The sequence below is a fragment of the Poecilia reticulata genome, chromosome 14, assembly GCF_904066995.2.
Source record: "Poecilia reticulata chromosome 14, P_reticulata-male-v2, whole genome shotgun sequence".
Lineage (NCBI taxonomy): Eukaryota > Metazoa > Chordata > Actinopteri > Cyprinodontiformes > Poeciliidae > Poecilia > Poecilia reticulata.
Window position 1 is genome coordinate 14,667,447 of NC_088843.1, and position 132,720 is coordinate 14,800,166.

Sequence of the window (132,720 nt, forward strand, 5' to 3'; positions counted from 1 at the left end):
TAAAATCAGCCACAACCAGGACACGATTGAACTTTCCTGCATCTGTCTTGCTAATATTTAATCTTAAAGCATTTATCAGTCATAATCTACAACGAGTTTCTAATCTAAAGAAAATACGTAAACGTTGGAGCCGATATAAGCCACATCTCGAAGATATTACTATGTTGTCTTTTTGCTGTTGGGAAGTCGAACATAAAAATAAAAATTATTCCAAAGATACATTCATACTTCTATTGGAGCACCAGTCCATCTACATAACCTCTCTGAGGACACATCGGTGCTTAAAAACTCTTGCAGCAGTTTGCAGAAATCCCCCCCCTCCTGTAGCCGCACAGCCATTTTAATGCCAGCTGAAATCTGGCTGAGAGGTCATGTGGATCAGTTGTTGCTTCTCTTGACAGTTGTGACATATCTGTGTTCATAGCGTAGAACAAAATCAGGTCAGGGTCTGCTGCTCGCACAAACACACCTGGGAGTTGGAACAGAGCAAACACAGCTTCTTGCCATTTGCTGCTGTGTGAGCAGCGGGTTAGAGGTGCTGTTACCTCCTCCCTCGTGAGGGCACCTTGGGCACAGGGAAACAAAAGTGAGGTTTCTGTCATATTTCCCCCTCTACTCCCTGTCCCCACTTTTTTTTTTTTTTTTTTTTTTGTGCCAGGATCTCTGATGAGACAACAGCACCCCAAGGTCACGAAGTGGGGGATAATCAGCTCCCATTTCCTGCTGCTGCACCGACTCAGATGAGATTACTTTATCACTGTCAGCAGCAGCTCTAAGGCTGGGCATCTCTGTCAGTCCAGGGTGAACCTTTGGGCACCTGCGTCAGAGCTCAGACCGCCAAAGCCCACGGAGTAAAGTGGGCCCACTCACCGCCGTTTCACGTCTGAGAGGCTGCTGCTGCTGCTGCTGCTGCGCACAGGCGCACAACAAGGAGGAGGGAGGGCGGATGAGGGGAGGGTTGGGGGGGGTTAAGGGTCCTCTAGTTGTCGGGAGCATCAGTGACAAGCTGCTCGGTTAAACCCTCTCGCAGACGGTCCACTACCGTGTCCATGTGGGTTCTGATCGCCTTGACAAATCAGCGCCTCTAAACCAGCCCCCGGGTCCAGGGTTTGCCCCTCCTGTCCAGCACCAATCTGAGCAGGGGAAGGAGGAGGGGGGCGGGAAGGTTAGTTTGAAGAGGGCAGAGCTTTGCGAAAGCACGCCAAATTATTCCCTATTTCACCGCTGGAAAGAGAAAAAAAAAAAAAAAAGAAAAAAAAAAAAGATCCATACCCAGTGGATGATAACAGTTGAGGGTGAAATCAGACGGACTAAGCGTCAGAACCTCATTAACTCCAAGGAGGGAGAAGAAACGGCAGGAACGCAACCCTCAGTGCTGCGGGTGAGATTCAGATTTTTTTAAATTAATTAATTATTATTGTTATTATTATTATTATTATATATTTTTTTTATATGTCCGTCTTTACCTGTGCCGCTGAATGTCTCGTGTTGTTGTTTTTGTTGGGGTTTTTTTTAAAGAGTTTCGGTAACGTTCAGGTCCGAATGACAGCGGGAGACGCTTTCTGACGTCCTCGGCAGCGATGTTTCATTCAACATGCAACAACTGCTGTTTGTGGAGCTACCGCAGTATAATTGATGGCTTAACAGGTCTCTGTGGCTAAAGTGGAGATGATGCTGGACCGAGGGATGCGGCGCTGCATGCGTACCCTGCCTGCTCCGTTTCGTTTGCGCTCGGGAAATAAGTAGTGTTGTTAGAAAACGTGTCTTTTCTTTCCCCCCTGTGTTAAATAATTGTTTTATCTGTTTGTTAGTTGTTGTTGTTTTTTTTTTTTTTGCTCGTCTTCGACTGGAAGCGGAATGCGACACTGTGGCTCGTGCGGGTAATTGTTACTTTCTGTTAATAGGCAATTAACGTAGCGCGCGACGTTATTTTTCCTCTCTCATTGGCTTTAATGTTGACAGAAAAATAATAAAACATGAGCGCGTTCGTCCTAACTCCGGTCTCGTGCTTTGACCCCCCCGCGTGCCATGCAGCCCGTCAGAGAGGAGATGCCGCAACATGAGAGAAGACTGTTGAGCGGAGGCTAAGTTAACCTTGGAATAAACCCCCCCCACCCCCCACCTCCACCCCTCGTTAAAGCTGTCTGCGCCCCCTCTCACCCCTACCTTGCAACGCCACCTCTCTTTAGCTCAATAGCATACTTCTGACGTTCCTTTGCTCACAAGTTTGCTTTTTAATAACCTTAAAGAGAATTTGAAGCGCTTCTGACAAGAGACATGTCTGCTCCCTTCTTTACCTCTCTGGGTGCTTTTCCTTCGTTGCATGTTTGTATGTTGTCACTGGACACAGAGGCAGCACGGCGCCCTGCTGCTTGAATAATGTATTTGTAACATCAAGATCTGCCTTTAGCATCCACTTGATTGCAGAAGTCACCCTCCCTCTCATGAAAAGTATGTAGAAAATGGGTCAGCAGAGACAATGCAAACAAAGAACATGCACTCATAACATATAGACTGCCTTCCTGCTGTTGAGTGGGAGATTACGAGGAAGCAGTGTTGACTTGCCAACTGACTCCAACGCTGAATCACACACGTGCCTAAATGTCCATCTTAATGTTTCAAGCCGTTTGTGATAAAAGAGTTTAACGTTTCCCGTAAAGGAAGTCCTTAAACAGATTAGCAGCTCATAATCAAAGACTAAGAAAATGCTAGCCATTAATTAACTGCGCTTTTCCAGTGGGGGGAAACATTAAAGAATTAATATTATCAACACAGTCACTTGTGTTCCCTCAAACAGATCCGCTAAAATAAATGGAACTGCATCATGTTTTATTCATATTTGCATATTTAAGGTTGATTAGGATTTTCAGAATCTTCCTGTTGGTGATTCATTACTTTCTTTTTCCCCCTGGGGTACAAACATGATATTACAAAGAGGCCCACTTTTCTAGCCACTGGTCACATTCTGGTAGTGGAGCCATATATTTCTATCACACAGAGTTTGGTTAGGGAGGCAAAACGAATCTATAGCTCACTGTTATAGCCCTCCAGCAGAGAGAGGTCACAAAGTCTCCATACCAATCATTAGACACTCTGTTCTATGAGAGTGATGTAAGAAAATCCTTTTTTTTTCTGTTCAGAGTGTGCTTTGGTCAGATTGGAGTGACTGAGCGTTTTGGTTATAAACTCTGCAAGTGGGTCTGACGTCAAGCAATGGACGAGTCTGTGGGAAAGCACCTCGTGTCTACTGTTGAGTACGGTGGTGAGCCTGTGATGCTGTGGGCAAACTTTTTGAGTTAGCCAGAGATTTTTTATAATAATTATAATTAAAAACAATCTGGTGGACTCTACTAGTATGATAAATTATTGATCCATAGCGAGACAGAAATTATTCAGAGGACATAAACTAAATTCCAGCAGAAAGCCAGCATGGTGAACTACAGAGGGAGAAAACCCAGGACATAGAAAGTGACTGTGCAGAAAGAAACAGTCAGTGATTTGTCTCTGGTTTTGTCCTGATTTTTGGAAAAGTTGCAGAAGACGACTAAAAACGTCCTGTTGGCTAAAAGGGCTGTGAAAATATTAATATAGTTTCCCAATGATTGTCCCACCGGCTTTGTTACAGCAGTTTCTTCAGGTTTTCTTTCCAGGCCAAGTAAATATATTCAAATAGGCTTACTTTTTTTAGACCGTATACTACTGCAATTATTTTTTTTATTGCATGTTTCAACAAGGCATCATGTACGCCTAAATTGTACTAAAACTCAAAATGTCATATTATTATTGGCAGGAGCACTTTAAACCCTTTCCTCATAAGTGTCATTGCTGCTCTCTAAATGAGTTCTCAGGTATTCAGATATTTCTGCCCCCTGAACATCTTCTGTCTGAAAAATATCCAAGAATGCTACATGCAGGGTTTTCAAAATAGGTCGTTAAGTCCTCAAGGCTGTGGCTGACGTCACGGTGGCTTTTAATCATCACCTAATTTCAGTCTGAAGTGTGCAGAGGTTAAAACGTAGCCCGTACTTCAGAGGAAGCTACGCTATTGCTCAAATTTTAGCTTAATCTTTTCCCTGCTTTTCAACCAGCCAGAGTCAGAGGCCACGTTCTCGATATAATTACTGGACACCGTCCAGTTTGAGGTCATGGGAGAATTCCACCCGCTTTTCCCACTTGCAAATGTTTTAGGCAGTTTTTCCCCTTCTGCAACTCTCCATTGTTGTCGCCACACCTTTCGGTGTGACAGAACACACAGCCGTATGGTGTTCCGCACGGCCCGCTCTCAGTCTGCACCAAACGTGATGATCCTGGACTCATGAGTGTGACCACAACTAAATGGCTTAGCCAGTTTGGACATAACGGGCTCCCCCCTCCCACCCCATGTTTTCCTTCGCACTAAATTGTTGTGTGGGGAACAAACTGCTGTTCAGATTTCTTGCCCGCTGTAAGCAAGCTAGCAGACGGAGCAGATCTTTCTGAAGCTCTAACGTCACACTGTTCAAAAGATGGAAGGTTTTCAGGATGATTTTTTTTGTTTTAAAAATTTTCTACACCTCTTGAAGTTTTAGCATGCATCAAAAACATCAATGTGTCTTACAGTGATTTTATGTGATAGACTGGCACAATGTGGTGCATAACGGTGAAGTGGAAGCCGGATTTCTGACTATCTGTGCAACTTTGTCAGATTGTCCTACCGTAGCACGGATAGATAGCCAAGTCTATATGTCAGTTTTGCTATGCTTGCAAAACTGCTACCGTCATGTTTACAAACCGAAAACTATGGCAGGCTGTGTTAAAAACATTATTTGAGTGACGGGACTGAAATGGAAGCTTAATAGTTATGCTTAGCGTAGCTCTGGAGCAATTTACATACGCGACAAAAACATAAAAATATCACTTCCTTCATCTGAATATCCTACCCATTTAAAATGAAAAGCTATCGCAGATGTTTGCACTAATCCTTTTATTAGAGTATCTTACCTTTTTAAAAAAACATTTTAAATACATATATTTTTGTAAGAATAAAACGGCGTCACACCGGGGAAACAGATTCTTATTGAAATTAAATTAAACAGACATCTGCAAATACAGATCACTGCAACTCTTTTTTGCACATTAATATGTTGTATGACTTTATCAAATTCAGCGCAGCAACAATGTGTCCACTGGATTGCACAGGTCACTGTGCACTGACATGTCAGGGTATGATTAATATACACTAATATCACAGCTTCAATCTCACAGAATATCGCTACCAACATGCTCTATTTAGCACGGTTTAGAAAAAAAAAAGTGTTATTAAACTGAAATATTTAAAGTATAGGAGCAGGGTTATAAAGCCAGGTATAAATAAAATAAAGCTTACCTTAATCTTCGACAAAATAAAATGGACGAAACAAAACTTCCACAGTATTGATAAGAAATCTGCTGAGTAAGCAGACTGTGACGTAGCATCGATGTGCGCATGGACATTACCACGAGCTGAGATGGATTCATGCGTAGCACAGATTGTTAGAACACCGGTTTTCAATCTTTTTTTTTTTTTTTTTTAATAAAACGGAGACCCATGGCGACTCTGGAGGAGCAGCAGAGCTCAGTAGCTCTGGAGGGAAACTGCATCCACAGGAAATCTGCTAATCTTGATTTGCATCATAATCTTATCTTATTTTTATGCGACCTAGAGAGAACTAACGACCACCAAGCAAGTGTTTTCTTTAGATCCTCAGTATGTGACAAGTATTTTACATTTTATTTGTATTAATTAAAAGAGATGTTTTATTTAATGTTCAGTCTATGTAAAGCATCTTTTAGTAACATGAAGTGATGGAACAGTAGTTGGAAGAAAGACATTCTTGAAAAAAATGTTTATAACAAGCAATGTCGGGGAACACAGCAAACATGCGTTAGGAGGTGTTCTAATAAGAGACTATTCCCCCAACACCCCCCAAAAAAACTCAGTTGTAAAACATAGTAGTGGCAGCATTGTGCTGTGGGAATGCCCGTCTTCAGCAGGAACATGGATGTTGACTAGGATTCATGGGATGATGGATGGAGCTAAATCCATTGTATCCATGGAAGAAAACTTATTAGACGCTGCAAAAGACTCGAGACGGGGTTAGAGGTTTACCTTCCAGTGGGAAAATGGTGGAAAACAAAACATACAGCCAGAGCTGCAATGGAAAGATTTAGGTAAACGTCTGGGTCACATGTTAGAACAGCATTATGTTATTCTACAATGAAGAATAATCGGGAATGTTTTGAGATGGACGAACCCGGGAGCCTAAAGGCAAAGGGAGGCTCTGTTATGTGTCGACTCAGGGGAAAGAGCACATCTTTCAGATTGTTTTTAATTTTCATAATAACCTGAAAAGCCATTAACAATTCACTTTATACTTTGTCTTGGACTATTACATAAAACCCAATTAAAATACAATGCAGTTTGTGTTTCCTACAGGACAAAATGCATTCATGTTTTAAGGGGAATGAATACTTTTTTTTTTTTCCCCAGCCACTGTCATCTCTGTTCTTTGAAGTCGGTGCACACGTGCAGTCAAACGAAATGTGGCAAAGACGGAGGCAGATTGTTGCCGGGGTTCGCATTTGCATTATTGTTCCTTCAGGCACATGGAGGCATGATGCAGTAAAAACCAAAGCATCTCAAGTGATTACGAAATAAATGAGAGTAATATCTTCCTCTGTGTTTGAGGGGAAAAAAACCAAAACAAAAACAGTTATTGGTGCTTCTTTGTGCATCGGGTGTGCGCTTTTGGCTTCGTGAGCAAGACGATATTATTACCATTCACTCCGCAAACGTCTCATGTTTATGCTGAAAAAATAAAAAGGCAAGAAGAGGGAGAAGCTAGCTTGGAAAGTCTCTATATGCCTCTCCGTCGATCTGGCGAAGCAGGCGCTGGGCTAAATTAGCAGCAGCAGCAGCCATTAAATGATTATGATAACAGTATGTAATTATGAGAGGCCCCGCATATACTGAACCACAATCACGTCAGTCATTGAACACTGAGCTCTGAGGGGAGATAACAGATGATGAGAGGTGGAACAAACCAAGATAAAAAAGAAATCTATGCAGGGTTTGTGCAGACAAAGAAGTGGAGACACAGAGGAGTTAGAAAGTATGAGCCCCCTTCCTGATTTCCTAATGTTTGCATGTTTGTCACACTTAAGTGTTTGACTGATGGCCAATTTAGACATCAGTCACAGACAAGAAAAGTAAGAATAAAACTGCAGCTTTTACATGAAGGTGTCTACTATTAAGAGAGAGAAATCTAAACCTACGTGGCCCTGCGTAAAAAAAAGTGTCTGCCCCTCCATGTTAAAATGTAACTGTAGGTTTATCACACCTACATTCGCTGTCTGTTGCCACAACCAGCCCTGATTAATGCCACACTTGCTCTTAATTGAGACATCACTTAAATAGGACCTGCCCGACAAAATGTTACTGGCAAAAACGCTGAAGACGACGACGGGAAGTAGTAGTAGTAGTAGGATGACGGTTTGTTTATGTCTGTTTGAACAGTCTGCAGCTGGCTCCAGCGTGGCACGGTTCATAAAAAGTTGTGCGTCATTCAAAAGTGTTTAGCCCATGTGCCGCTCCCAAAGGGTTTGCCTCTCCAAACCCCAAGTAAGATCGCAGAGAGAACTCATCGAAAAGGTTACAAAAGGCCCAACAAGAACATCTGAAGAACTGCCAGCCTCACTGGCCACGGTTAAGGTCGGAGGTCATGCCTCCACCATAAGAAAGAGACTGGGTTTTTGGAACTCTGCATGACATTTCCAAAACCACTGCTGAGCAAAAAGAACATTGTTTTAATTTTTCGTGAACACGTGTTGATAATCCCCAAGACTTTTGGGAAAACGTTCACTGGACAGATGAGACAAAGACCTTAGGAAGGCATGTGGTGCCTTACATCTGGTGTGAAAGTTAAACCACATTTCAGGAAAAAACAAAAACATCATACCAACAGTAAAACATAGTGGTGGGACTGGGACTGGAAGAAAATGGAGCCACGATGACGACCAAAACATCACGAAGAAGAGCGTCCGACCATCTGTTCATGACGACAAGATGAAACTTGACGAGGGTTCTGCAGCAGGACAATGATCTAAAACACACCAGCAAGTCCACCTCTCAATGGCTGACGCAAAACAAAATGACTTTGGAGTGGCCTAGTCAAAGTCCTGACCTGACTCCTTTTGAGACGCTGCAGCACGTCATTAAAAAGGCAGTTGGTTTTGGGAAACTCCCTCAATGAGGCTAAATTACAACCATTCTGTGAAGATGGAGTGGGCAAAACTTCCTCCACAGCTGCAAATGACTCACCGCCAAGTTATTGCAACATTCAATTGCAGTTGTTGCCAAGGGCGACCCGACCATTAGGTTTGGATTTTTTCCCCTTAATTGCAAAGACCTTCATTTAAAAACTGAACTTTGTGTTTACTTGTGTTGTCTTGGATTATTATTGGAATTTCAATAACTTTTCCTCCCTTCGTTTATTCTCCTGTCTCTTTGCTTTCAGCATTTATGTTAAACAAATCATTCAATCTCTTCTCATATAGGAACAATTAGCTTTGTATACCAGCTGGTTAGTGTTGTCTTGACACAGTAGTTGCTGTATTCCTGGACAAATATTCTTCCAGAAGTATAATTTCTGTAGTTTATACAGAAACAGAAGAGTCTTGATCCACAGGATTATTTTTGAAGATGCACATCTCAATAAATTAGAGGAGGGATAAAAACAAACACGAGCAGAAAATATCATCGTCATGTTTCCCAGCGGCACGGTTTAACATATTCTTGTCTTTTTTTTTGTTGTCTTTTTTTCCCCCCATTCTGTACTGAGATTTGGACCTTTTTTCACGGTGGTGGGATTGCATTCTTCAGGACATGATGAAAGGAATGTAAATTTGAGGAACATTTTTCGGGATTTAGCGCCCTAGCTTTTAAATGAATTCATGAGCCCTCCCTCTCTAATATTAAGCGTTCTTAGAAGCCATTGTCACCGCATCCAGAGCCTCACGCTGTGCGGTTCTTTAGAAGGAAGGCAGTGAGAAATCACAATCGCATAATGACTCTCTAAAAATAATAAATCCGCAGCTAAATCCTTTACGCCGGTATTTTTTAGAGTAACTTTTGAAACCTGCACTTCCGCGCTGTAGTTACAGTAGGGATTGATCTCATTATGTATTGATTGGTGTGGGCAGCCATTTTTCTCCAAGTTAAATACATATTACACTGCAGGCTGAGGGAATGTAATATTGCATTTTTCTTGCCCTGCATTAATTCTACTTGAATTTTTTTTTACCACTTTGTCAAACTACGACTGATGATGTTTAATGGTCCAAACTGTTTGACAAATAAAATCTGAAAATTGTACTTTTGAAGGCAACTGGTTACCATTAGATTTATTTAGCAATAACAGAGTAAATATGCTTGAAACCCCTTTTTCTTCCACGTCACAGTCTTGCGCTTCTTGTTGTTAGTCTTTCACATAAAATCTCATGAAAATCATTGAATTCGAGGGTTGTGGCGTGACAAATTTAGCAAAAACAAACAAAAAAACCTCAAGGGTTATGCGTTCTTTCACAAGACACTGTGTCTCTTTTGTGCCGTCTGAGCTTAAGGCGAACGGAAAAGCTTCCAAATGTCAGCCTTCCCAAGGAGACTACATCTTAATTTTAGGTCCGGCCGCACACCAGAGACAGAATGTCTGCAGGTCACGAGACACTTTGCAAATGTCAGACATCCGAGACCCGAAACGGTGTCGGTGATGAATGCCGTATTTAAAACCGTAAAACATATCCAAAAGGTTGTTTGTCCAGTGAGGAATCGTCGCTGCCTTTCCCCTAACTTGATTTTTTTATTTTTTTTATTTCCTTTTTTTTGGCTGTGAGAACAAAATACAAATATTTGATATATGACTTACGATTAAAGCTGGCAGACCACTGGAAGCAATTTTAGCTCCTCAAGGAAAAGGCGGCGCTTGGCTGTATTTTTCGCCGCAGATCCAGATAAGCTGGAAAAGATGGACTCGAAGGGTATCCCGCTGGACGGCGGATGCACTTTTTCGTGACACGGCACGCTTGGTTCATTTGCGAGTCGTGTGGACGAAAGGGTGTGGAGCACTAATGGGTTTTTTGGTGCAAGCACATATCGGTAATTAAAGTTTTCCACAGCCACTCCACATCTTGAAGATGTCATTTTGTTTACCGTTCTGACCATGGAAAAGGTAGCGGGTGCAAATGAAGGCGATCATTCACCGCTCCTCCTCGGCGACTCTCATGAGTGCGATGATACTCGTCCTTTCGTAAGACACTGTGGGCAAAACATCATTCACCAAGCAGTTGCCTTGGTAACCTGGTGAGTTTTTTTTTTTTTGTTTGTTTGTTTGTTTTTTTTTTTTTTCCTTCTTTCTTCTTCTCCTTCTCCTTCTTTGGGCCAAAGATAGTGGAGGTTATTTGGAAGTCCTGAAGGGTTTCTGTAAGAGAAGAGAAACTTTAGCTGTCTTTATTTAATTTTGTGTCGCAGCTGAGTAAATTGTGTGTGTCACTGGCTCCTGAGGGTGTCACAATCTGCAGCGTGAGCAATGCAATTATTTTCACTTCTTCTTGAGCGGGGAAACTGTGTGTCTGTCAAAGCGACTAATGCGTTTTTTTGTTATTCTGTGACCCCGAGTTCCTGAGCAAGTTTAAAAAAGAAAAAAAAAAGCCAGAAAATGTCACTGGGCTTTTTGTGATCGTGCTTTAGCAGCGTGAGTAGAAATCCTGTAGACGTTGGCTTCTATGTCCTTAGAGGACATATCTTTTCATCAGAGTAAAACAATAGCGCAGCCCCCCCCCCCCCTCCACCCCCCGCACTCTCTCAGAGTTTCCTTTTTAAAGTAATTTGGAAAGGAAACGCAGATGCCAGTATCCTGCAGGCATGTTTAAATTACTTCTTATCGCTTGGTCGTAACTGTTCCAGTTATGTAAAAAAGCAGAAATTTGCACGTCAATATTTGTTTTAGCATCTCAATTATTTCTTTTGCCTGTGTTGTGTGGTGGTGAATAAAACATTTTGCGTGCTGGGCTGATGGCTCAACAAGAGCAGCCATCTGAAGAAGGCTCTAAATGAATCCCTGTCCGCCATTGGCCAATTTATATTGGCACTGGCTGACAGATGTGACATTTAAAAGACTTGAGATGTCTTTTTTTTTTTTGTACAATTAAAAGTGATCCATCTTTTCTAAGCTCAGATTGTAACGTGATATTACAGCGGAGGTTTCCAAGTCAACTGGCTTCAAAGGCTCAATCCTCTGGGCCGTATAGAGAAAAGACGCAGCTTCAAAGGACAGCAGTAGAGATTGCTAAAGATTTATATCAAAATAAAAACCAGAGAGACAACACGGTGGCAAATGTAGCAAAGGTAAAGAGCAACGGTCTTTTAACGCCAACAAAGAAGAAGCGTATTTCTTTAATGTGATCTGCAGACATGCCTTTCAAAATGTCCTGTAAAAGTTGCAAAATAAAGGATAATATCCACAGAGTATTTAACGTAAATCAGGAGAAGTCTGTTTTCTGCTCTCTTTTTATCGGCCTTCAGTCACTTCCTCATCCAGAGGAAGTCTCTCCACCTGCATTCAGCATAATTTGGTCTGAAGAAGTTAGACCTGAAGAAACCCCTGATCTGCTTTCAAGCAACTGCAGCAGCATTTAAGGCATCATGTTGAATATGAACGCCGTTCAATGCCGTCAGTCACAACTCAAGAGTTGGCGTCTGATTCGTAGCTTCATGTTCACCAAAAATCCCAAGCGGAATTCATTTACACTAATTTAAGGTCATTTAAAAGACAGTAATAATGATAAGAAGAATAATTTGCAGCTTCTATTTCATGAAATTGAAAACAAGTCTCAGGAGCAACCACACAACAGACACTGAACAGAAAGGGTTTGAATTAAAGCTTTTGACCTTTACTTTGTTAAAACATGTTAGCTTTACAGCTAATTTTGTCGCTGGGACCACCTTGCACGGGTCTAACACGTGACATTAAGGGTAGTGGTATGAATTTTGCCCGTTGATATGGAATATTGTGTATGACATGGAATACCAGAGTTTGGTTTCATCCTAACAGTCAAGGTAATTTCACCCTTTAAGCTGTTGTTCATAGTGGCAGGCCGACCCTATTGGTCACTGAAGCGGTAAGCTTTTTGTAATCAGCTTAGCTAATGCCAATTGCTTAATCGTTCAAAAAAGTTTTGCTCGTCTCCATGCAGTTAATTGAAACCGTCTGGTCACGTAATTGCCCTACTGTTAAAATCTTTAGCAGGAGCAAATTAGTATTAAGAAGCAAATAAAAATTTCTGAAGATGTGCAAACTGATTTAGACAGTTTCCCAGATAATAAAGGGATGGTAAAACTACGCATGTTTAGGTATGTTGTTATTTCATGGTACTTCTCTCGATACAACCCAGTTGGTGTTAATCAGTCAGTCGTTCCTTCCCTTGAGTTCATTTCACCTGGTTTTCATGTCATTTAATCGCCTCCCACACAGAGAAAAGCCAGATAGTTTTTATTACTTTCCTGTCAGATTCATCTGATTTCCATATCCTTTTCACCATTGTTTTGTTGTTCCCTTCAGACTCTCTGATTTCTTTTTTTCCCCTGTAATCAAATTTATCCGGAGAAGCATAATTTACACAACAACAAATTTTAAGGAAAATGTATTGATTCCCAAAAGGGAAATTCAATAAATAATACCAACTATGTGGTTTTTGTCCTACTCTAAATGACAGAAAAACTGAAAGCATTTGTTTAATTTTACACTCAAATTTGGCAAAAAGTTAGTAAATAAATAAGTTAAAAGTACTGAATATATTGAAAACCAAATATGTTAAAGCAAAACTGGCAAGATTTCAACTTGTTAGCACTTCATACACGAAGATGTAGTTGGAGAACAGCAACTGTATAGTTTTTAAATCTGTAGAGCAGGTTAGCAGATTTTCTCTTTAACAATTCATGAAAAGTTATTTCAATATTCTTTGTGATTTGTTTATATATATATATATATAAATAAGCTGCAAAATGAGTTCCAGTAGTTGTTGTGGACAGTGGTGTGCAGTGAAAGGTTAACAGGGCTAATTCAGTTTACATGACAGTCATTCTGTATACCCAGCAGAGTGGACTGCAATCTTTTTAAATTAACTGCAAATTTCTGCACAGAACCAGCAGCTCCTTCCTTCATAAGTAAATTCCCCCTCCCCTCGGAGACGGCGGTATTTATAGTTATTTTATCAGACAGTCCCAGAGGATTGCAGGTATTTTAATGTGCGCAGCTTCTGGACACCTTCCTGCTGTCTCAGCCTACACCTTATTACTCGAGGTATAGCACAGAGACATTTATTTCACAGAGATTATTTTCCATCCACTATGCTGCGCTGACATGACCGAACGTAGTGTAGGTGTCATCAGAGTCGCTCAAATAAACCTTTTATATGCACAAGGAGATTTTACGGCTCGAATTAGACTAAATTTATTTCATTTTAACGAGCACGAGGGGATTGTTTAGCGTTTTGATTCAGGAAATTTGTTGTTCATGGTTTGAAAAGCATTAAAATGTGTGATGTCACATGTGGTAGACGGTGGTTTGTGTACTTCCCAGCTCTAATGAAGAGACAGGGGGTCGTTTTTAGCTTTGAAGACCTAAAAGAAGTGCCTTTAGGTTCATGAGTAAATATTCTACAAAGGTTTTTGGTTAGTTCAAGGTTTTGTAAGGCTGGGAGAAGATTGTAGAAAGAAAGAAAAGTGATCTCATTGCTTTAAAAAAAAAAAAGCATCACAGCAGCTTTGATAAAGCAGGAACTGTTGTATTAAAGTAAGTATAATAAAAGACTAAGAGACTACAGAGGCCACCAGCAATTTTATCATGACAGGTCTACTTTATTGCATTTGGTGTTTTGTATTTTGGTATTTGTAAGCACAGCGTGTCTCCAGGAGAGCTTTTACCGTGGATGATTCTTTGTCCCGGATGAAAAACCATGAACTTTCCTCTTTGATAAAAACTGAATAAGACATGAATAAATTCTTGCCACAGCCAAAGGACATATGAATGCTGTTATATAAAAGAAACACCACAATACAGGAAATAACCGTTGTTCATTCGCAAAAGTATTTAAGTTGAGGCTTAAAACAGCAAATAACTATTGAAAAGTGTGAAAGTTTGCCTTCAACAACAGTGGGTCAATACTTTGCACAACTACCCTTCACTATAGATACAGGTGAAAATTGTTAGGGTTACTTCTCTACCAGGATTTCAAATGTAGAGACGGAAATTTCTGCTCATTCTTTTTAGACAAAATTGTTAAAAATCTGACGGCCAGCTGCCAATTTGACAGATTGCATTTCCCACATCGAACCACTTGATGCAGACAATTTCAACTTCGCAAGAACGTCATGGTAGAAACCAAATGAATCGAGGAATGAATTCCCTGCAGAGCATCGTCTCGTTTGCTCGTTTTCAAAGCTACGGCTGACGTGATGCTTGTAATTCCAGCAGAACGTGGATTCATCCTCCAAACTGACATCAAAACCTTGAAACATTTGATTACGCACAAGCTGGGGTGCAGTTGAGGCCCATGAGTTAAGTTGTGAGACCGCAGGTTCAGGTCAGGGCAGACGAATCGTTCAAAAGTCATTTAAATCCATCGTTTATACGTTTATGAATTTTACTGGGGCAACAGTAAGTGGTTTTTCTTACTGTGGAGAAAAGGTTGAGGATTCTCTATTCAGCTGGTTCAGGCTGATTATTTAAACCAGATAAAAATTTTATGGAATTAAACATGTCATTTTTAAAAAATGAAGAGTAAATAGCTGTTTGTTTTTTGACACAGTCATGGAGTAGTTTCATTGAAGTAGTCTCATTTGAAAAGTCTCCCCATACGTTTGGTCGTCATGGTATACGGTCGCGGCTGGACGTTTATTAAGGAACTTCGGAGTAAAGGAAACTGAACACAGATGCACAAAATTAATCCACTTTGTGAAATCTATATGAAATACACTGAAGCTGGCTGTTTTAAGCACTTTCCCATCAAACAAAGTGTGATGCTATGTTCTCATGCTCACTCAGAAATGTTGATTTTCAGCTCTTTGCGTCACTTTGTCTCCATCGCCAGCTTTAGCGACATTCCTGCTCCACTCAGGTGCTCAGTCAGACCTTGGCATTGCACTGATGCATATCCATGAGCTGCAGGAAAAGACAAAGTGACAACTGTGTTGGACTCTATCATCCACTTTGAGTGATCTTGAGCTCGTGCCAAGAATGGGGAAAGTAGTCCTTTTTGGAGGACAGGATGAGCTGGAGCCCTGATTCTGTCCTCTTGGTAGAAACTGTCACAGGTTATCCTCAGAGAATACGAACGTCTCACTTCTGCTACATGCACTCATTTCATACCCTGCAGGCTGGAGGAGGGACAATAATTCTTGTCAGAGCAATTATTTGTGCAGAAAGGCCAGTCACATTGGAAGTAAATTATTAAATTTAGTTTATATGCCAGTGATTGTGACACTGTAACGATTAAACAGCACATCTCTCCGAGATCCTGCGGCTCGTTGCTGTGCAGTCCAAAGTGCTGTAAAGGAAGTTTGTGTACACCTTTGGAGTCAGAATTAGCTTTTTGTTTCAAAACGAAATTTGTTTCAATACAACTCATCCAAATACGACAATAAAAAGATGAAAGAAAAGCAAGGAAGATAGGCGACTGCAGAGGTGCTGCCCTTTATTTTAATTAGATGAAAAGACATCAGGAAGGGAAGGTGAGGGGGAGGGGGGGAGACATATCCTACACTGCATCCAAACGGCGCAAAACAAACCTCTGCACCTACGAGCAACATTTAGAGACAACATGCCAGCGAAGACGGCGAGTTGGAGAGGCTCCACAGAGACGACGCAGAGCAGAGAGCAAAGCAGGGCAAACGGCGCGTATGGAGGGAGCAGAGAAAAAGAGCGTCCGCCTTCACCGACAGCTAGAGAGGAAGGTGATAAAGGTGATATATAGGATCTGACAGCAACGACTTAAACATTACGTCTCCTCAGGCCTGTTAACTGAAAGTTTGAGGTGTTGGGGGGGAGAATTGACTGAGCACAACACCCAACTTCAAGTTCCCCAAAACTAAGTTTGCCTCTACCCAGATCGCTGGTGTTTATTCACCTCAGTTTAATGATAAACACAGTTAGAATGTCTAGATGACATGAGGGAAGCAAAGCACTGCTAAATCATAGTGGAAGAAGGACGTGGGGAGTCTCTGCATTGACTCTGCTTGTCCTCACACCTGTGTGGGTTTTCTCTGGGTTCCTAACACTGGCTGAAAACACGACTGTTGGGTTGATTGGTCTGCATAAATTGTGTTTAGATGTAGGCGTGTGCGTGTGTGTCTCTGTAGCTGCATTTCCTTTAACCGTATAATTGTGCAATTTGACATTGAAAAATAAATTTGCTAGATGGAAACATGCCAACTTAAAAAAAAAAAAAATCAAACGCTTGTTTTTTTTTATTAAAAAAAAAGTGTTAAAATGAGTTTTTTTTTTTGTTTTTTTTTGACCGCATCAAAATTGGTTTTAATTTGGCTAAGGGAAAAAAAATTTTCACATCACTTGAAACACAACATCAACAACCGAATGTTGCCGCTGCCGCAAACCACAAAGAAGACAAAGGAAGTAGTTGGAGCATCGAGGCACGGCCTGTTTTTGACAACTTATCGTGTGAACAAACTTATTCACCTGTGATTTTAATTGTGTTCCTTCCTTAATATAAACACCACAATTGCAAAATTGTTATTAAAACTAATTGCATTAGTGGCGTATTGACAAAGCTTTGTGCACGTTTGTAATGGAAGCCCAGTTAGTGTTTACCCTTTGATGGTCTGGTGACCTGCATAAAACCAGAAAATATGATCCATAATACTTTTTTTTTTGGCGAGCTTTTCCAAGGTTGTTGCTGACTTACCCACCCTCCCCCAAACCTCCCAGGAGCATCTGCAGGTTTCAGGCTGTGGTTCCACTTGCTGGCACATGTACGGGTTTGCAGATTGTGTCTGGTTTGCAGTTGTGAAGGTTCTGTGGGAGAGCTGACGAAGCTTTTCTTTTCCATATTTGTTTGTCAGCACCTTGCTCGTTGACAATGCTGCCAAGGCAAGAACTACTATTAAACTTTACCTTTCATCATGATGGCAGACGCAATGGCTGCTTTAGCCTTTTGGAAGGTAGTATTTTTGAATGGATGAGGCCAGGCTAGCCGTTTTGCAGTGAAGCTGGTGTAGTAAAGACGGGGAGTGTCATTATAAGCAAAGCTGATGATATTTAGAGTTCATCTTATGAGTTGCAGATGTTTTCTTACATCACTCAGCAGCCATTTTGTCTTTATTTTGAAATGGCTTATGGTTAATTAGTCGTCATATTTGCGCAAAAGGACACCAGACTAACATAACCATCAGTAAAATTCAAAATATTTACTGTAATAATGTTTGGTTTGACAAAGCCCTCGCTGATCGTCACCGTCTTTGCATCTGGTTGGAAAGGGATCACAGGGAGCTGAAAAAAGCAGGGGTAAAATCCATTTAGCTGAAAGCATTTTCTAGTGATGGAGTGGTTTATACCAGCAGCTGATGGCCTAAATGAGGAGGTGTGAGCAGAGAGAGGTGGCTCATGCCAGAGCCCAACTCACAAACAACTGCTGATGAGGATGAGTTAAAAGACAAAGGGAGATTCAGGAAATAAACCAACTGTCGGCCGTGCCTCCCGTACGAATACGTTACGGCCAACACGATGTGCGCTTCGGCATATTGTTAGTGATGAAACTGAAAAAAGGAGGGGAAAAATATCTTATATCTTCAGTTTAAAGTAAATGACAAGGACAAATGTCGCCTACAGGAGCGGATGCGTGAAAAATATGGAGAAACGCGCTCGTCGATCCAGATGGAGACAAACATATGGCAGAGAGGATCTCCACGGTTGTCTTGATGTGAGCCTTTAGCCCCCCTCTGTTGTCATGCTGTACCTTTCCATTCCTTAACAGCTACTTGTATTTATTTGGCAGCTCAATAACATAAATAAGAAGCAAAGAAATCTTTTGCAACCAGCTGTCTTATGAATACTGTGTTTCTCTCAGAAGTTTGGTTTCCAGGTAGTAAAAGCTGATCCTCATTCATAGCATCTTGTGCAAATGCAGCCCTTTAGGGCTGTGCAACTAATTGATTTTTCTTTTCCCGTTTAATTTAGTTTCTTCTCCAAAAGATCACAAACAATTTGTTGAGCACAATCTGCTCCGTCTTAGACTTCTTTATATCGGTGGAGGAATCTCCTGTAAAACCAAATATCGTAGCATTCACAACAACAAAAACCACTTCCTGTGTGCCGTCTTCAACTAGCTGAGAATCAGATCTGTCGGGTGGGGCAGCACAGGGCACAGCATGAAAACAATATTCCTTAAAAACACATAAAAAAAAAGCACATCATCTATGAAGCGTGGATCTAGTGCAGTGCATTCTTTCCCCCACAGACGTGTTTCGGTCTGAGTTGTCAGTCATTAAACCAGAGGAAGCTAGCTAGAGTTAGCCTGCCACATCAGTACACTCCTTCTGATCCAAAGATCCTCAGTAGCAGAGAGATGCAAGTTTCTTGACGTTTTTGCAGCCGTCTGCACCGAGTCAGATAGTCCTTTAAATAAATGATAAAGCTTAAAGTGGTTTGGGTGAAGTGCTGTCAGAACGTTGTGACAGCTTTCTGAAACCCACCTCATACCCCATGTTGGCGCAGAGACGGCAACACTGAGGAAACTCATGGCTACAAAATACCAAATATTGTTTATATATGTATATATACTGGAGTGAACAGAAGATTAATGTTTGAACATGTCTGGTCAGTCAGTGAAGCTACAGCAGGGTGATATTCTTTTGGCAGTAATCCCTGTAAAGTTTTTAAAACATTTTTTTAGCATATTTAGATTTAAAATTATCTTTATTTCTGATGGGAAAAGAAACGGGCATTTCTCAAAAGACGAAAAGTTATAAAGAGGAATATTTATGTTGCTAAAGGCCCATCTGGGGATACTTGCATTGCAAATTAGCTAAGGCTCTAAATGTTATAGTATTTGAGTATACAATATCCATCCATTCATCTTCTAGTACACTTATATAAAGCAATTGAAGTTGTAAGGCCTCCTTGCCATCCTCTGAATATTTAACTCCCGTCACAGACTCTATCAAACTTAATAATAATTCCAGTCAAAATAAATGCTATAAAAGTAAAAGATGATATTAAATTTAACTCTACCAGGGGTTTAAGTGGTAATCTGGGCTTAACGTTATCATTTCACTTAGGATGCAATAAACCTAAGATAACTCCTCATATCCCAATCATTTTCTTGAATTAATAAACGTCCCTATTGCTGCCAGCAGGAGTAATTCTTTCACTTTTTTTATTATTCTCCTCCATTTAATTATTACTGCGGCCCCTCTTCAGCTTTTTGAAATATCATCGTTTAAATATCTTTAGCACAAATGTCTCTTGAAATACTGTAATTTCGATGCCATGTCTGCTGCCTACAAACACAATCACAGGAAAACGCATGCGATCTGCTTTACTTTATAACTTTATTTACTTTTAAAGGATCGATCCGACTATCCGACAGGAAATGGACAGAGAGTGAAGGAAAGGGAAAAGGATGCAGGAATGGAATCCCGGACCGCTAAAAGTCCGGGGTAACGCTTTACTGTTACCCTGGAAACACTGAATATTTAACCAGAATTGTTTTTTTGTTTTTTTTCCCCTTAATCAACTCCATTTTCCCCTTTGCCGTTGCCAGATATGTCGCTGCTTTCCTTCATCTGTAAATCGTTCAGTAATTATTTAGTCCAATCAATAACTGGTATCAGTCACTGGACATGGTTTACACACCCTCACATTCACACACACTTCAGAATAAACTAGTTTGGTGTTTTACAATTTCCGTGTCGGGCTTTATCAGAAACATCCGATTAAACTGGTATTTTGCTTGCTCATGTTGTTCGATCTTTTTATCTGCACATTATTTTAGTTATTATAAAATATTCTTATAAAAATCAGATCAACCATGATGCCAATGCGCTACTGCTGTGGGGGGGGGAGAAAACAACCCACCCAGCTCATATTGTAAAGTCTGTTTGGTTCTTTGCATGCCTGCATGTTTCTGGCTATGAGGCACTTACACGCTGAACTAAAATGACCCAGCGGTCTGTGTTTGGTGTTGTGTCGACTTATAAGGCTGAGTTTTTCCCGAAGTAGATTTGCCAGCTTTCAATTATAGATGAGAAAAGAAAGAGATAAAAAAGCCGGGCAGCTTTATTGAACTGAGCGCCGTGGAAGCTATTGTTGGGGGGTTTTTACTGGCCCTGAACTCTTATCAAAGAAAAGGAATGAAAGCAAACTGTGCTCCACAGGAATTCAGCTAGAAACTGGTGTTTGCTGGTCTGAGGAAGGAAAAATAGCAGGTTTAATTAAAGGTGTTAATGAATCTTAAGCTACAGATGAGGGTGGGAAACGTCTGGGAGCATACTAGTTGATCTGTAAGGAAGCTTCGGGTTTTCCGGTTAATAAAAAGAGGGTTTCTTCTGGCAAGAGTGCAACCATTTCTCTTTCTAATAATGTTACTGCAGGTCCCAAAAGAAGACCGTAAGCAGACAGAGAGAAGCAACATTGCCTGAGTGGGATGGAGGGTTTAAGGGGGGCGTCTTGAGGGCTGCAATCCAAAAGCTGGAGAACAACTTAAAAAAATAAAGATAAAAGTATAATGGTTAGACATGAATAGACTCCCGTAAGTTCTTTTTTTTTAATGCACAAAAAAATTTAATATAAAAGGCTCAACTGTTATGTTGTATGGAAAAACAATATTCTCCCTCAGACTCTTTAATCGTAGCCTCTTTGTTCTTATGAATCACATGCTTATGCAGCTTATATAAATGGGCATAAGCAAGCAGAAAATCATCATTATTTTTGGTAAGTATTCAAATCATGATTTTTTTTGTCTTGAATTAAAGTAACAGGCAAAAGATTAAACATTTTAATTAAAAAATTAATAATTTCCGGTTTTATGCGTTTCAACAGTCTTTAAAAAAAAATACATCGAACATAAAAATAACATTAATTCATATAAAACAACATTTAAAAAAAAAACAATGCCACAAATAATAACTGAGTCAAGTTACTTCAGCCAAACAAGTTTACACATTTTCACACAAACTGCTAAAAGATGCTTTCATACATTTAAGTCCATATTCAGCACATTTGTCGCTTTCTTTATTAAACTCTTGTGTTCAAATATCAGGTGGTCATACATATTTGTGTTGCCTGGCGATGCAGACGTCACGAGGAGCACAGCTTGCATATCACATGTTTTTGATTCGCCTCTTGTGATCCCACACAAATGAACCGACTGCTTTTTTGTTCTCTAATTGCTTCTGCAGCTGCATGTGCTCATTTCTCCCCATTGTCCCTTTTGCACCTTTTATAGTTTTGTTCGTTTCAATGCCAACTTAGTCCAGGAATCAAATTTTGCCATCACATGTTTATTGATTAATTTGATTAGTAATAGTGTTAGTAATTATGTTTACATAAGTTGCTGTGATGTCTCTGAAATAGCTGATGATGTATTCATATTTTGCGTGTGTGTGTGTTTGGATGAAGAGTGTAAGATGCAAGGTCTGCTTTCTGTAATGAGACAAACAAGTTATTGACCATTTAGGAAGCACTGAATGTGTTTCTTTGAGTGGTCAAATAATTATTAGCTAATTTTGTCAAAACATAGGTCATACTGCCCTACTGTTGAAGCCACTCCAATTATTCAGAACCATGCAAAGATAAATGAATCTATATCAGGGCTCAAAGAGTGGCCGTTTTAGCATACCATGAGAAGAGGTATGGGTTAATTTTGTATTAAATCTGTGGGACATGTATAAATTAAATTAAATAGGAATAAATTAAGAGACCACTGCACTGAATCCCATTGAAAACCTCCTAGTTATGCCACCAAATATTGATTTCTGAACTCCTCCTGAGTTAAAACATTAGTATTGTTGTTTGTAGATGAATATAAACTTGTTTTCTTTGCATTATTTGAGGTTTTTTGCTATTTTGACCATTTTCTGCAAATAAATACTAAATATTTGCTTAGAATTCCGCAGACATGTTTTCAGTAGTTCATTGAATAAAATAATGAGAAAACGGACATTTTAACTGGTCTTATAACTTTTTCCCAACATATGTACATCTATTTTTGATTTTCTTTATTTTTCAGTAAAACTGAATATTTTCACACATGTTAAACGTCCATGTATATATGCGGTAACCGTGGTCTTTTCCCTCAGGCTTGTCTGACATTACAATCCGAACCGTCTCTCTTCACACTGCACACTCTTACATTGTGAAGAATATGTAATCACGTGACCATTTAATGGTGTTATAGGAATAAAAGTGTCTTGCGTTAGCCAAGCCGAGTTATATTTCCAGCTAACTGCATCATCAAAACAAAAACAGATGCTTTGGAATGCTGAACGCTGGCTATGTTCGGAAGTGAACTCCCGCTCGACAGACTCTGTCTGGGATTCTGGAGTGCTCATTGGCCTCGCACTCCAGTCGTGCTCGTAACAAGTGGCGTGAACAATGCAGTGCTGAGTGTTGCTCACCACAGCTGCAGTCAGTCACACTTGTTGTTGTGTTCATCACAACCCCTTCCTGCCCAACCAGCAGTTTCCACCAGAGTGATAACTTGCTGCACCAGCAGTCAAAGCTGCCTTCAACAGCGGCATCGCTCTTCCCCGCTCCGTCACTCCACACAGCCGTAGCGGGCCCGCGCAGAGCACTCCAGAAGCGTGCCGTCACAGACAGTCAGCCATGCTTTCAGTAGTCGGGTTAAAGCAAGGACGATCCGACCGGGGCCAGACGAACTTGGAGCTGGCGTTTTCCGCAATCGGAACCAGAACTGTACTCGGCTTTCGGCATCGTTCTCCTCAGAAACGTGCTTACCTCGGCCACAGTCCATGCATGCTCACTGGAGTGACGCACAACCCAAGTACCTGAAGTCACTATTGCCAGAGGCGGCCTCACAGCTGCCATCACTCACACTGAACGGGATAGTGACCACACAACATATTTACCCCGAGAGACTCCGGACAGAACCTAAAGCCGATTCTGGCAGCTTGTCCCACTTAAGGAAGATTGGCCTCTTCCTCAGAGGAACGGTGTCCTGCAATGGTGAACATACCTGGGAAAGATTTTAGTAGCAATATTTATGAAGGAAATTCTGATTTGTCCTATAGGTGTTGAAACCTGAGGGTATCCATGTTCTGTCTGGATGCAGCACATCTGGGTGCGCTGCAGGGTGGAACACCATCACTAGTATCACTCTCTCAAAATATCGCCACCTGTTCCCAAAGCAGAGCCAGAGCTCGCAGTTCTGGCTGAATGACAAAACGCTGAAGTGCAATTTATTTATAAGTCAGTGAAATTATTTAAAAACACACTAGAAAGTTGTTGATTTTTATTTTAAACTTGATTTTTTTTGCATTATTTTCAGAGTCGAAACAGTATTAAAAGTTGATGTAATCTATACAGTAAACCCATTAATATCTGGATTACTGCAGACATTTAAAATAGTGTTGCTGTTTTTTTTCTGGATGTTTCTTCATACATTTTTCAGCAGAATCAAGAATTTTAAAAGGAAGATGTTATGTAAAATCAACTTTTTTGAGCTTTGTGCCATGCTCTGATATTATGGCCTCATCAGTTACATACTTGGAGTGTTGCTTTGATTGCTTCCTACTTGAAGAAATCCTTTAATCTCCCATGGCAACCATTCAGGGGTGCCTAAATGCTTGGTCATACAAAGCACCACATATTTACCTGAAGCTCCTCTTTGGAGCTGCAGCCTCCAGCCTGAGCTTCTGCCTCACAGATAAAGTCAATTTTCTTTTAAGTTAAGTTTGATATACAACAAATGAAGGCAGAATTGTTAATGTTGCTGTAAAATGGGACAATAAATAATGTGCTTGGAAAAAACATAAGCACGTCCCTTTAAGGTTGCTCTACTTAATCTATTTTTTTTATTATTTTTTTTAAAAACACCTTTGATGTTTGTTTGGGAGCGCCGCCATGTTGGAACACCCAAATATGTGCAAGTCTGAAGACTCACCCAGGAAGCATTAAGCGTACCATAATCACTGAAACTATTTTTTATCAAACATAAACTGAAAAAACACCAATCAAACTTAAAATGAAAAAATGCCAATACAATATGTTATAGCACTATTAAAGCTATTAAAATAAATCTTATTTCTACACATTTCTCTTAGTTTCAGCAGCTATTCTGGACGAGCTGCAGCCGTTCCAATCTACTGTGATGTAGGATAGATTTTCTCCGTATATCGTCAGCCCGTTTGTGTAAAGCCTTGTCGGAGCTGTGCTGTGGCAGCCGATCAGATTAAATTTATTTCCTGAGGTGAAACTGGCTTGTGGCTTTTAAACTTACCCTCATTCATCACAAAGCTGAACCCCGTACCTTTCATCGTTGCACGGTACGTCGATGAGCATCCCCCCCGTGTTTAGATGGGATACAAAAACAGGAAGACCTATTTAACACAATTTCTGTCTAAGTGGCAAAGAGAGGCCTGTGGAGGAGCTTCAAGGTGAACCCCAGAGTGGATGTTTGATTTATGGCTTAAATGATTCTGTTGGGACAGTCTAGTGTGTGGGTTGAACTCTGCTGCTTTTTGTATGGCTATTATGAGAGAGTGGAACCTTGAATTCCAATTACAGTTGGGCTATATAGCTGTCGTCCATGTTAGTAATGACTACAGCTTCTCCTCGAGCTGAATACCAATCGTACTCATTAGCGCTGCGCGTTGAAGAGTGATCCGTTGTTGCACTTCAAGCTGCTTTGGGATGTAATCTTGGGTTGTGCAAACCTGCCAGACTCCTGAAAAGACATGTGACCAAACTCTTCATCTGCCCAAACTCTACTCTGCAATAAGGTAATGCGTACTTTGAAAGCTTCGCCGCTACATGTGAGCAAAAAGGAACATCCACCGCTTCAGAAACTTTTAACAGGATTTACGTTGCCTATTGAGGAATGTTTGTGAAAACAGATTTGAGTTCATGTGGTTACCCGATTGCTCCTGTGAATCCATACAAGCATTAGTTAAATCAACTCTCTAAATGTCGATGCGTTCAAATGAAATCTATTCCTGTGCACAGAAGTGACAAAAGAAAGACATCATGAAGGAAAACGGTGAGGAAAATTCAAAAGGGTTGAAATATGGAGCGGTGAAACCAAATTAAAGTAAAATCTGGAAAGATAAATTACCAGGTGATTAATAGGTTTTTACAGACGAGTTGATTAAGAGTACTGGTGGTATAATGAAAACAGCCACTCGTCATCATTTTCTCAGGCCTTACATTGATCATACATCATCCACGACACCCAACACACATTCATCATTCCCACAAATCTATTTTAGGTGTGTCAGCTCCGAGGAGAAGAAAATTCACCCGGGAACATCCAAAACTCTCAACTTTTTCTGTCTGTGGAACAGCAGGAATCAGTCCTGAGCAACCGGGCAGCAATAAATGGCCAACATGAAAATGGTGCTGTTGGCAAAATGTAATAGTAAAGGAGCAATTCTTTTCCAAGTGTTGAAACACTAGGAAAATAAGTATGATATGAATAATATTGGTAAATATCAGCTGTTTGCCAATATTGGAGCTGAAATTTTCATATTGGTCCCAAAAATAAACGCGAGCAGTGTCCAGAATAAACAAATCCGAATTACGCAAGAGTAAAATAATAAATAATAATAATATTCTTTTTTACCCAAAGGTAAAAAAAAAAAAAAGTCAAGTTTAAAAGAAATAATTTTTATTTTTATTTTTAGGGGCTCAGTTTAAAAGCAAAGAAAAATAGTTGCCCATTCTCAGCAGTAAGAACCGGATTTGGATCACTTTTTAATAGAAATATTTTGCTGTATTTAATCAAGTTTAATAAATGACTGGGTGCAACAAAGTGAAATTAAAAATTCAAAAAACATGTCATTGTTAAGTCAAATTTACTTTGTGTTGTACCTAATATTTTTCCATTGTAAGAAAGTTTAACATGTGAGTAAAAATATATTTAAGCAGGCAGACACTGTCTGGGGGCCAAATTTGTATCATTTTTGGGTTGCAGAATAAAATCAGTCCAGGGGTCATAAATAGGCCCATGCTGCACTTTGGACACCCAAGACAAATTAGATACAGAGATGCATTAACTGTGTACTTCTATTAGTTTTAATAATTAGGCTACACAGCTGGTGGACACCCTAGATTACTGTAACATTAAATAGATATATGAATATTTTACACAGTAAATCATGGCAAAGACCGTAGCAAACATGACAGGATTAATAATGATTCAGCAAACAGCCCACAAAGAGAAAAGTCACAAAAAAGTGAAAGAAGTTGAGTTTTCAGCAAGTAATTTATCCAGAAACATAAATGGCAAGTCGATAACGCAACACAGCATCCCTGCTGCATTCAGAAGATTGAGAGAAAGTTTATTCAAAGGTTTGAAGGAAATTAATAAGGCATGGTCTGTGGCTAGAGACATTGCTTCAAGAGCCACTACACACACAGACATATCCAGGACGTGATCCGCAACTCGCACATTCCTTATGTTAAGTCACTCCTGAACCAGAGGCAACACCAGAAGCGTCTTACCAGGGCTAAGAAAAGAAGAAAAAAAACAAGAACTTTCTAAAATTACTTTTTCTCCGTCTGGAAAGTCTGGAGGACGAGAAGGGAGGAAAAGAAACTGAGTTGCTTAAGCTGCAGAGGGACAATGTCCACATTCAGTGATGGTGTTTTGTCAAGGCCAACATGGCTTTTCATTAATAAATGAAGTCATGATAGGACAACTGTAGTTCACATTTACTCATTTAGATATAACTGGAGGAATCTGCTGCACTGTTTCTTATCTTGACGCGAGTCTTGAATGTGAGGACATTAAATGTCTTGAATGTTTTTCTCCAGGTCTAGTTTGCTATCCACCTCCAGGTCTAACCTGCTATCCTCTTGCAGTAACGAGTTTTAACATTTTCAATTGACTTACTGAAACAAAATGGACTCGCTTTATTGAGGAGTGCAGTCTAAACTGGGCAATTTGTAGAAGAATAAATCCCAGCGTAATGATGAGGTTATGAACTAACATTGACCCCCAAGATATTGCAAAACTGCAGGATTCTTTTCCCCCTCATTTTTATTCACGCGTTTACCTCATTTCACTTCCCAGAAACTTTCCGCCGGCATCAGTCAGTAGCCGTCAACGTCTCTGTGAGTTTTTTTATGCCAGTCAACCCAGTCGGTTTTCTGAGATGTTTCATTCTGGACACAGGCGGTAAATCTGCTGACAGAGTGATTTCTCTGTGTCGAAGAACTTTCGGCGGGTTTGTCACTTAGATAATGGGGAACACCTGACATGCTCGTGTACAAACCCCTCTTTGTTCCCGCGCTGATAAAAAGTGGCACATGCGGAGCGTTTGATTGATGGCCGCGACATCCAAGGACCCGTGGAGAACAAACAGTCCGTGTCACGCTTTTGCTCCGGCACGTCTAAAACGGCGGTGAAGTCTGGAGACTCGAAGGACAAAATAAAGTCTGACAAATATTTGCCTTCCATTTATTCCTCGCTGCGCGTCGCTAATGACTTTGGATGACCGCCTGTCGGTCCTGCTAAGGGACTGTTACACTGAAATATTGATGCTGCTGAATATTTTATGATCGCTTTATGACCCGGAAAGCCTTGATTTAAGTCAAAATGGACGAACAATTAAACGGTGCTGGGTGTGGATTTAGGATATAATTTGGGGTGCAATTAAACACTTTTTTGGGGGGGGGATTTTTGGAATCAAATAGGCTTTGGGGCCACTCTGCCTGGCGTCAGTCAGCCGAGTGAATTCACAGTCTGTGTTAAAGGAACCCCGCAGAGCCTTCTGACATGATATCGCCTGCGCAGTGAATTCAATAAATGGTTCATTAGTAAGATATAGGGTTTGTATATCTAGGTTGGCGGAGCTCTTGGGCAGAGAACTTTTGTCTGAAAACATGGGATTGAGGCTTTAGCTCATTAAAACAGCGAGTGTGAAAGTTTAAATATCTGCACTTGTGTTGCTTCTGGGCTCACTTTAAAATATCTGGTTAGAAATGTATCCCGCAGAATATAAAACGTGAAATAAAAAAGGAAGGTGAGTTACAGTACGAGGGGATTCTGGCGTTTTAGATTTTCTTGGAGCCGCGGGAAGCTGAGGGGTAAATCTGACGGAGCGGTGACTTCATGTCAGAACAGTCGGTTTGTAGTTGAGTGATGGATATACTCTGAGTAAATGACAATTTGTCTTAGTGGATAACGTCACCATGAAGTTCAAAGTTTTGTCAGAACCTAAGGAGAAAAGTGAACTTTTAACAAGCTTGTGCAGTTGTTGAGTTTACTTTACAAATACATCAAGTCAGAAGGTTAAGCGTGAACAAATTACTGGCGTGTAAAAAAATAAATGGCAACATGCTGCTACATGAATAATTCAGATATCAGTAGGGCCATAAGAGGGGATTGTCGTCCTTCAGGAGTTGAGCACAAATGACTTAATTTTGAAACCATGGGAACATTTACTGCAGTTTTAGACTGAAAACATACACACTGGCTAAATTTTAAGCTGAAGCTCATTGGTGATCTGGTATGACTGGAGACACAGAAATCTAAACACAGCCACTGTAAAGCAGAGTTTTAAGGTCTTAAAACAAAGAGGAGTTTTATAAACCTGACTTTAGAATCTTATATTAGCGGTTAGCGCAGCAGTAGGTGCAGCTAGCATCACTGAACCAGAAACTCTGTGGATATTCCCTTGAGCGCAAGTGTCGAGTTCTTTTCTAGCAGCCAAATGAGCCTGCAGTGTAATTACATTTGGCCCCAAGATAATTAGGAATGTCTATAAATAATGGCTCACCAGTAAATGCTCTCCTGGTGCCACGGATGTATATTTTGATTTAACTATTCATATGGTTAAATAAAAACTACGTACCTATGGATCTGAGTTTGACACCCGTACCTTAACAGATTTCCATAGGACCGTCTGATGGACAAAAACAACGACGCTTAATCATGATGAAAGTTCAACTTGATTCAACAGAGCAATTCGGCAGTACAATGCCTTCGTCTTAGCCAACTTTTGAGTTAGCGCCATTGTCGTTAGATTGTAGCGCGCGTTCACTGATTGGGGTAAAAATGAAAACGATTTTCCGAGTTTCCATCCAGCTCGTCACCGATCAGGCAGAAAACCGTCTCGGTTCCCGTTAACAGCACATTTCTCGGTGGACCTCCGTGTCTGATCGGTGTCTCTGTCGCGGGTTTGTCGAGATGCCTGGACTCATTCTGCTATGTTCAGAACCGTTGGACCAGCAGAAATCTCAAAGCGCGGCTCCGAAAGAGAAGAGGTCAGCGTTTAAGCTGCTCCACATACGTCCCCACATCTGCTGCATATCTGGACAAATCACCGGAGATATTAGCTTTTGTGTGAAACCAAGCGTTATTAGTCGGTGAAATTACTGATACATGTAATTGACTGGTAGTCTCTGTTTCCATAGCGACCGAGGCGGCCATCAGGAAGACGAAGTGGGGAGGTTTTTAATTTGGCCAAAGGAATGTTACTGACTTAAATCCTGTTTTGAAGCACCTCACTTCGCCGTAGCTGTAACATTGTCATTGTGATGTTTTATGCAAACGAGCAGACCTGGTTGTTTTATCGGCTCTGGAAGAAACTCTCCTCTCCTCGCTGACAAAGGCGCCGCCTGTCGTCTCCATTGCAGGCTCCGCTTGGCCGCCTTCATCTGTATTCCCGTCACACCATGAGAGCCGCATGTATCTTTGCTGACCGCCACAACCGCCGAGATGCGTCCCGCGTCACTGAAGTGATTTGGCGAAACATGACTCAATATGTTCAGCTGGAGTTTGTGCTGAAGTATCGGTCCTTGTGTCTGTGGGAGTCTCTCAGATAACATTTAATCTAATTTGATCATTCCTTAACTTGAAAATGTAATTCTCTTTTCTTTTTTTTCCTTTTTCTGTAATGAACTCTCCGCTGGTGCACTTGCCTGCCTGGCTGATAATGACCCGTTAACACAAACTCAGAACTGCGAGGTAGATTTTATCGACACGCTGTGGCAGAAGTTGAACTTTCAAGCACGTTAACAATCTCTTTAGCTCTAGGATGGCTTCATGTTCCAAGTTATTGGTAGAAAGAGTCTGCTTTAGTGTAGCATAGTCTAAATACAATAAAGCCTTATTTGACTCCTTCAAAGCAGGATTATGTCACAAAACGATACACATCTTTTAATATCCGACAGATCAGATAAAAACTGCAACCTCGTTCTGCGTTCACAACTTCTCCGTCTGTTCGCCGATTGGCCCAGTAGAACTTCTGTGAAGCCAGGAAGACAACGGCGAGGCTAGCACTTTTTTTTACATGCGGAAAACCAGGGAGAGGCAAACCCAATCCACCCGCGACTGTAATTACACCAAAAATAAATAGCTTCTAAAAAGAACTGACAGCTGGGGGAACTGATGAACATAAATCATGTGGTTGTGTCGTGGTCACAACGTGATCAAATTCACAGCCAGCTGTACTTGTTGTGGTGGCGCCGCTTGTCAGCGGATCACTTTTCTGAGCCAGTACAGAGCAGGAAAAGAGTGTAACGATGAAAAGGATACATATAAATACGGTCTGTGATATGCTTGACATGACCGGCTCCGATCAAAGACCCTCCAGCCTCCTAGAAGCCGGTATTAATGCTGGACCAGCCCAGCCTGCACCGTAAACTGTTTATCTCATCTCTCAATCCCATCACTGCGGTCCACTTTTCTGATGATTGCCAGCTTCCTGCTGGGCTCACTGTGTCTCCCAGCTTTAATCATAAGCCATTGTAAAGATGCCGAAGTTGCCCTGGTCTGAACTGTGACGTTATTACTTCCTCCCCCCATCCAACCACTGACCGGGCTGTGATATCTGCTTGAAGAGGATTCTTGTTTTCTTAAGAGCTCTGCGTGACGCTTTATTTTCTTGGTTAGGAATCCGTTCACATTCGTTGTGCGAGACGAGCCATTTCCTTCAGAATAAGAGGGCTGTGTTTTTATAGCTTGCATAAACATCAGGCCTAATTTCGGATTTTTCATGTTGTTTTCCTCGTCTCCTCTGGCCTTGAGCAGATAGTGACTTATTTTGTTTTCCTGTTAGCTCTGAAGCGTACAATATGTTTGATCCTTAGAAGCACTTCTGCTGATGTTTCTGTTTCGCTCCGTCTACATAATTATAACGTTGCGCAGGCTGACAATTACTTTGGTTTTTTTCCCCCCTCCTCTATCAAGGCTTTGCTCCCGTTCAAGCAAATGATTTGCATCCTCAATTACATAATAAAATTAGACTTACAGAGCCCTGTAGTAGTTCCCTCTTCACAAGTTTCTTCTGTTTTCTGAAACAAAAAGGTTTCTAGTTATGAAAATATATATACATGTATACTAGGCGATTCTGGACTTTGACTAGGCCAAATTATTTATATTTTGAGGGGGGGTTTTAGCTGCTTTTCTTTGAATGAGGGTTCTGTTGCATCTTCAAAGCTTGATCCAACATTTTCCTGTGGAGTTTTCTGGTAGAGAACTGATGGCTCCATTAATTACCACAAGCTGGTACTGAAACAGCAAAGCAGGTCCAGACCATCACAATGCCACCACCATGTTTGACTGTCAGCATCATAGTCCTTCTCTAACCCAGATGTAATGTGCAAACACCTTCCAGAAAGTTCTACTTTTGTCAAATCAGCCCAAACAAATACTGTATTTTTCTAAAAAATCTTGGGAATTTCCAAGAGGTTTTGGGGGGGAAAATATGAAATTTTGTGTTTTGTTTTTCCTTCAGCAGTAGTTTTGGCGCTAAAAGTCTCCCGTTTTCACCCAGTCTTTTGAATATTGTTGAATCATCTGACCTGAACCGATGGAAGGAGGTTTCTGCAGTTGTTCAGGTGTTGTTCTGGATTTGCTGATGCATTCTGGGAGTAATGGAGGTAGAGCAGCCTCTCCTGGGAAGAGTCACAGCTGTTCCTTACTTTCTTTGTGTATAGCAGCGTCTCCTATTTCCAATCTTATAAAAGACTTTGCAACCTTTTCCAGAAAGGGTAGAAGTCAGGTTCTTTGTTTCTCATATTTTGTTATTTTGTTGTGTTTTAGGGAAATAATGTGATTTTTCTTGTTTCTTTTTACCCAACTCGTGTTGAGAGGCTCAATTTATTATCCGTCAAAAAGAAAAAAAAATGTTGTTAACCACAGTTACTTGTATTTTGGATTGATTTAATTTCATAATCAATCCAATGGTTTTAATGGTTTTATTCTGATTTTATTCCACATGCTTGATAGTCTTGAATGTGTGAAATAAAATAAGGCAAAAATCTGTCGGGGAGCAAATTCTGTTTGCGGCTCGGCATGTTTAGCTCACATGAAGCGTTTCGCCTTTCCTCCCGTTCCGCTGATTGTAACATTAAGTTGTACAAAACAAGCCATTAGGTTGCTTATAAGCTGTAAAGTAGCTGGAGCGACGGTCCGCTGCGGTCTGCGTTGTGCTCCAAGCAGCTCCACGAGGCTGGAGGTGAGACAGGAGCACAGGTGGTTTGTGCTAGGAAAGGTATTGCTCTTCAGCGGGGATCCCTGATGAACTCTGACACTTTTCACCTACAAGGCAGGCCTCCTGTCCCAGCTGCTTTCAGCCGTTTTAAAACCGCAGCTGCCCTGACTTGTGCTCAGACACGGGGTGCAGCCGCAGTAATTATACGAGCCACGCCGGTTTAAATGCTTGCTCTCCTTATGCTATCAGATCAAATCTCTTCCAGCAGCTTAATTAATTTTATAGCAGGCAGTTTTCCGATTGGATATTCTCCATGATCATTTCAATTCAGCAGGGAAATTACAAAGCTAGATGTTTTGTTTTTTTTCCTTTTTTTTTTGGGTGTGGGGGAAGTGATTTAAAGCAGACGTCTTCACAATGAACTAATTGTGACCGGTTGATTAATAGAAATGGTTTTAATTACTGTCTTTCTTAAACAGTTACCGGATTGATTGGGGCATGTTCCATCGTGCTTCGGCTGAATCGCACCGGAGGTCATTTCATTGTGTCTGATTTGCAGCTTTTGATAAAGGGACATCAAACATTTTACCTTGAGCAGCATCTGTAGAGAATTAACCAGCTGTTCTTTGTGCAAATGTGCTCAACCAGGGCACGCGTTACACATCCCAGCCATTTGCAGCCTGACGGATGAGTGTGATGACTGGCTCGTAAAAGTATCTAATTGCAGACTTTTTTTATTTTTTTTACATTTTGCCACGCAGACTTTCAATGTGTGTTTGTTTATTGGGATTTTAAGTGATCCAATGCGCCAAGTGGCACATTGTTGTGAATTGGGAGGAAAATAATTACACGGTTTTTCAATTGATTAAACTCTGTTGAGGTGGAGTGTGAGGAGTGTACATCCTGCTGCCCAATCTGAAAGACCTGGAGCTGCAACAGGTTGCGCTGTCCGGGCAGCAGCGTTCCACCGTCCGACATGAAAATGCGTTTAAAACATAAAGTTCTCATCGAGAGTAATCTGAATGTTTCATCGGCTGTCACCACGAGGGGCCACATTGTGGCAGTACTGTACAGGGATCTCCTTCTTATAAAGTTCCCCCAGAACACCAAAACCCAAATGTTTAATGCCTGACAGTGACACTGTTTTGCTTTTAGCCTCATTTCTGAAACCACATTTCTCTTCTGCCTTCGCTGCTGACGTAGAAATCTGTCTTAGTTTAAAAAAAAAGAACACTCCTTCTGGTATTTATATATATATATATATACATATATATATATATTTTGCAAATTTAACTCACGAGGTCATTTGCAAAATATATTTCCCCCCGTTCTGGTGTGTAATCAGGAGAGTAAACTGTCCCCAAGCAGATCTTGGCAAAAGCAGCCGGCGTGAGACCGATTATTGCCAAGTTTAGCTGTGAAAGATTCGTCAAGTCACTTCTCCATAAATTCAAAGGAGATTAAGTCCATTTAACTCAGATTAAACTGGACCATTAGCCCCCTTCATTCCTCTGTCCCATTGTTCTTTTCACCACCTTAACAACTCCCTCTGACGATTAGTCAACAAAGCGTTGGCGCGGCGAGATGAAAGCGACAACACAATGCGTCGCTCCTCCGGCCCCCGCCGGAAACGGCAACAGAGGGTCATTGTCATGTGGTGCCATGTTCATAATGGATCCGCTTTGCTCTCATTACATGTCTGTGAGGGGGGAAAAAAGTGAAATCCTGACAAATTATCTCTGGCGTAACATAATCACGATGAGCCCCAGCAGAGGCTGTTTTGCCTGGCAGCCCTGATGCATTGATCACTGGCTTGTGATGCAGCCTGATGCTCATAATTTCACGCATCCTCCCAGTCCCAAAGCCGAGAGAAAAATGTCCTCCTCTATACAAGAAGGTTCATGTGTGAGCTGCAGCCAGTCTGTCTTTAAATGTTACGTTTTGTCACTGTGTTTCTCACTGCTGAGTGAGAAACCGGCCTTTGCTCCATTTTGTGATAGTTAGCCTCCCTACACCGTCAGGAAAAGTCTGGAGAAGTGTGGGACTTTGTTTTATGTTCTTCTGCTTTGATTTGGGCCTGGAAATGTATTTTCCAGACTTTATTCCCAACTCTACTGTCTATTTCTTACCTATCTGCCCAACTGATGGTATATGATCCGTATGTTTATTCATCCATCCTGTCATCAGCTGACCTCTTTCATTTTTCCATCCATCTGTTTGTATCTATGAGTTAATCCATCTTCACATTCATTCAACTACAACGTTAATCGATGGTTTGCGAACCATCATTCTGTCCGACATAAAAAAATTGATTTTGTAAAACTGAAATCTAGCAGGTATTCCCACCAGTCCACTTTGGGTCCGCTTTAATCTAATTCGTTTTCCTAGAAAGTCCGGTTTGTTTGGGGAAGTGAGAATGAGAAATCGAACTGTGATGCGAACCAGAACAGTGAGCTCTGCGGTTCGAGTGCATCATGTGGATGCAAATGGATGGGAAACCACTCCAAAAGCAAGAAGCCGACAATATCATAGGGCATTCTGGGTAAATATAACCAAAACAAACACGTGAGTTTAGGGCTAGGAGGTCCTACATCTGCTAAAATCTGACAAGGTCTATTTGTGTTTATATTTTGTGAAGAAGGTAGTTGTGCTCATTTCTTCTTCATAGGTTTTCATGTCGTTTCCTTCAGTAGTTTTTGGTGCAGCGCCACCACAGGCAAGAGAGGGAACAAGTTTTCAAAGAGTTTTGGTTTGTTTGACACAGTGCAGCGTGAAGGAGAACCACACCAGCCGAAAACGTAACAAACGTCGCAGTTTTTGCTGTCCAGTCGAACAGAGTCTCCGGTGTGATCAAGCCATGCGCTTCCTTCCAGGGGCTTTAGGATGCCAGCTGCGTTGAGATCCCCAGCAATAACGCATATGTTCTTTGCTCGAGCTGCAGCGTGATAATAAACATGCCAATCTTCCTGAGACTTATTTAAAACCAGCACACCTACCGGGCCTCCTGTCTGTGTGCAACGTCTCCGAGTGGCGAAAACAATCGAAGGCATTTGCATGTGTAACGCAGCGCAGATTACTGTTGATATTCGGTCTGTGACCGCTTCATCAAACTGAATGTGACAAGATCTGGAGCTATTTTTAGTGAGCAGCCACTTGGATTACATGGCCATAAAAGCTGTGTCCTAAATTCAACAATTACCATCGTTGACAGTGTTTTCTGTCCGATGGGGGAGTCTCGTTTGGAGACGCTCAGCTATCTCTTGAAGTATATCGCAGCTTAAATTTCTGTCTGCCGTGACCGCAATGTAAATATTAAAAGGAAAAGCACTATACATCCCAGCTGACTTGGGCCCAACGCTTCCTATTTTACCCCTCATTGTCTGTGTCGTTTTATATTGTTTTAATTTCTGCATTGTCATGCAACAAGACTAATAGCAGAACTTGTACTAAATCCCTTCAGAGCTTTTAATTCTGTCACAAGTGATTACATCAATCATTGCTGATGTTTTTGTTGTTTCCCCCCCACACACACAGAAAACGAACTGACAGCTGAATTGAAAACAAATGTTAGAACTGGAAATGGAGCAGGCTTTAGGTCTGCTGTCACCTGAGGCAAGCTATTTATAATTTCCAAACAAAAGCGTCAGGCCTTTTTTTTTTTCTCCCTTACTTTAACTCTCTCGTTTCGTTTTCTCCCGTTTCAAGCGCAATCCGAGGAGCCCCGGGGATCACTGAGCCCCTCATTTACATGACAAGAATGGGTAAATCAGGTACATTGTGCAGAGTCTGTTTGGTCTGCCTATGTTTTTAATATACAGAGAAGAAATGAAAGCGCTTGGTAACAGCGTTACGCGGCGCTTTTGTACAGCAGCTCTGATCTGATTGAGCTTGTTGGCAAAACATGAAGTGAAATAACATCTGAACACAAGTCCTACAGGAAATGAGGGATTATTGAGTTTACAGAGGGCTTAAGAAAACACATAAGTCTTTACTTTATTTGCCCCCCTGAAACACCGGGTTTCCATTTGCACAGCAGCCAATTTTATCTGCTTCCAGGTCACGAGAAACCAGTAAAGGTCTTCTGCCTCTTGACCCTCGTCACAGTCTGTCACAGCTCGACCACTAACTTTACTGAATGTGATCAGGATGTCATGTCACAGATCAATATGGAGTAGCGCTCATCGTGAAACGGAAAGAAAATGTAGCAATGCAAATCTGAAAAGTGTGGCAGGCACTTATTTAGGTTGCATTCGGAGTAAGGCTCTCTTTGTCAGTTTAGGAAGATGGCCTTGTCTTTGAAGGTGTGCAGTTCTCTTTTTTTGTTTAATTTTCAGATGATGTACAGATTAAAATGTTCAAAGCGTGATATATTGTTTTATAACCAAACCCAACACTTCTCTTTCACTTCCACTGTGTATCTGCTGCGTTTCTTGGTCTTTGTGATGCCGTTTCTTCACCAATGTTCTCTAATAAGGCCTCTCAGATTAAAACTGAGTTTAAAGCACACGCATGTTGACTGCTCGCAATTTCTTTTTCTATTACATAAAGAGCTAAAAGAAACTGCTTCAGTGTTCTGTAAATCTTTGCAGAACACTTTTATAAGTATTTTAAAAAGTCACAGTCAATGACAAGAATGACGGCAAGTGAAACATCTAGAAGTTGTCAACGCAATTGTCAAGCAAACAAAAAGAATCAGGAAGGAAATTATCCCTGTGACACCAGGGGACATTTTGCAGCGTTGTGGGAAACATAAAGGCAAATCCCTTTCTTTAATGGTTGCTGACAGAGAATTAGCTTAAGCAACATGAAATACTGCGAAACACAGAACAAAGGGAACAGAGAAAAGGGAGCAAATAAAAAAAAAAGAAATGAAGCTATCTGCTTACTAGCATTTGTTAGGCAGCGCATGATTGGTGTAATTTAACGCAATCTGGGACTTGGCTTACCCTTAAGCGTGACATTTGTTGAAAGAGAGATGAAGGCGGAAGTTATAAACAGTAACATTTTGTCTAATTTGCATGTGCGAGGCTCCGTTCATCTGGCTGGAGTTTTGCTCTTTGCGCTTTAATTTAAGCAGCCTGGTTCTGAGGGAATTCAAGAATACATCCGAATCCTCGTTAGCGTCGCCATGCCGACAAACCTTGTGGTGTTTCTGGAACAAAGAACAAACCTAGACTGTGATGTTGTAATTTACTTTAACGTCTTTCATGTTTAGTTAAATTCATTTTTCATCATGCGTCGCATTGATATTCTTTAGCTGTTGCCGTACTTTCTCACAACTTTTAAAAGCGATCTCGCGTCGATGACGTGATGAGGGGGATGAAGGGTTTTCCGCGCCTGCTGAGCTGTGGAGCAGCGCCGGGTCACTGTCACTCCCCCCCCACACTCCCCATCTTATTTTTCATTTCACGTTTTTCATTTGCAGGCAGATCAGCGCGGTACCCCTTTGTCTTTCACAGCGAAGCCTCTGTGAGCGTGTGCAGCCTGTGATGCGACTCCGTCTTGTAGAAAAATGCACTGATGCCTCGGGAAAAGATGTTGTCTGGAAGGCGGCATGTGTTGCTGCAAAATCTCAGCGTGCTTTTCGGAATTAATGCTGCCGCCACAGAAGAGCCAAGTGTCCTTCGCCAAGGGCGCTCATTCGCTCCTGCACCATCACACAGATTGGCTTTTGGACCGATAACAGTCAGGGTGGCCCTTTTCATCTCTGGACGCTGTGTGACGGCCCGCCCCAGACGTCTTTAATCCCAGAGAAGTCAAAGTCGTCTTTGAACTCAATTCGTAAAATACATTTGGAATTTTTACATTACGGCATTTTAGCCTGCTTTTGTACTTAACTTGGTGCACTTCTGCACTTTAAGAACAATCTTTTATGTTTGTGTTGGCTTTATTTTTGGTTGATGATTCTTTATGCTTGATGCACGGAGGATCACTGGCTAAATCTTGCTGCCATTTAAACTTTGAGAAGGTGTTGGTTTCATGTTCTATGAAAAGTGATTGAGAAACATATTCATAATTTCTTCCAGTTTGTTTTATGGTTGGCCATACGGAGTAGTTTAAACGTTGCTTTTCTTTACATGATATCCCAGGATTATTTCAGGAGGCATTATATTAGTTTACGTCCATGCATATGTTTTTAAAACCAAAACTTATGAACCGTCAGGTAATTTTAATTTTACTTTTGTTAAAATGTAAATGTGTGGTGAATTATATCTGTTAATGTTTTGTTTTAGTTATACTCACTGTTGTTTGTCCCCTTATTCATGTCCTACATCCACAACAAATGTATGGAAGGAGCCAGATTAGCACTTCCTGCATGCTTGGGTTCATGATGCTATTGATTACTTCAACCAAATGAGCATTTTTTTTGTTTTTGTTTCGTACAGCATCGTCTATTCTGTGTTGATGAATTTATTAATGTGGTTAACAAATCTCATTCCGGTTTCTTTGTTGGGTTTATCCTATTTTCTATTCAATAAGACCTGCGTCCTGCTAGATGTCTCACACCCGACACAGACTGCAGTGGTAAAAAGGGTCAAAGGTCACATGGAGCTGGAATCCTGATAGTCATAGATAAGGGAAGAATGATGAAGCTCCACATGCAGCTACTCATGAGCACATCACTATAAATTAATGATTATTACTTTAAACAATGTTTTATATCATCTGCACATATGAAATTATAGCTGTGTGTTGTAGAAAGGATTTGCTGCACACTTGTAATTAGCTCACTAATGAGTTCAGATTAAACATAGAAGTCATAACATGTAATTGGTTAATATGTTTTGAAATGGAAAAAGAAACTACAGTTATTTTCTCTACTGTCTCTGATTTATTCTAGCTCATTTAAAACTGTAGAAGTTTTGTGATCTGCAGCTGATCAATATTAGTGAGAAACGTATTGAGTGTCTACCGACCAACTTAATCTCAAATTCAGTCAATCCCAGCATATTTTATGATCCCAGTGTCCATGTGTCCAGCCAAAGCAAAATATATTTTTTGTTTTTTTCTTTTGTTTTTACTGATTTATGCTTTTCTCAATACAATCTGGGCACTCTGGCCTTGAGGCTTTTGAAATTTTCCTCCTTTTAATCAAGATTTTGCCTTGTTTTGTTTTTTTTTTCTCTCCAGTTATTTGAACATGAGGTTGTCACAGCTGTTCAAATTGACTCACGAGGTGAAGGTTTGAGGTGCATGAGGCGGGAGCCAATGCCAAACGGTCTGCTTGATTGAATCGGAGGAGACTCGGTGGGTGGTGCTCAGCAGTTGAGTTGCTGTATGCTATAGGGCTCCTGCTGAGGCACTTTCCAGAAATAACCATAAAGCAGCAGCAGAGGTTTGGTGATTGTAGATCTCAGACTGAGGCTGGTGTTTGAATTTATATGGATAAGGTGATAGGTTCGAAGTATTGGGCTTTTTGTTTTTACAGGAAGCGGGGGATTTTTTTATTCAGCCAAATTTACTTCGAGCCCCATCAAGAGTTGACACTGCTTGATTAAGGGGAGCAGAACAAAGGAAGGGATTTGAGTGTACACCACGGAAAAGTATTCACTCCCACAGAATGAAGTTGCACTGTAGCGTTTTGAAATGCTTTGGTCCCTACATCCGAATGCAAAACATTTGGATTGAGGTGATTGGTGGTCAAAAATGATGAATTCCAGTGGACAAATTGTTTTAAAAAAAACGGACATTTGGGGTCTATACTTTGAGAAAGACCTAAGGAAACCGAAACAGTACAAAAGTAATCATAAATATAATAAAATGTTAGTCTGGTTTGGTCATTACAGCTAATTTATGCATTTCATGAGTAGATTTAACTAAACGCAGCTTTCAAGATCTGATGATGATGATATCCGAGTTGTGACTGTATAGTGCTTAAATGGGGCTAATGCCACACAAAAAACAACATTTTAAAATACAATTTTAGTATTTTACATGGTGACCCAAAGATGATCAAATGCTACATGAAATAGACCTTTAGCTTAGCATTGATAAAAACCTTCCAAAACCAGTTCTAACTTTCGTATTGGTAGCATTTGACTCGTCATTTTCTTACAGTTTTTCTGAATCATTCACATCACGTGTCGTTGTTTTTTCCTACCACCTTCAGAAAACGGAGGACAATTTAAAACGCAGTGAAGGCTTCTTCAAAGAAACCAAGTCTTGTCAAATTTATTTTCCTGAGTCGACCCTCTCAACTCAACAGGACGGCTCATAAACGTCTTCCTTTCTCACTTTAAAATAAGAGTTTTCACCCGTCAGACTGGACGGATACTTTCATATCTTGGTGCCCGTGATATGAACTTCAGCACAAACGCATCTTGTGCTTTGAGATCTCATTACACTCTTATGTGCGAGTTGTAAAGGGCCTTTTTTCATATTTTAATGAGAAATAATCCATTCTGTCTCGCATCCATTAGTTTCATTGCAAAGATTTCATAAAAGCGGCGCTTCGCAAAACACGGTGCTTGGAAAGCTCTTTCAAAATAAACACTCATCGGTTCAGTGACAAGTGGAACCCGGTCGCAGCGTCAACATTACATACAACCTCGAATGGTGGATTTTATAGTCGCTCATTTGTTTACTTCTCCTCTGACGATTGGAGACCTGCTGCTACTCAGGGGTCACTGATCCCCCTGTGGAAACGGTTTGATCCTCTTTCTACGCCGCGGCCAAAACGGGAAAAAAAAAAGAGAGAAAGAGAGAGAGAGAGAGCTGGATCTCAAACACACAATGGAAGCCTTTTAAGAATGACGCAGCTGCTACACGTGTGCGTGTTGTGTAGTCCTCGGTCGGTTGTGCCTTCGCTCCCTCATTGTTTCTAAGCTGCATCCGAAATTAGGTAGAGCAATTTCTGAGCCTATTTATTTTCTAATGAGGGGGTCATTTAGTTTTTTGGTAAATTGCTGGGCTGCAACCTCCTTGTAATAATTAATAATGATAATGTGAGAAAGGCAGTCGCCGTGCAACACGAGAGGAAGTGAAGGTGGAAACAAGAAAGGCTCCCGTTTCTGTGACGATGTGACTGACGTGGCTTTTAATGTGCTGCAGCTGCAGTCGTGTCCTGGACTCAGGTTACTGTGTAAATATGCAATGCGCTGTAATAATACAGCGTTACACGTTTTCACTAAATATGAGTAAATACACGGCATATAAAATGATTGTTTTTAGCCATAAAAAACGATAATTACATGAGCATTGCATAAAGGAATGAACTCCGGTGCACTGGTGATAATATTAGTTTGTGTATCAGTCAAAAAAAAAAAAAGAAAAGATGATTATCTTTGGTAGGGAAGCACAATGTATGGATGTTTTATGCATTTCTGGTTGATAAATTAAAAATGTTACGATGATGATTTTACCAATACTGAAGTCCAATAACAGAGATCCTGGCAGTAAAGGTCAAAGATGCATCTTGAAATCTGAGTGTGTGTGTGTGTGTGTGTGTGTGCGTGCGTGCGTGTGCGTGTGTAAATAATGATGCCTTAGTGCTGGCTTTAGCTCCTCCCACACACAAGCACAGAGCAGCCGGTTGAGATATGGACAAGCAAGTGCAACGAAATCTGCAAATAACACAGACAGTACAAGCAATTTGTCAAACACCTGCTGAGCAAGTAGAATACTAACAGGGAAAAAAATACAGTGACACCCCCTGCATAATGCTGCATGATGGATGCGCTGATGCTGCTGGAGTCCAAGAATTAAGAGACGAACAGGAGTTTGGGGACGACCGAGATTCCTCGCTACAAAAACATTGCATTTCCAGGTAGAAGGATTTCCATCAGTTCTTTCTTTGCTTTGAATCCTGAATTGTGTCTCACACAGAAATATGCCAAGGATGCAGCCGTCACTCGTCACATCGATATTGTGCGATACGACCCAAAAAGGCAGTTTCTACTTGGGAAAATGATATATTTAACTGTTTCAGTCAACTACATCGGTTTGGATCTGTCTATGCCTTCTTGCCATGTTGAAGTTATTAAAATAGCAAAAAGAAAAATCAAGCCAGGTCAAATAAAGGTTGAATATTTATCCAGATCATTACAGGAAAATCAACATTTTTTCCAGTGTATTTTGTTTTGTCTTTAATGCAACAGTTCAACTGCACAAAACGGTGAAATCAGAGAAATACAGTTCCGATATTTCCACGTTAAAAATCCAAACAGCTTGTATTCAGGCCTTATGAGTCAATTCATGGAGACAAATACAATCTGAAGATGGGGCAGGAAGTGCATTAATCCCTGCCTATCATGCTTTTTAAAATGCGGCAAGCTCCACACCAATAAGGTCCAATTATGGTCAAAATCTGAGATTTGTGATTGTGGCTAACCAAGAATGAGACTACTTGTAGCTCTCTTTCAACAGTGACTTACTGCCATAGTCTTCACATTTTTTTTATGGCTGTTAACATGTTCAAGGCTTTACATTTGATTTAAATGTCTTCCTGCTCTGCTGTGTTCCTTGGTCTTTGTGATTATGTTTCTTCTCTAATGTTCTGAGGCTTTCGAGGGACAGCTGGATTTATACTGAAGTTAAATTACATTCATCAGGAGAATTAGTTGCATTTGATTTTGTTCAGAGGTCTGAAAGTAAATGGGGGTTGGTCATAAACATAAGTTTTCAGATTAAAATTTTGGGAAAAAAATAAGAAAACCATATTAAAGTTTATCGTTATAAAAGGACGAAATGTGAAAAAGTTTTGCAAAGCGATGCACGACCTGTTTTTACAAAATGCACCAGCAGAAATCCCTGTATTTTGTGTGTGTGTGTTTCTCAAACTAAATGCCTTCAAATGACTCGACTATTGCAGAACAACGAGGACAATCAGCTCATTACAGGCAGACATTATTTGCACATTTATCTTTACTGCGGGGTTTGTAAAGTAAGATGCAACTTGTTAGATCGCAATTAGAGGAGATTGTTGTTCTCCATCTCACATGGCTCCTCTAGACATTAAGAAAATGATTTCCTTAGCGCCACTGTAAAGCGAAAACGCATCATATGGGCCTAAATCACCTTTTAGGATAATCTGCAATAAAAGAAAGTATATATTTACATAAATTCAAGGGTAGAAATGTGTCGCTGCAGCATAAATTGTACCTGTGCATGTGTTAGGTTAAGTACGGTTATATTATCTCGCTTAAATCTCTGCAGCCATTTGTCAGTTTTCAATTTGTTCCTCATCTTCTTCTCTTTTCCGTAAAGGAGCGTCTTTTCTGAACCAACATGGCTGCCCTACAGTGGAAGGCTGAATCGCCACAGCAGAACATGTGGATCTTCCTCTTTTTCCTAAGCCTTCTTCCTGAAACCAGGTACAAAATTATTCCATAAAGCTCTATTTGTGTTTGTTTGTTTTACTGTCATCCTTTCTTTAAACACAACCTTTTGATCTGGCTCAGCATCTGCTGCTCCAGTGTTTCGTAGAACAATTAGCAGCCAGGCTTACCGCTGCAGCATAAGTGATGATTTAACAAACACCACTGGGAGTGAAATCTCTCAGCTGTCACCGTCATTTACTCAAATGAAATAAACAGTTCAAGTCTAGAGTAGGGGCTAAATAAAACCATTCAGCAATTCAAAGGAGCGTTTTTATTTCTTTACTCCAGTACTTTTTTAGATTGTGTTTATGGCCTCGAGAGAGAGAGAAATGCGCCTTTCAGATCTTTAGGTTAAAATGCAAATCGTTCCACTTTGTCCTCGAAAGCAAATCTAAACTTTTCAGTTCATGCAAGGCTTGTGGACTCCTCTCCACCAAACAACTTGCATTGTGGTGCAGCTCCTTCGCCTTGTGCACGTTTTACAGCCTGAATGCGAGTCAGCAGAAAGAAACAGACGAAACGCGCTGCGCGCGGAGGAGTCGTTTCATAATTTCAAAGGAGAAGATCTCGTCGCAGGTCGCCGCGTTAGCTTCGCCGATAAGGTAAACCGACGCGGCAGACGCGACGTTCAAATCGCTTTCACGTTTGCACAATGCGAAAGCCTTGACAAAATGCAGAAGAAAGGATACTCTGGCAGGAAATCTGTGAGGGATTAGCCCACATTGCTTCATTATTTGTGCCACTTGGCTCCGCTTGCTTACTTGGAGCTCAGGTTATTTACTGCAAATGCACATAATGCATATAAATATTAGGTCAGCTGATACTAAAAATAATATTTGCCCCATGTATTTTTCTACAGCATGCATGTATATCTTAAATAGCCACACAATATTACAGACACAAGCCCAAATATGTAGAAAAATAAATTCTAAGAATCTGACATTAAAGATATGTACTTTTTTCAGTTTGTCTCTGTAGCAACCTTTTTTATTATTATTATTATTATTATTATTATTAATTAGAAACAAAAGAGAAGAGTTGGGCAGAATAAAGTTGTGCAGAGACCCGCTTAGGGACGCCTGCCATCTGCCTCATGAGGTCAGGCTAAAGGGAAAGCGAGACGGAGCCATCAACACTATGCCATAGATCTGAATAAATTCAAAATCTGTTCATTTATTTTTATCTCTCTGTTGGGATTGGTACATTCGTTTGCGTCACTGCAGCTAAGACTCACTTCCCATGTGTCCCACCGTGAAACGGAGCCCGACGCTGCAAAAATGACCTGTTTCACCGCACCATTTAAATTGCAATTAAAGTAGTGACTTAATACTTAATCCTCCTCTTTTAAAATATATTTTAGTAGTAATTTATTACCATTAGTAAACAAAGTAGGTGGTTTTGATTGTAAAAACTTTAACTCAGCCTCAAAGGAGTTATGTCATTCTTCGAACGGTTGACTACAAAGTAAAATCACATATAGATACTATTACACCGACTATGACAAATGTTTTATTATTGCAGCAGTAACTGGAATGAGATTAGTTTTTCTGATTCAATTAAAAGTCACTACCATCACATATTATGTTCAAATTTGTTCAAACAATCAACTTATATCTCGACAGTTTGAATGTGGAACTTAAATCCTGACTCAACATAACGTTAAGCGTGATTAACGCTACACAGTCGACATCGCCAGCACTGGTTTCCCTCACGTCAGTCGTTAGAAGCATCCGCAGCATCGGTGTCGCCATCTCCAGCAATTAAGAGGAAATTGCTCCCATAGACAGTAGCTTCTGCCTGCTCTCTGAAAATGTCAGGAAAAGTGCCATAAGGTGCTTACAGTTACCGAGTTACGCTGCCAGAGACGAAAGGTTTGCTGGGGTGAGGCTGCACACAGCAGCTTTGCACTTTGAAAGCTCTGGGAGAGAGCGTCTCTAGACCACCGTCGCTTTCTTTGCTGAGATCACAGCTTTCAGAGGGGAAGTTGGCAAAATGCAACGCAGGAGACACAGCGGGCATTTAGCTGCAACACGTGGAGTCCAATGGAAAAACGAAGCGGAACGCAGCAGGCTTGTTTGTGAGCTTGGCATTGTTATAAAAAATATTTACTGTTTGTGATCTTTGTTGGGTTTTCTCGTTTGGAGAAATTCGTATTCTTGTGTTGTTGTCTTTAGAGGTTTCACTGTAATTTATTTAAGGGCATTACACCATGAGAATCTCCGTGCCCTACGCCTAGATCCTATTTTCCAAAAATGTCAACAGATGCAAATACGGCTGCTAAGATGAAACAGAATCCGCAGCAGACGAAATCCTCGTCCTTTATTAGCATTTTATTTCTCACTATTGTTATGCGGGGCACACATTCAAAGTCAGCAATTATTACTTAAAACATTTTGTTCAAGTAAAACTGTACTAAATGATTATTTAAACTCTGAGGGGGAAAAGAAAAAAACATTGCATGCGCCCAGAGCCAGCATTAAAATGGGATTTGGTAAAGTATTTCTTCCATATTCATCAAAGTTTAGGAGTAATCCTCAGTGTGCACACACTCACAGAATATCTGCATATCAGCAAAGCAGTCTCTCCCTGAGAGCTGCCATCTCCCTGATGCTCGCTGATGTTATCTGCAGACTTGAAATCGGCTTTGCTACAGTTGCTGCAGAAGAGTTTCTTAACGGATTAAGGTGTAACAGACAAATCCTCCATTTAAAAAGACCGTCAGTCTGCCAATCCTACATTTCTGCATTTCTCCTACATGGGTAGATCGGGAATAATTAGGCATTAATCGCTGCGGTTTGTGTGTAGCGCATGCACGAGAACGCTACCCCATCAATCTAACTCCACCCCAACAGTTTCCTCTCGTAGGACCGACCCTTAAAACGTGCGGACAGTCAGTCTGTCTTGTTGTCTATTTTGTTTGTAATCTATTGCCAGGCTTCTGGCTAACGTGGCACATAATCAATAGCTATATGCATGAAAGAGCTGTATGTACACTTCGCCCCCGATGATTGGCTCCGAACTCGCCCGGTCTCCATTGGCTTCCTCCACCCGTCTCACATAAATTATTCACGGCGAGGCAGGGTGGTGGAGGGGGGCATCGCTTTGAGATGCGACCTGGTCAACAGATAACATTTTGTTTCGGCGGGTGTTGTCAAGGTTAATGTGTCACAGGACCAGACAAGGGTAATGCATTCACAGCCGAGCCGCTCCGCCGAGCGAACGAGCAGGAAAACGAACGAAGACCGGGTCAAATCACAGCACACCGGTCAAGTTGATCTGCTGCTGGTAGCTTTTTGCATTCGATTACATTTTTGTTGTTATTGGTTAGACCCGTAAGGTGACGTTTGTGATATTTCATTGAACACGCGGAGGTCGCAGGGAAGGATTAGCCTGTGCTCCATTCATCTCTACAACTGCGAGAGAGGTCAAGTGCGCGTTATATTTATTGGAAGGATTTGGGAACTGCATTAATGCAGGTCGTTTGGTCAAAGAGGAACACTGGCTCTCTGCGATGTACATGCTTGAAATAAGTGATCAGAAACATCTATTCAGCCTTTTTCTGTTTGCATTTAACAGAGGGGACTTTTTAAGTAGAAATCTAAGCACAACCATTCATTTAAAAAGGACTTTTATAGTTTTAGATTTGCACCTATTGCATCGCTTTTGTTTTTTGCCAATATTTTTCTTGCAAGTCGCCTTCCATTTAAAGAGTCACAGTCATAGTTGCTGCTGATTTGTTCGCTGTACATCCACAATGCAAATTTCTGTTACACCAGATCCTAAAAGTGCTTTACTGGGCTGAAATCCGGTAACTGTGGATGTCGGTGGGGTACAGGTGACCTCATCGTCACGTTCAAGAAAACGGTTTGAGATTATTTCAGCTTTGCAGCATCATCCTGCAGGAAGTAGCCATCAGAAGATGAGATTATGACATTGTGGTCATAAAGAGATGGGCATGGGTCAGTGGTAATAGGCTTGATTGGTACTAAGGAGCCCAAAGTGAAAATATCCTTTACAACGGCAGTTTGAAAAGTTAATACAAGACAAGATGGACTTATGCTTTCATGCTGTTTACGACCAGTTCAGACTCTATACCTTTTGAATCCATCCTGCGGCAGATTCATTGGACAGGGTAACGTTTTTTCAATATCGTGTCGTCCATAGTTGTGTGGCCTGCGCCACCGGTAGCCTGACGTGATGTGACTTTCTAGTTCTGCTTTCACATCATAGTTACCACAATCCTCTCATATTTGGGTAACATTGTCCTTTCACATCATACGAGGTGATCTCCTTTCAGATCATGTAGCTGGAATGACAAAACTGAACCCGGAGCCGTCATCCACGCAAGTGATTTCCTGAGGTCGAGGCTCTGCCGCAGTCCTTACCCACGCTGCCTAGCAGCGTTTACTAAATACAAAAGAAGATCGTTGAACACCAGCCTTCCCAAGTTATCATCTTCCTGAGATTCTGCTGTTCAAGGCATTTCACCTTGGATGATCAAGTGACATCTCCATTCTGTGCACAACCGCAGACTACACTTTTCCCACAATGCAGTGCTGGCCAGATTTTCTAATCACTTTCCAAGGTGGATCAGGTACGTCACAGTCATGCTACATTCACAGCCCTTTCTTGACTATTCTGATGCTCCGTTTGGCTTTCAAGATTTCTAGATGTTACCGACAATTGATTGATTGAGTCACTGTTTGGGTTAGCAAGCAATTGTGCCTAATAAAGAGGCAGGTAAGTGTTTGTTCTCATTTTGGACAGCTGACCACGCTGGGACGCCTTCCAGTTTCACTCATCTAAATTCTAATTACTCCAGGCTTCCAGTCAATTTTCTATTGATACAGCCAGGATCTGATCAATGATGTTCCAAGTCGCCAATTATCAGTCAACGCCAGCAGGTGTGCATCAAAGCAGAGCAGTCAGGGGATTTCTCAGCCGCAGTCCGAGCAGCTTCTCCGTGCACGCGGAGCAAAAGCCGGTGCCGAGCATTTATTTGATGCGTTTATGAATTCCTACGCTCGACAGTCGGGAAATAAAGCCTCTGCTGCAAATTCTGTTTTTTTGTTGATCTAACATAAGGTATGCAGGATCTGTGCGGGCTCTGAGTCACCTCCCATGAAAGCGCAACATATGAGGCAACCACTGCAATCCATCTGCATCTGTCCCCCAGCAGCAGCAACATCCACCCCCAAATCCCTCTGAACTACAGTCAGATGTGGGGAAGCTTAAAACAAGAAAGCTATTCAGTACAGATTAGGATCCCTAAACCCATCAATGTCTCTAGAAATATCATGTGGGCTCAGTCAAAGTGTTGACAATAAAAAAAGTTTCGCTCAATCGTTTCATGAATAGCTTGTTTTGAAATGCAGAGCACCTTTCTGGTGTTTTTATAGGGTGCGTTTTGTATTTTTAGTGGCTAAATTAGTAAGAAACCTAATTTAAAAAGACTGTACATGGACAGATGATACATCTCAGTACAGTGTTTGCTGCACCAGCACTGAGTGAATTATAACTGGAGTGAGTTTTATCTTTTATCACGGCTTCACCAATCAATTAACAGCTTCTCACAATGTTTTTTTTTTGTTTTATTTAATCCAAAGTATCGCTGCCACAGATGAAACCGAGTGTTTAATTGTATATTCAAAATAACAGTCAGTGATATTCAGTTCCCTAAACATTTGCTCTGAAGGATTAACCTGCCAGTTCAAGCCAGTTTTGTCATGTCTAATTAGTATGATTTTAAACTGAGGAAAGGTTCATTTCAAACTACATGCAGGAAAGAATCCAGCAGAGCCGACGTGTAAAAGCTTGAGTCATTTTGTTCTTACGTTACTTTGGTTTTCAAAGCGACAGGCTCACTTTATATATGCTGGAAATGTATCGACTCCTATTAGGAACAAAGAAGGCTTCATTCTGACCCGGACATGCCAATACTGCTGCTGTTCAAAGGCTCTTCCTACAAAAGAATTTGGGTGTTTCCTTTTCATAGAAATATGATAAAGTCTGTCTGAAAGTTACTGCATCTCATGTACACTGTAAAAAAAAAAAAGAAAAAGAAAGAAACATATCCAATTAACAGTAAAATACCGGCAGTTGAAGTTGCCGATATTTTACCACATAAATACGATAAAATTTATATTTATACGGTGAAATTCTGTGGTTGGAAAGTGACCAGAATCAGGAAATTTTACATTGGAAACTAAATGTCACGACTGTTTTCCAAGAAGTGAAATCACCATTCATGTCAAGCTCACAACACTCTTCACTGTAGAAGTCGTTACCGACTGTAAAAGACAAAAAAAAAAAAGCTTTCTCATAAGTTTTTTGTTGTTGCTGTATTTTATCAGTTGTGAACCTTCAGCCTATAACCACTGTTTGTCAGTCTTAACATAGTTAATATTATTCCAGCAGGACGAACTTAGGATTTTAATTGGCGTTTCTGAGAGTTTTATTATGTCATAAAGCTAAAGTAATATGTTTTATGCAGCCATCCATTCGGGTGCCCTTGTTACATCCGAGCGCAGCGTCTGCTGTGACTTGTTAGTGTTAAGTTCTGTCCTCTGCTTCCTGTGTTGCGCGCAGGAGACGGAGCGCCGGAGTAAAAATAAGTTGGTCATTATGCCGCCCACCACCTCAACGCTGCCAACCTGAGGGGACATAAAAACTGGATTTTAAATGATTGGAAATTGAATATTTACGGCAAGGTCCTTTTATTGGTTTTTTACTTTTTAAACCATCTCAAATTCTCATAAAGGTGAAAGTTTTGGGGGTTTTTTTGTTTTTTGATGGTTTAAATAAAGAGCTATGTGTTGCCAATGACCAACATGAACTTATGCCTTGCATGAAAGGATGTGATTTTAGGAATGTGTCACAGGAGCAGGCGTTACCATAAAGGAGGCGAAATGCTGGAAGGAATAAAAGCGTCGACTCCACATCCTCCTTCCCCACCTCCCTCTGCCAGCGACTGCTGTAAAATTTGCACCCTGATGCCAAGTGCTCCAGGAGGATAATACATTTACGAATCAATGAGATTCATCTGGCTTATTAATCTCGTTTCGGCTCTTGTGACTTTCAAATGTGACAGTAAACTCTTTTACAGGGATAAACAGGCTGCCTGTTTCAAAACAGATTGAATTGATTGGGGTTTTTTTTTTTCTGGTTTCATTGACCGTTTTTACAATCCAACTCGCATTCAGCCGTTCGGACACAAAAACACACACATTCCCGTTCCTATGCATCCACATCGGGGAAACAGGGGAGTCGCCGTCTTACCTAATGAGTCCCAATAAATCTTTGTGAACTTGAGTTCATTACTAGAACAATAACTTTCCCAAGTACGTAATCAAGCTAAAAAAATATTCATACCCCTGTCAGATTTAGTCAGGATTGAGTCTGAATGTTTACATGGAAAACTTTACTTTTTCTCTACTTTTGCTTAAACCTGTTTATCAGAATCAAAATAGACTAAATCTTAGACATTCCATGTTATTCTAACTTTTATTGTGAATAATTCAAATCAGCACCATAAAACATTTAAAGGTGGTTGAACTTGAAAATGCTATTTAAGTCAACAAGAAAATTGTTTTGGTTTTAACTCAGAAATGAAGGTTCAGGAAGTTGATTTAACAAGAGACAAGTTGTCTGAACATTGCTTTTTAAATTCATTCATCTTGAATTGGAAGTTTTAACTTAATACTGCAATTTAAACCAAATTATTATCTCACAATATGCAAGAAAAACAAAAAACAGCCCTCACCTAGTTAAAGAGCACACATTTCACTATTATCATCACATTAAAATAACTATTTCTTCAATTTCTTGTTTCAAATTGCATGAACAAAATGTCTAATCTGATAATGAATTTGGCTCAAAACTTAATGTGAACAGTTGTCAGTATTAAAATAAACATTTGCCTTAACGTAAAAGAGTCGTATCAGTGTAAAACACTTCCATGTCACTCACAGTGCAACACAGGATACAAAAGCATGCCGCTAAGCACTCTGGGAAATAGCTCCCGCTCCCGTCTTTTTCTTCTTTCACTTTAAGTGCCTACCAAAAAAAACTCCAGTTTATTCAACTCTTGGAGGTTTGACAAAATTGATAAAAAAGCTAACACAACTTATTACTTTTAGGTGTATCTTTCAACAAACTCGCATTTAGGTTCAAAATCTTAAAACTCGCTAAATTGATTCGACTTAAAGAGCAGAAAATATCGGCTAAATGCGACTTGAGTGTTTCACAGTGAGCGGTGTTCACGTCTACATGCACCAAAAAGTGGATTTTATTCCCATTAAAATAATCACCAATATGTTTTAGGTGGGATAAGGGTGGCACGGTGTCACAAGTGGTTTCTATGTGGAGTTTCCAAGTTCTTGCTCAGCAGCAGGATGAGTAAATGCTACATTGCTGTTGAAAATAAACTACATTCCATCATGTTTCTGCAGCACCATTTGAAAATGAGCTATTTTTACTCAAGGGCGTCATAAAGTGGGAGTCTCCTTCTCGCCCTTGCCTAATTATAGCACAGATTCCTGCCGTGTCATGCTTTTTTCCTCCCTGGAAAGGCTACCATCCACAATATGTTAAAACAATAACTTTACCAATAGACCAATTCATATTATCGCAGGCCATTTCAGATAGATAGCAATATGCACAAGTCCACTAGTATGAGTAACATCCACTCTGCTTTACAGATAGGAAAATACTCGTTTCTGCTGCAGTCAGCCGAAAAAGAAAACGAAGCAGTGAGAGAAATCATCCTGGAAGCAGAGTGAGGAGAGAAAACATGTGTTGCCGAGACGGCGGAGGAAGGAAAGGATAACACTGATGTCAGGATGCGAGAAGGATGGGCTCCAATATTTTCACAGAGAATCCGCCGCTTCTCAGCCAGATGGGAACAGAGGCTGGTTGTAAAAATGTGCAGCATGCTGCCCTCACCCACGGCGTCTCTAAATCAAAGCAATTCAAGCAGAGCAACAAGAAATATGGACCCCATTCCGTGGCTGGAAATTACATGGAGCGTTGCACGTCACCTGTGTAGCGAGGATTAATGAGCAAAACTGCAACAGGATGTGTTGTCATGGTTCAGTCTGACCCCTTGGATTTCGTTTGATTTCCCTCTACATCTGTTAAAAAAATAAAATAAAAAATACTGCCATGATTCCAGCGGCGCAATTTAGACTTTGAATGTGGAAAAGATTCAAACGCCGTCAGCTGGTGGAGCTGATTTTAACCTCGCTTTCCTTTGTCTCATACGGAAGCGGTCACAAATGGAAATAGGCCGACGATTCTGTCCGCCGTGAAAAACGAGCGCGGCGTTTGACGAGTCGGGTTTTTACGGCTGTGAAGCTGCTCTGTGGAGCGTGCTTAGGGTTATAAATGATATCGTCGCTGCAGCTGATGGCGTTTTTTTCTTTTTTCTTTTGTAATCCCCGTAGATATCGGGGGCCGCCTGTGACGCCCAGAGTCGTAGTTTCCCTCTGAATACAATTGTTGATATCAGACATTTTATATCAAACCTCGTGTTCAATCTCACTTGCTGCAGACCTTATGGAGCGTGGAGGAGCTTCAAAATAAATAAGTCCTCTTCCACTGCTTTTCAAATTGTTTTTTATTTATTTTTTATTCATTAAGATTAACTGATCACAGTAACGCCAAGCTGTGGAATGACACACAGAGCCCGGCTGATGAAAACCCTGACGTAGCGGGCGTGGCAGCCAACTGCTCAATACCTCTCCATTTTAGAAGAAGAAAAAAAAGAAGAAAGTCTTAAAATGATCACGTAGTCTCAACGACTGGTCAGCTGCAGCGGGAAAAAAAAAAAAAAAAGCAAGGCGTCTGTCTGCCCCCTCTCTGACCTTGGTTGTCATGGCAGTGAATTAAAGCCGCTTTAAGATCAAGGACAACAAGGCAGGCGAAAATTGTTAAATTCACAGATCAAGAAAGGCAGAAGCTTTTCCTGCAACGGACTGGAGGGAATAGAGATTGTGTGTGTGGGATGAAAACACGGAATATGTTAAGAGGCATGGCGCTGTGAAGAGTTTTACCAGGCAAGTTGGAAACATCCTGAACATTTCCTGTCATTAATTACATCAATTTTTGCCTCGTTCCGTAGTCGCATTATGTCATAATCCAATTCTTGTTCAATTTTTTTTGACGGACGACTGAAACGGCACAACGTTTCACGCAGCACAAACACAAAATTAAGAATTTTTGTTTAATTTCTAGTGCAAATATCTTAGCACACTTGAAATAAGTCAAAATTAACTTACAGGTAACACTGTCAAGTTAATGAAAAAGCAAATTTTTTCACTAATTTTTACTATTTTTTTTCACCAAGTGAAAAATAATTCACTTCAAAATACTTCTAAATCAATAATGAATAACAATTCAAAGCCACACTGCTCTATCTTTTCCAAAAAGATACTTGTAAGTTAATTTGAACTTACTTCAGGCGCACCAAGATCTGCTCTAGAAACAAAACAAAAAAAGATACTGTGTAAAATTTTCTGTTTCGCACTGCAGGTGAATCCATGTTGAAAATCTATGTTTAAATCTCAGACTGCGGTGTTTTACAAGCAGCTATTGAACCGGCTTCCACAAGCCGTTAGATAAGGTGATTTTTCTTTAGTGTGAGGTTCAGAGCAGCAGCTACTGAACCGGCTGCACCGCTGCAGCTAACGGTAATCAATGAGTGAAGCGAGCCCTGAAGTGGCGTCGGCGCCGTGTTTGATCTGGAAGTGTTTAAAACAGATTCCTGGAAAGAACCGTTGGACGTCGTCGTGACGATTACCAAACAACTATTGATAATCTTCCTCCGGGGCTAAAATTGCTGGCGCATTCCTCTCATCTAAGCAAAAACTGTATCATAAATTTTCTGACTTAGTTCACTCTTTCAGGTTCTCAATTTTTTTTTTTTTTTCCCAGAAGGCAAATAATAATCTAACTTGGCATGTAGTGTGTAAACACTGCAGAGTGTACCCAGTGGAAGGTGGTTTAGAGATTTACTGAAAATGTCCCTCAGGTGCTTGCCTTATGAAGAGAGCCAGATATGAAACTGGAAACGTTCCAGCAGCGTTAGCAGGGGAATATCTCAGGTTCTGACAGGAATGCATGGATCGATGTGCAAAAGTATTCTTCTCCTTGACGTTCTCCTCATTCTGTCAAGCAGAAAGCCCAAACTTTAATATATTTTAATCACATTTTATGTGATCCATATAGTTTTCAACGTTTTTTTTTAGGGTGCATTCACACCAAGCCCTGTTTAGTCCACTTTGACCCAACTCTAGTTTATTTGGGGCGAACCAGAAGATTTTTGAATCAGTTTCGATTGTTTGACACAGCGCAGTGTGAAAGCAAACCGCAGCAACTGAAAATGTAACAAATGTTGACATTTTGGTTCTCAATTGAACCGAGTCCATTGGACTGTCAGGTGTGAAAACACCTTCACAAATATGGATCTGTAAAGATTAACAGATGCTTTAATGAGTTGCTCCCCCAAATGACATAAGATAAACATTTATTTGAGAACATTAGTGAACATCATAAAGTCCAAGGAACAGCAGATGTCAGGTCAGGTCAAAGGTTGTGGAGAAGTTTAAAGGAGAGTTGAGTAACAAAACAATGTGCCGAGGTTTTGACATCCAGCAGAGGTCTGTCTGATCCACCCTAAACACACAACTAGAACTTCCATGTGTGACAGTGGACCAGTCAAAGTCCAGCCAGTTGAAAATTGCTACTTCAGTCTGTAATTTGACAAAGTGTGAAAATATTTAAAATATTCTGTCTCTTTAATATTTAAAGAGACAGATTTGCAAACAAACTCTTCTGAGAAGACTACAGAAAAAAGTAAACATTCATTTGCATCCAAAACACAGTAATCTGGTATGCATGCAAGTTTCAATCAAATTCACTTAAATTATTATTTTTAAACATACAACACTCACATATAGAGTTTCATAAAGTTGTACAATTACAATTCAAGTCTATTCATTTTAATTCCCTGTATTCAAACTCAAACTAATTACAATCTATTTCAGTACAGTCAGATTCAGCACATCAGAGTCTAAAAGGGACGACTTTGTATCAGAAAAAGACGTGTTCCTGAAATATGCTGAACTGAACTGAATCTGGGTCGCTGGTGTCCAGATTCTGAGCTGTGGGGCTCGGTTGGGCGCGAGAACGACCTGCTGCAGGGAAACAGAACCCGACTTTTTAACAGAGCTGCAGCGATAAATATTTATCATCCCATGGAAATCTCTGCTCCAGTGAAAATGTTACATGAGCGTCGGCCTGGTTTGCCACTCTGAGTAAGAATGAGTCAAGTTATTACCCAAAGGTCACGCAGCAGTGCAGGACAGCTAATCTGCATAACCTCACATGCTGTGGGGCTCTTATTTTGAAATGTCCCTCTGTGATGGTTTCAACAAAATAAAAGCATACGCTTACTGGTAGGGCTGGGTGATAAATTTATGGAATAATCAAATTTTGGTGTTTAAAGATTGTATTTTTTTATTTATTTATTTATTTATTTTTTTACCAATTCACTCCTATGGTTCCCATAATTCAGTTATGTCAGCAAGCATTCTCTGCAGCTTCTATTCATTTTAACTTTGGATTCAGATCAACTTCATGTGGCTTCATGTAATGCAGGAATTTCAAACAATTGCGTAAACAATTTTCTATTTTGAAGAAAGAACCACATGAAGTGAGTTCCTCACATCAGTTCCTGATTAAGCTCTTTTCTCATAATTTTAATTTTTTTTTTCTGCGTCTTTTTTTAAAGGCCAATATTTTTACTATATTCTCATAATTAAACAGAAATTCTCACAGCCTGACCCTAAATCTGTGTTGTACAACCCACAGAAGGGATAATTTAAATACTTAGACATTTTTTGTAAAATATTTTCTGTGATTTTTAAATTCTTTTTAAGAAAGTGATGCATCTAGCTTGAAAAAAAAAAATCAGATTTTATTTTCAAGCCATATTGCACAGCCCTGCTACAAAGTAGATCAATACCTGTCCCTTGTGAATAAAAAGCTAATGTTTTTAATTACCAAAGACAAAATAAAGTATTGATTTGTCAAACAACTGGGGATAAAAGCAAAACAAATCCATGTCGCGGCCAGCGCGAAGGAGAAAACCGCCAAGAGTTGTAACGGTTCATCCTGAGGGAGGAAATGCGAAACCCATTTCTGCTGAAACCAACTCCTGCATCAATCCTCTCACCGCTGATGTTTCCACAGATTCTCACACCAGAGCAGGTTCTGCTCAACACATCTATCAAAGCAGAAGAAAGATACGGGAATTTTTTTATTTATTTTTTTCTCCCCAGAGGAGAGGAACGCCTTCTGGGAGATTTCCTGCTAACAGCTAACCCCCGCCGCCTCCACCCGCTTCACTCCTGCGCGCATTATCTGCCCCAAACAGACAAGTGGAAGACAGAACAAAGAGGCTCACAAAGAAAAATCAGTCACATTGTGAGGCCTGTGAACGATACAAGGCATCCTCTGGTAGGAAACAATCTGCCGCATAACGCCCCCCTGCACAGCATTATCAATATATTGTTGGAGGAATCTTCAAGCGGCGAGTGGGAGGATCTGGTGTAAGGAAGATTAGTTGCGATGCAAAGGTTACCTCATGAATAAATACGAGCTCCAAATTCACCATCTAAATCAACAGCATGCTAATTAGAAAACTCCCCGCTTTCTGGCTTCTTCCCCTTTGTGGGATTTAGATGTTAGGAATAACGGAAAGTTTTTTTGTTTCGTTTTTTACTTGAGTAAATAAAGCGGTTCGTCTGTAGCTCACACCGCTCTGAGTGAAAACTCAGAGCGGTGTGTCGCTTCCATTTGACTCTTTTACTGCATGATCAGCGTCGTTATCAGTGGTGGGATTTCAGGATTCTTCCTCATACGTTTTTGCTGTAATTTCACCTCAGACGACTGAATCGACTACAGCTGTGAAGGAGACCCGGATGGTTCCCGAGGTCGCAGAAACGGCAGCCATTTTGAGTTGTTTGGGGAAAAAAGTAATCCCCAAAGTTCTTCAGTCTGAATCTTCTCTCGTGTTTCTTAGTTAACATTTCAGCGATGATGAACTATAATTATAACTATAATAAACCCCTCCTGCTTCCAGAGCCCATTAAGTAGCACTTAAATATTCCTAATTGCTTAGACAACCTGTTTTTCATGGAAATGCTTCCCATTAGCAGAGCATATTGGCGTTTCATGCGACCCGCAGGTTGATTATAGCTTCGTTCACCATATTGGCAACAATTTTTCACTATAAGATCTCACTTGATCATCTTCACCTCCAGGCAAAAACTGGGGGGGGAAAAAAACATGGCGGTGAAATCAGATTGTCCTCAACAGCATTAGATATTCAACACGCAGGTTGTGGGATGGCATAACTTCCCTTATGTAACAAGACCGATCAGTTACCAAATGAAACACTCATTTGCATTTGAACTTTCGTCTGCATAATTACCCCTCCTCTTCACTCGGTTCCATTTGCCGTCACGCTGTGGGGCTCATAAAAATACGCGCTCGCCTCCCACTGCCACCAAAGCTGCTTTCACTGCTGCTCGCTTTCCTCCGGCTCAGTCCACACACCTCCTTGTCGGCGCCTGCGTGCCCTGATGGACCTCCGCTACCTACAACCTCCCAAGCCTGCAATCCTTCAGCTGTCAGGTCCGTTCAGTGCACTAACCCTGGATCGGAGCCAGACCACTCACTCAGAGCACGCCCGGTCCGCTAACTCAGCCCGCCGGGGTCCTCAGACCACACACACACACGCACACCCACACACCCACACACACACACACTTGTTGTCACAGCTTTAGCGTTTCCTGTTCGTAATGCATGCCACAGCATCAATCGACATCACCAAACTCATCCAGCGGCAGAAAGGCACAGGCAGCAGCTGTTTGTTGAAGTCGGGATCAAAGGGCCTTTGACACCACCTGTTAAATATTGATCCAAAAATCTAAAACAAAACAAAAAATTACAAATTTACCACAGGATCCTTTCAGTAAAACATGCGAGGAATAATTAATTAAAGCCGTGATGTTGAGAGAACACAGCTAATTAGGCAACTTCATTTTCACAGGGTAATATCACATTTCACACTGCGTCTTCATCAGAGGGGAGAAATTTCCCGCAAAGTTTGGGCTTACTTTATTAGGTTGCATAATTGTGCTCCGGGACGTTTATCCCCCCGACTTAATACAACATATCCTGTCTAATTAAACCGTTAGAGGATTGTGAAGGTGTTTATTGTGCCTAATTTCTGCTGCCGTGTGAGCATAACAAAACTGTACATTTGAACGCAAAATTAAAGCCTAACAGTTACATTAAGGGCGCTGAATGCTTGAATATACATTACACTGCTGGCAAACGGGGAGAAGCCGAGCTAAAAGCGATTTGCCCTCCAGATGCAGCTGCTTTAGCCCCGAGAACCAGCGCAACACCAGCGCGTTAGGGGACGGGGACGAGTGTGTGTTGCAGGTTTAACTCAGATCTGTTTTTAATCATCTCTCAATCAAAGCCCGCCTCGGGTTAACATCGACTATTCCCTGCTTCATTAAGGCCGTGCTGTTGTTGGAAGTGGTCATTTTTGTGTCACAAATGCGAAAGAAGTCGACTGTCTGTTTGCTTTTCTCTCGACAGCTGCCGCTGCCAGCGCAGATCATTTAGAACCGGCGGTGGCTGCAGGCTTGTATTATTCCACCCTAACTTAACTACCTGCATCTATATATCTATGTTCATCTTTCTTTTTTTTCTATTTTACTTTCCAGCCTCATGAATCACCAGCGAGCGATGGCAGCTATCTCAAAATAGCAGCTAGATTATTCAGACGATTAATCAGTGTTTTGCTAAGCTGAGGATTGGATTGACAGTTTCACTGCTGCCAAATGTCTCATTTGAGGGTTTTGGTTTTTTTTTGTAAGTGTGGGAAAATCTCTACAAGCTTGTTTACAGCCTATGGCAACTGGCAATTTTGCGCCAAGAGTTAATTTGCAACGTTGGCCGACATTTTGGTTCGTCCGTAGAACAGTTATTGGTGTCTTTAGCAATTCCCTTGAAATTAATTTAGCTGAAAGGTTGTTTTTATTTTTACTTTAAAAAAAAAAAGGTTTCATCATCATTAACTTGATGATGATGATGATGATGATGATGTGAGACACTGGGAGTCTTAATACCAAAGGGCTTAAGACACAAGGAGTCTTAAGCCCTTTGGTATTAAATTAAAATCTACTGAAAATGTATGATAATTGGGCTTTTTAGCATAATAGGAGTGTCTAAATTTACATAAAAATTGTGCAAAAGAATGAAAAATCAACTTCACTATGAAGTTCCATTACACAAATGCAGAAGTGGTAAAGCAGACAAAACGAGATCTAAAAACAGAACCTAGACGTAAAATAAACAGCCCTCGTCAAAAGCATGAAAACAATTTGAATGTCAAGCAACTCACTGCTGAATTTAGTAACTCCATACTAAAGTTTTCAGCTATTTTTGGGATGTAAGAAACAGACAGCTCCACTGCAGCTAACTTTTAAACAGTACCACCAGAGGGGCTGGATGAAAGAACTGGTTGATGAGGTCAACTAAATGTCCACAGTTACTTTGTTTTCTGCTTTTCTTTTCCCTCTCTCATGCTGCAGAGCATGAAAAGCCCCGATCCAGACCATTGATCCAATAGATAACTTGTGGCGTGAACTGAAGAGAAGCAAACACAAGACATGATCTTGAAAGTAATTATTTTTGGAGCTGAAATTTTCCTCCTGCTGAATTTTTCCTCACTTTTTTTTGTGTGAAATAACGCTGCTTCAATAGCGTGGAGAGTTAAAATGATGTTTGCCTGTTAAATTTCCAGTGATTTGTATTTTAACCACCACGTCGTGGGCTTCCACCGTTTTTGCTCCACATCAAACAGTTTTGAATTGCTAAAAGCAAACAGGCGGATTTCGCCATCTTTTCTTCCTCGGGCTTTAACAGCCACAGTCGAGCGCGTCACTAATGATCAAATCCCCCAACTATTCACTTCTCAGCTGTAACAATATAGCTTCTGTAGAGCAAAATGTGCAGTTAGAGAGCCCAGCAATTATTAACAACGAACACCATTCATATGCAAAACACGCAAGCCGTAAAAACGTTTAATAAGATCCAAGACCCGTCGTCACAATTAAATGAGACAAATCACCTCGGAGGAAACGTGCGAACGTCTTTCTCGAGCCTCGGTACCTGGGCCTCTTCTCCGCTGGCAGTTTTCAGACATTTCAAAATGTCAGACAGCATAAATTGATGAAGAGAACCAAGAAAGTAAAACTAGCAGCTGGCAGAAGCACAAACCCCGTGTGTTAAAACAGAAACGACGACCAATTCAGAGAGTGTCCCTTTTTTTTTTTTTTTTTTTTTTGTGCTCATCTGTGAATTTTAACATCTGGTTCCTACTAGAAAATATCACGTGTGTGAGTGCGCGCGCATGCACGTGTGTGTCGCTTCAGCGAAAACACGCAGATGCTACTCACTACATGAGTGTTTTGTTTTTTTCCACAAATGCATATTCTAGTGGAGAGCAGGCGTAGCTGGAAAGGTTTCGCAGGGACTGAAGGTTTCTCATTAATTTTTGAATTTGCACAGGGGCTTGACTGGGAGGTCAGAGAGGATTTTGTTTGACACATGATTCATGGCGAGTGGGATATTAACTATTGCTGGTAAACTCATCCTTGACATTTCTGAAGCCTTTTACAGTCGAAGTTTTTTTGAGCTGCTTTCGTGGAACGCGTTGGTCAAAGAGATAAAAGTGGCGTTAAAAGGCTTATTTTAAGTGGAGTCGCTGATATTCGGCTGATTACTGCTTTCAAGAGTGAAATCCTACCTGATTCAGCCGTCTGCATGCGTTGCTCTGAAGAGCTTAGTACCAAAAGCAATGGCACTTCTGGGCCTCTTTGTCAGAACTCCAGCTTGAAAACTGGCGCGTCTTGGCTCCGCGTCTGAACCAAACATGTTCTAAGAAGTCAATCAAAAATAATTGCCAGCTTTGTCTACACACATAGTGCAGGTGTGCAGTCTGTGCCCCTGCTGCTTTCCTCCCGACAGCCTTCGTCGCAGCTCTGTTGCTCTCTTCAGCACGTCAAACTGATGCAAAATATGCCCGAAATCATGGTTTTTATTCAGACATTTGTAGTGGAAACAACTTGTTTTTCCTCTTTGCTCATTTAAAATGAAGCACGTTAATCTTAATCTTCAGCGTGAGAGTTGTTACCGAGTGAGGAAGAGTTTGTTAGCTCGAAATAAAGCCAGAAATGGAACAACAGTTGGGGAAAAGATATTTAAACGTGTCAAGCTTTTTACTCTCTTAAGCCACCTCAACTTGGAAAAAGCTTGCTTCCTCCAGAGACGCAGGAACAACTCATGTTAGTGAGATTTTTTATTCATCTTTTCTTTGTCAGATGAATCTTAGCAGCAGCATATGGACAGGCAACATGTATTGCTCATATGAGTAGGTTGAAAACCTACAAATAGATAGGAGAAATATTAATTACAGATAAGTTCATTTTAACTTCAGCTAATTAACTAGTTTCACAAGTAAGGATTTTATAATTGACCTTGAAGTTAAATTAATAAATGAACAAACTATGTTCCAAGCAGTGCAACTAATCTGTTTCCAAACACATGAAAAGAAAAGTTGCATCAAACAGTAAATCTATTTTGGTTTTCTGAGTTCAATCTGAATCGTTTAAAGTGTGAAAATGATCCGTTTCCTACCAGTGGCGTCTTTGATGAAGCTTTCAGTTGAGGTTCTTCTTTTCTGAGGAGAGGTCATTGTGTGAGCACAGGTGACTCGGGTCACCTGCTGAGCTTGAGCAGTAAAAGGAATGGGTGCGCTTGATTCTTCTAAGGGTGCATGCCAGCTGGGTGGAGATAGCGAACACATTAAAAAGGGTTGGAGTTGCTGATTTAACTTGACCAAAAGGAAATCATAAACCATGTTTTCTTTACAGGGATGACCTTCATTCAGGTTGGTTTCTACTTGAGTTTTGTATTGGATTAGTTGTCCATCAGCACCAAACATGGAACTTTCCCGTTCTTTGGGAACATGCCTAAACATGTATGGTGTGTTACCATGGTTTGGGAACATGCCTAAACATGTATGGTGTGTTCCCATGGTTTGGGAACATGCCTAAACATGTATGGTGTGTTCCCGTGGTTTGGGAACATGCCTAAACATGTATGGTGTGTTCCCGTGGTTTGGGAACATGCCTAAACATGTATGGTGTGTTCCCATGGTTTGGGAACATGCCTAAACATGTATGGTGTGTTACCATGGTTTGGGAACATGCCTAAACATGTATGGTGTGTTCCCATGGTTTGGGAACATGCCTAAACATGTATGGTGTGTTCCCGTGGTTTGGGAACATGCCTAAACATGTATGGTGTGTTCCCATGGTTTGGGAACATGCCTAAACATGTATGGTGTGTTACCATGGTTTGGGAACATGCCTAAACATGTATGGTGTGTTCCCATGGTTTGGGAACATGCCATAGCTCAAGGGACTTGCAATCAGATGATTCCCCAAATCAGTTGATGACACCGATTGGTACGACTTACATCCGGACAGCTTGTTTGCCTCCACCACTCCGGATACTTAATTTTCAAACATGTAGTAGATCTTCTTACTACTACAGATAAGAAATGGTTATAGCTTTATAGGAAACTCTGCAAACATCAGATATTAATCTGCGATTGATGCAGATTTTTGTTTTCATGCATTTTTATTTGTTTTATCTTATTTCTACTTTGTCAGAGCCATTTATTTTTCCTCTGTTCAGTTTTGTGTGAGTGTGTCTTCTGTTTTTGGACTTGGATGCAGGTTAAAATCTTAAATTTTGATTATGGTACATGTTTATTTTGTTTTTTTGTTTGTTTGTTTGTTTGTTTTTGCACTGCGTCTGTCAATATCTTTTAGCGATCAATCAAAAGACCGTTTTTCAGCTGAAGTCCTTGCCCAGACGCCACGGGAAACGCAGTTGTCGTTTCGAACACGCTGAGCTGATTACAATGGACGCTGCCTGTAAGTAATAGGATCAGCAGCCGGTGAGCGTGCATGGCGACGGCTTGGGTGGCTTCTCAGCTGTTATTATTGGGCTTGTTGAGCTACAGAAAGCCTTCGTGACGGGAAAAGACAGATTTGTTGTGAGTGGCGGTTCGCTTTTGCAGAATGGAGAAAACGTATATAGGCCACTCTTCAATTCCTAAACTCCTCTAAAGCTCCTTCGTTAGGAGATGACGCAAGGCCGAGAGAGCGGCGGCGCATGGAGCTGCTCTCCACCAGGATTACTGGGGTATTATAGGTTGGCTCCTTGGGGCATTTTGGTTTAATTAAAGATGGTACTCATTAAGTCATCAGCGTTCCACCTACATTATACTCGCCTTTTCATTTCAACTCATTATTGTTCTGCTGGAGATTTGGTGCGATATAAATTAATAAGAGTGGTTTATGGCGTGTGATTCGCTAATAAAAAAAAAACACCCTGCTCAGACCTGGACTTTATTATGGAAGAGCGGCAGGAAGGAAAGATGTGATATGGAAAGAAAAAAATAAAAAGCCGGAAGAAGTCCTGGGTGTCGATAGAGCCGTCATGCACAAACCATCGCTCTTCTGACTGCGATAGAGGAGTGGCAAGAAGAGGTTGAGACTGAAATTGAATTTTTTTATTTATTTATTTTTTTGCCGAGATGTGCAGGTGGAAGCCAACAGTGGAAATCACACCGAACGCCACATCAGCGCTGCGTAATGCCATCGCCAGACCTTTTTTATTTCATTAAATCCGTTTGGTACCTACGAATTAACAATTTCACACCCGTGTACTTAAAACCATCGTGTATCAGTTTATTGGTCAATCTTACAGGAAATTACTTATTTTAATTGCACATTATTTTCTGAAAAAGTTGTAAAACAGCTGATTTCAGCATACTTTGGTTCTGATCCAGGACCCGACAATAATGACTCATTTGAATTTGCCTTGTTGGACCGGAGGCGCTCCTAAACTAAGCAGAGTGTTTGCTCTTGAGGCCCGGAGTTGGATAACCCTGAACCTGACAGGTGGCGACTGGAAGCAGGTCTGGCGTGTCACCTGGGAGACGTCCTAGAAAACATCAGGTCCAAAACGAGAGAGGTCTGAAAGTGAATGTGGTGGAGATGCTTTTCTTCTGCTTGGACAGGGAAGCAGGAGATAGTTAAAGTAAAAAAAAAAAAATTTTTTTAAACGCTTCACCTTCTTGGAAATTAAAACACTAAATACACGATCAGAGCTGCAACTGGACGGTTTAGATCAAAACATATTCTAATGAAAAAACTGTCTCGGGTTTTTCTTTCTTTCTTTCTTTTTTATGAAGCATTTCCTCACCACGAGCTCCAGCCTGTGAAAACATTGCAACAACAAAAAGGCAACGATTATCAAATATTGATTAACGCCGGCGGGAAAATCGTTGATCTAAGATATTCTCAGCGACGTACAAAACACATCGTAAACAAACAGACCAATCTCTACCCAGAATAAGTGAATAAATAGACGCCGTTTGTTTGCATGATGGTTGTTTAATCTGCACGGCCTCTCATGAGAATGCGGCGTAGCTGCGTCACTTCCCGTCAAACCAAAAGACTAAAGCTCCAGATTTCTGTCCTCGATGATAATTGCTACATCTTGTATATGCTTCACTTTTGCGACTCCACCTTTTGTCTTTTCTGTCTCCCCCCCCGCAGGGCAGTCGTTGGACACAGAGAACCGCTGCCTGATGACAGCAAAGACAACATTACCATTTTCACCCGGATCCTCGACAGGCTGTTGGATGGGTACGACAACAGGCTACGTCCCGGGCTCGGAGGTAAGCGATGATATTTGTTAGATAAATCGCACACAGACGGTGTTTCCAGTCACGATGTCGACGGTTTCAGACTGAGAAACGAGCATGAAGATAACGTGGGTGCATAAACATGCTCGCCAGGCGTTATAAGAGGTGACGCATATTCATGTACGTTTAGTTTGTGGCGTCTTGAGATGTTCATTTATTGCTCTCCTAAAGAATATTAGCGACGTATGTAAATACACTGTTTTGAAGTTGCTCTTCTTCGCCGGGTTTAAATTTTTTTTGGCACTTGGACTAAAAATGTCAAGTCCAATGGACTCGTGGGGCAAAAAGAAAGGAATATTTCTAGTAAAAATGTATTCAGAAAACCGTCATATTGTTTTATCTACTCGACAGTGTAGTAGTTTAAGGCTACGACCAACAATTATTTTGGTAATCAATTAATCTATTGTTTGTTTGTTTTTTTTGATGATGTTTAATCAATTTATCGGTTAAAAACAAACCTGGCACATTCTGACGATTTTTAAATTAACCTCTTTTCTAAAATATTAGAAAAGCATTATATGATACATGTAAGTAAAAAAAATCTAATTCCTTTTAAAATTATGAAATTAAATGCAAAGTGTGTACATTTTTGGTCTAATAGTATTTGAGCTTTTGTCTTCTTTCAGGAAATGGCCTTTTTTAGAGAATCTATGCTCAAGTTAATGATTAATCGACTACTAAATTTGCTGACTATGACTTCAATAATTGATTAATCAGAATTAATTTTGATTAATAATTTCAACTCTAAATAGTTTTACTAAACAAACAAATTAGTTTGAATATTTTTTGTAGAAAGAGATGTGTAAACTACTGTAGAGCAAAAACAAGGAGTGTTGTGGGTTTGCCCTAATTATTAAAAGAAAATGGCAAAAAAAATAAAGAAATAAATTAAAAAAGTCAGTTCGTTCTTGCAAAAGAATGCAAAACTATGTGGTTACTTTGCATTTCAAATTTCTATAATGATTTTGCCCCAATTAAAGATAAAAGGTTTCCATCAGCATCAACCACCAGGGCTAAAGTTTCAAAATCAGGGGACGCACAAAATCAGTCTGGGGTCAGCAAATGGCCCCCGGGCCACACTTTGGATACCCGTGATTTAGATAGGTTCATGCATTTCGAACTGATTCATTTCTAATTTAATTCCATTCATTTTAATAAAATAAATAAATAAATAATCAGTTGCAGTGGCAACAGGGGAGGGGAAACACAGTTGGACTCTCAAGGTCAGCTACATGTGAACGCCGATGTCCTCAAAACAAGAGGAAGTAAGTTGAGGTTGGCGTGTTGCTCTCGCTCGGACGCAGTCAGCAGATACCGCAGCCGAGCTTGGCAAAGCTTATGAAGGTTATATAGGTTTGAAGGTACTTTAAAGCCTCAGGCGGCTTCAGCGTGATCTGCCGTGCTGCATATAGGCACATGCAGAGTCCAAACGGGACTTTTAATTTTCACCACACCGTCTGTCTGTGTTGCAGCAAGAAAAACCTCTATGACGCATCTATTTTTATGTCCCTGGAAACGTGTGTTTATTTGTGCTGGTTTGTAGCTCTACAGTGTGATTGTTTACACAAATCCCAAAAGAAATGGTCACAACCCTTTTTGTAATTTTCCATGAATTGTTTAAAAGAATGAGGCCTGCTCCAAAATCCAGTTTAGCACTCATGGATTTCACATGGTGAGCGTTACGGCCGCTTAATAACAATATAATATTGTAATCAAATAATATGAAATAAGTCTTTATGAATAAAAATCAGAAAGGTCGACACAGTTCTGGCCTGGCGTTGGCGTGCTTTGCAAAATTTTGCGTGACTTTTATTCTCTGGTAGGTTTTGCAGTATTGTGTAATATTCACAATATTGCCACAGTTTAAAAAAAATGCAATGAAATCAACAGAACTTGCATCAAAGCATTTCTGATTCTGGATCCAATTTTTTGGGAAGAAGGAGGAAAATTTGGCTCGGCCTAAAAAGACAACAAATGGCACTGGCATGAAAGCGATGTAATAAACTACAACGACGAGCAACGCTGGTGCATTGAGTGCTGCATTTTGTTGTCTAATCTTTGTAAGTTGTGTTGTTTGAAGGCAATGTTTTTACTTATTTATTTTTTCATATTGTAAATGTTCTGGCACAGTTGCAGCCCAATGCAAACAAAATGCGTTGACCATGGACGACGCTGTGTGTGTGTGTGTGTGTGTTTGAGAGCTAAGCAAAGTTTGATTCATTTTAGATGGAGTATTGCTTTTTTTTTTTTTTTTTTTTTAAATTGGTGCAGAATACTTCATATTAGGAAATCATATTATTATCGATTAGTTTTTGTTTTTTTTTTAAGTTTTGCTGGTTTCTTCGTTTTCCATCAATCCGAAGCGTCTCCCTCTATCCGGCAGAGACGACTCGCCGGCCCGTGATGAAGTCAGGTCACTCTCTGCGCGGCTCCGCTATGGAAATTTATTTCCCTCTGGGTGAAAGTCTTTCTTCAGTCGCGCCCAAATGGCAAATAAGCATATATGTCAGTGAAAATCCCACTAATTGAGACCATTTGATCCAAATATTCATCCCTCCAGGGACAACATACTGCATAACAGTGAGCCCACATGCTCATCAAGCGGGCTTCATTATTTCTCGACCAGCCAGCTGGAATGTCCATTTCTGCTCGGTTGCTTGTTACTCAAGCCTACAGCCTGTCTGGGGGGGTTTACCGTCACCAGGCTGCATAACCTGGTCTCTGTGAACGTGCAGGTCGTTACCATTTCTCACTAGAATTACGTGAATGATTTGTTCTCACCTGATGTCCTTTTTTGGAAATAAGCAAAGTTAATGGAACAAATCTATAAATATTGAGGCTGATGTTGTTTTTTCCTGCTTATTAAGGTCATTTAATTCTTCGGTCTAGAGCCATATTTGTTGGCACCCATGGGTAAAATCTAAAAGTATAAAAAAAGAGAAAATTCAACCTTTAGGTTTAATACATTTATTCATTGGATTTTCTAGAATTAAAATAAAGTATTATTTTAAGGAACATATTTTGTTTTGGTATTTATTCCACAGTAAATTATAATCCCACTGGCAGAAAATAATAATTTCTTTTTCCCCTATAAATAATTGTACGTATATCAAAAACTGCTCATTTTTACATATCCTTACCACATGTGATTGAATATTTACTCTTACTTTTATTCGTGCTTCATGTCTTAATACTTAAAAACACACATACACGTAGAGTCAAATAAAGAACACTAAAACAGATTTTCAAACTAAAATAGCGTGAATGAATCTTTTTCTCCAGTAAAAAGCATCGCTTATAAATCTACAAGTGATATTTCTCTGTGAGGATCCCTGCACATAATTTAAATGAGCTTTTGTCTCAAACAAAAGAGAGAATACCTACAGATTAGTTTAGCTGCTGTCTGTCCAGAGTTTATGTCTGTCGTAGGTTCTTCGAAATAAAACTAGAAAACGCAATCTCATTTTGTTCTCAGGAGCGTCTGCGTCTGTTGTTCAGCCGCCTGGCCCCGGCATAAACAGAAAGAGGGCGACTTGTTCTGCTAATGCCTAAACCTGCCATGCAAACTGCTGACTTTGTGTTGCGATAATCACATATTTGGAAGAGCCATTTGTGTTGCAGAAATGATTAATGTGGCGGTGGATCTTTCCTCACAGTGGGGCCCTTTGCTAAAGGATTAGAGACTTACCTGTGGGTGGTCGCTCAGATCTGGGACACAGCGAGAGCTGAGGATCCATTCACTTCTGGAGAAAGGGCTCATCTATCTCTAGTTGTTGCTGCTCCACTGGGAACAGCAATTTGTCTCGCCAGTGGCCCAAGAGCCTGCTTGGCATGATTGCCCCAGAGGAGCTGATTCAGCCCACACCGAAGAGGGCGACTTTTTGACTGTCGTGATTCTTATCGCATGCCCTACTTAATGCTGCGTTTAGAGGAATTATTAAATGTTCGGGGGGTGGGGGGGAGTCCCTCGCTACTGGGTCATTTGCAGCGGGTATAAAATTGCCCCTGTTAAAAATGTTCTTGTGCTGTAAAGCCTTGACGAATCATTTCAAAACCGTTTCGATCTTTGATGCGACGTCTAAAAAAAAAACAAGAAACGGCAGCAGAAGCCCTGTTGCATAAGAATTCCCACCTTCGGACTAATTATTTGTGAGAACTTCTTTTCATTTAATTCAGCCGTTCATTAAACGAGGGAGAAGTTTGTTAACGTCCCACTTACTGAATACCTTTCAGAAAATACGTGAGAGCATCTGATCTCCACAGACATTCAGTCAGATTTAATTCTGAGCTGAACTTTTCTCTTTGTGATGAATGTCTTTACATAGATTTGGAGTCAGGGTGATGACAATTAAAAATAATAAAAATTTCAGCAGTTTTTTTATTTTATTTACAGAGACATGAAAGTGTTGAGGCAAAACTGAATTGTGCTTAAATCTGCTAAAGATTTCATCCATTTTAGCAAATACGTTAGTGCCATCTATTGAAATTCATCAGACCACAACGCCACCATCACATAAAGTCACTGTACTTTGCAGAAGCATTCATACACCTAGAACGTTTTCATGTTTGTAATACTCAACAGATCATACCGGGACTGGGGGCTTTTTGTTGCTGCGATAAAGTAACACGCAAAGAAAAGTGTAACTGGGAAGTGGATGCAACAAAATATTTGTCTTTGAAAATTCTTTTACAACGAATAAATGGGAACTCCATGCAGAAAGGCAACTGTGCCACTGTGCAGTCTTTAACACGAACCCGATAAAATAAGCAAAAAACGTTGTGTGGGTGTTACCATAAAATATTGTGTTAACACAACATGCAAAATTAATGTTACGTCTTTAAAAAAAAAACTTAAAAAGTGACTGCAAGACAGAGAAAAAGTCCTCCAATCAGGACAGCATGAGTGAAAAGATGTGCAAAGTGCTTGTTGTTTGAACAAAGAATACGCTCTGACATACGCCGGATGCCGAGCAGCTGCATTCGCTTCCTGAATCACCAGTCCCTTAGGTACTGATAAATGTTTTTGGGGCAAGCTAGCTCAAATTAATTTGGGTCAAGAGGGATGTCTTCTTTCCAAAGATGTCAACTCCAGCATAGCCCAGAGCGGGTTGATTTTTTTTTTTCTTCTTTTTTTTTATGCTTTGGTGGATGAGCTTCAGTCAAACAAATGGTCGTTTTACTCAACAGCAGCCTGAGAAGTCGCTCAAAGCAACATCTTGCCTCTGAATTGAGGTCAGGGTATATATATATATATATATATATATATATATATATATATATATATATATATATATATATAAACCCTTCTCTGCCAAGTCTTGGGATTGTTATAACCAATACTGTTTAGCACCACTGGAGGATGCGTTCGAGCAAATCTGCGATACCATTAAGCCAACATTATGTTCCGAAACTTGCAGAGTGTAGCTTAACAAGAAAGATATGGATCGGACAAGATTAGGAACAAAGACACTTTGAATCCATGGATTAAGCTGCAGTGAAATACCCAAAGTATTCACAGAGCATACTTACAGTGATAACTCAGTAGGCTTCGCACAGCCTTCCTCTGCCTTTCTGCACCGTGTGAGCCAATATTACATACATAAGTCAAAGTCTGCCAAGGCCCCGGATTATTACTTAAAAATAGCGCGATGCTTTTAAGTGCTTAACATATTTATAGAGATCTCTGGATCTGCACACTCTTGTTTCCAGCACCAAAAGAAGCAAAGAGCAAAAATCACATCTAAGGCTGAGGATTAACCAGGATGCAGTCAGACACAAACACTCATCAATCGTACTGAGCAACCAGGAAGTAAACATGGTGGGTCCAGTTGCCTTGGAGAGATTAAGTAGATTTTTTTTTTCTCGCAGACTTTTGTCTGTAACTTCACCAGCAGACATGTAAAAGCCTGTGAAATATCTTTATAATGTTAATGATCTATTCTTTCATCTTGAAATAGAAGCTATTTGAAATACCCTTTTTGTTGGTTTCATTTGTTGGAAGGTTTTGAGATCCTTATTACTTCAGATAAATTATATGTTAATCCTATAGAAATGATTTGAACATTTGTTTTTGCCGACTATCTGAGGCATTACAATGATTTGTGAAGATTACAACATGACCAATTTTTTCATTTACGATAAACTCTTTGCTTTTGTTAGAATACAGTATTATCAGGCTCTCCAAAGTGCTATTGCTGACTTAAATATTGTTCCGACGTTTTAGCAGCAAACTAATTTTCAGCACGCAACGAAAGAAAACAATACATTCTTTCAAATAAATATTAAAATTGCTGTTTTTGCTAGCTCTAGGCAAACATAACCAGAGCTGGACATGATTAATTTGTGCTGTGAGGAATCTTTATTTTTAAAACCTGAACTTGAATAGCGACGTGCCGCTGTTTTCTCCTCTTTCCTCAGAGAGCGTGACAGAAGTGAGGACAAACATCTATGTGACAAGTTTTGGGCCGGTGTCGGACACAGACATGGTGAGTGTTTCATTCTTCTTGTTTCAACTGTGAATGGACAAATTAAAGAAAATTCCCGATTTAGCTTGTAATCACTTTCAAGTCAAAGTAGTTTGGATTGAAACAGCATCTGAAAAAACAAGGTTTTTTTAATGGTAATTTACTGGGCTTCACTTTAGTTTTCCTTCTCCAGTAATCAATGTCCGAGCTCATTGGTCAAAATATAAACTACGTATGAAAAAGCATATTTCTAAAACATGCTAATGCTGTGAAGTTTAAGGCTGTTTTCCCATCTCATAGTCCAGAAGATTTTATTCAACAGGGGACCAAAGTTGCAATATTTGTTACATTTTCAGCTGGTGCTGTTCGTTTTCACACTGCATCGTGTCAAACGATCCAGACCGTTTGAAAAACCTGTTCCTCTCCTCGCCTGTGGTGGCGCTGCACCAAGAACCCCTGAAGGAAATGACCAAAAAAAACTCTGAAGAAGAACACTGAGTGCAACTTAGTTCTTCACAAAATGTAAACAAAAGTGGAGTGGCGTTAGATTTTAGCGGTTGTAGGATTTCGCTTCTTTTTGGTAATAAAAAAAAAAAAAAACGAGCCGTTTTTTACGCTATCGCTAGACTCGCATGTTTGTTTAGGCTGCATTTACCCAGAATGCCACACGTTACAGTTTGCTTTCCTGCTTTCGGTTCAGTTGAACCGAACAGAGACCTGGGATTTAAGGCGAACCAGAGTTTCCTTCTTTGGTCTGCATCGCGGTGCGATTGCCCGTCCGCACTTCCCCAAACGAGACAGACTTTCTAGACCAACGAACTAAGAGTTTGATTAAAGCGGACTTGATGTTTGACAAAAAGTACCTCAAAAAGAAAAAACCTTTTCCCCTTCTTTTGCCGTTTCTTTTTCTTTTTTAATCTTTAAATGATGACAGTTGTGCTGCTGCATGTATAATAGAGTCAAAAGCTCCGTTCAAGCCAGCGCGGATGACCTCTGTTTAATCTTGGGACCTCCTGTAGCTTTTGACACATTTGATCATGCAGTTCTAATTGCCCACTGAGGGCTTCAGGTTGTTTCTTTTGCCTGCTTCTGAGCTGCTCTGTCAGCCTGAGTGACACAGCGAGATAGGAGCATTGTGGTTTCACTGCACAGCTCGTTCATGTACAGTGGTTCAACTCTTGGTTTCCTTGGAGCAGGTCATGTTCACGCTGTCAGACTGTGATTTCCACAAGCCAGGAAGGATCTCCTGAGGATCTCGCTGGCTTATGTTAACACCACTGTGGCTGTCTTTTTGTGTTATCATTAAAATTGACCACATTTGCTTTATGCCAGCTTACGTAACGTTATGCTAGGGCAAAGTTGTTAGAAAATCTAGCTTAGCTGAGCTTCGCCACACTGAGTCAGTGCATCTATCTTACTCCATTCTGCGGATGCTTACATCATGCAGCCAGGTGATCTTCATTTCAAGACATCCACACCAGGTCAAGACCCCGTCTTCACTAACAGGCATGTTTCACAAAATGGAGACCTTCTGCTTTTCTGCTTTGTTTCCATTTCTCGTCCACACAAAGAGCTTTTCCACTCTCGGATTTGTAAAAATGCTTTCCAGAATGAAATTTAGTTTTTTTTTTTTTTTTAAGCGGCATTTGTAGACTGGAGATAAGGCGATAATTAAAAATAATGACACAGAGGCCCAATTTGCGCATACATACTGTTGTTCTCCGTGCTGGAGAGCTCAACAGCAGCAGAGCCGTTTTAATGGGTTACTCAACATCTGCTTCACTTCCTCCCGACTCTGTTTCTGTCAACTTGAAATGTAAACCAAATACTGTAAAGACTGGGAGAACAGGAGCAAATAAAACATGGCTATAGTTGAAGGAGGCACTCTATTCTTCTTTATGCTTTGTGTTTGAATAGTGCAGAACGAGACAGAGGCTTAGAACAATGACACTTTAGCATCAACTTCATTTGTCACAATGTTTGATCAGCAGCTCATCCAGGTGACAATTCAGAGACAATTACATACAAAAAATGTTACTCTCATGCTGCATTATGCAGATTCTCTGTCTGCGCCAATGAAGATTTACTCACCTCCACACTTGACTTTTGAACAGATGGCAAAATAGTTTGTTTGATAATAAAAATCTTAATTCCCAGAATGCCCGTGTATCCTCCTGGTAATGTCACTGAATCCTACACACTCCATCTCAGTAAACCTTCACTATACAAAATACGAGTTAATAAAAACATGCTTTAAGAACACGACCAGAAACATAGAAAACTAAAAACAGTGGGGGGGAAAAAAAGCTGTGGACAAACAAAAGGAAAGTACAATGCAGCAGCAAAATACAGGATTTGACTTTCCAAAGAATTATGTTCATTTACTCATATTTAGATTTTTATGACATACGTTATTCAACACACCAAATTACATGGCAAAATTGAAAACAATACGACAATAGTAACATAGCTGTAAAAAAAAAAATTCTCTTACAGATTTCTTTATTTTTTATTTTACGTATTTTACTGTGGAATTTCTTTCCTGAAAGTGTCTTATAAATCTCTCTCTCTCTCAGAACTGATTTTTGAACAAATTACCTGGCTGGAGCATCTGTCCGGAATCAGGTAGCTCGTTGGAGTACACAACTTTACGACATCTTATTTATTCTACATATGACCTGCCACTGGATAACACTTAATCTGACAGGACACATTCCTTGCTGCTGTGATGTAGCACTTGGTGCACTCCTTACCTGTGTTCATGTATTAAATACAAACCATCTGTAAACTAAGCAATGATTGGTGGTAGCTTTTAATATTTGCACTTGACCAAGACAACAACTGGCATATTATTAGCAAATAATAAAGTAGTTATTTAGTACCGTATCTGAGGAATTTATTTATGTGGAAATCTGCAAACACTCCAGTTCTATCTTTCGGGATTCTCTCCTATAATAAAAAAAAAACTCTATCAGCTTATAATATTTTGGTTTTATTTATTCCCTCCTGAAAAATAACGTTGTAAAAAGACATTTACAATCCTCCTGCAGCATTTTTTGGCCACATCATACACATTCCTTACAGAAAAAGTAAACAACATCTAACTTAAAGTGAAACGGTGCTTCATCCAGGAGTGTTGTGTCATATTTTTATCTGTCCTCATTACAGGAATCCTCGGTTCGAGCCGCTGTGCAGACTCAATATGTGAAGCACTCTATTCCCAACTTGCTTTGTGAAAGGATGTTGGCTCACTTGCGTTATTTTAATAGACAGTCCTTTATCTTTTTCAGGACATATCACCTTTGGGGTCTCTCAAAGCTCAGTTATGGATCTAGTTTTTTATTTATTTATCTTTTCCACATGCTTCACTTGGCAGGAACATGAATCAAGTGGAAGCAGCTTGGGACACAGAGTCTCACTTGTGATAATGTTTTGGCCAGATAAAAAGATAGCGAGGTCGGTGCAGGTACATCCTGTCGGTCGTCAAAGGCAAAACAAGAACTGCACTCAAACGCACACGCACACACACACACGCACACGTCTGCTTTGTGATGTTTTTTTTATAAAGTAGGTGTTAAGGTGTCATTTCATCCCTTGTGTGCTAAACTAACTTAAGATTTAGTGTCATGCTTCTGTCTGCTCTCATTCCTTATAAATACCCTGCAATAGATATCAGTTTATGTATTGAAAGAAATATTTTTGGGGAAAATTGTTTTGAAGATTTTCACAGACTTTTACATTTTGTGCAACTTTCTAAGAAACATTTTACTAAGTTAATTAATGGCTGTGTATACGTTGATATTTTTGAAAATCCCACCACAAATTGTGCACATTGTTATATTTAAAATCCTTTATCATAATTTCATCATAATTACTCCACTCTGGGAAAACAACAGTTCAGACGCGTCATGTATTGATGTTTCCTTTTTAGCAGTTAAATCTCAGGCCGTTGCATGGGATTGCATGGCCTCTTGGGTCAGTTAAATAAGGGAAGGTAAGGCAAAGCCAGTGGTTATGCACTAAAAGTAGCACCAAAAAGTAGGTCTTAACCCTAAACGTGAAGAGACTTGAAACACTGACATCAGTAACTGTCTACGAACCAGTTGGTTTCCTTCGCAATAAGAGTTTTGCAGAGAATAATTTAAAAAGACTGCCGCACGAGTTGGATCACGTTTATTGCTGCATATCAGGGGGAAAAAAAAATAAAATCCGATGTGCCTAGAGGAAAAACCTCCTACTCAGAGCTGATAAAAGCATATCTACAGTGGGTCAGGGACGGGGCATGTTAATGTGTTTTCTAGATCAGGCTACATGAACGTGGACCAGTGCAGCGCCTGAGTAGGAAGCGGCACAGATTGCCGCTCTGTTCCGGGACGCAAAGGCTCTTTGTCGATCAGCTGAATGGAGAGAGAAAATGGCCAATCCAAACTGTATTTCAGAGGACGATCGGAGGCTTTTAGAAAGAGTGCATGCATATGTTATGCAAATTCGTTGCAATTCTGATTCGTGAAGATACACTGAAAATAAGCCCAGCCGCAGTACCAGAGGAGGGAAAGCGAGACAATTCGCAATATGGTGCAACGTGTTGTAGACGACAGAAGAGAGTTAGAGGAAAACTAAAGTCGAAAAAGGCGCACACATCAGATTTTAATGGTGATCCTTTCAGGATTATTCATTGTGGCCCAAAGGATGGAGCTGGGGGATGTTGGCATCCCGGGAGTCATGCAGCTAGCGTGGCCTTTAAAAAAACTGCAGTGCTGGAAGAGAACATTAAAGCCGAGATGTTCCTAAACAGTGCACACTCTATACCCTCGGCGTGTCAAACTTTTATGTTGTGTACATCCAGTGGTTCAATTACCCCTCACTGTAACATCAAGTGTCCCAGAAATGTCTGCTCTTCTCTCAGCCCTGGGGCCTCTCATTGAGTCTTCACTCCGGCTTCAATATACCACGTCTTCCTTTAGTGTCCCACATTGCAAACAGGAGCTACGTTTTACTTATTTGGCTTTCTTGGACAAAAACGTCCACATTTTTACACCTACATCTCACTCTTTGGTAAAGAAAAAACAAAAAGCTGAACGTGTTTCTCTTCATTGTCTGTAAGCCTGCAGAGTCGTGTCTCATTCGCATGCGTGCAGCGTCGCAGCGCATGCACCTGTCTCACGGTGGGTTTTGACAGGCCTGCGCTGATATGAAGCGGTTCAGGTTGTCACGTGTGCTGCACTGCAGCTTGTTTTGACAAGATGTCAGCGATGGCCTGATCTCCCCGGGTGTGCGCGACGTTTTCTGGGTGCAGACACTCCCTGGGGAATGAGACGCTCACGACACGTTTATGTGGCCAAAAATCGGGATCCCCGCTTCGCTACAGGTGTTTGCTGAGAAGATGGATATTTGTGCAACTTGCATTTGGAGGTGGACTCCAGGTTTCCGTATTAATCGTGTTGTCCTTGTTCAAAGGCTGGTAAGACCAATTGCACCTTTTCCCATACAATACACAAGTTAATGTAGGGCTGGATTTGTTTAGTTTTTATCATCCACAATGGAAGTAATAGTTTCCTCCGATGTCTGAGTGTGATTTATGTGCGATTACAAAGAAGTTGAAAGCGGAGTTGTTTCTGGAAAACTGCAGCTAATGGGACTAATAGGACTTCATGCGCAGTCACTGAGTAGCCAAGACGTTAACTTCAAATTATGCCTTACAGACTTAATAAATATAAAACAATGAAACAAGACATGAAGTTTACTGTTCATATGTTTCATTGTTAAGGAAACAATGAAACAAATTTTTCTTCCAAATGTGTAGGAGAAACTGTGAGATTGGTCACCATTTAGATTTTAACCAGTTTGGAAAACTAAAGTCTTCCCTTTACTCTTAAAATTGTAAATCTACAGATTCCCACTGGGCAAGTGGGTTTTAACCAATCACATTCAGGTCAGAGATTGAAGGCTAAGCAATTATGGAGAAGAGATAATCCAGGAGTAATTGACTTCAGAAAATGTGTTCTTCGAGGTCCTACTTCAAACCTATGCTGAACCTTAATATATAATTATGGTCACCATTATCAAACGGATTGTTAAAACGATTGCTTTCTAAGTGACATAAAATAAAGTGAGACATTATTTTTGTCATAAAGCAAGAGAATGTATGAACAGGTTTGTCTTGGGTTGGCCAAGAGAAAAACCACTTCTCCATAGAAAAGGATTATTTTATCGGGACCCAGGACAGTTTGCAAAGAGGAATCAGAGGGAACAACATGGATCACAACATTACCTCATAAGCATATTGAGCCAACATGGTGGCGGAGGGACGACGATCTTGACCGATTTGAACTACCAGGCCGGGAGAGCGTTTAGGTCCAACATAAACTCACCTTTCAAATGTGAGTCTACAAGCTAATGAAGCGTGAGGTATGCTTGCACAAGGCTCTAAAAATTCTACGTTAAGTTTTAAAATAAATAATGACTGTGTGGGTCAAACAGAAAGCCTGGAAACATCCAGATGAGCTTTGGTATGTCTGGAGAAACAAAACCTAAACTTTAACCTTCATCTTTACCAGAACAGACGAGGAGTAGAAATGTGCTGAGTGGTGCACCGTCTACGTTTGACACCAGGCTGGACGGTTTGACCGCAGCTGAAAACACCAAACAGGGACTCCACTTTGTGTTAGCCGAGACCTGGTAGGACACAGAAACCAAGCAGGTAATCAGCAGGCAGTGGACTGGCTGCACTGATGGATTATTTGGTCCATTAACTCTGAGAATGTGAGTTTTCCAAGTCAATAGGAGTCATGTTTTTCCGTTGTGCCGATTCTTTATGATGCCCTGGAAGTTATGCACTTCTGTTTGCGCTCCTAAAATATAACACCGCCTGCGTTAATTGTTTAAATCATACATCCAGAAATTGTCACACTGGCGTCTCTTAGACATCTTTTTTTTTTTTTTTATTACTGTGAGCACATCTCTACTGTTTAGCACACATTTCTAAATAAGTCTAGAAATATTTGTTTGACATTCGATCCATTTTCTCCTACAACTCAACATGTAAGCGCTTGGTGTGCTCGTGTATAATAGTCCCAAGAGATAATTAATTTGATTATATTTCTGTTGCTTGCCTATAGGTCTTCCTTTCTGTTCGTTGGCTTTTTGCTCTTCTGTATTTTAACCTCCCTCCTGCACGCCGATCGCTCTGCTCTTGAATAAGAGCTGAACTAAATAAGATCCGAGGCACAAATCTGAAACGTCTCATTTTCTGGCCAATGAGGCTGATCACTAAACTATGTCTACCTTAAAAGCCGTTCACTTAGGATGAGTATTGGATCAGTGTAGGTTCAAACGCTTTCTTCCTTTCTCTGGAAAGATTTTGATAGCTCTAACTATATCACGTTAAACCAATGTCCCCTACTTTATTATCCGTGTGTTTAAGGTTTGTTCATTTTTTAATTTTTTTCTGCCAGAGGAAGAAAAAGAGTTGAGCTGTGAAGTCATTTTTTACACATGCAGGGTTTTTACAATTGGCTGGCAGGTATAATCTGGATTTTTGGCGGTGGAGGCTGAAAAGCTCATTATCTGACAACCACACTTTAATGCTGAAGGAAGATTATGGGAGAAAAGGTCAAAAGTAATTTGCTAGGTAAGAAAACGTGAAAGACAAATGGAAACGGTCAAAGTGGAAGAAAAGTTTTAGGGAGAAGAATAACCAAATATATTTATATAAATGTTTAAACATATATTTTCCGCCGTTTCTCATTCTTTTAATGGTCTTTTCTTAATTTGTGACTCATTACAAATTCAAAACGTCACCATTCTATAGTGAGCTTTTACATTTTCTTGAACATTTTACACGCGGACGCATCGCGCGTGACGTGAAATTGATAAACAAGCTCGAACCTCGGAGCGCCGGGATGCATGCGAATATAATTGAAGCTGGTGTGGGATTCACAGCTCGCTGCAAATCTCACACAGGTTGCTCTCCCAGCAGGGAAAAGGCGAACGGCGCACGAGAAGTGGAGCGAGGGAGGATGATTTACAACCGGGGGAATAAGGAGGAGTCGTAATTAAAACATTGATCAGGTCTGACTGATGATTGCAATACCCAGAGCGCGAAACCCGGCAGAGCCAGGTCCAATAGACGTGCAACCTCCCCCGAAGTGACGCGTGTCATTACCGTGCATTCGAGCCGCAGTGTTAGCCCTGGCCTGCTGTGTGCAGATACAAACAAGGCGTCGTTTGTCACCCAAACCGTTTGAGTGGAAAAACAGCTGGTAAGTTTCTTTTCCTCCACCTTAATAAGTCGTCAAAAGCGACACATCAACTCTGCCAGATGTAAAATAAGAGAATGATGAATAAAAAAAGAATTGCTCCTAAACGTCAGCGGGTTCAAAAACAGATTCCAAAAGAAAACAAGCTAGGACTTTGGTGCATAATTTGAAACATTTAGAAAAAAAAAAAAAAAGCTGTGGGAACAACGTTCAGATCTACAGAGAGCGTTAAAGCAAAGTGAGTTGGTGGCGTTTCTGAGACGAGATGTAGCAGTTAAACTTCATGAACTCCTTTACTCCAGATAAAAAGCTCCTTTAATATTCTATCAGACACAACCTTCCTGCCGTAATCGGCCGCTGTCATTTGCAGACTCATTTGGTTGGAGTCTGCTGTACATCCTACCTTAACTGCCATCTTATCAGGCCTTTCTGTCGTTTTCATCATTTCCTTTCATCCTCATTAGTTTCGGCCTCGCCACCAGCGGCCACTCTCCAGCTTCGACCAGTATCTAGAAGGGAAACGTTTATAGATGTGTGATATTCACATCTTTTTCCTTTGATTTTTAATTTCTTTTTTTCCCCATCTGCGCTTTGCTTTTTTTCTTTTTTTCCTTTTTCATGCAGAACGCTGCGATAACGGTCCAGCGGCTTCTGCGGACAGGGCTCAGAGATTAATCCCAACTTGCAGACATGAAGGGCCTGTTTTGTTCAGACTACAGATTTATACTTCACTGTGATACGTCCTGGAGAATGACTGCAGGCCTTTTTCTTGTGCTTCAGTAAATTTTTGGTTGACGTACGGACGACAGTAGACAGCTTGTAGAAGACGGCTGACTCCACAGCTGGACATATATCCTCTTGTCCACAGGATGTAGAAAAAGAACGGCCTCCCTTTGGGGAAAAAAAACAAACAAACTCCATTATATCTCATGAGGTCAAAAGTTAGACTGAGGGTTAGAGCTGCACCTCTGTATTGACCTGCTAATGTTTACCATGAAAATCACGGATTGGATCATTTGCAGCCAGTACGCACGCAGTGCCTGCAACCACAAGTACAAGACGGCTGTGTTTTTGTTTTTGACCGACTCAACGGCCATGTTGCTAATTCCAACAGGAGATGAGCTCCAGCTAACATCCTTTTGTCCAGATGACAAAGCAGTAAATCTAATGTGAGATATTCTGCGGTAAACGTCTGATTTAAAAGCCAATGTCACTGTACAAGTCGTCCAGCCTGAATGCAGACTGGAACTTCTTCACTGACATCGTTTTGTTGTTTGTTTTTTTTTAAACAGCCCAGTCCTTTGTGGGCGTCGCCTTTACCGAGAGCTGCTTGATGTCTGACACCTAAAACATCCTCCAGTCAAGAGAAAAGCAATATTGTTCCACTGTATGTTTTGTTATTATTCATTTCAGCTCATTAACCTGCCCACTGTTAATGTGAGTGTCGTATTCTAATTAAATGAGAATCGTTTGAAGTGTTTTGTTTGTATGCAGTGACTAAAGAAGCTGGGATCATGATGCTGCATATAAAGGGAATGAATCAGGGAGTCATTTTCATGCTAAATGAAATTAGGGTTGAAGTTCTGAACAAACAGGTGTTACTGCCGAGCTACGCATCATAAAAGTCATTAAAAACAAACGTGTTGTTATTGCATTCAGGGTATAAATCATATTCTGTCAGATGAAACCTGGCTGACTCGGTAGCTTATGGATGAACATATAGCGTATATTATTTATCTTCTGTATTTTTTACTTTGCTGGTTTCTAAATGTAAAAGCTACTAATCTCCTTCATCCGTCATAATTAACTGATAATCAGTGATATGAAAACATTATGCCCCTGTGCAATATTCTCCTGTTATTCTTTTTTTTTTGTCATTTTAAATCATGTAAGTAGTTTTATTACTACAGTTAGCATAGATATGTAGTTAAATTAAGGAACAAAAGATTCCCAAACCAAACTGGCTCTACGCGAAAGTACAATTAACAAATCACTCTCAAGTTTGTTTAATCACAAAATCACCTAAATAAAAACCTGTCTGACAGCTAAACAAGGCTAAACAACTTCCAGAACAGATGAGAAAATTAAGCAAAAACATCTCAGAGTGTGGAAAAGGTTACAGATGCTTTGGGCTTTTAAGACGGCAGTAAACCGTAACGAATCCTTATCCTCAAACGGAGAAGTGTAGAGCAGCGGAGAGCCTTCCCAGGAGTGACCGGCCTGCAAAAATTACTCACCCGCAACAACTTCTGAAGATCTCATCTACCTCAGTTAAAGTCAGTGTTCATATTTCACCAATAAGAAACAGACTGGATGAAAAACTTGCATCAAGAGGATCGTTTTAAGGTAAAAAAAATCCTCTGCTGAGCAAAGAGGAGGCATTTTGATGATGATGTGGCTGCAGAATAAAACAACTGTGGAAAAGAAAAGTGGTGGATGAAAATTTGTTTTTCACTAATTATTGCCGGTTACTGCGAACACTTCATGTCAGACGTTGGTGTCAAAGGTGGTACAAGCACGTGCGAAATTTCCCTTTTTTTTCTTTAATGCAGGGAATTATATGTCTGACATACAAAAAAAACGAAGACATCTCTGAAGGGTTAAATAGGTTCAAGGCGCTGTAAACGTATCACGCCGGTAAAGAAGGGAAGATTTTTCTCTTCTTAAATGCAGCCTAGAATACCGACGTTTACGGGAGCGAATCCATTCCCGATTTTCTTTCCTGTAAAAGAAGAGAGATTTAAAAATTACGGCGGGATGGAAGGCTCCCGCCGTCTCCTCCGTCAAGGGGAAATCAATCACTCGGTCCCTGCAGAACACCAGCTGGCATCTGAACCGGCTGTGCCATTTGGCCCTGTGGAGATTGGCTACATTTTTCCTCATTCCTGCCTTTCAATCTTTAAATTATGTCTCGGTGCTTACAGGAGATTTTTTTGACCACGGGGGACAAAGCAAATAATGGCTTCGTCCTCGTCAAAATACATTTCTTTTATGTTTATTCACCAGCAGCCATTTCGCGGGAAATGAGCAGCATGAGAATCCCCGTGGTTACAGGAAATTACCTTGTCTCGCTGGAAAGTTTTGGTCAAATTGTTCTGCGCAGATCAGAAAGCAATCAAGCGTTTTTAATTATTATTTTATTATTATCTCAGCCTGTGTTAATTCTTTATCTTCTGTACGGAACATGACTTAGCAAAGAATAAAGAGCGTAGCTTGGTTTCATTTCTGGATTTGTTTGAGCGTCTTAGAGATTTGTGTGTTTACAACAGAATTAAGCTGAAAAATCCAAGACAAACAGATGAAGGTAGTAAGGGGGGGGGGGGAGGGGGACTTAAAAAATGTTTGTCACCTTCTTGTTTGTTTGTTTGTTTCAGTGACGCTCTCTGTAGACTTTTATAAACGGGCTTCTGATGCAGTCTGTCTGGTTGTGCTCTGGGTTGTCAAGCCGTCAGGAGGTCATTCGAATCAATTAGCGTTGTTTAGAGGAGCCCCCGTTGATGTGTTGAGTGGAAGTGGCACGCCCCTCCTGCTGTGCATGATTACTTCCTGTCGTTAAAGCCATTCAGAAATTAATTTATTAGATTTTTCACCAAGGGGGTAGACGATTGCTTTCTGCGCGCTGTGAAGTTTGCTACTGTTGCGAGTTAAAATTAGAAGAAATGCTCAGATAATTAGAGAGAAACAAGTGTGGAGCTTTTCTGGATGGTTAATAATGCGTCCTGTTGCACGGGACGGAAAACGTTTGCCTCCAGCTTGTTATGTTGAAACAATCGGTCCGAGCTGCACAAAGCTTTTTATTAGGCCACTAAGCCTTTGTAATTAATATGAAATAAATTTACGACTGCTGACTTCTTCTTGCGGTTTCTCTTCATAATCTTGTTTTCCATGCAGGCAGCAGTAAAGATATTTTGTTGTGCAAGTCTTCAAGTAATCAATCAGTTGTTTCTCTTTGTAATGTACTTCTCCGCAGTATGTCGTTATGAAAGCAAAGTTAATGAAGCAGTTTAGTTTTCGCAAATCCAAAACCGTGTTTTAGAGAACTTAATCAGTGCCTAATATTACAGTCCATATGATATGGTAATTTTATGCCAGACGAGCACTAAAAAGGGTGTTTATTTATGTCTCTGGCTTTACAATAAAGTCAATCTATATGTGTGGCTCGTCTCAGCGACAAGGCAGTTCAAAGTGCAAAGCATTACATCACAGTGGGAAAATAAAGAGAAGTAATAAAAAGCTACAATCCAGACTAGAAATAATCGACGTTCCAGTTGTTATTAATCGAAGGCAAACCCCGAACAAAAGGGCGTCGATTTAAAAGTTGATTTTAACCCTAACCCTTAGTCCTCAACGTAGCTGTCGCAGGTTCGATTCCCGGCCTTGGCGACCTTTGCTGCATGTCTTCCACCTTCTCTCATTACTCACTTTCCTGTCAATTAACTATCAAATAAAGGCCACTAGAGCCAAAAAAATCTTTTTAAAAAAAGTAAAACAAATTGCCATCCCAACATAAGCATAATGACCAGCTGAAAGAACTACATGCCACTGAACACACGATGCCGTAGGCCCAGTCCATTCTAGTCAAAGTGTAATTTAGCCTTAATTACACTGTGGTTTAACTGGTCCATGTAATTGCGGTAATCAGTTTTATACTCCAGCTCTGTAGACGTTTCTCTTAACTATTTTGTTTCCAATGTCCTCCCCGTAGGAGTACACCATTGATGTCTTCTTCCGTCAAAGCTGGAGGGACGAGAGGCTCAAGTTTGATGGTCCAATGCAAGTTTTGCCGCTTAACAACCTGCTGGCCAGTAAGATCTGGACGCCCGATACCTTCTTTCACAACGGGAAGAAATCTGTGGCCCACAACATGACAACTCCGAACAAACTGCTACGACTAGTTGACAACGGCACGCTTCTCTACACGATGAGGTGAGACTGTGTGTTTAAACGTCGGTGTGAAGGTGGACAGATGGATGGAAACTGTCTGTGTTTATAAGTGCGTCTAGTCCGGGTGTTTATTTTTGAGAATGTTGATTAGGGATGGAGACCATGAACTTCAAATTCTCTCAAAATGTTCTGGTATTTGTTGCAATAAAGATTTTTTAAAAAATCAGTCTTTTTGTTTAAAAATCTATAACTGCGTACAAGTCAGAGTAAATGATCTCTAAAAATAATTTGTTGTCATAAGTCTATTTGAATACTGAACTGTAAACCACAAAATCACTTATTACAATTTAAAAACAGAGACGACATCTGATTCTTCTCAATATCTCTATTTATAAAGACCTTGAATAAATTTCCTCATTATCCCTCTGAGCTGCAAAATATATTAATCATGACCATCATAACAGTATCAGCGTGTGTAATACTGCAATCACAAAGGACATCTTGGGATGAATACTTGGCAGGATGCTTCACTTTAAAAGCCGTACATGCAAATATTGTAGACGACGTTGAATTTGACTTGTTGGATGAACTTTCCCTGTCGGCCACACTTGGTGATTTGTGGTGACGATGGTGGACCCAAAAGCAGAGCAGCGTTGAATATTTTAATGAAAAACAAAGAACAAACTTAGAAAGATCACAGTGAGCAAAAGCAGAAAAGCACAGCAGGGCATTAACATGGAAGCATCAGGGAGATAACAGGAGGAACCAGCAAGGAGTGACTGAGAAGGAGTTGCATATAAACTGGGGAGGTTGATTACTGAACGAGCAACAGATGACTGATTAGAAACGAGCTGCAGGTGTGAGGGGGGAAAGAGAGAGAAAATACAAACTGGGTGACTAGAACTAATAAAACTAAAGTAACTAAAGGACTAAAGTAAGATAAAACAAAAGCGAAGCTGGTCTAATAAAAGACACTAAAGAACACAGAATAATAATGAAATCAAACCACAAAACAACCCAGATCCTGACAACTTGATGTACATTTTATGTTGCTACGATGGCAAAGAGAAAAAAACTCTCACTAGTCATATCTCTAAAGGGGAATTAGAGCAGAGTAGCATGGTTTTATTTTCAGCCATTTTGGTTAAAAGTACTTGTAAACTCAGTATAGTGCAGCCTAATTCAAGCACATACAGAAGGATGTTGTCTGTGTCGGTGTGTGTGCGTGCGTGCGTGCATGTGTGTGTGTGTTTCTCGGAAGCCTCACACACACAGACACACACACACACACAGACACTGCAACGATAAACATCTGACGCCGCCAGTGTTTTGTTTGCGGTGGAAAATGAAGCAGGGAACACCCGTACCGAGTAGAACCGAACCAGAAAGAATTAATTGATATAATCTAATCCTACCGTTTGATCTGTGAGGCAACTTTCCATGAGACCGTCTAGAAGAAATGGTTCTTATGGCGCTCACTGTTATCCCTTTGTTCTCTATTAAGTTTCCGATTAGATGAGTTTCATTCTGTGATCTAACTTGTGTGTTTTGATTCTGAAAAAAAAAAAAAAAAACAAGTATTGATATGGTTTGATAATCAAGTGATGAAGCAAAGTTTGATAATATGTTAAAGGACATAAATTAATTAATCTTATTTTGATGCAAGACAGTGGTCCAATTAATAAGAATAACACCCAGAATGCATCCTGTCATTATTTTTGATCAAGTCAAAGAAAAGATTAACAACTTCTCAGAAAACTTCTGTTATCAGCTTCTGTCAGAATAAGAGAACAAGCCAAAGTTTTGTCACCGCCAGAGTATGGGATTTTTCATTTACACAGTCTGCTCCATGCTGGCAGCATTTGACCTAATAGATAACAACAAGGTAGAAATCCAGGTCAAGTTTTAGAAGTTTTATTGTATGAAAATTGGGTGTACTTTCTTTTCACTGCGACATATTCTGGACTACTGATATTTTTCGCCCTTTTTCTCCATCTTCTACTACTGAACAATGAAAAGAGACAATAGCAGAAAACCAGCACCTACTTACTGAAGGTCTGAAGAACATCTCTGCTCCATCCGTTTCCTCTGTTTCTTGGCTCACTGACGGATAATACTGTACATGGGAGGCAGACATGCATCGGATGGATGGAGAACTGGAAACTCAATGGCCTAGAACATTACTAGCAAAAAACATCTTTGGACTTTTTCTACTTTCCTCTTTTAACCACTTAAAACCTCCTGCTGCGTTCAGGTTCACAATAAAACAAAAATTAAGTTAACTTCAAAAATTACTAAGCATTATATATTCTAGTGTGTTCAACTTTTAACAATAACAGTAATGGAAATAAATGAGCCTTCAATCTGTGTTTATGTAAATAAGTGAAAAATGCTCGTATGCTTTTTATATATATTGTATAATTTTTTTCACACACTTAGCTTTGTAAAGTTTTTTATTTGTTAAAAAAAAGAAAAGAAAACAAAACATGTTTTATAATAAAATAAGATACAAATCATTTCCCAGATAAAGTCTCAAAAGTCTGCACACTCCTGGAGAAACTTAAAGTTACATAACATCTCCAAACTTTTTCTAACAGGAAATTGAAATGTATCTAAATGTGCATTGATTGAAAAACAACAACAAAAACTTTCAGGGTTGAAATAAAAAGTAAACAAATATAAAATCTGCAGTGTTGTAGCTGCATGAGTTTGTACACACTTTGGTATTTCATAACATTGTTCTCATTGTTTTTGGTATTTGAGTTGGAGTGTACTGAATGGAAATAAAATGGCGCAACAATGAGAAAAGTTTCTTTTTCTTTTACTCATAATTGAATAAAACTGGAAAAAGTTGAATGCATGTCAGATTTAGTATCACATACTGGATTTTTTTTTTTTTTAGAGGGATGAAAAGATTGATATCGGTCGCATTTGTGCAAAAAACAAAACAAAAAACTGCGGATTTGCTTAGCATTTCCCTGCTGTGTGATTGTAACCTATCTGTGCTAAGCTATTGCTCAATCACACATTTTCCCCCAGGGCTCTTCATTTTGCTCATCGCTGGATTTTGTTGGTGCAGATCGGTTTGTCAGATAATAACACTTGGATTTTGTTGTTTATACACTCAAAGAGGATTTACCTGCTGCAACCCAAACCCAACAGAGCCCGTACACATCGCAAATCCCCGTTTAACCCCGGTGTGCAACACTCCAAAGTAGAGACTCGTATCACTTTTTGCTCACGGCGCAGGTACAGTATTAGGCTTTAGAATGCAAATCCATCTTATATGAAATGTGGAGTGCTTTGACTTGGCACTTGGTGTTGATTGGCACTTCTCACTACACAACCGCTTAAATCCAGTTAATCAGCACGTCTGCAGCGACTCGGAAGGCCTCGGCTTTGCTGGCTGGCGTCGTCGTTTCTGAATGGAGGGGAGCCGCTATTGTCTGCCGGAGCTGCTGCTGCCGCAGTCTTATTTTTCAGAGAGCATTTATCACTCACTGTCAGCTCGCAACAGTACAACTCCGACTGCGGTTCCCCTCGACAACTTTGTCCCCGAGAGCAAATGTGAATTTATGAATAAATTAAATCGTCTTCGCTAACACAAACAGGCGCGATTGCGGTTAAAATAAATTAATAAACGAGATGTAAATGAGTGGCAACGAGCTAAATTCAGCGCCTTATGAATACCAACACAACTTACATGGGAACACTGTGTTGCAAATACGATCATGCGGCTTTTTAGCATTTTTTGTCATGTTACGCACACGCACTCCGGTGTATTTGATTCAGATTTTTATGTAATAGACCAACACAAGTTTCTTCATATGTGGAAATATTGAGTTGCATTCAAACCCCATTAATAAATTTTTAAAACCGCCATCTTTTTTTTTTTTCCAATTGTAGCAGCAAAGGCCTAAGGGTTTGCATGTCAGCTAAAGTTCTGTCGGATTGAAGAGAGGGTGCCTTTCTCTGGTCTTCCCATGCAGTCTCGGTTGGAGTGAGGTCTGAACTTTGACTGAGCCACTCCGCTTTTATTTAAACCATCTTGCTGCAGCTCTGCTTGCGTGTGCTGGGACGCTGAAGCTCTTCTGCAATCTCAAGTCTTTCGCAGTCTTCAACCTTTACGACCTAAATTTAAAATCTCCGCAGTTAATTGTACGCAGTTCTTTAAATGTCCTGTGAGTAAATATATATTTGCCCATTTATCCATAACAACTGGAACGTTTAATATCTAGCAAGTACCATCTATTAAAAGCGCCCCTCAGATTTATTTCACTCCCTGCTATGAAATTACTGTAATAACCCGATATTGGCTGGAAAGCGAAACGTCTCCCTTTTCAGAAACCATTGAAATTTTTCAGATAGCGCAAAGTGTGGCGGATTTACGGCACTGCAAATCTGGCTGGATTGCCAGCGCTCCGTTTGGTCTGGAAGGGTTAAACAGTTTCGTCTAAGGATTTACATGTATGGCACGTTGGACCGTTGCACCATGCCGCATTATTACAGTCATGGATGGACACACCAAAGGGAAGGCCTGGGCAGAGGTGGCAAAGTAAAGTCCCACTATTGCCCCAGCCTCTGTGTCCCTGTCTGTTCAGCTGGAACTGGTGGTGCTGGGATTATCCTGGGAACTGTGGCAGTTTCCCCAGTGGAGGGTTTTCAGCATGATGGGTTCTTGGCTGGAGACCTACGGTTCTCTGGGCTTCGTCAGGCTGACTGTGGGTCACAGAGACCAGACTGAGCTCTGATGGGGATTCCTCCCTACTGGCCTTCCAGGGTCTTCCTCACATGGAGGGATTGCCCTTGTCTGACGAGGTAAATGTGGAAATATTCAAGGGTGATGATGAATAAATCCACAAGGCACCGAATTAGACGTCCGAGAGGTACTTTGTTGAATTTCTGTACGACGACGACGACCCAAAGAGTTCCAGCTGTAAACTCACTGCTGCGTAGCTGCACAAGCAAGATTATTAAAAAAAAAAGTCAAATGTGGAAAACGCAAGTGAGTGGTCTGTCTGTCTGTCTGTCTTATCAAAGGTATTGTACAGAAGAATATTCTTACAGACGAGTCAATCCGCCTTGACTGTCATGATTAATTACAGAGGATTAATGCGCTGAAGGGCATTGTGTTGTGCATGTTTGTGTTCTCTAAATTTAATTTGAAGGTTTGAGGCAAGCACACCCAGACGTCCGTCAGATGCGCTGCACCCGACACCTTGAAGAAAGTTAAAACCAGACGTCGGCAGAAGCTGTTCGCTGCTACGTTTTGCTTAAGGAGCAGCTGTGATCTCAACGAGCCTCTCTGAGCGCGCTGGGGCTGTTCCTTTTAGTACCTTTGCGTGAAGTTGTGTTTCACAGAGATCTCGCTTCTTTGTTTGCGATCAAAGTGACTCAGGCGTTGCCACCACCTTTGTTTCTGGGAGAATATGAGTTGCGATCAGGCGCAGGATGAATGGCATCAATTAGACGCTGATGTTAAGAGCTGGACGATATGCAACGGTGCGATTCTTTCTTCTGATTTATGCTCTGTCGAGTTAATTTGGGGGCGGAGGAGGGTTAGTTATTGAGACGCTTATCAGCGAGCGAGGTAGCGCCAGATAGCAACCAGCGGGGCGGGAGGAAAATTGAGGCCACGGGGTTGTTGTTAAGGCAACACGGGGATCTAATGAGAAACACAAAGTTTGCAGTAAAGGTGGAAGTTCTTTATCTCAGGCCACAATAAACTTCACGTGCGGAACAATGTGCCGCAGTAAACCCGCTGAATTAACCTCCTCATCGCCTGACTTGTTTCATTAACTCCCACAAAGAAATTAAAAATTCATCTGTTCACGTATAAAAATTAAACAAGCAAAGCAATTCGCACTGAATCCTTACGGTGCAAAACGTTTCCTCCCAAACGGTGCCGGTCTTGTGAGAAATTCTGTTCCCCTGAGAAAATCTGTTCCCCCTGTGTCGGGAGCGCGCATTGCAGCCAGAGAAGTGGATCCGGCGGATCTGACCATATTTACGGCGCTTCTGATCGATTTCTCGGTAAAACCACTCATATAATCATGTCACTTTTGTAACTTTCAGTTTAATCGGCAGCTATCAAAATAAAAATACATACATAAATAAACGAGGTCTTGTGTGGAGGTCTTTTTACGCTGTTTTGTGTTATTTTAAACGCGAAGTGAATCGATCTTTTTTCAGCTTTTGTCTCGTAAGCCTGACAAATAAGTCAGTCAACAAACACAGGTTTCCAACACGTTGTGTGCATTTATAATTTTTCATTTCTCATAAAGGAGGAGGAGGGAAGCTGACCGATAGCAGGGCAAAAAAATAAAGACTTCCTGAAAAGATCAGAGTGTAAACGTTTTGGTTAATCCCGTTCTAATGTAAAATATGACATTACTGGATTAAGGAAATGTCTAGTATGGTATCACACATAATATTTTTTAAGAATTTGGAAACAGGTGCTTTTTATTTCACAAAGGTATTGGAGGGGAAGAGGAGAAGATGGATATTTCAGCTGCCTGAAATAATGTGTTTGCCCTCTATAAAATGGAAACAAATTAATTTACCTGCAAGTCTTTTGCTGTGTTTATTCCCCTTATGATCAATAAGAAATCCTGCAAGTTTGAAGACATTTGCTCTTTTTTTGACAAAGTTTGGATGGGGGAACAAAATATCTTAAGCGCCTGATAAAATCTGTTCCCCCTCTCTAAAATGGAAACGCATTAATTTACCTGAAAAGTCTTTTACTGTGTTCATTCCTCTTATCATCAACAATAATTCCTGTGATTTTCATAACATTTGCTCTTTTATTGACAAAGTTAGGATGGGGGAACAAAATATCTTAAGAGCCTGATAAAATCTGTTCCCCCTCTCTAAAATGGAAACGCATTAATTTACCTGAAAAGTCTTTTACTGTGTTCATTCCTCTTATCATCAACAATAATTCCTGTGATTTTCATAACATTTGCTCTTTTATTGACAAAGTTAGGATGGGGGAACAAAATATCTTAAGAGCCTGATAAAATCTGTTCCCCCTCTAAAATGGAAACAACTTAATTTACCTAAAAAGTATTTTTCTGTGTTCATTCCCCTTATAATCAATAAGAAATCCTGTGATTTTCATAGCATTTGCTCTTTTTTTGACAAAGTTAGGATGGGGGAACAAAATATCTTAAGCGCCTGATAAAATCTGTTCCCCCTCTCTAAAATGGAAACACATTAATTTACCTGAAAAGTCTTTTACTGTTTTCATTCCTCTTATTATCAACAATATTTCCTGTGATTGTCATAACATTTGCTCTTTATTTTAAAGTGTTAAAGCGGGGGAACTGTTTATTTTAAATGTCTGGAGTAATCCATTCTCCCCGTGACATTGGAATAAATAAATAAATTCTATTAATTCTTTATTATTTTTCCATATAAAGTTTGAAGTCCAAAATGGTTTAAATTAATATGACTGTTTCAAAATCTTTATTAAATGTATTTTATGTTTAAATATTTATCAACAAATTTAGTAAAAAATGTTTCTGATATTGCATCTAACAAAGTAGATTACAATATAAAGACACGGTGTTTTCTGGAAAGTCAAAAATCACGTGACACTATTCCTTCAATCAATTATGGAAATATCCATGTCCGCTCGGTGTTTGGCAGGTTGTTTATCACTTTTTGCTTTATGTTAAGCCAAATATTTTATTAATATAAGGTAGCCATGGACAGATAGTTTAAATCACACAATGAAGTGCAAATATTTTAAAAACACAGTAAAATACTTTGCAGGTAAATTAATGTGTTTCCATTTTAGAGAGGGGGAACAGATTTTATCAGGCGCTTAAGATATTTTGTTCCCCCATCCAAACTTTGGCAAAAAAAGGACAAATGTTTTCAAACTTGCAAGATTTCTTATTGATCATAAGGGGAATGAACACAGTAAAATACTTTGCAGGTAAATTAATGTGTTTCCATTTTAGAGAGGGGGAACAGATTTTATCAGGCGCTTAAGATATTTTGTTCCCCCATCCAAACTTTGGCAAAAAAAGAGCAAATGTTTTCAAACTTGCATGATTTCTTATTGATCATAAGGGGAATTAACACAGTAAAAACTTTTCAGGTAAATTAATTTGTTTCCATTTTAAGGGGGGGAACAGATTTTATCAGGCTCTTAAGATATTTTGTTCCCCCATCCTAACTTTGTCAATAAAAGAGCAAATGTTATGAAAATCACAGGAATTATTGTTGATGATAAGAGGAATGAACACAGTAAAAGACTTTTCAGGTAAATTAATGTGTTTCCATTTTAGAGAGGGGGAACAGATTTTATCAGGCGCTTAAGATATTTTGTTCCCCCATCCAAACTTTGGCAAAAAAAGAGCAAATGTTTTCAAACTTGCAGGATTTCTTATTGATTATAAGGGGAATGAACACAGTAAAAGACTTTGCAGGTAAATTAATTTGTTTCCATTTTAAGGGGGGGAACAGATTTTATCAGGCCCTTAAGATATTTTGTTCCCCCATCCTAACTTTGTCAAAAAAAGAGCAAATGCTATGAAAATCACAGGATTTCTTATTGATTATAAGGGGAATGAACACAGAAAAATACTTTTTAGGTAAATTAAGTTGTTTCCATTTTAGAGGGGGAACAGATTTTATCAGGCTCTTAAGATATTTTGTTCCCCCATCCTAACTTTGTCAATAAAAGAGCAAATGTTATGAAAATCACAGGAATTATTGTTGATGATAAGAGGAATGAACACAGTAAAAGACTTTTCAGGTAAATTAATGCGTTTCCATTTTAAGGGGGGGAACAGATTTTATCAGGCCCTTAAGATATTTTGTTCCCCCATCCTAACTTTGTCAAAAAAAGAGCAAATGTTATGAAAATCACAGGAATTATTGTTGATGATAAGAGGAATGAACACAGTAAAAGACTTTTCAGGTAAATTAATGTGTTTCCATTTTAGAGAGGGGGAACAGATTTTATCAGGCGCTTAAGATATTTTGTTCCCCCATCCAAACTTTGGCAAAAAAAGAGCAAATGTTTTCAAACTTGCAGGATTTCTTATTGATTATAAGGGGAATGAACACAGTAAAAGACTTTTCAGGTAAATTAATGCGTTTCCATTTTAGAGAGGGGGAACAGATTTTATCAGGCCCTTAAGATATTTTGTTCCCCCATCCTAACTTTGTCAAAAAAAGAGCAAATGCTATGAAAATCACAGGATTTCTTATTGATTATAAGGGGAATGAACACAGAAAAATACTTTTTAGGTAAATTAAGTTGTTTCCATTTTAGAGGGGGAACAGATTTTATCAGGCTCTTAAGATATTTTGTTCCCCCATCCTAACTTTGTCAATAAAAGAGCAAATGTTATGAAAATCACAGGAATTATTGTTGATGATAAGAGGAATGAACACAGTAAAAGACTTTTCAGGTAAATTAATGCGTTTCCATTTTAGAGAGGGGGAACAGATTTTATCAGGCGCTTAAGATATTTTGTTCCCCCATCCTAACTTTGTCAAAAAAAGAGCAAATGCTATGAAAATCACAGGATTTCTTATTGATTATAAGGGGAATGAACACAGAAAAATACTTTTTAGGTAAATTAAGTTGTTTCCATTTTAGAGGGGGAACAGATTTTATCAGGCTCTTAAGATATTTTGTTCCCCCATCCTAACTTTGTCAATAAAAGAGCAAATGTTATGAAAATCACAGGAATTATTGTTGATGATAAGAGGAATGAACACAGTAAAAGACTTTTCAGGTAAATTAATGCGTTTCCATTTTAGAGAGGGGGAACAGATTTTATCAGGCGCTTAAGATATTTTGTTCCCCCATCCAAACTTTGTCAAAAAAAGAGCAAATGTCTTCAAACTTGCAGGATTTCTTATTGATCATAAGGGGAATAAACACAGCAAAAGACTTGCAGGTAAATTAATTTGTTTCCATTTTATAGAGGGCAAACACATTATTTCAGGCAGCTGAAATATCCATCTTCTCCTCTTCCCCTCCAATACCTTTGTGAAATAAAAAGCACCTGTTTCCAAATTCTTAAAAATATTATGTGTGATACCATACTAGACATTTCCTTAATCCAGTAATGTCATATTTTACATTAGAACGGGATTAACCAAAACGTTTACACTCTGATCTTTTCAGGAAGTCTTTATTTTTTTGCCCTGCTATCGGTCAGCTTCCCTCCTCCTCCTTTATGAGAAATGAAAAATTATAAATGCACACAACGTGTTGGAAACCTGTGTTTGTTGACTGACTTATTTGTCAGGCTTACGAGACAAAAGCTGAAAAAAGATCGATTCACTTCGCGTTTAAAATAACACAAAACAGCGTAAAAAGACCTCCACACAAGACCTCGTTTATTTATGTATGTATTTTTATTTTGATAGCTGCCGATTAAACTGAAAGTTACAAAAGTGACATGATTATATGAGTGGTTTTACCGAGAAATCGATCAGAAGCGCCGTAAATATGGTCAGATCCGCCGGATCCACTTCTCTGGCTGCAATGCGCGCTCCCGACACAGGGGGAACAGATTTTCTCAGGGGAACAGAATTTCTCACAAGACCGGCCGGCATGGTTAAGGAATAAGAAATGTGCTTATGCGCAGCATTTACTCACACTGTAATTTCTTACAGTACTTTTTTTTTTTTTCTCAAGTAACCCAATCCTGAGTTGATGCATGGACTACAAATGCTGTAACTCAGTTAGAATAACCTAATTCCGGGTCCATTTATGGGCAACCCAGTCAGCTGAGGAATGGTTTTATGAGTTTCTGAATCACTTGGATTTGATTTGTGATTAAACATTCATGAATAAGACGATATGAGCCGTTTCTCTGTTTGCTTATGGGGCGTTTTGAGGCTCGGACTTTGACGCTCCTCTTTCGGCCGGGGGACTTCGTGCCACAATATCCGTCCGTCCGAAAAGTGAAAGCTCTTGTGACGCGCAGCGGGGGAAAGAAGTGTTTGATCGTGTTTGTTTAATGTGTCGTGGGAGAGCGGGCTGAGACCCCAGTGAGTGAAAACCTGGTCAAGAATCACAGGAAACGTCTGAAACCTGCAACTAATTGTTAATTGATTATTAAAAGACAATCAAACCCTGTTTTTTTATTATTATTTGTATTTCTAGACACTGCGTCTCAACTGCAATATCCTCCTTGTATCAAACGCTTGCTTTCCCCGCTGCGTTTGCAGCTGTGGGCTTTCCACTGTTTTTGCAGGGTTTGCCTGATCCACCCTGCCGGTGGGTGTGTATAACGTGTCTCTGCTCTTTCAGGTTGACCATCCACGCAGAGTGCCCCATGCACCTGGAGGACTTCCCGATGGACGCGCACGCCTGTCCTTTGAAGTTTGGAAGTTGTAAGTCAGCCCCACGTGTTCGAGTCCAGAGCTGAGTGGAGAGAGAGAGAGAGAGAGAGAGAGAGAGAGAGAGAGAGAGAGAGAGAGAGAGAGAGAGAGAGAGAGAGAGAACATCACAGCAAACAGACAGACGTTATTGTCCTCAGGAGATATCGATTACCTTTTGCTACTCAGAACTGTTTGCATAACAAACTACTTCGAGCCACTGCTGTTTGTAATGAACAATATGCTGTGAGGAGCTGGAAAAATAGCCATGTGTTTAACCCGAGCCGCCGCTGCAGAGCCAAAGGTTTACTACATAAGGACCGAGATTTAAACGCCATTAAAGAGGGAATATTACTCTGATGCATAATAGAGTTAAAGTGCCTGGGCAGACATTAGCCAAGCAGCAAGCAGCTTATTCCAGATATATCTTTACCGTAGAGCAGACGTCAGGCTTTATTGTAGTTCAGCACAGCAATAGAAGAGGTGGATTAATGTCAACGCGCACTCAGGGCATCGGTCCACCGAAAAGTCTGCAGGTGGAATTTCAGAGCAAAAAAATTCGCCGTAAACCTGTTCAAATCGCCGTCTGGCAGCGTGTTGGATTCATAAACACATACATGTGCCGCTGCAAATCAAGACTGGAGTCACAGCAGCAGGTCTGCACGGTCATAATTAAGGTCTTTTGTTTAGTTTAGTTTTTTTCTCTGTAATTGCAACGTCTAACCCGCTGGCAGGATTAGGAGTAAGAAGAAGAGAATCACTACAGTGATTTATCTGAGTACTTTGGACATTTTTGTTTTACTTCTATCCCATCCACTTATGTTCAGATTTTTTTATCGGAAAGATTCATTTTCCCCCCAAACATATCAAAATCTAATATATCAAAATCTAATATCTGTTCATTTGTTTAAATGCAACTATTTTCACGATGCAAACAAAATCAGATTTTCTTTTTAATAAGTAAGAAAGGAAAGATAGTTACAGAACATTTTAGCCTTTGTCCATTTTCACAGTGCATAACAGTGAAGTGGAAGTTAAAGGACATGTTGCTTTTACTGCTTTTGCTAAATTAAATCTGTAACACGTGGCATCGTGGAAACAAGCTTCTTTCATTTGAATTTTTCTTAATGAAATCCAGCACATGACATTGCTGTCAACCTGAGCGCCTCATCCCTGCCGTGAGACTTAGTGGTGGCAGCATCATGCTGTGGCAAAGAGGGAGAGGGCAGTTGAAGATAAGCTGTCAAAAGGTGTGACACCTTACAGCAGAGAAACCAAAATATTACGTCAAAACACGTTCACGTTTTACAACGGCCCAGTCAAAGTCCTCATCTAAATTCTGCTGACAAGCGTTGGTAATTGTGGGGAAAATCAAAGCATTCAATTGAATTAATAAAAACTATGCATCTGTTCTGCAGGCTGTTTCTTCCACTTCACTGTTACTATTATTATCACATAAAATCAAGCTAATATGTAAAGAATGTGTTAGTAAGGTAATAAAATGTAAAATAAGAATATTATTAATAAAGTTCTTGTAAAGCCTGACGCCACATCGGCTGCAGGAAAGCCTGCGCGTTCTCGGCTCGTCCCGGCTGAGATGAAACCCGCTGCTGGACGCGCGTGACCTTCGAGTCCTCAGGCTGCGCCGCGTGAGAAACAATCACTGTGATCATTATAGCCGCATGGGCTCAGCGGTGCCTGAGAGAACAATTGTCACTCAACACAGTCTGCGCCCCTGAGTCAGGAAATGTACCATAAATCCGTATTACTGGGGAGGGATGCCGTGCAGCAGCTCTGCGGTCCAGCCCGCTCTGACCGGGTTTATCTGAGATGGACAGAAAGACGGCAAACACGCGTCCTGTGGTCCACATCTCTGCTCGCTTTTCGTTAAAAAGACACGATGGTTAGGAAAGACCATGCAGAGAAACTGTGCACGACTTAAATAGAACATGATCATGTGAGTGTGTGTGACAAGAGAGACCGAGTGCTGTTGAAAACCTGTTATTCAGAATGGAGACAAAAACAAAAAATAAAAGGCTGTTATACCTCTGGAAAAATTTGGCATTATCTCATCTGTACAAAATGTGATTAGAAGCCAAACAGATACAAATCAGCACCACAGGTAACGATTTGTTTCTTACACCAGCAAACAAGCTTGTAAGTGAAGAGTTTCTCTTGCACTTTGGACTGTTAATTAAAAGTTTTGATAAAAAAAAAAAAAAGAAAATTGCAGTTTTGTTGAATTTTGGAAACTTGTGAGAAAATCTTTCACAATAGAGTGAAAAAGCTGTGCTAGCATGGCTGAAAAGGGAGACAGATTTCTAGAAATTAGCAAAAAAATAAAACATAAAATAAATGTCTAAAGCTAGCTAGATAGCAAATAAAGAAAAATATCTGTCATCCTGGATTTCTGATGCATAAAGAAAACACATAATCATAACTGATTATGAAAGAGGTAGAAATCTTATTTACAGGAATATTACCACATATTCACCACATGGGCTATATGTGGTAACGTGTTAGCACATAATATCACACGTGTGGTAATATGTGCTAACACGTTACCACATATGGCCATCAGTGTGGTCAAATGTAGTAACTGTATTAAATCTACAGATTAGATTTTGACATCTAATTCGTCTTTGCTATTTTTTTTTATTATGTTTTCGTTTCGACTCAGATGCGTACACCAACAACGAGGTGATCTACCTGTGGACTCAGGGAGACGAGCGATCTGTCTCTGTGGCAGAGGACGGCTCCAGGCTCAACCAGTATGACTTACTGGGTCACGTCATTGGCAAAGAAACCATCAGTTCCAGCACAGGTACATACCACACGCCACTGCAACAGACCAGCTGGAAATCTCTCTTTTTTTTTTTTTTTTTTTTTTCGTGCAAGCCTTTTAAGCATTAGCGCATCATGCTACCGTTTTGCAGGCAGGTCAGGTAGAATTTCAAACTAGTTTGTCACAAGATGCTTCCATCAGAAAAAAACACGTTTTGTTTTGTTTTTTCTGCTTTTGTTCTCCCGTAATTTCAACCGTTTCATCGACGTCGGCTTCGGCCGGCACTATTTTCACCGAGCGCTCTGCTATTTTCTTTTGTTATTTCTGAATTATTTAAATTGTTTGGGTACACTGTGAAAATGATGACTGGTACCAGTTTTTCCCAGGCGAACTGCTCAGCATATTTACAAAGATAATACGAGAAAATGTGCCAGAGGTGAAGGTTTGCTCAAATGTGTTGAGGCCCGTAGCCCAGAGAGTCAGCTTTAATAATTGCTCATATTAAATGTAAATATCTTCTAGCCTAAGCTCTTTAGTGTATAAATGTGTATCTCTTCATCACACTACGGGAGTCATTTTATCTTTCACACACAAATGCTTTTATCCCAACACTGGAGGACATAAAGTTTATTACAGCAAATTAAGGCAAAGGTATCAAATTAGCTGTGCCAACAGTGATACTGTGTTACGGTTTATGAAACGTACATAATTGGTGTGGATCTGTTCAAAAGTGCCTTTTGAAAATATTCAGCTTTTTTCCCCACACTCCCTGAAGTAAACAATATACAATCTAATCATGCCTTCTGCTGTGTTTAAAAATCTATGCTGTGATCATATTAGCATGGAAATCTCTGTTTTCTGTGCATTTGTATCTTAATCCTGATTAAGGGAAAAACCTTAGACAGACCTGAAGGAACCCGGGATGTAATGCAACCTCTAGAAAACGCCAAGTCTTGAGGAGATAGTCAATGACTCAGTGCGATACTGGTCAACACTCGTGGGTATAGAAATAGATTCGTCCGTGTTGTGAGGTTAGCTCGCGGTGTAAAGCAGCTGAAGGCAGAACAACCCGGTGAACCTGCTATTTGTTAAAACCGAGATCAATTAAAGCCTGGAGTCTACTGCTGGTTTTCTAAGTGACTCATCATAATAACATCTCTATACAGTCGAAAGCAACCAGTGTTAAAAAAAAAACAAATTACAGCATTTTACATTTTATGTGATATAGAGCCCTTTTTCTTAAAACAGCTTCAGCTGTTGCTCCACTGGAAGTTAAAACTTTGCCTTGGTTTATATTTTCAGCCTCTTAAAGGTTCATTTCCTCTGCGGAAACAAAACTAAAATCAGACAAATCTAAGCATGGATGCTAAGAATGTTTTATGTCGTAGTTTGAAATTAACATACTCTTGGTTCTTAGCAGTTTGCATTTAAATACATTTAAATAATTTTCCTTATGGGAGCTTGGACGTACAACTTTTTCATCTCCATGGACACAGAGAGGAGGAGTAATGAGCTCATAAAAGCCTTTTAAGAGATTTTACAGGCGGCATTAGAATATCCTTAAGTGTTCATGTTCTGAGATAAAGGTTAGCATTTTTAGCAACGCCCCAGTATTTTAAGTCTGATTGGAGCAGACGAGCTGCAGCAGCAGGAGGATGGCAGGTAGAAATCGCAAAGGCTTTAATTATTATAGATATGGGAATTACTGAGAAGTTATTCAGTGCTAAAACTGGTTTTTGTTCAGTTTCTTTGCTTAAACACCATGAAATTGTGATAAATTGTGTCTTCGGACAGCTGAAAAGCTCCTGTTCTTTTCTCCCCGCACACGGAAATCAGGATCCTACCTGCACATTTTCACCCGGTTTAAAAACAGTCTGAGGCTTTTAAAGCAGATGAGTCGCTGCATTCGTCACATCTCACGGTTTTTGTCTGCGCTCCCAGGTGAATCAAAAAAAATTCAGAAGATTAAAACAAAATCACCTTTATCAATTTAATCAATTAAATGTTATTTGCATAGCACCTCTCGGCAACAAGGCATTTCAAAATGCTTTGCATCATAAAAACACAAAGTCACAGACAAATTTTGTCAAGTGCCGTCGCTACACATCAGATTGTTGATTAGTGTTTCATTGATTATGTTTCAAAAACAACTCTATAAACAGGTGGGGTTTCAGTCTAGACTTAAAGGAACTCTGTGTTTCAGCTATTTTGCAGTTTTCTGGAAGTTTGTTCCAGATCTACGGTGCATAGAAGCTGAATGCCTCTACGCTTGGTTCTGGTTTTTACACATTTGCTGCCAGAACCCCTCTGCATTTAGCTCAATCTATCTCACTATCAAACCTGAAGAAGTTTCTTCAGGTTTCATTGAGAAGAAAAACCTCCCCCCCCAGTATGACGCTGCCACCACCATGTTACGCCCTGGGGACAGAATTAAAATTGTGGAGAGCACTTTATTTCTCTTCGTTTTTTTGTAAACTTCACTTAAATATGTGCTATAACAATACAATAACACTCATACAGGATTTTGACATCCCCATGCAACCACCGCTGCTGTCGTGTGAAGTCTGAAAGATTTTTATTCGTCAGTCGAAGCACTGACACGATGCGGCGGCGGCTTGGCGTAAAACTGCGAAAAGCGGTTGAGAGGAAGACGTCGGTGCAAAGCTGATGATAAAAGCTTGCTTCTGTAAATCACTGGGAAGAGGCGCAGCTTACAACCGAGGCGCAGCCGCCTCCTTTTCAGAGAGGTTTAACCTCGGGATTGAAGCTGTTTGCAGATGTAGCTCTCGGGAGGCGACTCGCAGCGTTTCTGGAGTTCTGTCAGACGTCAGGTGTGACAGAACACAAACAAAAACACGCCCGTGCTTCTCTCACACTTTCAAGAGCAAGGCTCTTGGATAACAGTGCTTCTTGCCGAGCGAGAACGTCCTGCGCGGCATTGTTTGACCGCCGTGGCTCTGTAGTGCTTCGAAAACTCAAGGAGCTTTTAGGAGCGCCTTTTTCCCCGAGTTAATTTCTAACAAACTGTAGAGCGGGCAGAGGGAAGTTTGAGCCTCTTCAGCCGTGGTCGGAATCTGGTCAGAGAAACCGCCTCGGGGAAACGGGAGCCTCTCGTATCTCTGCAACACAGATTGCAAAAGCGGGAGTGAGAGCCAAGACTTAGGGAAAGTGTGAATCTGGCTGTTCGCTGTCATCAGTGACAAATACAAACGCTGGAGAGAGATGCAGGCTCACACTCTCCACATAACATATAGATATATATATATATATATGTATGTATGTATGTATGTAAATATAGGAGCGGCACGAAGGAAAATGTCGATGTTCTGTAAACAGGTTAATCCACCTGAATAACTACTGACTTGCTTGTGGTTTTGAATCTCCTTTGAGCTGCGGCACGCCGCATTCTGATATTACCCAAATGTACCAGGAGGCTTTTAAAATTCAAATTAATGTGCTGAAAATGAAAAGTCCATAAAAGCATCTTTCTTCGGCTGGATGTTTTTCCCTGCTCATGCCTGATTGCAGTTCTTTCGTTGAAATGGAAAGGCACACATGTTTTTTTGGGGGGTTTTTTTTGGTTTGTTTGTTTTGGGGGGGGCGGGAGGGGGTTTGGCCATGGCGACTAATTAAACACATCTGAAATCATCAAAATCTACAACAAGCAAGCTTAATTTACAAGTTGCTTCAATCTTTAATTAGGGTTGCATTCAAGTTCTTTTTCACTACTTTTTTTTAAAAGATTTTAGTCTGAGTTTATCTAATAACTTTGTGCTGTAACTACGTATGAAGAAAGATCTTTACAACTCGTTTTGTCTCTCTGCCTCTGTTTGTGTTTCCCTCAGGAGAATACGTAGTGATGACGACGTATTTCCATTTGAAAAGGAAAATTGGCTATTTTGTGATTCAGACCTACCTTCCGTGCATCATGACAGTCATACTGTCTCAGGTCTCCTTCTGGCTTAACCGGGAATCGGTTCCAGCCCGCACTGTGTTTGGTGAGTGCCACTAATTTGCTTCTTAATGGGTTAAGAATATTCTCGGGACGATCAAGTTTTCCATATAATGCACCGACTTAAAGTGCCACTGCTTTGTGAGTTTTGGGTAATTTAGATAAAACGGAGCACATACATTTTAACAACCAGGATAATCCCTGAGGGCAAGATTGCACATTTTCAGTTTCTGAGAAAAATAAATTAGGGTGTTTTTTGCAGAAACTTGACTTTTCTCAATGTCAAATTCAGTGTTTTTGAGAGAAAATGTGCTATTTTACAAGCAACAAAACAGCAAACGAGACAATATTTATTTCTGAAATTGTCTCATTTAATTGTTTAACTCAGATCTCTTCTTAGATTCTCATACTTTGATATAAATACATGTATTATTGTTTTGATGTTAGAAATTATAGGAAGTGGCATGCAATACATCATAGGAGGCCATTCAATGAATGAATATAAAAGTTGGGAAAATCGAATTATTGGGATTACAAAACAATATGCACAGATTTTCTATCTTTCCTACAGTTTAGTTAGTGTGCACGCCGGGATTTACTGCTATCCACCAACCAGCTGGTTGCTAGGGAACCATGCCAGGAAAAAAATCGCTTTTCCTTCCTGTAGATGTAAACCCACATTTTGATTTTAGCTGGATGCTTTGTTCAAACGAGAAACAACATATTTATTTACAGTTTGCTTATGACGGTTTGGTCATAAAACCTTCAGGTGAGCTTAGTGTGAAAAAACTAGAGGATATGCAGAAAAGCAGATCATGCCCACCGTTAAGGAGGATCTGTGGCCTGTTTCACCAGGACATTTGAAACGGTCAGTAGGTGGACAGTAAGATAAAAGTGAGTTAGCATTGGTAAGTTTTGCATGCTAATAATCAAAACATGTTTTCAAATCAATAGAAAATGGTTCATAGATGCAAAGCCAACCTTCTTCTATGAGTTTCCCAGGATTAAATCCTGTAGAAAATCTGCACTCTAAAAAGTGTTTTCAGTTGTATTTCATTTTATGGACCTATTAATCTCACTTTATGTATTTGGTTCAGTGATGACAACTTACTTTTTTGTTTTCTATTAACTTGAAAGTTAAAACACTAACTAACTTAAATTAACTTAATTAATTTAAAAGAACTTTTTACTTTGACTTTACTCGAAACACCCGAGTTCAATGCCAGTTTCGTATCCTACATATCAAAATATTATGATCGTCAAACTCAGTTCATTAACATGGTTTCCCTCAGTGTATTTTAAGCCTGGCGGGCCACCAGGCTTTACTTGTGCCCCCACCAGGCTTAGCATTGCTTATTTATTCAAGTCTTTTTAAAATGTTTGCATTTTTAAGACTTTATAGTTGGTGTTGAGATATTAATCTGATATTTTCAAATTTCCTGTCATCTTTAAACATTTTTTAACTCAAAAACACGACGGGTTTCTGGATGAATGACTGCTGAGCATCCCAACACCGGGCTTAGCAAGTTTTCTGAGGGAAACCCTGCATCAAGTTTATCCAACTCAATTTACTAAGTTTTTATAACCTAATTCAATGAGTTGGATAAACTTCATTGAAAAACCTGTGACCAATTGAAGCCATTCAGTGACATTGGTTGAATTGATGTATTTATACAGTGTGTACAGATCTGCGCCCGATACTTGAGAAAACGTATTTCCACTGCATGTGCATTTAGTAAAGTTAAATCTGAAAACAGATTCTCCTCAATTGAGTGCTTTAGAAATCCACCAATCAGGTCGCTCCTAGTTTTCTTCTAGTACGGCCTGTATCGCAGAAATCATATAAATAAAAACAATTTAAAAAATTTATTTGATTTTTGATAGAGGTAGTGAGCTTGAGTCCATCAGAACATCAAAGGATTACAATATATTTATTTACAGTTTGTTTTTATCGGAGAGGCGTTAGAAAATATGAAATAAAAGTTGTAATCACACTATTCAGCATTCCTCCAAGTGGGTTTTAATCAACCATCAAATATTGATCAGACTAAAGAGCAGCCTTTCTAAAAATTGTATGGCGTTTATTTATCTTTTATCTTCTCTTATGGGCTTCTACCAGCTTTTTATCATTAAAGATGATTCAATCAATGTAGAGATTTATTATTGTAAATAACCCAGAATATTCGCTCTGCTAACAAAAATCATTTTCCTTTTAGCCAAATACCATAACTAACTTTTAATATAATTCTTCATATCTACAAGTTGTTGTTGTTGTTGTTTTTTTTTGTCACGATTCCTCAGTCGTGTCTCGGTGAAACATGTTGACCTCCCTGCTCTTCCATTTTGATCATCCCCTCTGCCTTTACTTTCCAACATGTCCATTTTTATGAGATAAGATAGATTGGAGCGGAGACGGGATTGTTTTTATGTGGTTGGATGGGCAGCCGTTGTCCGGGCCAAATCTCATTCCCGCCACCGCTAAGTGAAAAGGCCGGGATGGGAAATGATCTGTGAAGTTTCCAGTTTACACCTCAGTGGATTCATTTCCCAATTAATGTCATTTTAGTAGACATGAGAGCTGCCGTCACAATCTAAACTTTTCGCTGACGTTAGCGACGCAGCTCGTATCGGGCTCGATGTTACCCACATCCCGAGCAAATTTAGATTTATGTCTTATTTTTATTCTTCCAAGAGTCTCGAAATGACACGTGACTCTCAATCGATTTAAGGAAGAAAATTCTTCTTTTTTTTGTTCACATTTTGAGAAAAGAAATGCCGTGTTGAAAATCAGACGGAAACATTATTACAACAATCAAATACCTGTTATTTCTGATCTTTTTTTTCCCACTATTTCACCAGTTTTTAAGGTTGGAAGACATTTTAATCTTTATCTCCCTCCACAGATTCTCTATCAGATTCATGTCACATCACTCACCACTCAAAAGCGTCAATATTACTTGACGCTTTTGAGCGTCAAGTAATATTGACGCTCAAAAGCGTAATATTACGCTTTTGAGCGTAATATTATGCTCAAAAGCGTAATATTACGTAATATTAATTGTTTCTTCTGACAATTTTATCAAATTGTCAGAAGAAACAATTTGATAAAAGTAAAAGTCCTTTAAAGCTAAGTCTAAGTCTTTCTCCACAAACTGAAGTTGAGCGCCTAACTCATAGAACGTGGTTATATAACGGCACTACGACACTGTTTTTGTTTCTTTTAATTATTTATTGCAAATAGATGGTTTATTCTTTCAAATTCCTCTCAACTCACCGCCGTAGGGGGAGGGCTCCACTTCTCCATTTATGATTTATTTAACAATTCTTTCATCAGACTTGTTTAAGACAGAATAAAAAGAGAAAAAAAAACAGTGAACAATAGATGCCTTGTCACGGTGTTACGCAGTGGCGACTGGTTTCTGCTCGTCTGAACTCGATGCTCTGACCCAGTGCACTTGTGATGTTTACGCGTCAGTGAACTGTGTCAGCGTTACGAAGCGCTGCGATCTGATTTCTGATTTACACGAAGCAGCTTACATAAGAGCTCCGACTTCCAGTTTCATCTAAAAGCGCAAATTTGGTTAAGTTAGATTATCGATTTTAAATGCACACTCTGAACCCGGACTGCAACTATTTTAGTTATCGATTAATCTGTGGATTTCTGATGATTAATCAGCTTTTTTAAAAAGTGAAGCATTCGGCAGAGTTTTTATTGGAGCTTTTTATGCAGAATTAGAAAATGCAAGTAAACAATTTCGTAACTTTTTTTTAATGAGAAAATTTTTAATGTCTTGTATTCACAATTGGAATGCAAAGGATACTTAATAGGAGATGTTTTTTTTATTTATTTTTTTACAGAATATGAACCAGGATTTTATGGCTCTTGAGGAGTTCAGGATTGAACATATTTACAAAACAAATTGTTTTTTTTTATTCTAAATGAATAGATTGTTCAGTTTTGACTTAATCGCCGCTCTGACTCTGCTGCCTTTTTTCGAGGTCTGTATACTCCGGTCAACGATTAATCGATTACTAAATCAGCTGACGACTATTTGAGTAATCGATTCATCACGATTAATCATTTCAGCCCTACTCTGAACCGACTAAAAGTTTCACATACTGTAAAAGGACAAACTCTCAGCTCCCCTCAACCTGTTCGTTTGTGTTCTCCTTCTGTCCTCAGGCGTCACCACGGTCCTAACCATGACCACTCTGAGCATCAGTGCTAGAAACTCCCTCCCTAAGGTGGCCTATGCCACTGCCATGGACTGGTTCATGGCAGTGTGCTATGCCTTTGTCTTCTCTGCCCTGATAGAGTTTGCGACAGTCAACTACTTCACCAAACGCAGCTGGGCGTGGGATGGGAAAAGAGAGGGCATGGAGATAAGGGTGAGTGACGAAGCAATCGACACGCCATACGTGGATCTATCAACTGCAAGAGCATGAGGAATCCGAGAATGCTTTTCAGAAATAAGTCGGGGTTTTGTTTGTTTTTTTTTTTGCACTTGACACATATCATTAACTTGGATTTTGACCTCGATGTTAAAAATAATCTTGAGAAAATCTTCAGAGTTTTGGCCACACATAGCAGGTTCCTTTTTCTTTTTTTTTTAAAGCACAGCCTTGAGTATTCTTTAAAGACTTTAAAGAGGCCTTTTATTTATTCATTAGCAGCCAAATGGAACAGGAACACTGAGAGCAAAAGCAGAAGTAAACTCCCAGAGACATTGGCCCTGATTTACAATCGCAGCATATGTTCAGCGCTCATTTTAAAAAGGCAGCGTGCGTTCGCTCTCGCTAAAAAAAAAAAAATTAAAAAAAGACTCCATCCTTACATCTTGCATGCTGATCAGAGAGCGAGCGTGCTTCACTTCAAATGAATCACCTCAGGTTTACCCTTTCCCTCCGTATGAAAGCAAGATGAATCGTAACGCGTACGGTTTTTAGTCACCGGTACAGCAGGGGCGTTTGTGCGTTATTTACAAAGACACGCAAAAAAGAGCGAATTTCTGGTAAAGTTGTGACACAGAAATACAACTTTGGTGTTTTATCACTTTTTTTCTTCTGCATGTGACCCATTTAAAGTGCTGGCTGCAGTCGGAGCAACACAGCTTACTATGAATATGATGCGTAACCTGCTTATACTTAAAGCTGCAAAAGTAGATTTCACCTCCGTTTCAGATGATCGGACCAGCTTTCATATGAGACAAAAAAAAACAAATGACAATTTTATTCATTAAGGGGAACAAAAGTGCTTTCCAAACCCACCTGGTTTAATGTAAAAGTAAATTTTTGGAGCGGCTTTGAGCGGAAAATGTTGGCTGAATCACGCTCTGCACATGCTGAGTTTAGTTTAGCTCATTAGTTTAATTAGTTAGGGTTTAGGTTTTTTTGAACATTGGTCCAGGTTGGTTTGGGCAGCCTTTTCCTCCATTAAATATCATTTTAAAACCTGCATTTTGTGTTTTTGTCTGATCTTAAAAATGAGTGTGATCATTTGAAACGTGTGAAGGGGGGAAAAAAAGTCAAATCGGAAGAAATTTCAGTGGAAAAATGCCAAACAAACAAAAAAAAAAGCTTGGTAGGTTGGAACGCCATCAAAGAGAGCTTAATAAAATAAAAATAAATAAATTTCTTTGACAGTTTTCTGTGGTTCAGCATGTTAAGAGTCAGATGTCAAGTATTCGCTTTGATTGAATTTGCGGCGATGAAATCTCATCCGGAGTGTAAACAAACCACCGTCCTCCTCCCAGAAACAGGATTTAGATCTACATACTTCAGTGAATAATTAATTTTGTTTTTCAGATCAGCGTCGGCCCGCCTAGCAGAACCGCGCAAAACGTCAGAGAGATGTCAGAATAAAATGAACTCTGATGCACAGGCGCGGCAGAGAAAGCTGGCAAACGTGAACTTGAAAAAGATTTTCTCCTTCTTTGATTATCATTTCACTTCGGTGAGCATTTTTGCTTGCGCTGCGTTGTCTTGTATGAACAATTGCTCACACATAATACACTGCATGGTTAGTGTTTAAAGCCGTAATTAAACTTCTGTGAAGAAGCTCTCTGCGATGTAATTGCTCTTTAATGCTTTATTTACTGTGTTATTTCTGGTTTCCTTGAATTTTTTACGTATGCCAGCATAGGCTGTTCTCACATTGTCAACTTGGATCCTGAAACTATATTTAATGGAGCCTGAACGAGGCAGGATTGAGGTTGTGGCGGAAATTATTCACATTTTAACAAAACCACTGAATATATACTTCAACACGTGGAACGATAAAACAAGACTTAAATAGATCAGGCATCTAAATTTTGAAGTTGTTTCTGTTTTTTTAGAGTTAATGAGCGCAGTTAATCTCTTGAGATATGCAAATAACTAGAAGCTTTATTGACAAAATGGCTTTACAAGATGCTTGTAAAAAGCAAAAAGAAAAAAAGGAAAAATCCCACAGTCTGTCTCAGAATCTGAGTCTCAGAATCGCTGACAAAGCACATTAAAACACTTATCAGTCAGAAACACAACGAAACTCATTTCAGCTGCGACACACTGCCACAAATCTATTTTTGCTTCATATGTGCAAAGTGTTTGAGCCAATCAATGCCGCCTCCGCGCCTTTATTTATTTATTTTTCCTATAGCGTGACATTTGGTCCTGAGACTGACAGGCCGAGACTCGGTGGAACTTTTTAGTCAGCGGGGAGATTTTCCTGCCTCTGTGAAGGCTGCATTTAATGACGGCAGCCTGGGCCACGTTCTCGGGGGCTCTGCTGAGCACGCAGTTGTCACGATGGATAAAACGGAACGGGGTCACACGGACATGCAGGACTCTGCCGTCGCGTTCCCTACAGATATAAGCAACTTGAAGGCAGCGGAGTTTAAGTACGCGGCCTTATGACAAATGGAGCAAAAGATTTGATCTAATGCAATAAACCGTCAGACGAAAGACGGGTCGCTTTGGAGTCTAGAGTCAGTTTGACTTTGAAGCTCCGCGGCGTCCAGCGACAAGTACGCGCTCACGTTTTGTCACGTTACGACCACAAAGGTCAAATCTGCAATTTGTTGGGATTTTACGCAATAGGTGAACAAAAACGGTGCATAATTGTGATGTGGAAGGACTTAACGAACAAAAATACGAGAAGTGTGGTATTTCATTTGAATTTAGCCACCTTTATTTGGAAACCATAAACCTACCAAGAAGTGAGTGTTCGCCGAAACCGACCGGCTGCATTACTGAAAAAAAAACCACGCAAAATCTTACCACATATTTTTTGTCTAGTTTCTAGTCCAAATTTTGTTGAATTTACTTGAAATTCAACAAAACTAAGTTGCAAGTAACTTTCCAGTAAAGTGCAGGAGCTTGTAAGTCAATAATGTCTTGACATTGATAAAAAAATAAAAAGAGTCAATATTGAAGAATAATTGATGTAAAAGTTCCTTTACTTTGCTGAAAAGTTACTTGTAAGTTTGTGTTGTGTTATTTTAAGGGTATGACAATATTTGCATAAGAAATTAGACCTGAAATACTTTTGATTTTGTTGTGTTTAACGAGCTGGACAGAAAAGTCGATGATAGGTGTGACAATTTTCTGGCAGGAATATTACGCACTCATGCAAAAGGTAACATGAAGAAAGCCATAATCTGACGGCAGCATCATGCTATGGGAACAGCAGAGTTTATTGGAAAACGGTTGGAGCTAATTCCAGACTCTTGTTATTGTCCTTACACCTCTCAGTTATTTTGAATTTTTTGAACGGTAAATTACGTTAAAAATCGAAGCTTATGGCTGCAACATTGCAACATGTAGTAAACATCAAGGGGCAGGAATACTTTGGCAAAGAGCTGAACGCCCAGTAGCAGCAGACAATTATTTTTGATATTTGTTTTTACATCCCCGACTGTGAGCAAACCCATGTGAAATGGTTTACTTCAATGTCGTTGTGTGCTTTTTTTTTTTTTTACTTTCTCGTCACCTTATTTTCTGTCTGCCGCACTGTGTGTCTAATTAGCTCTCCCCTTTACAGCTGAAGGTGGGCTCATCTCAGGAATTATAGCCTGTGGGGAGTTTCTGGTTAGAAAGGCAAATTCTTGCAACTCTGTGACACAAACGATTGGACCCTTCGGTGAGAGACGTATTCTGTTTGCGTCAGCACAGGCAGAGTCACAAGCTGGTGTTGCAGCGGCTTTCTCTGATGGAGCCGCAAAGAGATTGTGGTTTCACACATATCTGCGCTTGCAGCACGAATCGTGATATCAAACACAGAAGATCAATTTTTTTTCCTTCACATACTTATTTATAGTTTTAGAAAGCTGAGTCTATTATTACTTGTTGTAATAAACGCCTAAAAATCCTAGAGGTTTGATGGACCCAATTTTTGATTGATTGTCAGACATTTTTCCACACCCTCGTTTTTTTTAAAGCTGCAGCATTAAAAAACAAAACATATGTATACATTTTTGTTAAAACTGTCACTATGTCACATTAGTATAATATGAAACAGACAATCTGCAAAAAAAAAGTAAAAATCTCCTCTGCCGCCTTCCAGTGGTTCTACTTTTATCTGCAGAAATACACAGCTCTGTCAGAAACGACCAATCAGATCCAGGAGGCGGTCCATACCGCTGACAGTTTGACCAATCAGAGACAGGAGGAGGTCCTTAGCACTGACAGTTTGACCAATCAGATCCAGGAGGAGGTCCTTAGCGCTGACAGTTTGACCAATCAGATCCAGGAGGAGGTCCTTAGTGCTGACAGTTTGACCAATCAGATCCAGGAGGAGGTCGTTAGCGCTGACAGTTTGACCAATCAGAGGCAGGAGGCGGTCCTTAGCGCTGACAGTTTGACCAATCAGAGACAGGAGGAGGTCCTTAGCACTGACAGTTTGACCAATCAGATCCAGGAGGAGGTCCTTAGTGCTGACAGTTTGACCAATCAGATCCAGGAGGAGGTCGTTAGCGCTGACAGTTTGACCAATCAGATCCAGGAGGAGGTCCTTAACTGTGACAGTCCATCCAATCAGAGTTAGCAGGAAGTCCTTAGCACCGACAGCCATGTTTGTGTGCAACGCTCACTCCCTCTCCTCAAGACTTTGTGCTATGCTACAAATAGTTCCCCACACCGAAGCCTGCCACGAATGCTAAGGCTAGTTACTATGGCTGCCAATGACAGAGGATAAACAGTTTTTCTGTGACTGTTATTTGTTTCTCCACCATGAGGCCATACACAAGGATGATTGACAGCGCTGTGACCCTCCTCCTGGCTCAGTTTGGCAGATGGCAGCAATAGCACTGGGAGGAGAAGGAGAAGCTTAATGTTTTTTCAACAGATTATCTCTCTCATATTATAATGTGAAAACATAGTGACAGTTTTTATGCAAAAAAAAAACACAACAAATTTTTACAAAAGCTACTCCAACAAAACACCTTTTTGCATTAATATGGCACTGGTATATCCAACTAATGAACCAGGACGGAGGTTTTAAAACAAACGGACAAAACATGCAATAAAACATGCAGCTATAACATTAACAGAGGCCATCCGTTGAACCTACATCTAAATTCAGTCACTCCAGAACCACACAGGCACAAGCGAGGTCATTATGGCTCTCCATGCGCTGCCCACACTCTCGTTCCCCCACATGCTTACTCACTTGAGGCTGTTAAACATGCCAACATTTCATCTCCAAACATAGAGGGGGTGCCGACTGTCCCAAGGTTTGCACACATGCACACTCCCAGCTGCAAGCGGTGAAGCACAGGGCAGCACAATTGCTTCATCAGCCTGAGACGCATTTCAATTCTTAAGCAACAATTTGCCGAAGTTATGAGGACAAGGTCAATTGATGCATTGTGATGTGTTTTTTGCCTTCAGCCAGCCCAATTACTTGGCCTACTGCATGCAGATCTTTTAAGCAGAAGTAAATTATGTGCTGTGACACATTAGGTTCGTAACAAAATGCATCCAGTCCAATGCCACAGATGGTTTCCCCAATAATTAGGCCCAATAAATTAGCGCAGATGACAGCCTGGCTAAAAAGCAACAGAAAACGACTCTGTACAGCTCATTTGTCAGGTTAGCGCCGCACTGAACATCCTTAATGCTAAAGACCGGGGAGCCGGGTGATCTTTGATTAAGGTCATACGACACTTGAATGTCGTAATTAGTTTTTCCTGCTGATCCAAGTCGTCACCGTGATGGAGGGGCCTCGTTGGGGGATGGATGGGGAAGCGTCCATTTATCCGGGAGCATCGCTGCAACCCTGCTAGCTCCGTTAGACCTCGACAGGATTTGCTGCCCAAGCAAACCGGGAATCGTTCTCTTCCTGTAGCTCTGCTCGTTTCACACACATTTCCAGCTAACGTCCCTGTGTCATCTAAAACCATTTTTTTTAACAGATCCAGAGCCGCAATTGCTCATAGTTGTGTTTTATTAGGGATTCTGTTTAATAAACCAACACAGAGTGGTGCATAATTGCAATAGGATTTGAATGAGACTTGGATTCTACCCGTTTGTTTGCAAATAGAAATCAGAGAATACTTTCATTTGTATTCGGTTCCCTTTAACCTGGCTGAAACAGCATTATGCTAGCAAGACTGAAAGAGCTGTTGCCTGTTGTAACATGCTAGAGTTTGCAAAATACCCGAGACTGCAGCAGATGTTCATTTTCCAGCTGAGTTGTGCAGCTTAAGCATGCAGCCAGAGCTGAAATGGAGTAGCTTAAATCAAATCATGTTCATTTGTTGCGCTGGCCCAGTCAAACCCCAGACCTGCACCCCGATAGTAAATCTGTGGCAAACTAAAATATTTACACTTACAGATGCTCTCCGTTAATGCTGGGCATTTATCGCATCATGTTTCATCATTTATCACGATAAATTTCTTATCGTGATAATAATTCTGATTTATTATAATCACAATAAATCCTGATTAATGATGTTTAAAACCCCCAAAGGCTGTCAGTGTTGCTAGGATGGTTGGTTTTGCTTCTTTCTTTTTTTTTTTTAAATTTTTGTTCAATGAAAATATCAATAAATATCAATACATTTAAAAATAGTTATTATAGTTACTGTGTGCTGTTTGTGACACAAATCACAGTAGTACCACAAAATATCATAATAAAACTTAAAGTTTATGTCCATATGCCACCGCTGCTCTCCATTCTGTCTGAATGAGCTTCAGTCACCGTACGTTCACACCTGTTAGCTACATCCCAAAACACAACGTACATATTATCTTTACATATGCACTACTTTGTGTTACAGCCACCGAAGAAAATACGTCAAAAGCTTAGCTTTGTTTCGGACGACGTAGTTAGAAAAATAAATCGTTTCACACAATGACAGGAGCACTTGGATCTGAAACTCTCCTCCCCCATGACACGCACCGGTCCAGTCTTGATCTGAAAGAGGTCGCGGTGGGAATGATCGGTGCGCAGGAAATGATCGCAGCACAAACCCAGAGCGTGAGCCACACAGGAAACCAGAAGTGTTGCTCAGCAATCCATCTTACTGCCCTACTTGTTTTCCCCCCCCACATCCAAATTGCTCGTTGCTCTGTGCTCCGTCAGACTGACAGGATCCTCCAGAGATGCGAGTTTAGTTATGTGAGGGTGCCAATGTGGCAAATAAAACCGTGTCTTCTTCCCGTGCAACTCCAAAGTGAAAGGCGCCGCAATCGCGCGGCTCCAGAAGCAGGAAGGCGGCGGACCCTCCAGCTTGCTCTATCGCACACAGCCTTTGTCATGTTTGCTTTATCACTAGCTGTTTGCCTGAAGAGGCCTGGCTGCCTTCATTGATACAGTTTGTCAGACATGTTTTCAGGCGCTGTTTTTTTTTTTTTTTTCGTTTCGTTTTTCTTTTTTTTTTGCTTTGTTTCTAATCCTGCTCTGTGCTGTTACTGCTACCGCTAGCAGTACCAGACGCCAGTCCAGCCTGGTTCTCCTTCCCACGCCCTCCCCCCTGAAAAAGAAACCCATAATAAATAAATAAAAACACGAGAACTGTTCCAATTTTCCACACTCTTTATCTCACAAGCTCAATATTCTCGTCATGATATTTTCACTCATGACATTTTCCTCCTGCGATCCAGATTTGTATAATATACCATTAATTTGACATTATTAAAACTGTAAAAATGTAATAAAATAATAATTTTTTTTTTTAGAAAGTCACCTCCAGCTAGATAGTGATGAATAGATTCTGTAAGTTGGGTAATTCTAATATAATTGGTAAACTTTTTTTCTTTTCTACTTTTCTTTTCAGGAACCGTTTCAGGCTAACATGGCCAGGATTAAAGATATGGTTAGGCTTTTGTTTTGTTCTTGTGTGTGTCTCGTGTCTCGTGGTGTTGCTTCTATTTCCTCTTTATGAGTTCAAATGGAAGTATTGTTTAGTCCACTGCCCTGCTGCGACTCACGACTTTAACTGCCTTCTTCCTTTCCAGAGGAGGGAGTCGGCCACGCTGACTAAAAAGTCCAACAACACCTTCAACATCGTCGGCACCACCTACGGCATCAACGTGGCCAAAGACCAGGGCTTGACGACCATTTCCAAAAGCGCCCCGGGACCGTCGATCAAACACTCCTTTCTGCACAAAATGGACGACCCCTACACGGAGGCCAAGAAGTCCTACAACCGCGTCAGCAAAGTGGACAAGATTTCACGCATCATCTTCCCAGTTCTGTTCTTCATTTTCAACCTGGGCTACTGGGCTACGTACGTCAACAGAAAGCCCGTGATCATGAAGGCAAACAACCTAAACTGAATTTCACCAAATGTTGGCTTTCGGGAAGACAGACAGACAGACAGACAGACAGATAGATAGGTAGGTAGGTAGGTAGGTTTGCAGGAAAAGCCAAGTCCATGGCATCTTAACGTGCGTTGTGTGTATGTGTGTGCGCGCATGTCTCGTGTGTATGTTTTTTTTGTTGTTTTTTTTTTTCTTAAACGTTTGATATTTTTGCACGGCTGTTGTTGTTGGGAAGGCAAACCTGGTTTCCATTAGACTCACGTGCAGCGGTGGACCTCGGAGGAAGCACATTCTCTCATCAGTCTGTGTTTTTTGTGCGGCGTTTCTTTTTCCCCACCCCACACTCAGCTCTGGCCCTGTTCCCCGTTGTGGTTTAATCCCCTTTGCTGTATCTTGATTGCTTGCCGTTTCGTACAGTAGTCAAATTGTGCGTTCCTCCCCTACCCCCCCTAGTTTTGACATGTTTTGGGTTTGTTCTTGTTTTTTTTGTTTTTTTCATTGCTTATAATAAGTTAGCACTCGCATGCGTTTTCTGTTCTCATCGTGACTCATTACCAGTGATAAGGCGTTGACACGCCATACGCACACAGACACACACACACCGATACCGCCGAAAACACGAGGAAAGCCATCCGCTGGCCGCTTTATTGTGCTTCTTTTGGTCGGGGCGGCCTGTATAGTTTTATAGGAACATCATTAATAATTGTCAGAGTCTGGCCTTCAGCTCCCGCTGAAGATCGGCACACACAATGCAGCCTCAGAGGGCTGCATGAACATTTTCTAGTCCACTGGCTCTTATTGTTTTAACTGGCTGATTATGTTCAACGACAGATAATATATGTGCCTTGGTGAAAACACTCATCACAGAGAAGGAAGGAAAACAAAACACGAAAAAAAAAAGTCAGACATGCTCACATTTGCAATTCCAAATGTGCGTTTTGCTTAGCAAAAATATTTACACCCCTTAAATCTTTCCCAATTTTGCCCTGCTACAACCACCGACTCCATTGTGTTTTATTGCGATTTTTATGTGGCAGATCAGCGCAAAGACCTGCAGGATTGCCAAGTGTAAAGAAAATTATATTTTGTTTCATTTCTTTTAGGCAGAAGTCATAAAAATATAGCAGGAATTTGTATTCAGCTCCTCTGATCCATTCTTTACAGCTTCTGTTTTGTCATTGTTTTTTTTTTTTTTTGTTTTTTTTTAATAGCTCAAACTCTTTCAGATTGGCTGGAGAACGTCTATAGAAATAATGCATATTGCAAAAGATTCTCGCTTAGATTGAGATCTGGACTTTGACTGGACCATTCAGACACATCAATCTAGTTCTGGTCTAAATCCAGAGTGTCATACCAGGTTTTCATGTCGTTTCCTTTGGTGGTTCTTGGTGCAGAGCCACCGATGGTAAGAAGTTTTGTTTGTTTGGCAGAGTTCAGCTGAAAAATGGAAGAAATGTTGCAATTTTGGACGCCGATCGAAACGATTCCACCAGATTATCAGGAGGGAAAACATCCTTAACATCCTTCTAAAGACTATTGGCTGGATTTTCAGGATAAAGGAGGCTGAAAACAATTGTTCGCCACATTTGTTCAGATTTCTGTTTGCAAAAGGCTTTGAAAGACATCTTCCTTTCACTCTATAATTGTGCAACATTTTTGAGTTGCTCCATCACAAAAAATCATTAAAAAAATAACATTAAAGTTTGTCTTTGTAATGTGACGCAATAAGGAAAAACAAGTTTTTAGGGGTGTTAATGCTTTTGCAAAGTACTGCATCTTTTGTCTAGAAACATTTAATGGTCTCTGTAGGTTCTATCTACTCCAGTGTATGGCTATCCCCACCCTGAACCAGCCCATACACACACACGCACACACACAGATACCCAGACTAAAACTGCCTCCTAGTACGAAGGGTTAACAGACCTATTCCTGTGAGATGATCTTATAAGAGATTCACGGCTCCTGTGTTGTGGAGAACAACTATCATTTAAATTATGTTTGTTTTGTTTTTATGGAGCACCATAAAAAACTACCACCGTTACATCAGAAGGAAGACAAATTTGGAATTACACCTCTAAAAAGGTTTAAGTTTTATTTGTAATTGATGAAAACGATCGCTCGTTTCTTTGTTCCCTCGTGTCTTTGCATTTGTTGCTGTTCCAAAATGTTTATTGTGTCGTCATGCAGCTAAGAATCCACACTTTCCTGTTTTGCTTTCTTCTGTACGTGTTTTGGTGCTGATTTTGTTGTCCACATATGTTGACTTTATTTTTGCTGCAGACAACAAAGGCAATGTGTCACACAGTGATTTTAATTCATCCAAATAAACACTTGGATTACAGTAATTTACATACTGGAAATTACTGTAAAACCTAATAATTCCAGTTGAAAACAAATCTTGATTTATTGGGAAAATGTGATAAATGTTGTGTGTGTGAGGTAATACATCTTTTGGTTTTTGCACCTATATATTTTCACAATCTGATTCTGAAACACTTTTATTTATTTATTTATTTATTTATTTATTTATTTATTTATTTATTTATTTATTTTTGCCAGATGCATTCCGTCTAATTCAATAAGTAAAGATTATTTTAGAGATTTACTGGAGGTCCCAACATGCACTGTTAAATGTTGTCGGTCAATCATGTGAAAATCTAACAGCCATTGATTCTGCATGAACATTTGTACGTTTGCTCCTGCGATCTACAGCATTATTACTCGCTGCACACTAAAGCAGGGTGTAGAGTCGAGACTTCATCCCAGTCACTTTGTAATAACCAGTAGCATCAACACTTACTCTAGTGCAGACCTCCGAATGGGTTTTCCCTTATTTAGTTTACAACCAAACACATGGATCCACTGAACTGACGTGACATTCGTCTCCATTTACTCTGCACATGGTCGCTGTAGGGTCTTAAAAATTTAATATCCGTGTCAATTTCAAAAACCCTCTGATGAGTAAGGATTTTCCACACCGTCTTCAAGTGTATTTTAGTTCCATCTTTAATTTCTCCTCCTAAAACTGGCTAATTGTGGTTTTTAAATTAAATTTCAAGCATTTTTGGTACATTATCCGGTAACACTTTATTTGAAGAACATAAAAAACATGACGTGTCATGAACATGATTCTTCATAAATATTTACGACTGTTGTCCTGAAGTGTCATTTGGTAAATAATGGCACTTTTAGTGCAAAAGTGCACCAAAAGCTGCATTAAAAGTTCATTAAAAGTGTAAAACTTTGCATTATTCAGTAATTAATGACACTTTTAATGTAACGTTCTGTTTGAACTTGCATTAAAAGTCAATTAAAAGTATCAACTTTGCATTAAAAATGGCCTTATTTACCAAATGACACTTCATGACAACAGTCATAATCGTTCATGAGATTCATTTGTTATTCTACATAATCTTTGAACTTCAAATTGGCTAGAGTTTTGCTGTCGTATGTCAGATTTTTTTTATTTTGAAAAAAAAAGTTTAAAGTGTGCAAAACTTTATTTCAATTGCTTGTGATGGTATATTAGCTAAACAGAAGTCATAATGCAAGACAAGTTAAGGTATTAAGATTGTCTATAACTCTTGTTTGTGTTTAATTTAGGTAATAAAGATTTTAACAAGATCTTAAAGTCTTAATTTAAGGTAAACCAAACTTGCCGAATCCCTGTTTAAAACATTTTAAACACATTTGAGTGTTTAACATGTTCAACTACACGTATTCCCAACTGAAGCAGTCCCACAGCATGACGCTGCCACCACCACATCTCTTTGAAGCTGGTGTTTGAGCTGTCGAGTGTGAAACACATTCGCAAGGCGCTCTAACTGTAGGACTGCTTTTCATTTTGTTTTTGAAAGTGACAACAAAGAAACCAAGTCTTTAAAAACTCCATCTACGCTGTTTAAAATAACAGCTTTTTATTCTTTATTTCAGTTTATCTAATTAAATTCTGCATGTATTTTTCCATCTTCACCACTGTCACATGGTTTGAGTGTCAAAAAAAAAAAAGAGAAAACACATTCAGAACTGCACAATCTGTTTCCACAGATAATCCATGATAAAATCATCCTGCGGAGATTAATTTCTGAATTAATCAGCAAACGGAACATGTAAATGAGCGAGCAAAGAAAAAAAAGTCATTTTTATTATTTGCAGTTAATGATTTTCTTTTTTAAATGCAGGCAGATTTTGGCTTAGTCAGAGAAACATGAGAAATATTAATTTCATTTATTTTATTTTCCACACACCTCAAAGGATTTGATAAACAGAAATCTGCCGTTCAGGTTTGGGTTTGATTGTATTATGTGGTGTTATCCAAACAGGGCCAGAGTTAAAATCAGTAAAACCATGTCATTCTATACAGTGAGACACAGTATATTAAGAGTATAACACTATATGAATATATTTATGCTAATTAGTAACAGCATTAAATATCCTGTTTGATGCAGCATAACCTCGACAGCATTGATGCAAAGGTCTTGATGCATAGAAAGCCGTAGAAAAATAGATCAACTAAAGAGATTAATAATGGCAAAAAAAACTTGTTCAGAAAGTGTAATTAACTTGTGAATTTGTAGATATTGTGAAATCAATTCCGATAGATTTTCTTTTCTTTTTCTTTTTGTGAATATCGATATGTCATGTCATTTATTTTTACATCATATAGATACTGCTGTCTTACAGTGAGATCTGTAACACTAAGTGTTATGGTAGTAAAGAACAGTAGAGATAATATTCATCGAGCTAATTACGAGATCAGTACCTTGTGTGCACTTTTCCAAAACCTAACTGTGAATTAGCAGCCGTCTGCAAGCAGAGTTGTACACACTGTGTTCTCCTTCCAGCGATTTCACTGCATGTCCCTCCGCACCGAGAGACCAAGGACTTCCTCCACAAAGACTGCTCTGGGAACTTTGTGGACTTTGTGATTTTTCTCGGGAAGTTGCTCTCTGTGTGCCCAGTGACTGGACTCTCTGTACGTTACACTTGTTTGTGTGCTTACTGTATGAGATGTAGCAAATGGAAATAGGGAATAAAAGGACATTGTATTTTGTCTTGGCGTTCAAAAAGGGGGCCCTTCTTGGTCGCAGTCGAGCCTCAAACACACACACTTGCACACACACACACACATGTTTGTATGGTTGTCTTTGGGGGGACTTTCCATTGACTTCCATTCATTTCTACAGCCCAAACCTTCCCATTATCCTAACCTAGGATTACCCAACCCTAACCCAAACATACCTAACCCTTACATCCCTAACCCTATCATACATAACCCTGACCCATACATACCTAACCCTATAATACCTAACCCTATCATACCTAACCCTAACCCTTACATCCCTAACCCTATCATACCTAACCCTAACCAAAACTCAATTCACACCTTAGTCCTAAATCTGACTCCTGGCCCAAAAACAGCGTTTCCCCTTGTGGGGACCAGGCTTCTTCAGTCTCCACAAGGTATTACAAACAAACACATTTTAGTGGTGTTTTCGTCAGACCTTGTTGTTGGTACTTGCCCAAAATCCCCCCGTTCTTTAAATTACATTGTACTTCAAAGGGTTTTTTAATGTCCAGAGTTTTTAGTGAACTACAGAGAATAACAAAGAACACTACATGATGAACTTCTGCTCATGTGACTTTCACAATTGAAGGCTGGACTGCTCCTTAAAAGCCCCAGGCTCATTAATGCCTCCAAGTAAACACACCAGGCTAGAGTCACAGTTTTAAATGCAAAGCAAAAAATAATAATAAGCAAAAGACAAGCGACTCCAGCCAAGTTGGAATTGCAGCCCATTAAGTCTTCTGAAAGGGCACAGGGGAATAAAGTTATCTGAAAGTAAAAACAAAGTTATTTTTCCCGTTTCTGTTTTACTTCAACAATCCAGCTGATAGGCAGCAACAGCAAACCTGTGGCTCTCGCTTTGTGACATCAGTAATTAGTAGCTGAACCTGACAATGGTTATGCCCTCTGGTTGTGTGGCAAAAAAAAATGACCAGGAAGTCGGTTTGACGAGTTGAGAGAAACTTGCAGCGCTGGTCTGAATTATACAGAGCTCAGCACTTCAATTATGATAGAAAAACAAAAGGAGAAAGTGGCGTTAACTTAATAATTTAAAATGAGGTATTTCCCTCAAGCTGAGCTAACTTGACGTTTTCACTGGAAAAGTGATGCGATGGCCTAGTTTGTGTGTCGCAATCACAAAGCCCTTTGGATGGAAAACTATTAACTGTTATGCAAATGAGCTTCATGCAAAACTGGCACATTAACGTCTTCAAAGCCTAAACACTAAAAATACACTTGGCACAAAAATGACAGAATTTAATTTTACTCTTTTCTTTTTTTTTATTATTCGAATAGGAAATTGTTCTAATTTAGTTCCCAGCTCACACAAGCTTCTTCATCAAATGAACAAAATGAAACATATCTGAGTAATAAAGAGTAAACTGAGTAACATGTCAAGGAATCGATGTCTGTAGTTCACATTACGGTGGCCCGCAATCAACAGATTTAAATCCAGGACGGCCAGATGAGACAAAACCAAGACGACTACTTTCTAAAACCTTTGCTATCTTTACTTTCACACCGGAGCAGTGGCAGGCCTTCTCGTTAGCAGCAGCTCCTGGAGACTTAATCAATGACTGTACGGGGGGAAGAAAAGAGATAAAAGAACATGGACGCAGTATCCGCTCTGATAAATGAAGCACCAGCTCAGCAGAAGAATGGCCACCTTCCAATTACAAAATTGCTTATTTGATCCAAAGTGTCCTTGGGTTTGACGCTGGACCCAGTGTGGCTTCTGATAAATAATAAAAAAAATACAGCTTTGGACAAGAAGACACCATTTGGTGGAAAAACCTCCTGGTTAATATTGACCTCTGAACTCTTCCTGAGTTGAAACATCAGCGTTGTTTCTAAATGAATATTGACTTGTTTTCTTTGAATATCTGGGAACGCTGCATCTTGTTTGTTATTTTGACCATTTCTCGTTTTCTGCATACCAATTCGCTTAGAATCTGGTAGACATGTTGTCAGTAGTTCATCGAATAAAAGGACAATGTTAATTTTATTTAAACGTATGAAAAAAATTATTTTCCAGAGCTCTTTATCTATCCCATCTGAGAAAATGACACTACTTCAGATTTCTTTTTTAAACCTCAGATGAGTCATTTTAAGTAGGAAACTCAATTGTAGTGCTTTGTTCTGTTCATCACACTATTATAAACCCTAAATCTTAAATTTGTTATTAATTAGTCTCTTTCCAAGCTAGCATACTGGAAGTTGCTTTATTTCCCAGTTTTTGGTGAGAAAACCTGATATATTCATAAAATCACTTTGAAAAGTGAAAACTTTTAAACAGTCGCTTTCTGATCTGTACATGCAGACAGGACATCCACAAAAACACTGCTCGGTTTTTTGACGAGGGAATAACATTATAACATAACATAAAGCTTTTTTTAAAAAAGCTGATTTTACATAATACCTCCTGCCCCATTCAAGCTCAACTTTTCGTAGAGGAATTGGTTAAAAATAGAAAACAAAAGCCTCTCGCTGTTCAAAGCTTGTAGAGACAGGTGGTTCTGCAAAGTGTTGACTCGATTAGGTTTTATTTGTAAAACATTGTGAAAGCCTAAATCCTTAAACCTGGGCTTAAATAGAGGCTTAATGCCTAAAACTGAAATATGCCACTGCCCGTAACCCACAACAACAAACCAAATTTTCTGTGGGAAGACCAGCTTACTCACATGAAAACCTTTTAATGAGACAGAAGTTGTCAAGGCGGTCGGCTGTCGGATGCTGAGATGCGGCAGACAGCCACGTGGGTGTGAGAAGAAGACACTGCAGGTATTGCATCAACTTGGACTGGCATTTAATGAGTCTCTGTTCCACCACCTCTCCACTTTAAAAAGCCTGACCTCTGTTTACAGCGATGCCTCTGACATATATGCGTTTCAGAGCAGCGTTATTATTTTTAATAGTCAAAAAGCCAGTTGCACCACCTTGCTAAATTGAAGCCCTGAGGCTTTTGCTTCCTTTCAGTAACGTCTGTGTTTTATGCTGCCGGAGAGCATGAGGTCAGCTCAGCTTCAGCAGTTCAGGCAATCTTTTCTTTTTTTTTTCCACTAATTGCTTTGATGTCATATCTTCTGGATTTAGTCTCCTCTAAATAACCCGCCACGACTTCATGTAAAAACTTTATCCCCTTGTCATTTGGAGAACGAAAAATAAAAAACGATGCCACCACCGCAGAGTGATTTATGTAAATGGCAAAAGTCTGTAAGTTTTCTTTGTTAATGAGAACATGACTGATTCCAAAACAACCAGTTGGGAGAATCGTCTCAACGTCCTCACTAACGCGACACAAGGGGTTTATGTGTTTCCCAACGTGTGATTACTTTGATTTATTTTTCTCTGTTTTGCTGATACAAATTGGTAACAGAACTTGAGGGCAGCTCGTCGGTTCTCAGAGAACAGGATGGTTCCTGGACTCCGTGTCCGTGGCGTTTCTCAGCGATTATCGGACACTGTAACCCTGCGGCCATAAACTTTGCCTGGAGCGCTTTGGCAGGTAAGGGTTGCTGGTGACTCGCGGGCTTGTTCATTGCACAAGTGGAGAAGGGAAAACCCCTAAACCTTGTCACATTTCAAATCTAGTTTCTGCTACTGTGCTCTTAAGTTTAGTGCTGAAAAGCATGTTGCGTAAACCTATCACAAAAAGTAACGAAACGTGTGCTTGGTGGATTTTTTTTTTTCTTGTTTTTCTTTCACGTAGCAATGCATCTTGTCAGTATCTCTGATAGCATTTAGCATAGTCGGATATGTGGGTTGCATCCCATGAGTCTGTCTTTTACATGAACCTCATTCTAGCTGGACTAATAGGGAAGCTAAGACAATTTTCTAATTCTTTGTTTTGTTTTAGTATGTTTTATTAGTCTTGTAGCCTTTGCTTTTAAGCAGGTTTTAATTCTTTTTGCAATGCTACAGTAACAACATTTTAACTCCTTTAAATAAATCTCACTGGTTGCCATTTTGCTTTGCTTTAAAACAACCCTCAATATCAGTCCGTGGTACCACATCCAAGTCAGACCTGTAGTGAAGGAAATTTTCAAACATGTCTTCCACAAAACCAGTTTGAAGAAATATATTGAATGACCAGCAGTATCATCTGCAGATTTAAGGCTAACTCCAACGTAACAGAGGATGTCGGAGGTCGACGGAAAAGTGGGCCCCGTAACCCAAACCCTGACCTAGTCTTCACCCCAAGAAGACTTTTCTCTCACGCCTTCAGCATTTAGGAACCACTGACTGTGTTTTACACATAAGGTTTGTTACACTTAGGGTTTGCAGAATGATACTGTCAATGACTCAGAACATCCAGAACAGTCAAGACTCAACCTGTCTTGTAGGATGGCAGCCATGATGGCCCTTCACCATCAGGCCCATTGGCAGTAGTGTTGGAAACGTGTGCATGTTTGTTCAGCGATGAGTCCAGACTCTGACTAGTTGGATTGCAGTACCAAAGTGTGGGGAATGCTTACTTTATTGCTGGACTAACAAGATGAGATTGTGGTAGATTTTGGTAGAAGTGCCTCACTTACTAAAAACAAAAAAAACAAGCTTTCTCATCACTGGAGGCAATTTCAGCACAAAGACATCAAAACGAGATGTTACAAGAAAGACCTAATAGAACAAATTTCCTTAAGATTTTGTGTCAAGTTTGTTTAGAGGTGAAGTCGCAAGAGGGATCTCGTCAGTGACACATTTATCAAAATGTAAAATATAATTAAAGACATGATTTAATTCCAGCACAAATCCTATAAAACCTTTTTAGGTCAAGAGCTTGCACTGCAACATTGAGATTTAACACTTTGTACAATATCTGTACCTGTAACACGTTCTGTCATGAGACCAGGCTGCAAAGAGGTTAGGTGTGCTGCATCTCTAAGAAGCTTTTTCACCACTTTAGCCCGCTCTGTAATTGTTTGATAAGAATTCCCTCATTTACACTTGGGGACTTCTCTGTTCACTAAGAGCAACACGAGATGCCTCGTACATTCAGTCAGATTAAATGAGCTGTGATGGTGTGTGGCATGCCTGTATCATGTCTCATTTCACACTTTCCTTAAATGGAATATATATATATATATATATATATATATATATATATATATATATATATATATATATATATATATATATATTAAATGGATTATGTAAACATTGACTGTTGTGATTGCTTTTTATATGAATAGTCCCCGTCTTTGATCAGTGAAAGCGAAGGGCGGAAAGAAGTCCTTTTCCTGATTTGCCTCCTAATCCCCACGGATCTCTCAAGGTGGCGGACTGACTGGTGTAGGCGTTTCGATGAGGGTGTTCGTCTCCCTTTGAGTTCTGTCTGCACTCTGCTGCTGCTCGAGCGAGCAAAGTCCCAACGGCTTCAGAACATGGATGACTTACAAATGGGTTTGGAAATAAATATGTTATGACCTGGGGAAAACTTGACTTGGAGGAAAGCTGACTTGCATCTTCGCTGGCTGTTAATATAGTCGGAGCTACAGAGGCGCTTCTGTTTGTACGGGGGTTTTGTAGCATTTTATTAAAGGATGCATAATTTTTAGCGTTCTTTTTTTTTTTTAAAGAAATACCTAAAATGGTGATAATTATCTCATTCAGTTCAAGTCAATTCAAGGTGAAACTCCACCCCAGTTTTAACACTGTTGGAGCCTCTAACATCTTTTTCTTTTAAACCTGATATTCATTTATTCAGGTCCAAACTTATCCACTAGGGTAAAATACTAACTGATCAGAGCATGTGACTTAATATTCCCAAATAATGTCATCCAACAGACAAAATATGTGCAAATTCAGGTTTTTGAAAGATTAAAATGAATACAAATAAATGCAAAATAACAAATTGAGGTGGAAGAAACGTTTCCATATATATATATATATATATATATATATATATATATATATATATATATATATATATATATATAGTCTTTATGAAACACATTTTCATACAGCAGAAAATATAAATGTCGGAACAGGGTAAAGCACTTCCAATAACAATATATAGTTCTTACTCTTCTGTTATACAGCGGATAGAAAATAAAATCAGATCAAAGAAACTTGTAAACACACCAAAAGTCTGAGTAAATGTAGCTAATTATTACCCACCTCTGCCTCTATGTGGCTTGTAAACTGCAAGCTAGATTATTGCTTAAGCTTGAAGTATGTGACTAAAACTCCACCTGAGTGTCTCTGTAGCTCCACCAGAGTTACTGTAATTAATGTTCTCCATGCCCACTCCTGTCAGTTTTGGTGCACAGCTCCGCCTTGATAGATTTGCAGCTGTACCACACTCTGTCCATTTTCAGATGATCCTTCAACACCCGCAAACTGTAACAGATCATTTTGGATGAAAATTGAAAGATTTGTTTTAGCATGGCTCTATTTTCTTGTATCGGTACAGCAGATTAAAAATGTAAGAAAAGCTGCTTAGCTTTTTCATGTGTGCAGGTGCCCTACAGTGATTTTCAGCTGGGGTTATACCTTTGATTTGCCAGTTAAAATTCACTGTTGACATGTTTCTGTAGCTGGCAGCTACAGAAACAGGACAGTTGTGGTATATTGGATTATCTGCACTCAGAGCCAAGCAGTCAGCACAGGGAGAAATCAACCCAGAGCGCCACTTGTCCTTGGGAACACAACCCGGTACGAGCAAGTGAAGCAAAGAGGCAAAGGAGATGGTGTCTAATTTTGCTCAGAGAGAATCCAACCCAACACGGGGGCAGGTGATGAATAATAGTCTGCTCTTGCATTTTGCTACATTGTGTGTTGTTATTTGTCTGGCTCATTCAAATGACTGGAGGATTGGTGGACGGCAATGAGATGAATTACATTAAGAAAATGACTCGGAAATACAGCATTCCTCTGCTCCCGCTTGAAGAGGGGATGCGGGGTGGGCGACACATGCTGTCCCTTTCTGGGTCACCGTCTGGACTGCGGTGCTGTCAGCTCCGTCTGACGTTCTTCCAGCAAGGATTATAATGTGGTCCAGTGGGCCATGCTCAAATATCAGGACGTGATGGTGCCGGCCTTTTCTGTTCGGGAGTTCATTGTCTGTGGACCTGAAGTCGGCCCACATTACGTCTCCCGAGACGATACCCCGACACACTTACCAGGACAGCTCCTCCTCCTATCTGAGGCTCCATATACCTCCCCCAGGAGACGCATGGATGAGCAAGCTTATTCTCCTCGTGGGGTGTTCCCCATGCATGACTGATGTTTAGATTAATATCCTCGACTGACTTCTGCTCAGCGGTGAGGAGACAAGCAGGCCTATCGGAGCCCGGCCGCCCCCGCAGGAGCTGATTGATTTTCGCACTGTTCTGACAAAACATAAACCCGAAACGCAGCAAATACTTTTATTTGTCTCCCATGTAGAAGCTGCAGCCTCAGGTCCAGCTGTTCACACATGTAGTTAGAAAACAGCTCTTTTTCTCTCTCTCTCTCTCTCTCTCTCTCTCTCTCTCTTGCTGAACAGAGCATCCTGGAAAAACAGACAAAACTGCATTTAAAGCACAATTTGAGCATTGAAGCTTATGTAGCAAACTGGTAAGCCATACATACACAAATGTTAAGCAAGCACTACGTAAAAAGATTAATTATTTCAAAACTATAAAACAAATGATAAAACATTTTTGGTTGAAGCAAACTGATGTCCACTAATAGTATTGGAATGGAGCCCATAAAAGCAACATTTTCCCCCCCTGCATTTTAGGAGCTTGGACTTTGCAGTGCAGCACAGCCTTTTTGAACCCAGAGGAATCTAAAATACAAATGCCGTAGGAAAATGGTAACATCGCCCCCTGGTGGTGCATAAAAATCCCCTGTTCTGGTCTCTAGTCTCTACAATCCAAAGAACAATTTTTGTCCTCAGTCCAGCTGCTTGTTTAGGGCCACAACGTGACCTTTTGAAAAAAGACGACTTATAGTTTTAATGAGCATCTACTGCAGGTCTATGGGTCGTAAATAAAGAAGTCATAAAACTTATGTAAAAGAGAATGACTACATAAGAAAAAAAAAAGTTGATCTAAAAACATGTTGCTGGTACATTCTGTTGTGAAACTTAAATGCAATTATTCCATGACAAAATGGCTCCAATCTGCATTTGTTATAATAACTGTTTTTAAAAATATTATCAGGTTCTTTATTAGTTTTAACACTGTTATTAAGAGCCATTGTGAAAAGTTCAAAGAGCCACTTGTGGCTCCCCAGGTGACCGCCCTTCCCCCTCCCCGGGATAGTTCATTTAATAGAGGTTTATAAAATATTAAATAGTAAAACACTTAATAACAAATAATAATAATGCAACTTTAAGTCGTATTTTGGCTTGTTAATATGACAAAATCCCTTATGGGTATTACGTTTAGACTGCAATTTCCTCTCTGAGTTCTCTGGAAAAAACAACTACCAGAACCTTTAAAAATTAATTACAAAAGCTCTCAAATCTCTCTCTCAAAAAATAACTACCTGTGTGTGTAGCTGGAGGCGTGCTGCTGCTTCTGCTCCCAATCCACCTGTTCTTCCTCACCTCTCTCTGTTTCAAGCTAATTGGCCTCTTTCAACCAGACCAAAAGGGTCGTGATTTGCCTAAGTTGCTCCTGTCGGTTCTTTTCTTGTCTGAGGATCAGCTCACTTTTTTTTTTATCCCTCAGGATTACATGCTACAAGGCCAAGCTGATCTCCAGTCCTCTCTCTCTTTGCTCGCCTTCAGATCCTGAAACAGCAGCCTGGACTTTAATGATAGCCACAGTAATTTCCCTCATGGGATGGGGAAGTTCTTACAACCTTTTAAATGCTGAGTGTTGCCCTGCGTTTACTTCCTTGGCGGTCACACCTCTCAGTTTTTACGTCCTGTCGTCGTTTTCCACCCCAAACTTTAATGTATTATATTGGCGTTTTATGCAATATGCTAACACAAAAAGTAGGGTAAAATGGTGAAGTGGAAGCGAAAGAACAGATGGTTCACTGAGCTTTGCATTTTTTTTTTAAGTGCATTTGCATTCGTCCCCTTTCTAGTGACAACCTCTAAAACAAGCTAAACCTGTAAAGACCTATAGCTGTCACGGGATCGCAAATGGATACCAGAAACGCATTGAGCATGACTTTCAGGTGTGTTTTTTTTTTTTTTTAAATAATAAGAAAAAGAAAAACAATTGCTGTCATACAGGTGTTGTGCTGCAATTCAATCACGGCTCATGTATACTTTTCTTATAACTCTCCCTAACGAGGCCTTTCTGAGCACGTTCGCTGAATTATGTAAGAGAGTAATTATCTCTTGCTGTCAGGTTCTTTAACGCTGTGAGGCAAGCTGTGAGAAAACAAAGAGATGCTATATATATGTCACAATACAAACCAAACCCTGATGCTACAGCACTCCATCACCGTCCAGGATGTAACGTTTTCTTTTCAAACATCGACACAGACATCCACACCTTGATTGTTGGACCTAATTTCAAACAGCATGTACCGCACACACCCTGCATTGATGAGACAATGTTAGTTTGTGGTCGTTTGACAAGAAGTAGCCTGCCAAAGTTAGAACATTTTCTCATTTCATATATCTTTTTGTTTTTTGTTTTTTGTTTTCCCCCATGAGCCTGTGCTAGCCCAGTCCCTGTACCATTGTCTGACATGTTCTGTCTCCCCTCGCGTGCTTGAAAATGTTTGTGGTCTAATGCATTCCTAACAAATGACTGTTCTGCATTACTCACCACTAGGAAATAAGCTCACTGCCGAGCATGGTCCAAGGACACCAGCTCTCTCTCTCTCTCTCTCTCTGGATTGTCCTTTTGTGCTTTCCACTTCACTTCTACCAATGCTGTCCTTATTTCCTCTTGCAATTAACAAACTTCTTTTTAAAAAGTGAAGAGACTTTTATTCATGTTAGTTAATCTTACAGATTTTATGATGTGCTTTTTGACCATTATTGTAAGTACTTTTTTATTATTATTATTATTATTATTATTATTATTATTATTATTATTATTATTATTATTATTATTGTAGCACTTTATTTGAAGGGGTGTGCATAAGACTGACATGGCAGTGTCATAAACATGACATAACATGACATAACATCTGTCATGAACATAAAGAAGTCTTTATGAATGTTTATGACAGTTGTCATGAAGTGTCATTTGGTAAATAATGACACTTTTAATGCAAAGATCCTCCAAAAGTTGCATTGAATGTCCATTAAAAATGTCAACTTTGCATTAAATTATCATAATTTACAAAATCATGCAAAGTTGGCACTTTTAATGGACTTTTAATGCAACTTTTAGAGCAACTTTGCATTAAAAGTGTCATTATTTAACAAATGACACTTCATGACAACATCCATCCATCCATCCATTTTCTTTCACCCTTGTCCCTCAGTGGGGTCGGGAGGGTTGCTGGTGCCTATCTCCAGCTAACGTTCCGGGCGAGAGGCGGGGTTCACCCTAGACAGGTCGCCAGTCTGTCGCAGGGCAACACAGAGACACACAGGACACACAACCATGCACACACACACTCTCACCTAGGGGCAATTTAGACAGACCAATTAACCTGACAGTCATGTTTTTGGATTGTGGGAGGAAACCGGAGTACCCGGAGAAAACCCACGCATGCACAGGGAGAACATGCAAACTCCATGCAGAAAGACCCCAGGCCGGGAATTGAACCCAGAACCTTCTTGCTGCAAGGCAACAGCTCTACCAACTGCGCCACTGTGCAGCCCACCTTCATGACAACAGTCATAAACATTCATAAAGACTTCTTTATGTTCATGACAGATGTTATGTCATGTTTAAGACAGTGTCATGTCAGTCTTATGCACACCCCTTCAAATAAAGTGTTACCATTATTATTTTTGCCAGATAAGATATAAACAGGTGAATGAGTCGTGAGTCTGCTGGTAGCCATGGTGATGGCAGACTTCAGCCAGAAGCGCTGAGGATATCCTACTGGTTCAGCATCTTTAACATGGAGAACTCTGCTTTTTGGACACACATCCTGCTGTGAAACGCCTGTAGATGTGGATCGTAATGTTTTTCATTCTTCTTTGGGGGGAACAAAATAATTGAAGAGGGTATTCCTTCTATTAACTGTTAAGAGAATGGCTGCACACACATTCACAGCAGCTTATTTCTTTAAGAATATATTTTTGGGGCTTCATTCAGTACAACATGGGGTTTATATTATTTTACTTTAAGATAAAGATAACTTCTGATGGTGCAGGCTAATAAGTGACTTTTTCATGAAGGAACCG

At 40.1% G+C, this 132,720-nt stretch overlaps 1 protein-coding gene across 2 annotated transcripts; it reads left to right on the forward strand.

The window, feature by feature from the left end:
* The first annotated feature begins 954 nt into the window (after positions 1 to 954).
* On the forward strand, positions 955 to 121,445 carry gabra3 (gamma-aminobutyric acid type A receptor subunit alpha3). 2 transcript variants are annotated; one of them, XM_081615219.1, is made up of 11 exons: positions 955 to 1,381; positions 43,910 to 44,016; positions 65,802 to 65,923; positions 72,368 to 72,435; positions 85,378 to 85,598; positions 96,844 to 96,926; positions 99,592 to 99,735; positions 103,542 to 103,694; positions 107,832 to 108,037; positions 115,906 to 115,944; positions 116,087 to 121,445. In XM_081615219.1, exons 2-11 carry the CDS (start codon positions 43,931 to 43,933, stop codon positions 116,405 to 116,407), a joined length of 1,443 nt encoding a protein of 480 aa, XP_081471345.1. In that variant the 5' UTR covers positions 955 to 1,381; positions 43,910 to 43,930; the 3' UTR covers positions 116,408 to 121,445. The 2 variants fall into 2 exon arrangements, with proteins under 2 accessions (XP_081471345.1, XP_081471346.1); XM_081615220.1 differs by lacking the exon at positions 115,906 to 115,944.
* The last annotated feature ends 11,275 nt before the right edge of the window (positions 121,446 to 132,720 follow it).

What these genes read in the sequence shown, in the direction of transcription:
- gabra3 (XM_081615219.1), top strand. Translation starts at nt 43,931, where the DNA reads ATGGCTGCCCTACAGTGGAAGGCTGAATCGCCACAGCAGAACATGTGG. An exon ending in TCCTTTGAAGTTTGGAAGTT is followed by an intron (nt 96,927 to 99,591) that starts GTAAGTCAGCCC and finishes GTTTCGACTCAG; the next exon opens with ATGCGTACACCAACAACGAG. An exon ending in AACCATCAGTTCCAGCACAG is followed by an intron (nt 99,736 to 103,541) that starts GTACATACCACA and finishes TGTTTCCCTCAG; the next exon opens with GAGAATACGTAGTGATGACG.